At 41.4% G+C, this 144179-nt stretch overlaps 2 protein-coding genes across 3 annotated transcripts in view; both read right to left on the minus strand.

The window, feature by feature from the left end:
• Window positions 1-450: 450 nt before the first annotated feature.
• Window positions 451-108607, minus strand: IQGAP1 (IQ motif containing GTPase activating protein 1). The gene is made up of 38 exons (XM_072737343.1): window positions 108450-108607; window positions 106460-106559; window positions 71190-71346; window positions 69427-69504; window positions 63998-64074; window positions 57579-57646; window positions 56504-56617; window positions 55771-55949; window positions 54765-54849; window positions 49935-50098; window positions 48852-48936; window positions 47979-48142; window positions 47605-47765; window positions 46022-46146; window positions 44212-44375; window positions 31763-31853; window positions 31416-31583; window positions 30410-30552; window positions 25816-25986; window positions 25045-25128; window positions 24876-24947; window positions 24715-24784; window positions 24153-24361; window positions 23101-23256; window positions 22707-22870; window positions 21987-22211; window positions 17941-18081; window positions 17674-17758; window positions 16395-16627; window positions 15660-15792; window positions 14539-14641; window positions 13914-14049; window positions 13436-13523; window positions 10781-10993; window positions 9664-9830; window positions 7650-7772; window positions 4234-4342; window positions 451-2440 (listed from the first exon to the last, which is right to left on the minus strand). The coding sequence occupies exons 1-38, from the start codon at window positions 108502-108504 to the stop codon at window positions 2327-2329; spliced, it is 4974 nt and encodes a 1657-aa protein (XP_072593444.1). The 5' UTR covers window positions 108505-108607; the 3' UTR covers window positions 451-2326.
• A 28689-nt stretch (window positions 108608-137296) lies between these two features.
• The window catches only part of ZNF774 (zinc finger protein 774), a 9106-nt gene continuing 2223 nt past the window's right edge, over window positions 137297-144179 (minus strand). For both annotated transcript variants that reach the window (XM_026000701.2, XM_072737344.1), the window contains exons 3-4: window positions 142109-142215; window positions 137297-140986 (exon numbers count right to left, since the gene is read on the minus strand). In XM_026000701.2, coding sequence (XP_025856486.1) covers window positions 139749-140986; window positions 142109-142215 — 1345 coding nt within the window. In that variant the 3' untranslated portion in view covers window positions 137297-139748. The remainder of the gene's footprint in view (window positions 140987-142108; window positions 142216-144179) is intronic.

Below are 144179 nucleotides of genomic sequence, written 5' to 3' on the forward strand. Positions count from 1 at the left end.
TGTAATTCTACAGTTACCATCAAAATCTTGAAGTGTATTCTGTGCTATTTTGCATTGGAGTTGTATCAAGGAAATTATTAAAGGAGTTGTAAACTTTGCTCATGGTCTGTCATGGATGTGGCCTTGGAGCTCCATGGGCATTTGGGATGGGTATCCTCTTAAAGTAAGAGGGCTGACACTTTGGTCCCAGTTTTTTTGGTGATGCTACTTGTCATAGCATCTGCTTTTGATCCGAGGAAAATATTCACTAAAAAATGATCTTCCAAAATACAGTAAAAAACAAAGTCAGTCTAGTGGAGTCTTCGGTCATGGAGCTCCATGCCTCACCTCTTCCTGTCTGGAGTGTGTGAAGACTTCAACAACTCACATTTGCACAACGGTGGACCTGACTGAGTAAACACATGAAAAACACATCTCCAATGCTTACATTTATAATAGGGACACATCACATAATTATTAATGAAAGTTTATTGGCTTTCGATATACATCAGGAAATTTTTATTTTTTATTACTTTTTTAAGATTTTGTTTGTTTATTCATGAGAAACACAGAGACAGAGGCAGAGACACAGGCAGAGGGAGAAGCAGGCTCCATGCAGGGAGCCCGATGAGGGACTCGATCCCGAGTCTCCAGGACTACGCCCTGGGCCGAAGGCAGGCACCAAACCGCTGAGCCACCCAGGGATCCCCTATCAGGAAATTTTTTTAAGCGTAAGTTTATTATTTTAAGCTTTATTGTTTTATGATAAAAATACCGAACCAAAACATCAAAGAAAATGGAGCCTCAGTAGCATGATTTCCAACATATTTCCCTGGATAGTTTTTGTTTTTGTTTTTTTTAAGTATATGACTTTTTAATGTAATAACAAAAGCTTCCTAAATTCAATGTTTAGAATTGAATTGTTTCTGACTAAACCCAGAAAATGGGAGCTCATAAAATAAAGGCATGGCGTGGGCAGCAACAAAAGAAAGAAGTGGGGAAAAAGAGACCCTAATACCAAGCTAACCTTGGTTGGTTGGTTTTTTGTTCTGGTCTATATAAGGCAGGACTGTCTCCCTACAACCCTGTAGATAAATCCTAGTGTTTTAGCTATAAGAAAGTTTTAAGAGTTCAGATATACAGATAAGCCAATTTTTAAAAATCCTTTTCTTACAGTATTCTAAAGGCTTTAAAAAGCAATATATAAATCTTCAAAATTCCTACCATCCACATTTCAAGAAATACATGTACACTTTAATAAGGCACTCTTACAACATAGAACAGTTTTGAGGACAATCATTTTACGTATGCTAGGGCTGGCCCCTCCTTTTGCCACGGGGACAGAGTGGACTGCCTTCCTGAACATAGCCCCCTTCTGTACATGAATACATACAAGCAGGCACCGCAGACCACTGCAAACCTGCCTACATAGCTGGGTTTATTGATGGGACTCTCCCTCCCGCTGACGAGAGAACTACACCAACAGTACTGCTCAAATTTAATGGTGACATTTTATTTATTTTTTAATGGTAACATTTTATTTTATTTTTTAAAAAGATTTCATTTATCTATTCATGAGAGACAGAGAGAGAGAGGCAGAGACACAGGCAGAAGGAGGCCCCATGCAGGGAGCCCGACGTGGGACTCAATCCCGGGTGTCCAGGATCCTGCACTGGGCCAAAGGCGCCGCTAAACCGCTAAGCCACCCGGGCTGCCCTAATGGTAACATTTTAAAACTGTGTCTCCCCTTTGCTAGAAATGTTTCTTTGAACACAGAGCAGTGACTTCTGTTAGCTCCTGCTCATAAAGGAAAACAGTGGAAGAGAACCAATGAGCCCCTGGATCCTTCCATTTGACCGATGGGATGGAAACGTAAAGGAATTTCACCTTCAAATGACAACTGAATGCCAGGAGATGACTTGACTTGTGAGTTGTGTGCCTTATATGCATGTGTTATTCGTGTTGATAGATCCTACCTCCAAGTAACAAGAACTCAAGCCCCACCATCCCTGTTGCTAATTTAAACACCAAAGCTTACAATAGAGTAATGCAGCCTCTAAGACCATAACAACAGAGATTTTAGTGGAGCCTCCACTCTTTCCTAAGTGACGGAAGAAAATGAGGGGACAAGAGGGTCGGACAGCCTGAAATACAGTTTCACTATGAAGAAAGGGCAATAGACATCCCATCAGAGTGGGAGGGTTAAAAACGTGGCGTTGGGAGTGTATCAAGTTGAGGCTTTTTTGTGGCCTGGGTCTTTGCTTCCAATGAGTAAAGAAGGACCCAAGAAAGGTCACCGTGAGGAGCTTCTTTCCTTCATCCTTCTGGGCTGGTGGCAATGGATCAATTACTTCCCGTAGAACTTTTTGTTGAGGAGGAAGATCAGAAGGTTGACATTTACTTTAGCTCTATTAAATAATTTCATGACTGCGACTCCTTCATACTGTAGCTGCAGCAGGTCCTGTAAAAACAACATTTTACAGTCAAACAAGTCTGTGGAATAAGAAAGGACATGATGTAGGGAGGGATCCAGAAGGAACAAGGAATGACAAATGTGAAGTGGTGTGAAAAAGAGGCGCCCAACCACAGAACGGTCCACTGCACAACCACCCTGAGAACTCGAGGAATGGGACATGCTGCTCAACAGAATTTTCTGGTACATCTGTATATCAAAATACACAAAACATGGAAAGAAAAAGCAGCATGTTCACTCATCACACATACTTCCTATTTCAGAGCTGACAATAACATGTCTCCAGTTTGTCTAAGTGATGGGTCACCTGGGGAAGGGGGAGGCATTTCAATCTATGATAAAATATACTAATCACTGAAGACAGGATACAGCCACTAACGTCATCTCAACAGTATCCACTAGAGTCTTACTTTTTATTTCACGTGAGAAAATTTCTATATTTTGAAGGCAAGGGGAAGAAGGACAAAATGTTTATTAGGTGCCTCCAGTGTGCTCGACATTGGGTAGGCACATCAGACAGTGTCTTTTTAAGTCCTGATAAAAGTCCTATAGGTGTGATTATCCCGAGTTTAAAGATGAGGCTCAGAGATACTCAGAGTGGCATGGAGTGGATCTGGATCTGGATCTAGAGCCCCTGCTTCTCCCATTGCCCTCTACTGTCCAGAGCACATTTAGGAAGTGAGTAGTCTTGCACGTGAACTTCAGAAGAGACAGAATGAGTCAAGGCACTTGAAAGAACCCAAAGTTCAAACAATGCAACTTCTGGAAAAATTCTAGCAGCTCCATGAGAACGAAGGCCCTGGTGTGTCACCTGTGCCTGACAGAACACCCGCACCTGATCCTCATTCTATATTTAATGCACCTGTGCATGGATCAACATGCTACCGAGGCAGGCTGGTCGGCCTGTGCAATGCTGGTGAGACTAAAGACGTGACAAGATCTTTTTTTTTGGTGTAAGCACCTGAGCATGTGCATCACAGAATCACTTCACTTTTGTTCAGCTACTCATCACTAAGGAGGAAATGAAGACACACTACCGTGGGTCCCTAAGGAGCTCACAGTCTGGCAGGCACGTGTGGAGGAATAAATGAGAGGACTGGGGGGTAGGCAGCAGGTGCAGAAGCCCAGCACACGTTCAGAGATGGCCCCTGCCCAGGCCCACAGAGCACAGCAGTGAGATGCAGTACAAGGAATGGGACGGAAGTGATGAGGACACACACGGAGCTGTGGAGCCTGGACAGAGCCCAGGAGGCCTTGTGGTACCCTGGTGCTTTTCTACTGCGTAAAGACTAGAAATATTTTGGAATAAAAAATAGGTTAAATTATGTTATAAATGATTCACTGCAGAGTTCTTCCCGAATTTAAAATGGGATTCAGTTTACAAAGATGCAATTTATACACATCTTGTCAGAAATACACTTTTAAGTCCCCAAAATCAAATCAAAATGAGAAAAGATTTCAAGCTATTGAATAGGTTTACAATTTTCTACTATCAATACTTAAACATTTTGTTCAACGTCAAGGTACCAGTTCAATTTAGTGCCAACACTAAGTAGTAGCTTCAGATAAAAGCTTTCAGAAGACGTTCAGATCTGCCCGAGCTCTCCAGGGAGTACAGACCAAGTCAGATGCACAGCAGCCCTCAGCTCCTTTCCTGCCTGTGTGGGCGCTGGCTCAATGCAGGTGACCCAAACATGTGTCTTTTTTACCTACTGTCCACCCCAACAAGAACACAACCACCTCACATATAAAGTTTTCAGTTCTGTATGGTGCATACCCACCTGATAATGCAACATAAATGTCTCCATTTGAACACCCATGAACTTGGCTTTCACTTCAAAGTCTCCAACTTCTTCTGTTGGACTGATTTCAAAGATAACATTTTTAAACCTGTTGAAACATAACATTGTAAGGGTGTGATTTTTTTCATTCTCATATAAAAATATTCTGTGAAATGTAGAAAGAATATTAACAATCTTCAAGGGGCGCCTGGGTGGCTCAGTTTGTGAAGCATCTGCCTTTGGCTCAGGTCAATTTCCTAGAGTCCTGGGATTAAGCCCCACGTGGGGCTCCCTGTTCAGGGGGGAGTCTGCTCCTGCCTCTCCCTCTGCTGCTCCTCCCATTTGTGCTCTCCCTCTCTCTTTCTCAAATAAACATATAAAATATTAAAAAGAACAAAACAATCTTTCTTCAAGAGTGAAAAGGGGTACCAAATAAAGGCCCAAAATACTTCTACAGGTAGAACAGTGTGTGGCTGCTACTCTAACTACCACATGCTTGGAGACTTGGGAAGAGCCAGGAACCTCTCCCTGCAGCCTTTGCATGCTGTGGGAAGAGGGACCATGGAGGAATGCCACCCTCTGAAAGTATGATGTCACAGGAATTCTCTTGGCTTTTCCCGTGGCCACTGCTTAAATCCAATGGTAAAAGGATAATCAAGGGGAAACTAGACTGGAAGGAGAGGGAGGAAACGATGAATGCATGTTTGAGGATTGTAAGAAGTGTGTAAGTAAACAAAAAGGGGTCAGAACAAAAAGCCATGAGAGGGGGTGCCATAGATACAAATGCACTCAGTACCAAGTACCACCAAAGATACATTGGTATTTACCAAGAATATTTAACGTATTACTCATTCTCAATATGTTATAAGCCCAGAAACTTCAGTGGGGATGTGTTATTCCCTGGGTGATCAAAGCCTGTTGGTCCAGACTTCTAGAATTCAATTATAGAACAGAGCCGAGAACCATGAATGATGTAAAACAGGCCACAGTGAAGCTATGAGAGAGGTCACAAAATCCACACACTAAAACATCCACATCCTACTCAACAGGAGGTCCTCACAGGTCATTCCTTAAAGAGACTTTCTGTGATGATTTTATTTGAATCAGTTTGCTTTGTTATCTGGTTTCTAAGCCTCTAGTAGAAATTAAAAAGAAACCAAAAAAAAAAAAGGATGGCATTTAAACAGTAGAAAATAATGACAAAAAGAAGGGAAGAGATAATAAATATGAGACCCGTAAAGTGCATTAACTGCTCTACATAAAAACCCCAAAAGGAGCAGGTCCCCAACTGAAAAATGATTGGAGAAAATACAGATAATAAGCCATGATTCACACACACACTTATACACACACACTCAACCAGTGTACTACTTCAGGGATATATATACAAGTTAAACTTTTTTAAGCTATTTTTTTTTAATTTTTTAAATTTATTTATGATAGTCACAGAGAGAGAGAGAGGCAGAGACACAGGCAGAGGGAGAAGCAGGCTCCATGCACCGGGAGCCCGATGTGGGATTCGATCCCGGGTCTCCAGGATTGCGCCCTGGGCCAAAGGCAGGCGCCAAACCGCTGCGCCACCCAGGGATCCCCTTTAAGCTGCTATTTAAAACAGTATGGCAGTTCCTCAAAAACTTGAAAACTATCATATGATCCAGCAATCCCACTTTAGGGTATATATTCCCTAATACATAGTAAAGAACTAAAAACAGGATCCCAAAGAGATATTTACACTTCCATGCATTCATTCCTCACAATAGCCAAGAGTGGCAAGAAATCCAAATGTACACTGATGAACACACAAACACAATGTGGTACATATACATACAGTGGAATATTATTCAGCCTAAAAAAGAAAGAAATCTGTCCCATGCTACAACATGGATGAACCAAGTGAAATAAGCCAAGTCATGAAAAGACAAGTGCTGTAGGATTCCACTTACTTGAGGTGCCTAGGAGTCAAATACATAAAAACAGGGAGTAGACTGGGTTGCCAGGCTGGGAGAGAGGGAGAGGGAAATGCAGAGCTGTTGTTTAACAGGTATAGTTTATTTGGTAAGATGAAAAGGTTCTGGACATCTGTCACATAACAAGGTGAATATACTCAAAACTACTAAGCTACACACTTAAAAATATAGTTAAGATGATAAATTTTATGCCTTGTGTTTTTTATAATGAAAAAAATGTTAATACTCTGGAAATTCCATTTTTAGGCATCTATCATAAAAAAATAATCATAGGTAAAACCAAAGATTTACATATAAAGGTGTACCACAAATGTAATCATGTAAAAAGTAAAATAAACTTAAATGTCATACAGTAGGTGAATGGTTAAATTTTAACTACAACATGGAATATTTTGTGGCCATTAAAAAGCATGCTTTCAAAGAAGGTGAAAATCCTCAAAATGTTACAGGAAAAAAAATGGGGATACAGGGCTATATTTACAATTTATGTTAAAAAAATAATAGGCAGATAAGTTTTTTAAGATTTATTTATGATAGACATTGATTTATATTCTTTCATTGTTTGATATAACTCCATTTTAAAAATCAGTTTTCTTTTCTTTTTTAAGATTTTATTTATTTATTTATGAGAGAGACACAGAGAGAGAGAGAGAGAGAGAGGCAGAGACACAAGCAGAGGGAGAAGCAGGCTCCATGCCGGGAGCCCAACGCGGGACTCGATCCCGGGACTCCAGGATCACGCCCTGGGCCAAAGGCAGGCGCTAAACCGTTGACCCATCCAGGGATCCCCAATAGGTAGATAAATTAAGTGGATGGTGCCTTTTCTTTTTCTTCATGCTTTACCAATTTCCAAAGGTTAACAACAAATACATATTATTTTAGGATCAGAAAAGTTAAGTTTCTTTTTAAACAAAGTTGTTGTTTTAACAGACACAAAATCTCAAAGCTCAGCTTCATAAGGTCACAGGGCCGATTGAGCAGGTATTAATATTGCCTGCTAACAACAGCCAGGCCAGATCCAGAGACCTTGTACAGAGCAAGCTGGCAATCCCCAGGAAAGAGAATGAGGGTAAGTCCCTGATCCCCAGCCTCAGGTGGAATAAAGTAAACCCTTCTTCTTGTTATTCTTATTTATTCTTGGTTTAGACACAAGGAGAAATAAGAAATGGTGTCCTGCTTTAAAGAGGAAAAATTAAATTGGGGTCCACACAGGTGTGAACACAGCCTGGGGCAAATATTCTACAACAAAGGGGAAGAAATACTTTCCCTTTTATGATGGACAAATTTAAGTCTGGCTATTAGGCCTAATGTTTCACCTCAATAGTTAAATAAGTAGATAGAAAATATGAAAACAACCATCCACATAACAGAAAAGGCAGTAAGATAATGATGTGATAAATGCAGAGATAAAGTCAATGTATAAGACAAAGTAAAGAAGTAAATACTCACTGGTTCACTTGCAGGTCCTCAATTTCCAAAAGGACTCCTTTTTCATGTAGTCTTGCTGCTGTGTATTTCAAAGAAATCTTTTTGCTTTTCTTTCCTTTCATTTCCCTAGGCTTCTTGGAAACCCTGTAAAAAAAAAAAAATCACACCATATCACTTTCTATCTGTAACTGTGTACTACAAATCTCTTAGTAGTTCAAGGATATGGGGTCAGAAAATGGACTTCCCACATAAAGCCTAAGTAACAAACTGATTCTAAAATGGCAAATAAGTGTTAGGATTAGCCTGAGGAATCTCTCTGTAAAACAGGGTAAACATTACTAAATTGCTTTGCCTTTAATTATATTTGCAAACCCACCATGAATTTGAGAGTCACCTGCCTGGGTCCCTCTCAACACCTAAACACCTACAAGTTAGCTATAAAGGCTTCTAACACCAGCCTGAAGGAACTGTATTGAACCCCAAGAGAGTCGCTGTAAGTCCCCTGGCTTGGCAGGTCAAAAATAAATATCTCAGAGTAAGTAATTTTTAAAAGACTTTATGCCTCCAGTGTAGTAAATACAGAGGAATGGGAAAAGGAAATAGATCTTAGGAGGCTACTGTGATAATCGAGGTAAGAAGTGATTTTCAAAAACAAGCAAAGGAAGAAGAGAGATCCCTGAGAACCAGAGATTTGGGACTCCCAAAGGAAGGGTCTCATGAAACAGGGCGGGAATGCTGGTACAGGAGTCAAAGGGAACTGCTATGGAAGACAACTGCAATATCTACAGAAATTACAACTGTATAAAACCTTTGACCCAGTGATTCCATGTCTAGGAATTTATCTTCAAAAATATTCTCACATTTGCAAAATAATCTATGTATAAGAAGTTATTTGGTGCAGAATTTTTTAATAACTGGAAACATAAATATCCATCATTAGAGAACTGACCACATCAATTGTTATATCCATGTGTGCAATGGGATACTGCACAGCCATTAACACAGAAAGAAGGACCTAGCTCTCTGCTTAGAATACCTAGAAGCAATGACGACCCTGTACCAATGAGCACATCTAATGTCTAGATCTTGGTTTCTAAACACCATTCATTTGAAGGGGCCAGCAATGCTTGGAAAAATAGCTAATTCCAAGCCTGGGAGGGAAAAGTACAAGTTGAACCAGGAACACCTATGCCTATATAAAGTCAGGAAGTGGTCACAAAGAGGAGATGTCAAAAGATTACAGGAGCCCTCTGTAAGCCAGGCCTGACTTTTATCCCTGCATATCAGCCCTGCCCCACCTCAGTCTTCCAGGGAGGCAAAGAGAGAGCCAGAGTGCAGGTGGAAGAGTAAGGAAGCCAGAGAAGGTAAAATGTCCAAAACAGGTGAATCTAGATGAAGGGCGAATGGGTATTTATTATTCTAGTCTCTCAACCTTTCTCAAATTTTGGAAAATTCTTAAACTGAAAAGTGAGAAGAACAAAATAAACTAACCCTAGTCAGTACTACGGATAGAACTTGCACCTATCAACCCATTCCCCTGGGTTCTCAGTTTCCTTCCCTATAAAACAGGCATGTTGCTGGGTGTAGCTGGTGCCAGGAAGGCCACATCAGATTTTCATTGGTGACTGGAAAAAAGCTGGAGTTTGGGATCCTGTGTCCCCAGGTGGTGTAGAGAGAGGCCAAGAGATCAAAATATCTATCATATTCCTTAAGTGATTGTGAGGCACATCTGGGTATGGGGAGCACTAACTAACTTCTTTCCATGATTCTTTCATTTCTAGGGCCAAGAAGATCTTTTAGAACAAGGGCTGCTTAGAAATAAGCACCTTGAAATCCCCCCTACTTAATTCATTTACATTATACAACAACAAATGGAACTAGTAAATCATGCAAAGAATTAAAAGCAAAATAAAGAATTAAAGGAATAATTAGACCCAGCATGTTTTAAGTAAAAACTTCCAAGGTCACTTCCATTGCCTCTACTTCTTTTCCCCCTGATATCGATTCTTAAAAAAAAAAAAAACAAAAAACTCACTTGCCCTTGCTGGCCAAGTTATCCAAGCAGGTTTTGATGTAGCTTTTATAGTAATCCACTTGCTCTCCGTAGAAGGTGGCCTTCGAGTTCAGAGCAGCATACGTTTGTTGCAATTTCACCAGTTCAGCCTTCCTCCTCTGTCGGTATCTCCGCTGATTCCGAATGTCCTAAGACACAATCATTGAAATTAGGAAAATGATGGTAGTATCACATGCTTCTTGAATTGTCCATACTGGAGCCCAGCAGTGCTTAGCCCTGCTTGCATGACCACACTTTCTTAACAGGAAGCAATTTATGTTAAAAAAAATTAGCAAAGAGGGGGATCCCTGGGTGGCTGAGCGGTTTAGCACCTGCCTTCGGCCCAGGGCGTGATCCTGGAGACCCAGGATCAGGTTCCGCGTCAGGCTCCCAGCATGGAGCCTGCTTCTCCCTTTGCCTGTGTCTCTGCCTCTCTCTCTCTCTCTCTGTCTCTCATGAATAAATAAATAAAATCTTAAAAAAAAAATTATTAGCAAAGAAATTCAGATCTCATCAGTCTTTTTCCCCATCTGTATTTTCTAGAGGTAGGGAAATGTGTTACTTTTACAGACTTCCACATTCTTAGCATTTACTTGCAAAGCTGCCTTAAATCTCTTAAATATGTTGTCAGGAGAGGGAAGAAAACACCATTTTACCACCTCAATCACCAAGCTCCCTGATGGGCATGGTACCTCCTTACTGGGCCAGCAGTGAACATCTGCACTCTCAGCCTGCACCAGGGCCCCTTACTTGTGAAGATGCACACAAATCAAGAATTCCACGACCAACTTGATGTAAATTTATACGTCACAGTAATCACTAAAAAGATCTAGAGGAATTCTTTAAGGCCAAAGACAAACCGAGACACAGGAAGCTCTAGTTAGGGTCTTTTCCCTATTGATTTAGGCCATAGAATAAGTCATCAAAGGGCAGGCCAAAATCCTGGTGTTGGAAAAGTCAAAAACAATTCCTCAGAGAAGACACCAATCTGCCTGCGCCCTGAAGGTTTGTTGTCATCTGAATAGCTACTGTCACTTCACAAGCCTCTGAGACTGAGTTTACACATGGCCAAGCCATCACTGTCCCCCATATGTAGTACCTTGGCAATGTCATTGATCAGCTCCTGGTATCTGTTCTTTGGGTCCACTGTCCCCAACTCTGTTAGCTTCTTCAAGCCTGACTGGATTTTATCCTTCTTCTCCTGAAGGGTGAGGTTACTGTCTTCCTTCACAAATTTTGACTTTTTCATCTTGTCAGGAGTTTTGGCATCACGAATAGCACGTCTCTGCATGGCCCTCTGATGTTCTGCTTCCTAAAGATACAGAAAAGAGAAAGAAGTTGCTGGCAAGTCCACCACACTAATTCAAAACTTCAATCTACAGAGCATATCCACACGTGGATTTATACAGCTGTTAAACTCCATTCTGGAAACAAGGGAACAAACCTGCCCTCTGACAACTGACAGAGAAACTGCATGGAGCACAGGCAGATCTCTTTTCATCTAGAGGAGATAACACTGATGAAGTCACATGGCCTCTAGGACTTCTTTCCTGGATCCTCATGTAGAGTTGGAGATTGGGATCCAGTGGCTACGAAATCCCTCGTTTTTTTTCTATTACATTTTGGGACATGAGAGCTATTTAATTTTACTTGAAACACAGCTTTATCCATTGGTGAATGTTATAACCACACCAAGCAATACTGGTGCTCAGTCAATTCTTGCTAATGCTTTTTGCCATGTTGGCCAGGCTGAATCATGCTGAAGGCTTCCCTTTGCTTCCAAGCATGCTGCAAATGCCAGTATCTACAGAATGAAAAGTCCTGTCCTTGATTCTTCTTTCCCAGTCAACATCCAACATTTGCCCATTATGTCCCTGCCAGACATGACCCACACTGCTGGTCCATTCTTTTGTTGCTTCCTTTCTTCTTTAGCTCCTTGCAATCTGGCTTCTACATCTCCACTCCCATGGCCAATTATTACCCGCCCCCCACGCTGAATCTAGTGCTTTTTCTTAGTTGTCACCTCACTCGTACCCTCTATATTTTCTCCTTGCCTTAGGCATGATTTTGGTACTTCCAAGTGACCTGTGGTAGTTTCTAACTGTTCATTCTCAATACTTCAGTGATCACCTCTATGCTGACAGATCCTAATCTTCGTGGCTAAGGCTCTGGTCCACATTTTGAACTATTTGTACCAGGATGCTCACATTTGGAATGCCTTGTAATTCTTCCCAAACTGGAGCAACTCCTTCTCCCAGATCACCCTTCTCTCCTAATGTCAAGACCACTCTGCCTCACAAAACATGAAGAGCATAAACCCTGGTGTTAGACAGAACGTGATCCAAGTTCTGCCACCACAAGCAGATGATCTTGGGCAAGCTATGTGATCTCTAAGGGTCTTAGACTCCTTGTCTGTGAAATGGACGGGAATAGCAGGAGAGGATGACAAGATTCACCTCATCTGTGGAAGATGGGAATAGCAGGAGAGGAAATGAAAGAACACAGGTGAAAGCACCAAACTAACAGTAGGCTCTCATTAAAGACTGGTTCCACATTCTCTGCTTCAAACTTCCTTTCAGGTTAAACAAGGTGCAGTATCGGGTACGATTCTTTTCTTGCCTCTCACACACATCTAGTCAATTACTAATCATAGCATCTAAAAGCTGAGAATTCATTAAAAACAATGGTTTTCAAAGAGTGCTCAGCCATAAGGGATTCCCACACGATCCTGAAGTCCCAGAGGGTGGGGCTGCAAGAGCCCCATTCCTGGTGCTACCAGAGTAGCTCCCATTTTTCCTGCTTTATACTTGGGCTTCCGAGTAAACACTCATCTAACAAAAAGGATTCCTGTGCTCAAAATTTGAAAATGACCTACATTTCACATTTTACAAATGCAAAAGAGGTGTCTTAAACATGAAGTTCATCATCCATCCTTCCCACTGCTGAGCTGCACACCCCCCCGGCCCCCAGCCAACAGGGCCTGGGACTCTATCACACACCTAGATTGCTCAGCTCTTGTCTGCTCTGATAGCACTGCCTAACTGATCAGTACTAAATGGTCCCGCAGTTACAAAAGCTCTTTACTCAGGATCTGTCTGATCCTACTTCATTTGTTCTCATGTCTTACTCCTCATGACTCGCCCTCACTACATCTTCATTCTAGATATGTCAGTCTGGTCACACTGTGCCCTTCCCTCCTTCATCCTCTGCCTGTGGGAACTCTCCTGCTCATGACGCCTCTCGTCGTCTATGCACAACCAGACCCATCCCTGCCCCCTAAGGGAGGCTTGAATCCTGCTTCCTCCTGATGCTCTGCTCCTCCACTGGCCTCTTTCCAGAACTGCCGCATTTGGTTTTCTAATTATTTCAGGTACATATACCACACTTCTCCAACCAGATCATGAGTCCATTGAGTTTTGGAGTCACATCCTGTACTTTTCTTCTATCTACCAAGGCACTTAACAAAATTCTAATGATATAATATTTGATAGATTCCTAGACAGACTCGCTGACTCTGCTTAAGTAAGTCAAATTAACACACACAGACTGCAGGTTATGTGCCTTGAGCCTCACACCCTAAGAGCACCTGCCTCTTGATGTAGGAGCCAACAATGTTCTCAGAGGGCCCTAATCACCACCTCACCCAGCTCATGCACCAGCTGCTGGATTGGATTGCTGTGTTCTGGTCCCCGCTGCAGGTTGCTACCTCCTAGTATCTGGGTCTTACCTCCATGTTGAACCCCTGACTTTTTACCTGTTCACTGGTGGCTGGTGTTTCTAGGATTTCAGTCAAGGTCTCGCCTGGCTGGAACCGGATGACATCCACAATTAAACGTTTCGTGCTGAAAGGAGACGCGGGAAGAGTGTAAAATCACCAGGTGTTCCGCCATCCTCTCAAATGGAGCTAGGCAGCCGCAGTACACATGCCATCTCACAAAGGTCCCACTGAGTAGCTGCAAACACAAGGCACTCCAGGGCCCAGGTTTATTTATGCAATAACAACAGCATGGGTACCAGGGTTAGGATTTCTCAGGTGTAAATCTCACTTTAGCATCTTATTAGCAAATAGGGACAGAAGTCTTGTGCTGAGGATAATAGATAAAGAGACCAGAACCACGAGGGGCTTAAAAGGCCAAGGTGATGGCTTCAGGTATGAACAAGTGGATACGTCCGCCGAGGCCAAGGGATCTCTGTGCTGTGTTTACCTCATTCTTCTCACTTCTAGTACTCACTTCAGCAGGATAGTCCGAGCATCCATCTCTGCATTTTCGTCTCCAGGCACATCAAACTTGTTGGTTAGCGTGAGAGACACTTCTGTCTTAGCCAGCGCCTCCTTATTAGGGTCATTTAAATTGCCAGCGCTCTCTCCTATGGTTTGGGGAGAGTAAAGAGGATCAGTATAATAGAAGAGATACTGGAGAGGATACACTAATACAAGGAAAAGAAAATGCAAGCCTAAGAAAATACTTGAATAAGCCAACATTTACACTATGGCAAGGACACTCTTCCTGAGAAATAGACTAAATGCCAAATAATAAAAGCAAAGGATCCATAATAAAATAATTTCATAAATGTTTAACAAGTCATTTTAATAACTGTAACATGACAAATCTCTAAGATATTCTGTTCATTTCCTTTACAGAACTTTTAATTATAGGATTAAGTGTATATTATACACATGTAAACTTCTCTCTTCCATTGGATCTCAATTCCTCACAAACAGGAGTGGATCTCATCTGTTTTCTTCCCTCATGCACACTCAGAGCTCGGGTAGTGCAGAAATGGACGAGGTGGCAGTTATAGCACTCTTCCAGCACCTTCCCTGTCACTTTCTGGGCAGTTAAGTCAGAACTTTACCTATTAGGGACTCGATGGTGGGCACCTCGCCCAAGTCGTCCAGCAGCTCATGGATTGGATCATTGTGCTCTGGAGCGATGGCATCCTGGTGATCCAACAGGAGCTGCATCAAATACCCAGTAGTCAAGTCCATGCATAACACTCAGCCCATCAGCCCTTAGCCCCACCAACAAGGCCAAACAGCACACAAGGGGTCAGATAACAAAGCTCCTGCATTCAAAGAACTGACAGGCCATCCTCAGCAAATTAACGTAAGTAAATGATATATACTACAAAGCATCGTGCTGGCCTCTGTTGAATGACTTATGGGATAATGCATGGAGAGGAAATACCGGTACTCTCTCAACCTTGTAGATACAAGGGATTTAAGTGAACCCTACAAGGGAGAGAACAACAAAACTACAGACTTCTATATTCAAAGTCACCAATGTACCTACAACCAGTTCAAATAACTCACATGCATACTTAATGTATACCATATACAGCATCTCCTAGTTCAGAGAAAAGTGCACAGAATCCATGTTGTCCCCATATTAAGGGTTCTCAAGCAGACTTAAGACACTATTACCCTAGGAGATGCCCTCAGAAATTTCCCTTACATTTTATATACTTCTTTACTTCCTGTTCTATATACCCCCGAAGGAGAAAGGAATGAATTATAAAAATATTGAGGAAAAGAGGAACACTCAAGGGAAAATCACTCCTAAGGGCCACAGAGGAAAAAGTGGGTATTTTAGATGCTAGAAAATAACACCGAGGGCCAGGATAAACAGAAGGAGAAGTAAAAACAGTATTTTATCAAGTCCCTAGATGGGTGCTCACAATAGAGACTATGCAGCCCACCCACGGAGACTCTATTTCAGCAGGCCTGTGGTGGGGTCCAGAAACTTCATTTGTGACTATCAGCCCAGGTGACTCTGATGTAGAGGGCCTGGGATCATTTTGAGATATTTAGAAGGTCTTGTTAATACACAAAGAAAGAGAAACAGCAAGGCAGATGTGAGGTCTGTAAGATCAAAGGAAGGTAAGGCATCTGGCTTTCCAGAGATGGTAAGCAACACCCAGGGGAGGCAATTAAGGCTAGAGCAATGAAACTAAGTAATTAAAGAAAAAATACTTACAGTGTGGGTGTTGATGATTTCACCAATGGAAATGTAGATCACTGGTTTGGTGAGGGTCACTAAATCAGAATATTCATCCACATTAAATTTATCCTGAAGCTCGGGGACATCACAAGCAGTTTGGAAAAACCGTCTGAAAATAAACATGAGAGCCAGACCCCCGGGTGACACATATGTGAGAAGCTGGCCAGAGGACATCCCACAAACCTCTGGAGCAATGAGTTCAAAGAGAAGCCAGGCAAGGCCGTTGATTCCAAAGAAGTTACACATGTCCGCTGGGCTTCATGGCCTTGGGGTGGTGGTTCTAATAACTTCTCCCTCCACCCAGTTTTAATTCCACCCACAAGAACCGCTCACCCATCATTTAAAACAGTTTGCGAATGCCGGAGTCATTAGGCAAACCAACTTTATCTCTAAGACAATGCCATGAACTCAGAACTGGATGTTTAATTTATTAATGTTGAAAGCACTCTAGATTCTTTGCTGATTACAAAGTAACACATGCCTAATGTGGATTCACTGCATTTATGTTAAGTGTGGTCTATTTTGTTGGAATACATTTTAACAGCTCAAAATCCCCTTTACCACCTCCAGGGACTATGAGCATATCAAACACCTATCCTATGGTATGGCAGGGCCCAGGCAAACTCAAGTATATATTTAATCTTGTCCTGACATTCAGAGATAGAAACACACCCACAGGACCTTTTAAGTACCTTATTCCTTTTCCCCTACCTGAATTTCTGGTAGGACTGGGAGAGATACTCATTAATGATGCCCAGGTGAGCATTATCTCCCAGAAACATCTTATTGGAAGCTGCATGCTGGAGCATCTTTGCAATGGAGCCCAGATTTCGGCGTTGGTCTGTGGTGAGCTGGCCTCCTGCTGACAGGTCAATGATATCAAAGGCATCGGGAGCAACGATGGCAGGATTCATGTATCGATAGTAAAGCAAATTACCAATAATCTGGGAACAGATGAAAAAAAGAAAGACAGCTGTGAAAAACCACTCCACCAGGTAAGCCACAAATGACTTTGCTAGCAAAAAAAAAAAAAACCAGAAAATGCAGTCCTGTGAGGAAAAGTAAAACACTATGCACGCATACACACGCATGCATGCATGCACGCATGCACACACTTTCTCTCGAGGCCTGAAACTAAAACAACAGAACATCCCTCAGTTGGATGCAGAGAAAAAGAAAATAACAGAACCAAATATCACTATAATGAAAGAGCAGGTTCAGAAGGTAATCACTATAGACTTAAAGTCTGTCACTAAGCGTTTTAGGGCATCTTTTGTTCACATATCAGGGCAGCAAATAAGGCTACTATCACCCATGTGACCTAATTAGCAATGTGTTATATGTCCACACACACCCCATCCTCATGCTGCAGACTTTAGTGGTGGACAAGTTCATGCCTCTGAAATTAAAGCCACTCAACACACATCTCCTCCACAGAAGAATTCAAGGACAGTCACAGCATTTCCCCTGGAGTTTCATTCCAAAAAAACAAAACAAAAAAATTTAATTCACCTGAATAGAAAGTCTAGAATCGAGGCCTCATTGTAGGAAAGCACAGAACTAGGAGAGAGAAGAAAAAAGCGTTCAGATTAAGGGGGGGAAAGGAAGGAGCACAGCCAAGTAAGAAAAGAGTGATCAGCAACAGCCTTAGCAGAAACCACGGTGCTTGCTGCCATTCACCCCGCCACCAGCAGAGGGTGCAATTCTTCAGCGAAAAGATAGGACTCGGAGAAATTCTCTTAAGACAGGAAAGTCACCTCCTCTACTTGTTTGATGTCTGTGTGCCAAACAATAAGGGAACTACACAGGGACTAGGAGAGGTATCATTTACTATTTACAATCATTTTCAAGAGCTCACCGCCAATGGCGAGCTACTGTTGGAACCTGCGCTTGCACACTTGCCGAAGCTCTCAGGTTGGGCCTTGTTTTCTAACTTTTTCCTCAAAGGGCTACTGGAAGGACAAGGACGTGCCAATGTCCAGATTCTTACCTTTAGCAGCTCATCCTCACCAGCATCAGGGAACTTCTCATGTAATGAGTCCTTCAGCACTTTGGCAATGAAGCGCATCCCATACCTGTGGGATGGACAGACTTCCGTGAGAGCGGCCGGAGCAGGGGTGCCAGTCATACTAGGTGTGGGGGCAGTCATACTGAGGGGGATCATACTGAGGGGACAGTCATACTGGAGGCATCATACTGGATGGGGGAGGGGCAGTCATACTGGGCTCTATCTGGGGTCACAACCCATGGCACTCACGGGATTTTGTCCACAGAGCTGATGATGGCTGAGAGGAACTTGTCTGTCACTGCCCGCATGTTCCTGATGGAGTTGTCTAGACGTGTCTTGACCTCTTCATGAGCCAGAGCCTGCTCAGGGGTCACATCATAGGGTAGTTTGCTGGGAAAGTAAAAATCATCCCCAACTGTGTTAGTTAACAGCCAGGAGCAGCCTGAGGCAGGACTGTGTCTTTCAGAAACAGACCCAGAGAGATAAGGTAAGTTGTTCGTGCGCACAGAGCTGTTAAATGTAGCGCCAGATGCTGAGCTCTGGTTTTCAGCTGTGAACTGGGTGCCTATCACCATGTGCCAGGCACTATGATAGGCCCTTGGGATAAAAGGTACATAAGACATGATAGCTCCTGAGTCTCTCACAGACTGGTGGGAGAGACACACAGATGCCAGTAAACATATTGTGACACAGATTCACAGAAAAGGGGCTGCCACTCAGATGGGAGGAATTGAGGAAAACTTAAGGAAAGGACACCTGAATTCAGGATAAAGGGGAAAAAAAACTCTCTTCCAGGAAGGAAGATCAAAAGCAAAACAATGGAAGAGAAGGAGAAACAAGGTGGTCGAGTAAAGAGGGGCCAGCTTGTGGAGAGCCCTGTATATAACACTAAGGTCTGCATTCTCCTAGAAGCCAGGGAGAGCTAATAACAGGTAGCAGACCTGAATTTGAGGAAGATTTCTCTGGTCCCCCATGAAGAATGAATGAAAGATGGATAGTCACAGATGAAGAGATGGGTCAGTGTCACAGAATGGTCAAGACATGATGAGGGCACAAACAAGGATGCAGCAGTGGGGACCAAGGGGACAGGTCTGAGATGCTATGGGGACACAGTCAGTGAGAATTGGTGACCCTCTGGGTATTGGTGAGGGAAGTGACAGATACATAGAGGAACTAAAGCCTGAAGAGTTATTAAGATCCCTCAGGGAGAGGGTATGGAGCTTGAAGAAACAGGCAGGAAAACAGCAGGCATGCTAGGCTTAATTGGGGAAGATAGGAAGGACTGAAAGACAAAAATGAAATGCAGGGGCCAAGGTTCTGGAACCGTCAATGAGGTCAAAAGGTAGTAAGGATGATCCTAGATTAGCTGGATGGTCTGAGTCCCATCCTAAGGGTCCTAATGAGACAGAGGCAGGGGGAGACTTGGCATACCCAGGAGAGGCAGCGATGTGACCACAGCAACGGATTACAGTGATCGGGCCACAAGCCAAGGATGCCAACAGCCCACAGAGAGTGAAGAGGCAAGGAACGAATTTTGCCTCCTGGGGAGCTCAGCCCTGCTGACATGGTGCTCTCAGCCCACTGGTACTGATTTCAGATTTCTGGTCTCCTGAACAAGGAGAGAGTCAATTTCTGTTGGTTAAGTAAGATTATCATATATTTTATTATTTATAAGTTGTGTTCCATACCTCTTTTCTATCAATAAACTGTGTAACTTTATGTGTAAACGACATTTTATAAAAAGTAGTAATGAGGGCAGCCCGGGTGGCTCAGCAGTTTAGTGCCACCTTCATTCAGCCCAGGGCGTGATCCCACGGTACTGGGATCGAGTCCTACATTGGGCTCCCAGCAGGGAGCCTGCTTCTCCCTCTGCCTGTGTCTCTGCCTCTCTCTCTCTCTCATGAATAAATAAATAAAATATTTTAAAAAATTTTTTAAAAAGTAGTAGTTAATGAGAAAGGGAATACACATACTCAACAAAGCAGAATGTTACATTCCTCAGATTTTAGAGGTGAAATTCCCAAGAGGGAACCAGGCTCAGTCTGCTCTGTATCTGGTGGCCTAAGCTCAAGGATCCATGATGCCTACAAGAAGGATGGGCACCCACTGCACCTTCCAGATATCAGTAGCAAGAATGTGTTGAAACCAATTTCCATTTTATGAAAAACAAAGACACCAGTTTGTGATAGTCACTCAGAAGAAAAAAAACACCCTGAAATGCCTACCAGAACTTTGATCTAAAATGGACTCATGGACTGTGAGAAGGATATCTTAGTACCCTTGAGCCAGTCAGTGCCCTGTCATCTAAGGATGGCCTGGGTTGCCAGCAAAACTTCCCAGGCGAGTACTGAATCTGTTGGCCACATTCCAAGATTTGAGCCTGAGGAGTACAAGGCAAAACAAAAATGGACTTTCACCACATCAGCAATGATCTGCCTCCAGGTAACAGATTTTTTTTTAAAAGATTTTATTTATTTATTTATTCATAGAGACCCAGAGAGAGAGAGAGAGAGAGAGAGAGAGAGGCAGAGACACAGGCAGAGGGAGAAGCAGGCTCCATGCAGGGAGCCCGACGTGGGACTGGATCCAGGGTCTCCAGGATCACACCCCGGGCTGCAGGCAGCACCAAACTGCTGCGCCACCAGGGCTGCCCTCCAGGTAACAGATTGACACATTACTGAGAAATGGATCAGGTGCTGGATGATCCCAACAGGGGCTAAGGCCTTTTTAGTCAGTAGAATGTCTGTTCTCTACCCAGAGTGCACCTTCCTCTTTGCCTGGGGGCCAGGTACCTGGAAAGGAGCATGATGCTGAGCAGCACTATTCAAAGTATGAGCTGGTACCAGTTTATAGATCAGTCCAGGATGGGAAGAGGCCTGAGCCAGATGTAATCAACACACTAGGTCCTTCCCTAGCAAATCTGGCTATGAAAAACACCAGCTGAACTAAGCAATGTGCTGAGACACACAGTGGATTTTTCACTTACTGGTTCAGAGCACACTTTGAGTAGCAACAGTATGGAGAGCCACTCCTCAGCTCCAGAAAACTTCACGCATGACCTAACTCTCCACAACAACCGGGAGAAACCACCCTTGACCAAGCTGCTCAACCCTCTCTTGTCCTCACTCAAGCTGGATAAAACCAGAAACATGCTGGCTCTCAGACCTTTATTTTCCCAGCATTATGCACATCAGACTGACACACCTTTCTTTAGATATGTTAATGTTGGTGGTTCAACTCCCATCCTGGCCCAACCCTCCCCCAGGATTCAAGGGTAGCCCCACACCATCCCCAGGTCTTTTTTTTTTTCTTTTAAAGATTTATTTATTTATTTATTTATTTATTTATTTATTTATTTATGCATGAGACACACACAGAGGCAGAAACACAGGCAGAGGGAGAAGCAGGCTCCACACAGGGAGCCTGATGCAGGACTCGATCCCGGGACTCTGGGATCACGCCCTGGGCAAAAGGCAGGCGCCAAACTGCTGAGCCACCCAGGGATCCCTCCAGCTCTTTATTTTTTAAAAATGGTTTTATTTATTTATTCATGAGAGACAGAGAGAGAGAGAGAGGCAGAGACATAGGCAGAGGGATAAGCAGGCTCCCTATAGGGAGCCTGATGTGGGACTTGATCTCGGGACTCCGGGATCACACCCTGAGCCGAAGGCAGATGCTCAACCACTGAGCTACCCCAGAGTCCCCGCAGCTCTTTAATGAAACATGGTGATCTCACACACAGAAGTCTTCCCATCCAACTGCATCTTCAGTGATGTCAGTGTCCCTTTAGGTCCTGGACTTCCAAGCTCCTTCCACCTTCGGGCATGAATACTCTGCTCCAAGCTCTCAGCAAGTCTGGCCCCATCTTAATCTTTAGGTTTCAACTAAGTGAAATTTCACCTTCTCAGAGAGGCTTTCCCTACCCACTCTGCCTGAGCTAGCTCCCTCTTGCAATTTTCCATTATAGTTCCCCAGGCAAGGCTTGGTAAAATTGTTAATTTGTAATTTCATTTTTATGCACCTGTCTCTCCCATGCAATAAACTATGAACAGGGGGCAGAGAGCCTGTTTTGTTCATTACTATATTACTATATGTATATATCTAACACAGTGCCTGGCACACAATAAGCACTCAATAAGTAATTTGCTGAGTATATGGATCAATTACCAGGTCAAAAATTTAAAGAAGAGGTTTCTAAGGAAAAGCTATTTGAACATTACAAATCAAAGGTTAACTGCTTAAAAAAGAAAATCATGAAAATAGGAAAGGAAAAGATGTTGCAGTTGTTACCATACCTTGCTTCTCCTGTTTGAGACTCCATCTGATTGACCCAAGATTTGTATATATCCACAGGGTCAGTTTTGATGTTGAGAGACTTGTCATCCATAATCTCCTTCACGACAGGGGCCAGGATCTGTCTAAGGGCATTCTGGCCCCGGGCACCTCGGTTGAAACTCACAACCATCTTAATAACTGTAGGATTTCCTGTCACGATCTCTTGAACTTGATCAACTTTTGACCTATAAAACATCAGATACAAACTCAATTTAAACTAATCACAGAATCTATCAATGTAGACAGTTTCTACTTAAAGAAAGGCTCCATCCTCCAGAAAGAGCAACAGCTGAAAGAGTGCTCTTTCTCTAGAAACATTCCCTGACAAACCTGAATCCAGGACCCTCCTGTTGTTTGCAGACTCAATCATGGGAACATGAATGGTCCTTTATTAGATAAATATGTGGAATCTTCATGTTTGGATCAGTTCTTTAAAAATCATATCTTAATATAGAATCTTCCTAAAATCACTTTAGTAAATCTCTTAATCTACCACCTCCCTGAAGCAGCAACATGTTAGACTCGTGATGTAAAAACTAGAAGCTTCTCTCAAGTATGCATCTCACATAGATCATGGTGTTAACTGAGGTCAGGCAGTGGTATGGGCAGGCCTGACTCTCAAACTGTGAGTGTGTGTGATGGTGGGACAGGTCCCATGCCCAGCAGCAACCCATTCATACTTGATCTCCTCCTGGAGTGCTGTCTTAAAGAGCCGAAGGAGCAGGTACTCCTCTCGCTGGTTGGATGCGTAGTTGTATAGGGTAAAGATTACAGAGTCCATGAACTTGGTGGACTTGTTCTGGGGCATCTGAAAAATCAGCTTCGCCAGATAGGTGGGGTTGGTCTGAAATAAAACCGAGGAATAAGTAATTTCTAGGTAATATAAAGGCTGGCACAAATATTCAAGTTCTTTTAAACTTGAAGGATTAGAATGTGCATTAGTAATAAATAAAAATAACACAGCTCTTTCCTTAACCCTTAGTGGAAGCCAGAAATACCCTCACAGAGATGTATGGGAAAGGCTTCCTTGTGGGAAATAAGCTAAATCTTACAAGATCAACTCCAGCCACTCACCTGCAATAAATAAAACAGGTGTTGATAAGCTTCCAGTTTTTCTCTCTTCTCCTTGCTCAATGCCTTGAGACCTCCCTTCTGCTTATTCAGCATCATCATATCAGACAACTGTTCCTTATTTTTCTTGGTAAGTTTTTTACTGTGGGAAACCACATCCTGGAAACGAAAGCATACACATAAATCAAAAAGCTTTGAAAGATGAAACTGGATACTGTAGGAAAGGTCATTTAGCACCAAAAAAAAAAAAAAATTACATGAAAGTCTGCTGCACTGGCAGATCCCATTAACTATTTTAGAATCACTACACTGTACCCTATCTTCAGCACACCAATCAAGTCTCTTACTTCCACCTCCCTATTAAGAACCTGCACCATAGGGATCCCTGGGTGGCACAGTGGTTTGGCGCCTGCCTTTGGCCCAGGGCGTGATCCTGGAGACCCGGGATCGAATCCCACATCGGGCTCCCGGTGCATGGAGCCTGCTTCTCCCTCTGCCTGTGTCTCTGCCTCTCTCTCTCTCTCTGTGTGTGTGTGACTATCATAAATAAATTAAAAAAATAATAATAAGAACTTGCACCATAAAAACATCCAAGTACTCAGGAAACCAGCTTCTGGGAATCTATAATAAAAATACAGTCTTAAATACCATAAAAGCTACATATTCACTGAGACATTAACTGCAATGTTATTTGTAGTAAAAACTTGAAAAACAACCTAAATATCAGATGGGTGCTGCCATTAAAAATAGTGTTTACGACTAATGATCATGTGGGAAGCATCTTATCCTCAAATAGTAAGCGAAAATGTAGGATACAAAATGACTGTGGGGGGTGGAATTAAAGGATTAAATCCTTTAATCCCTTAATTAAATCCTTTTCTCTATTTAAAATTTCACTACTGAGTTATTTAGTTTCCTACGTAATTTTTAAAGGATATATGGCATTAGCCAAAAAGAAAGCCAGCCTCCACCCTCCCTGCCAGTCAGAATAGGTGAGGCAGGGGGTACCAAGTAGGACGAAGGGCCCCGAGGCCTCTGCTGGCGCTGGACCATACCTGCAGTGTGATTTTATTTTTCACGAGCAGTCCAATTTTGATATCCATGAGATTGAGGTCATTCTCCAGCTGCTGGTTAGAACGAATGAGGGTAATGACCTCTTCTCTCATCTTCATCAGATCAAGCTCCTCCTGAAAATCTTGGTCACTTTGGTCAAGCAGGTGGACAAATTTTCGGACCACAATCATAGGAGGGTCCTCGGCATTGACTAACAGAAAGAAAGAACGTGTGAGATGGGTAATGGAATTACCAAAAAAGTTCTAAGTCTTGGGGAAATGTCAGCATTGTCTTGAAATAATAACTTTATACACACATAAGATGTTTATTTTTGAGATATGCAAAGACAACCAGCAAGTGCAGTCTTTTTGGTCATGCCACAGGTTAATACAGCAAGCAGCAAGACATGTAGCCACGGGTTAATGGAGAGACTTACGTCACGAGCAGCACCCTAGCCCCCAAGCCTTGCCTTCAGGACCAGAAAAGAGATCCGTGGAGAATACCCAGAACCTGATGGCTCTCAACCACGGCCTCAACTCCTGTCTGCCGAGCACAGTTACTCACTGAGAGTCTTGTAGTCATCACGAGCTTTGTTTGCCCGAATAAAAGCCTGGATTTTGATAATGTCATTTATCTAAGCAACAAAGAAGAAGAAATTCCTTTGTTTGTTCATCAAAAATACAGCAAAACGAATTCTACTGGTCCTTATACCCAAGGGTACTTACATGGTCTCGGAAATACTGCAGGCGATCTCTATAGCGCTTTCTAGCTTGGTGCATCCTAGTCAGGGACTGAATCTGTGGAATACAGAGCCTGAAAATTAGGACAGTCCTTCTTCTCAAGACCTAGTGCACTCAAAACTCTACACTGAGAAACACTGTGGGACTACTGTACCTTTACAACTTCATCTTTGTGGGCACGCAGGTAAGCTAAGCGGTCCTGATATGCCTTCTTCTGCTTGTAACCTCTCCATTGTGACTGAAATCATCAAACGTTATAGTTGATATATTACTTCCCAAGGATCAGAGAAGTAAAAAAATCTCATCTTCATCGATTACCCAAGAGCAATTCATGATGAAGCTTCCAAAGGACTATGCCCAGCAGTGACAGGGGAATGAGGGCACGGGCTGTACTGGAGGGCACATGGCTACCTCCCACTTCCCTAATATTGCCATAGCCCTTCATTCCTATTAAGGGCACCCACAACACAAGTTCTCTTCTTGGCTCCTTACAGCAAATCAAGTGAAGACGATAAATGTTAGTATCCCCATGCACAGATGAAGAAGCAACTTAAGAGGAGGCTTAGCACTCCCTGGCAGGGCTGGGGCCTTAATTCCTAACTCAAAATTTTTCCCGTGATGCCATGCTACCCTGTCACTGTAATCAAACCACAGCTGTTTCCCCTCAATATTCAAATCTGACACAAAGGAATGGTGTTATAAGTTACCCAAGAACTGCCTCTGGGCTGGACAACTCACCACTACCCCATCTAGCACACTCTGATTATTGTGATTGTATCAGTAATAAAGAGGATGCACTTGTCAAAAAAAGGAGAGACCAAGAAGTCAGAGGGCAATAATCACTCTCATTTGATTCTAAGAGCTGTCTGCCTACTACCCCTGCTCTGGAATCCCACTGGCTACCTGCAGAAAGGGCTCTGGATACCTGAATGCAGGTGATGGCAGGGATTTGTTTCTTCAGGAAGTTCATCCTGGATCGGAATTCCTGTCGAACCAAGTATCCACGGCAGCAAGCCTGCAGCCTGGTGATCAAGCCTTCATTGGCCAGCCAAAGCTGTTCTCGGTTGTATGCAGCTGTCACCCCAGAGATGGAGCTCTGAAAAGGCATTCAGCCATATTGGGAGACATACATAGCAGAGAATGGACACAACTTTAACCAATCTCACCCACAGCGCACACACCGACCCTCAGGGCTTTCCAAGTCTGTCCCACAGTAGGGGGCTGTAGGAATGAAGATGTCAAATCTATTTCTCAGGGCCAACACTGACTGCCGAGAACTGCATTCGGACGAGAGGACGGAGTGGCAGGTACAACACAGGGCTGGGTACCAAGTCCCAGAAGCCCCTACAATGCTCATAGTGGAGGAAGGAACCAGGGGGAAGTGGCTGGATTGCAAATGGCCCTGACAAGTAGCCTAGAGCGTGTGGGCTGTGACCACAGGCATTGGAGAACCGGCAAAATTTCCAACAAAGGAATCCAGCCAGGAGTCTTATTTTTAGAAAAGCAGCACTGTTATCAGAGGAGCTGGCAGGTTGGTGTCAATGGGTGAATCAGAATGTGGTTACTGCAATCCAAGGAAGGGGTGACCCAGGTCTGAGTGGGGGCAGCAAGAACATCTGGTTATTCCACCCCCCCCCCCCTTTTCCTTGGTATCAGAGCCTTGATAGGTTTTTCTGGCCAATAGCACATACAGTTAAAAGACTACATAAGCTGGGGATGTAAGTGGCCCATGCAGTGTAAGCAGAAGTAGTTCGGGAAGACCTTCGGGAAAGCTGCTTAAGAGAGAGACAGACAGCTGGCCTCATGCCTTCTTTGCTCTCCTTCGCTTCCTCCTACTCTGTCTGCCTGGTAACTGGATGGAAGGAGCTCCAAGCTGTCATTCTGGATGACAAGGTGACCTTGAGAGTGGAAACCACATGGTAAGAATGTCAGAGCAGAAAGACAGATGGACCCTGGGAACAGATGGCACAGTGGAGCCACCACACCTTTGCTGGACTGCCCAATTCTGGGATTATTTTATGTGAGAAAAAAATACACCTTTATATACTATCGCAGCCTGTTTTTCTGTGAGACTGTGTCTGAGGTGTCTGCTGGACTTCTAGACAAATGGAAAGGCAGAGCCGGTGGTTAGAAGGAGGAGTCTGGAGGTACAAAATCTGGGGTTCACAAGCACAAAGGAGAGAGCTGGAACCACAGACCTGAATGAGGCCCCTGAGGAAGAACATGCAAAGGAGGAGGAGGCCAATGGAATCCTGTTGTGGTTCAAGTGGAACGAAGGCAGGCATCGAGGGAGATTAAGATGGAAGAGAGAGGGAAGTGGGAGAAACAGAAGAGAATCACACTAAGGAAGCCAAAGAGTTGCAAGTTTAAGGAAGAGAACACAGTGAGAGGTCAAATATGAGGAGATTTCCTAACTGAACCTGGCAATTAAAAGGCTATCAAGAAGTTCTAAAGTAAGAGTTTTACAGGGTGTCTGGATGGCTCAGTTAAACATCTGCCTTTGGCTCAGGTCATGATCCTGGGGATCATGAATGGGGAGTCTGCTGCTCTCTCCGCCCATCTCCTGCTCACACACTTTCTGTCTGAAATAAAATCTTAAAAAAAAAAAAGTTTTACTAAAGTAAAGGCTGGACAGGAAACTGTATTGCTGTGAGCTAAGTGAGTGGTAATGGGCAATGAATTAGTGAGGGGCAGATTAACTTTTAAGGCATTCAGCAAGAAGAAACAGTGACAAGTTTGTAGGCAAGGCCAAATCAGGAAAGTTCCACAGGCTTTAAAAATACTTTTTTTCCCCCCTACAATGAAGGCAACAAGACTATGTATGCAGGCTACTACTTAAAAGTATACCCCTGGGTCAATGGCATCAGCATCACTGAAGGGCTGGTCAGAAATGCAGATCCCCAGGCCTCATCTCAGACCCACAGAATCCATCTGCACTTTACCAAGATCCCTGGGGAACATTCTCTCTCTCTCTCTCACACACACACACTCTCTCTCTCTCTCTCTCCACTCTGAATTCAGAAAAGCACAGATCCAGGTGACATAGGAGAATTTTCAGAACTATGAGAGGAGGAGGAGTACAAGCTGTATAATAAACTAGAAAAATGAGAATGAAATCAAGGACAAAATGAACAATAAGCTTTGGAAAAGAAAATGATGAAGGATTCAGTGAAAATCCAGATTCACTGAAAGTACAGGAAGTGGGGAGTGGGAGAATCCAATTTGATGGCCACTATTTTTCTTTTTTTAGGGAGGTTAGTTCATGCACCAAAATGAAGCAACACCCTTCCCCTTTTTAAAATTCTATTTAGGTCCATATGCAAAATACTAGGTAGGAGTGTCTCTGTGGAGGTTAATGAGCTAAACAAAAGAGTGACTCAAAAAAAAGCTAAAAATCACTCTGCTAAAGAGGTGGCCAGGTTTCCTTACCGTGGCACGTTAAGCCCTTGAATTCAACTTGAGCCTCTTTTTGCATACTGGCAGTGCTTGTCTCCCCATAAATGGCCCATGTTTCCCCAGTCCTTTGGGCCTTTCCCCACACACAGTCCCTTCCTCTTTTCCACACCTGCTGAAATATTATCTGTGCTTTCTCCAGAACAAGATTAACTGCTTCCTAGACATTCCCTCTACGTCACTGTTTTTTAGAGCATTTGTCTCTGTCACCTCACTCTGCAGGACTCAGTTCTGGGCTGTTTTCATCAAAACACTGTGAACAACAGGAAGCCAGAGACTCTGCTACATTGTTACATCAAACTGAACATTCACCCAGTTTGAGGGCTTTCATCATGGTGAAATCATTAGCAGAGAAGATGAAATGCCAGGAAGGTAAGAGGAGAACTTCAAGCTTGGGACACAAACCTGGCCCTCTAAATAATGGGACTATTTCACTTTTTACATATGTAGGTATTACAATTATTCTACACAGGATCTGGGGAAGCAGATGGCCTTTACTGTCCTCTCTCTAGGAATCTTTGTGCCTATTAGTATCATCTTGGGGTGCCTGGTTGGCTCAGTCCACAGAGCACCTACCTGACTCTTGATTTCAAGGTCATGAGTTTGAGCCCCAAGCCCCATGAGTTTGAGGCCCATGGTTTTAAGAGATTACTTAAAATAAATAAATGAAATGAAATGAAAATAACATTTCTAAATATGACCTCACTGAAAATTTCCCCTCAATAACCTCTCTTTTAATGTTCATTAGACAGCTCTAGTTTAATGAGCATTAGCTCAGCACTAAGTAATGTGAAGAGTGCTCAAGAGGGGGCACCTGGGTAGCTCAGTGATTGAGTGTCTGCCTTTGGCTCAGGTCCTGATCCCAGGGTCCTGGGATCAAGTCCAGCATCGGGCTCCCCTTAGGGAGCCTGCTTGTCCCTCTGCCTCCATCTCTGCTTCTCTCTCTGTGTCTCTCATGAATAAATAAATAAAATCTTTAAAAAAAAAATCCAAGTTGGTTAAATTCTGAATTAATATGAAGTTTTGAGGGGGCTTCAAATGAAGTTGGAAGGGGAAAGGAAAGAGAATTTTAAAAAGATTCACTGAGGAGGGGTGCCTGGCTGGCTCAGTGTGAGAAGCATGAGCCTCCTGATCTCAGGGTCGTGAGTTCGAGCCCCATGAGGGTGTAGAGATTACTTAAATAAACTTAAAAACAAAACATGGAGGATGTGACATTTGAGATGCTTGTATCCAGAAGGATAGAAGTCTGACAGATATAGATGGCAGGGAATGAACATCCCATGACAGCAGGGACATGTGTTATCTATAGCTTAGACCATAGCCTGTTACAATCAAGGTGTTAAGTAACTGCCAAATGAATGAGCAAACTCCAATAAGAAAAAACAGCATAAGCAAACACACGGAGGATGGGGGAAAAAGCAATTTCAAAGCAGCTATAAAAAAATGTTACGCTTATTTAAAAGTACAAGTTATATTCTAAAACAGCAGTTTCAGGTGCCCGGGTGGGCTCAGTCCGTGAAGTATCTGCCTTCAGCTCAGGTCATGATCCCAGGGTCCCGGAATCAAGCCCCACATTGAGCTTCCTGCTCCAAGAGAGCCTGCTTCTCCCTCCCCCTCTGTCCCTCCTCCTGCTTGTGCTCACGTGCTCTCTCTCTCTCTCTCTCTCTCTCTCAAATAAATAAAATCTTTTAAAAAAATAAAAAAAACAGCAGTTTGGAATTTGTGGAGCAGTCGAAAGAAGAGAGTAGAAAGGCAAATGAGAGAGATTAATAGTAACTGTATTTAACAAGGAGTCAGAACAACTTTTCATTTTGCCTTTTTCCTGATCATCTAAGTTTTCTTTAATGAGCACACAATTTACCTGACTTCATCCTACAGTTCTGATGCTTTACTAACTTAGGCCCTAGTCATTCCCCCAAACACTAGGAAAAAAGCTAGTCCACATAGTTCGTTACATAGCCTTCATTTTAGTCTAAGGCTTCTAACCATAGGCCCTGTCCTCTTCACTAATATTCGCTCTAGAACACATTCTCTCAGCTTCTGCTCTCATGAGGAAATGGACCTACCTGGATCTCCTCCCGAGAAAGCTGCATTGAATTCTGCACAAAGTCCGAGGGTTCCTCCCATCCTCCTTCCTGGGTCTCCAGATTGTGATAGTAATAGTATCCACCTTTCACCCAGTGCTTCACCCACTTGCTGTTATTATCTCCTGACAGAAAATAAAGGAAAGATAAAAGAAACCCAAGACCACACTTCCCACACTCATATATCTAACACTGCAGGATTATTCTGGCCAGGGTTAACACTTTAAATAGAACCATTCCAAAAGCCTGTTCCTTGCATCTCAAAGAGTAAAGAGGCATCCTGAGTCCCTCTAAAATCATGGCTTTGTCATGTCTCATTTAGTTCACTCATTTCTGTTATAAAAAGGAAACATGAAATCCAATTGTGGAACTAACCTTGACTTTGTTCCTTCCAAAGCCTGCATCTAAGACCTTGTGCGTCAGAAAACTATTCTGATTAAAAGATCTGCAAACATTCAGCTTCTCCAGTTAATACAAAAAAGCCATGCAATAGGATGAAAAATTTTATCTCTATTCCCTTCTTTCTGCAGATAAACGACTTTTAACTATCTATAGACTTAGGCAATCAGAATGAATGACGCCCTATGAAAGATAAAGAGTCAAATATTTGGATCCTTCTTGTCTTTTCAGAAAATTGACCTTTTTTTAACACAGCTGCCCTCAAGGAGGTGGGGAGGTGAGAAAAAAAATATTATATATATATATATAATATATTAATATATATTAATATGTTATTATTAATATATATTATTAATATATTATATTATTATAATATATTATATAAAATATATATTATATATTAATATATATTAATATTATATATTATATATATAAAAGATTATATATATATATATATAAAATCTCTTTAGGGGCTTTAAAATAAGCCTAAATACTGTGCTTCTACACTAAAGTATCTTTCCCTACAGCTGTCCCCTCATAGATTCAAGCTCTTCTTTTCAACGCAGGTACATATTTCCCCATAACTCACCTGCTGCCAGTTTTTTCCTCTTAGCTTCAGCAAGGTCACTCTGGTAAGTTTCACCACATTCAGGGATGACTCCATATAAGCCAACATCAGGAGAACGAAGGGCACTCAGTGTCTTGGCAACATCACCACTCTCCACTGCCTCATTAATGGCATAGATTCCTAGGGCAACTGTCTCAGAAGAGAATTATCACCAGAATAGTTCAGAAAGTGTCTAAAGCACACACATCTTCACAATCTGTTCGCCCCCCTGCCCCCACTCCATCCCTCTATCAAACTGAATACTGAGATGGGGAACATGGCACCAACCCCCCTCTCCACAGAAACAGAAATAAGCAAGTGATACATACACTTCTGTGCTTCCTGGGTGTCTTTGTTGGACTGCCAGATTCCACCTTGAATTTCATCCAACCACAACACAGCTGACTCGTCCTGTGTTTCCTACACCATTAAAAAGCAAAAACAACATTACAATCATGTACAAGAGATCAAGGTGGCTTCTGAGGCCCACTCAGATGTAGAATAAGTTTCAAAAACACAGGACACATCAAAGAGTCAACAGGAAGAGGCTGGGCATCAAAAAACTGGTAAAAGATGCGAGGAGACATGCCTCAGATGCAGGTGAGGGGCACATGAAGATGGAGGCAAGTGGTTCAGGAGGTCAAGAGCAACTAGAAGTAGCAAAAGGACCAAACAGGGAAGGGACCTAAGGACTGCATTAATGTGACTAGGGCCATGCTATGAATATGAATATGTGGTATTTTGTAGAAAGCCCTCTTTGCCAACAATACTGAAAGGAAGTTAATATTCTCTGTGATTACTGTTTTTAAGACCATCAGACTTTATCAGAGGTAAAGCCAGGTGTCATTACAGGCAATGCTCCGTATCGTCAGTTTAAATTCTAAAACGTGAATGTTAAATCAGTTGTTGGAAACTTAAAAACACATATCCACACAAAAACATAATGAACGGTGATTAGTTTCCTCAGCATGGACAACAAAAGCCTCACAGGGCCATAGTGCAGCCTGCGTTGAATATTGGAGACACACAAATGAAATAGAAGTGGTGCTTAGTTTCCCTCTTTCTAAATGTCTTTGACTTTTTTGTTGAGACAAAGTGCACGAGCGGGATGGTAGGGGGGGGGGGGGCAAAGGGAGGGGAACATCTTAGGCAGGCTCCTCACTCAGCATGGAGCCTGATACAGGGCTCAATCTCATGACCCTGAGATCATGACCTGATCCAAAATTGAGTCTGTGCTTAACTGACTGAACCACACAGGGGCCCCCAACGTTTTTTTGTTTTTGTTTTGTTTTTTAAGTAGTTTATTGGCAATCATTTGCTCTGGGAGGCATTTTAAACAGAACTAGATTGGCAGAAATATCCTTCTCTAATATCTTCCAGTTTCCAAGACTCTACCTACCATTCTCTGATTTGGGTAAGTAGCTCAAGGGTTTGCCCTGGGTACTCACTGCTGCGCGTGTACAGGCAGCACAGTCAATACTCCTAATCTCAGCATGAGAGTCAGAAATGGAAACTTCTGATACCAAGTTAGATTTCAATGGTCGTACTGAGGTTATAGAAGTTTCAACTATCGGGCAGCCCGGGTGGCTTAGGGGTTTAGCACCACCTTCAGCCCAGGGCATGATCCTGGAGACCCCAGATCGAGTCCCATGTTGGGCTCCCTGCATGGAGCCTGCTTCTCCCTCTGCCTGTGTCTCTGCCTCTGTGTGTGTGCATGTGTGTGTCTCACGGATAAATAAATAAAATCTTAAAAAAAAAAAAAAAAAAAAAAAGAAGTTTCAACTATCTCCAACAGGGTCCTGTTTGCTAATATTTCCAAAAGTCTGTATAGAAAGCACTCATCCAGTAGATTAACACAGCAGCCTTCTCCACAGAAAGGGAAGCACCTCAGGTTTTAAGTGACCAGGCTCAGAGAGTCATTTTGGAGATGATCCTGGCAGATCCAACAAAATTAACTGCTTCTCAGGCTTGAGCTAATAGCAACTGGGGTAAATGGCAGATCACAAGTCCATTTGGACTGCTTGGTGCAAGTATAATCTGCCAAGGCACCAATGAGATTACTGTGGGCAGGAACCATAACTACGATGCCAGATGAAGCAGGGTCTGGGCTTCAAAGCAAAGTGGACCTTTCACTGCCCTCAGGGGGCCCAACAGCCAAAGTCACTAAAGCTCAGAGAAGGCTTCACTATCTTCCCACATTATAGTGGAAGGAGACACAGTGTTTTACTCAGCAGGGCCAAACAGTCTCAAATTCCTACAATTTATAAAGCAAATTGGTGACAGGATAAGGCCAACAGCAGGCAACAAACATTGAAAGCACTGATTTATTCCTTTCAAATGCAGAGGTTTAGAGAAAAAGATCATTTAAGGGGCAGCCCAGGTGGCTCAGCGGTTTAGCGCCACCTTCAACCCAGCGCCTAATCCTGGAGACCCCAGATGGAGTCCCATGTCTGCTCCCTGCATGGAGCCTGCTTCTCCCTCTGCCTATGTCGCTGCCTTTCTCCCTCTCTCTCTCATGAATAAATAAATAAAATCTAAAAGAAAGAAAAGAAAGAAAAGAAAGGAAGAAAGAAAGAAAGATCATTTAAGTAAATTATGGTAAGTGCTGGGCTTAGAATCCTAAGAAGCACTGTCCCAATTTTAAGAAACTGACTGTTGGGAAAGAGGAGTACAGACAAATATAACACAAGAACAAACCACCTAAGAGCTGCAGAAGTTAGTATGTTCCTACCACTAGTCACTTTCTATTACTGAAAACAGAAAATGGCCACACACAACCCCCCTAAAATCACATGACTAAATACTGGAAATGCAATGCAATAGTTTCAATGTGACACAGTGCGATGAGTCAGCTACAGGTTTGTGATAACTTGAACTGAGAAATCATATGCTAGAGTGCTGGAGGAGGTGCAGTCTTCAACAGAAGGTAGCCTCAAAATCCTCTCAAATATAACAGAAATATTTCCACAGAACTACACTCTTATGGGTTCACTTTTAAGTTGACCACACATCAGATAACTCTGAGCAGAATCTGCCATACACAGAGCTGGGAGGTTTGGCACAATGCTCCTTGCATTCAGAGAAAAGCATAGCTTACCAAGAATTCTGACCATTCAGAGTTGTGCCTTCTCTGCCCCAGGCAAACTAAAGCAAAGCAATTAAAATAAAAACTTCCATGCATACACCTCTAAGAAACAGGTAACAGAGCTACAGTATGGAAGGCAAGAGAAAGAGAATAGATGGGTGTCTCAAGTGTGTCAGGGAAAAATGATATAGCAATACTTCTCACCAGGCAGGAGGAAAGACGACACACATCACTTCATTCCAGTATAAGGAAAGAACAAGTTCTCTCAGCTCCAATCAGATCCAATAAGACGACAAAAGCCCCAGATCCTCCTGCACACTCTAAAGAGATCACCCAAGATTAATACAAATCATTGAGCAGAGAGTTAAAACTCTGGGCTAGACATTGTGAAGAAATACTGAGATAAAAAAGATTTAAAGTGAAAATGCTATATAAAATACTCTGAAATACTGCCTCCTAACAACACTAAAGCTTAGCACACTGGCTCCATTTCAGAAGACATAAAGAGATAGAAACCAGAAATAAGAATCCAAAAAAAGTGGGCAATGACTACAGGTAAAAAAGGTGGAGAAGCCACAAAATACAGAGAAAGGAAAGGGAGAAGGAGCAAAAGAATGGCTATTATATACGTATGTGTGTATGTGTAAAGGCCAAACTCGCACACCTCTAAAGGGTACTTCTTACTCCTTAAAACTTCCTTAGAAGTCTCTCCTGTTATATGTAGCATGATTTGCATGTGTGATGATAAACAAAATCTATGTTGCAGAATATTGTGTATACATATATGTAATACATGTAATATTGTATATCAAACATGCATACCAGGCCATATACTATAAACTACATATATAAACTATGCCAAACATACTATATACATATGTAAACACACACATACATGAATCTGAATCTATATAACATATGCATCAACTATACAACATAAGCACTGAATAATCAGAATGGAGCAGAGTTAGTTCTATGGCTTGCTAGATTAGGTATATTAATCCTTTAGTTACTACACAGTGAAAGTTCAGGGAAAGAGCAAAAATTGGGTGTGGTACATACGTGGCCGGATTGGGATAGCAGCAGTGTACCAAACAAAAGTATTTCAATATTCCAATAACTGTTATAGTTGCACCAGTGCATATCAGCTTATTTTTAGCTACAAGCATACTAGTATAGTATGTCTGTGTATACACATACTATAGGGAGGGAAGCAGAACAGAGATTCTGAACAGAGTCCATAATTACAATTATAAAATGGGTTCCTTGAGAATCCCTGATATCCATGTCTTGGCATTCAGCTATTACTACCCAATGAGTAGTAATCTACTTTTAGCAAGAATTCCAAAAACACTAAACTTAAATGAAGAGAGAAGTGACTATCAATGAAAGTAGAGTAAGGACCTCTGAAAATCCTCTCCTACCTAAAAGCAACCAAACCCTAGCAAAAATCATCAACTTTTCCAAAACTACAGCGATTAACCAAAGGCTTGCAGAAATAAGAAAGTTTATCCAAGAAAAGCTGTTGAATCGCAGTAACAACTGTGAGCTTTGTGGCACTTTAAATGGCCCCATTCCTATGTCTCTCCTCACCACCCACAACCACACCCACCCACCCCCTCTATCCCCACACATGCCTCTCCTTCAGAGCCCCATCTATTCCCAGAGAACTATCATGAGCTGACCTATTAGGTAGATCCCTAGAAGGCCACAGCATGGCCTCTGAAGGCTATCTTCAGAGCTGACTTAGAACTTGCCCAGTGTGTTGGGGGGGGGGGGGGGGGGGGCAGGGGAAAAAAAAAAAAAGAACTTGCCCAGTGCAAATAGCCTTTTCTCCAGGGCAATTTACCAAAAACAATAGGAGGCACTGTTTAATACCACAGATGTCTATAGTAGCAGATAAAAATTTAAGCAAATAACAGGTCAACTAAAAAGCTTAAAAAGAAAAAGTTTAAGAATGAGCTGTCCAGGGAGAGCTTCAAAAGCTTCTGACATATTCCTGAGATGGGAATCCAGGAGGCCATAATCCACATGTGCACTGTGTACATGCTCAAAAAAGATCTGGCAAGACTGTAAGGGCTTACCTCTGGCTGACCTTGAGGTTCTGGGCAAGCATGAAACATGGGCTAAGGCAAAACTGTAAACTGCCTGGCTGAGTGTTAACGGTGTGTCCCAACATGCACACTGCCACTCAGCAAAGGCTGGAGCTTTACTGCTTCTAAGCACTTAAAAATACTCGGCCTTGAGATGCCTGGGGGGCTCAGCTGGTTAAATGTCCAACTCTTTGTTTCTGCCCAGCTCATGATCTTGGAGTCATGGGATTAAGCCCTGTGTCGGGGTCCACACTCAGCCCAGAGTTTGCTTGTCCTCCCTCTCCGCTCCCACTCTCTAATTATTAATAAATAAAATCTTATAAAGAATAAATGGGGATGCCCAGGTGGCTCAGCGGTTGAGCATCTGCCTTCAGCCCTGGGCGTGATCCTGGGGTCCTGCGATCAAATCCCACATCGGGCTCTCTGCATGGAGCCTGCTTCTCCCTCTGCGCTCCCTGCCCTTCTCTGTGTCTCTCATGAATAAATGAATAAAATCTTTAAAAAAAAAAAAAAGAATAAATAAATAAAAATAAAAATACTCTGCCTGACCATTAACTGACCTCTAGCTAATCAAGCAGAGGCTTTAGTGGCCACACAGGACCTAACAGGACTGAAAGTTACAAACAACAGTAACAAAGATAACAGTACACCCTGAGAAGGGGGTAGACTCTGGCTTCCAGAGTTGCCCTATTATTAAAATGTCTAGTTTTCAACAACAAATTATAAGACATGTGAAGAAATAAGAAAAAACGATTTGACCAAGTACAACATCCATTCATGATAAAAACCCTCAACAATATAGGTTTAGAGGAAATACACCTCAATATAATAAAGGCCATATGTAAGACACCCTCAGCTAATATAATGCTCAATGGTGAAAAACTGAGAACTTTTCTCCTAAGGTCAGGAACAAGACAAAGAATGTCCACTCTCACCACTGTTATTCAATATAGTACTAGAAGTCCTAACCACAGCAACCAGACAAGAAATAAAAAGGCATGCAAATTGGTAAGGAAGAAGTAAAACTTTCATTATTGCAGATGACATGATATCATATACAGAAAACCATAAAGATTCCACCAAAATACTATTAGAACTGATAAATGAATTCAGCAATGTTGTAGAATACAAGATCAACATACAGAAATTTGTTGTGTTTCTATAGTTAATAATGAAGCAGCAGAAAGAGAACTCAAGAAAACAATCCTATTTACAATTGCCCCCCAAATAATAAAAAACACAGGAATAAACTTAACCAAGGAGGTAAAAGACCTGAATTCTGAAAACTAAAAAACACTGATGAAAGAAATTGAAGATGACACAAACAAATGGAAAGACATTCCATGCTCATGGATTAGGAGAAAGAAATACTGTTAAAATATCCACACTACCCAAAGCAACCTATAGATTTAATGCAATCTCCATCAAAATGCCAAAAGCATTTTTTCACAAAACTAATACAATCCTAAAATCTGTATGGAACCACAAAAGACCTAGAATAGCCAAAGCAATCTTGAAAAAGAAAAACAAAACTAGAGATATCACAACCCCAGACTTCAAGTTATACTACAAAGCTACTGAAATCAAAAGAGCATGGTACTGGCACAGAAAGAGACACATAGCTCAATGGCACAAAACGGCCCAGAAATAAACTGGTGATTACACAATCTCAACAAGAGAGAGAAGAATATGCAATGGAAAAAGTCTCTTCAACAAATGGTGTTGGGAAAATTGGTCAGCTACATGCAAAAGAATGAAACTGGACAGCTTTCTTACACCATGCACAAAAATAAACTCAAAATGGATTACAGACCTAAACGTGAGGCCTAAAAACACAAAATCTTAAAAGAGAGCCCAGGTAGTAATTTCTCTGATACTGACCATAGCAACATTTTTCTAGATATGTCTCCTGAGGCAAGAGAAACCAAAGTAACAATAAACTATAAGGACTACATAAAAATAAAAAGCGTCAGCAGAGCAAAGGAAACAATCAACAAAACTAAAAGACATCCTACTGAATAGGAGAAAATATTTGCAGATGACATTTCTGATAAGGGATTAGTAACCAAAATATATCAAGAACTTGTACATTTCAATACCCAAAAACCAAATAATCCAATTAAAAATGGGCAGAAAACATGAAGAGACATTTCTCCAAAGACATACAGATGGCTAACAGACAGAAGATGACAACATCACTAAACATCAGGGAAATGCAAATCAAAACCACAATGAGATATCAACTCTCACCTGTCCAAATGGCTAAAAATCAAAACCACAAGAAACAACAAGTGTTGGCGAGGATGTGAAGAAAAAGGAACCCTGATGCACTGTTGATGGGAATGCAAACTGGTACAGCTACTGCAGAACACTGTATATAGGTCCCTCAAAATATTAAAAATAACTCCTTTTCTCCCCCATCATGGTATGTGCAGTTGACCATTCCTCGCCATGTCTTCCCGCAAGAGTTTCAGGATCAAGCGACTCCTGGCCAAGCAGCAAAAGAATTGTTACATTACCCAGTGGATATGCATGAAAATTGGTAATAAAATCAGGCACAACTCCAAGAGACTGGAAAAGAACCACACTGGGTCTATAAGGGATCGCACATGAGATGGCACACATATTTATGCTGCCTGAAGGTCACATGTTTGTATCCTATCACTCTGTGGCCATCACTACTACCTAAACAATAGACGTGTTTTATTGGGAAAATGGTTCCTGTTACTATGCTTCTGCATGAGTAAGTTGATTCAGTAACAAATATGTGAGATCATTTGTTTGAAGGGGGAAAATTTTATTTTATTACTATTTTTTAAAGATTTATTTATTTATGATAGACATAGAGACAGCGAGAGAGCGAGAGAGCGAGAGAGAGAGAGAGAGAGAGAGAGAGAGAGAGAGAGAGGCAGAGACAGAGGAGGAGGGAGAAGCAGGTTCCATGCCGGGAGCCCGACGCAGGACTCGATCCCGGGACTCCAGGATCACGCCCTGGGCCAAAGGCAGGTGCTAAACCGCTGAGTCACCCAGGGATCCCCTGAAGGGGGAAAATTTTAAAATAGAACTACCATATGATCCAGTAACTTCATATTAGGAATATACCCAAAGAATACAAAATACTAATTTGAAAAGATATATGCACCTTTATGTTTATTGCAGCATTATTTATAATAGCCAAATTATGGAAGCAGCCCAAGTGTCCATTAACAGATGAATGAATAAGGAAGATATGGTATATATACATAATGAAATACTATTCAGCCATAAAAAAGAATGAAATCTTGCCATTTGCAACAATATGGATGAAGCTAGAGAGTATAATGCTAAGCAAAATAAGCTAGTCAGAGACATATATCATATGATTTCACTCATATGTCGAAGTTAAGAAACAAAGCAAATGAGTAAAGGGAAAAAGAGACACAAACCAAAAAACACACTCTTAATTATGGAGAACAAACTGATGGTTACTAGAAGGGAGGTGACTATGGGATGGGGAAAATAGGTAATGGGGATTAAAGATCACTTATCATGATGAGGACTGAGTAATGTACAAAATTGTTGAATCGCTACCTTGTACACCTGAAACTAATGTAGCACTCTGTTAAATTATACTGGAATTAAAATTTTTTAAAGGAATAAAAAAGAAAAAAAGAAAAGTCTATAAAACTATCAAAATAGGAAAAAAAAGGAAACAAGAAAGCATGATTCAAATAGGAAAAAAAGGAAACAAAGACTTAAAATAGCTATTTTAAATATATTCAAAGAATTAAAGAAAACTATGTCTGAAGAACTTAAATGAAAGTATAAGGAGGATACTTGACCTGAGAATATCAAGAGACAAATTATTTTTTTAAAAAGAGCCAAATGAAATTCTGGACTTACAAAGTATAATAACTGAAATGAAAAATTCACTAGAGGGACATAGCAGATTTAAGCATGCAAAAGAAAAAAACCAGAAAACTTGAAGATAGTTCAATTTAAATTATATAGTCTGAGGCACAATATCCAGTATGAAGGGGATCCCTGGGTGGCTCAGCGGTTTAGTGCCTGCCTTCAGCCCAGGGCATGGTCCTGAAGTCCTGGGATCGAGTCCCACATCGGGCTCCCTGCATGGAGCCTGGTTCACCCTCTGCCTATGTCTCTGCCTCTCTCTCTCTGTGTGTGTCTCTCATGAATAAATAAATAAAATCTTAAAAAAAAAAATCCAGTATGAAGAAAGAATGAGGAAAAATGAACCAAGCCTCAGAAACCTGTGGGCACCATTAATAATACCAATATAGGCATAATGGAATTCCCAGAAGGCAACAAGAAAGGGAGGAGGAATAAAGAATACTTGAAGAAAATCTGAATAAAGTTATAACAAATACAGACATGGAATTAATAATCAACATGCATTCTGCAAAAAACTAAAGAAAAACCAAAAAACAGGACCATATGGCTTCACTGGTGACTTCTAGCAAATGTTTAAAGAAGAATCGACATGAGTCCTTTAGAAACTCTTCTTAAACCTAGAAGAGGAAGTAACACTTCCCGGTTCATTCTGTGAGACCAGTATTACCCTGATACCAAAACTAGACACAAAGACATCACAAGTAAACTACAGACCAAACTTAAGATCTTTCACTTGCTAAATTTAGAACTCCGATGATTATTTTTAAAATCACTCCCAAAATGGCTCAGAGAAACTAGGCTGAGGCCTAAAAAAGCCAATTCTACCAAATATGCAGTCTAAGCAGGCAAGCCTGGCAATATTAAGCACATTTTCCTCTAACTCCCCCCTTTCTCCTCCTTTGATGAACTCTGAAAGTTATTCCTCAGCAAAAGGAAATGCTTCAAACTCTAGTCACATCCTCTAAAACTTTAACTGCCATGACCCAAACAAAAGGAGCAGTCAGGCTTACAGCATGAGTGAGAACAGGTATAAGTTATATCCTCCAACGACTTCCCTTTTTTAGAGTTTTCCTTTTTTAGGGAACCAGACCTAGCTTATTCTCCCAAACCCCACTCCCCTCTCAGTCAGATGTAAGATTCCTTCTGGACTTATATGGTAGCAAAAACAAATGCCAACACAACTGGCTTTTCAAAAACCACTGCAGCCAGGCCCCAGGCTAGAGATTCTGAATCAGCAGGAATACAATTAAAGCTTAGGAATCTGTATTTTAAAAATAACTTTTCAAGTGTTGTAAAAAATCGGCCAACTTTGGGAAGCTCTTGATGCAAATGATCCAAAATTAATATCAAAGACAAAGAATTCCATTTACAACTTCCATACAGCCAACTGCTTCTCATCCAATTAAATGAAATCAGTTATCGCCTGTTCTCAGTTTCCTGACTACACAAAAGGAGTTGTGTATCAGATCACTGACATTCAGCACAATCATGTGCCTCTTAAATGAAACCTGGTACTTGCTATATTTATATGATTAGGACATGGTAATGCCAACTACTTTCCTGACAATGGAATCAAAGGGAACTTATCAATATTATAGTATTACCCACAACTCTTCTATCCCAACCCAAACTTAAAGAGCCTGCAAAGGTGTGAGTGTACAAAAGCTCCAATAACACAAAAAACCTGGTGTTTTTCTACCACCTATGGCTTCCCAGAAAGAATCTGACCCCCTAAGTTAAAAACTTCTTTTAGGGGGCACTTGGTTGGCCCTGTCAGTAGAGTGACTCTTAATCTCAGGGTTGTGAGCTGAAGCCCCACAATGGATGTAGAGATTACTTAAAAATAAAATTAAAAAAAAAATTTCTTTTAGTTCTTCTGCTTGCTACCAGAACCTTACTGTAGGGACCCTCTAAGTCAGAAAAGGTATTGTCCTTCCAACAACTAATTGGTATTAGTTAGGAAGAACCTAAAAGAAGATCAGTCACAATTAGAAAAGCAGAATTAATTATGCCTTAATCATGTAACTAATATCTGAGGGCCTACTACATAAAAGCAACTTCCTACTCAACAATATGGACCAAAAAAAAAAAAAAAAAAAAGGTATAAATCTTGTCCGTTTCCACAACAAACTAGCTGAGAGGTAAACTTTTTAAAAGATATGTTTGTGTTACAATGACCTACAAAAATTTCTATGTTCATGGGACGCCTGGGTGGCTCAGCAGTTGAGCGTCTGCCTTCAGCTCAGGGCGTGATCCCAGGATCCGGGATCAAGTCCCACATCGGGATCCCTGCAAGGAGCCTGCTTCTCCCTCTGCCTATGTCTCTGCCTCTCTCTCTCTGTCTCTCATGAATAAATATATAAAATTAAAAAAAAAAAAAACAATAAAAAAGGCATTATCTACTAAAGCTTAACACATGTGCATTCCCTATGACCCATAAATTCTACATCTAAATGTACACCCAGTAGAAATGATACATATATTTGCCAAGAGACGTATACTAAAATATTCATAGAAGTACAACTTGCAATAGCCAAAAAGTAGGAAACAAACCAAACTTTACCACAGACAGAATATATAACCACAGAGAATAGTATACAACAAGAAAGAACAAATACTGCTTCTTGCAATCACACAGATGAATTTTACTAACATTATATTGGGCAAAAGAAGCCAGATACAAGAATACATACTATATGTATTTATATACAGTTCAAATACAATTCAAAAACAGGTCAAAAAAAAAAAAAATTCAACCGTGGTGTTAAAAATCAGAATAGTGATTACCAGCAGGTGAGGGAGTAAGGATGGATGAGGGCAGAAGGGATGGGGCAGTTAAGCTTTTCATAATCTGAGCACTGGGACACCTGGATGGCTCAGTGGTTGGACATCTGCCTTTGGTTCAGGGCGTAACCCCAGAGTCCCAAGATCAAGTCTCCCATCGGGCTTCCTGATGGAGCCTGCTTTGCCCTCTGTCTATGTCTCTGCCTCTCTCTCTCTGTGTCTCTCATGAATAAATAAATAAAATCTTTAAAAAAATAATAATCTGGGGATCCCTGGGTGGCGCAGCGGTTTAGCGCCTGCCTTTGGCCCAGGGCGCGATCCTGGAGACCTGGGATCAAATCCCACGTCGGGCTCCCGGTGCCTGGAGCCTGCTTCTCCCTCTGCCTGTGTCTCTGCCTCTCTCTCTCTCTCTCTCTCTCTCTCTCTGTGACTATCATTCATAAATAAATAAATAAATAAATAAATAAATAAATAAATAAATAAATAAATAAACAAACAAACAAACAAATAAATAAAAATCTGAGCACCAATTACACAGGTATGTGCACTCTTAAAAATTTATACAACTGTATACTTACATAACATACATTCTTTGGATCTTATACTTCAACACAATTTTATTTAAAGAGACACAAGAAAGGAACACCTGGGTGACTCAGTTTAGTGTATGACTCTTGATTTTGGCTCAGGTCATCTCAGGATTATGAGATCGAGCCCCTAGTGGGGCTCCATGCTGGGTGTTAAACTGGCTTAAAATTCTCTCTCTCCCTCTCCCTCTCCACAAAACAACCCCAAATGTGTACTGTCACATCTCATATCCCTCCAAGGCTGTGAATTCAAAGGTGCCTAGAAAACATCCCTACCTCTGTCTTAGTTTTAGGAGGGATGAAATTCTTTGCACAGAAAGGAACAAACTGCCACTGACCTGGGCTTTCTCTCTCTTTGCTCTGATCAGTGTGTCTTGGTAATGCTGGGCCACTTCTGTAAGGACTCCCTCAAGTTTGGCTGCAGGAATCTGCAGAGCCTGTAGAGTCTTTTGGGCATCACCTTCATCCAGGGCTTCATTAATTAAACCAATGGCTAAAATCCCTAAATATGAAGGGACAAAAGGTTACTTTTTAAATTAGGAAATTATATAAATAAATCTTTAAACATGCTAAGGAATCATAAATCCACCCAAGCATTACCATGATTCAAATTATAATTTGCCACCTACAATATTAAGCAGCATTTAATTTTTTTTTTAACTTTAGTGTTTGTTTCATTTAAAATAAACACCCTAGTATACATATTTCCATTGAAACCTCAAGTATTTGGTTTTATTTTTAATTGTCCTATTGGAAAAATAAAGAGAATTTTGATGAAACTGGCTTTAATAGTATAGCTTTCAAGTACATCACAATGTGTAATCAAAACCACTTTTTATTCACAAAAAAGAGTTTAAGGGATCATAAAAAGTTACCTGATTAAACATTTTTATATAAGAAAAGATTAGGCTTAGAAATTTCTTCTTCGGAAAAAAAAAAAAAAGAAAAAAAAAGAAATTTCTTCTTCGATTCTTCGAGATCCCACTTCAAACAACTGGACAACAGCAGATCCAACCCCAGGGCTCCCCACCCCGAGGCAAGGCTCTTCTGGCTAAATCAATGGATATTTCTCACAGGAAATACAAATTAAAACTAGAAATGTCACTCCCCAAGTATCCCAGGCAGCTGTGCTATTTTTGTAAAGACTGTGGTATAATAAAGATTTGGCTAACTTTTGACCCCAGTTCTTGGGAAGGAGCCTCTAACCCCCATTAGAATTTCCTAAATAATTTGATTATCTGTTTATTATCTGATTATTCAGGCATGGCTTCTAGGACCACACCTGAATATATGCCACCCAGATGGGCCCCTGGGTAGTCTCAGGATGGGGTCTGATCATGCTGGAAAGGCCAAGCATATGATCAGAATTCTGGGGGTTTGAGCAACATGATATTGTGATATCAGCCAACCCTACTTATCTCCAGGGAGAAGAGGTAGATTGGAAACGGAGTTCAATTACATGGCCAACAATCAATTCTTCGCAGGTAATGAAGCCTCTTAAAAATCGCTGGCGACCCAAAGCTCAGGAGAGCTGGTTGGGGTATACATCCTGAGGACACATCAGCTTGGTCTTTGGGACCTCACTATATTTGGGATTACCCTCTAGGTCTTCTCTTTTGGCCAGTCCTGATTTGTATCCTTTCTAATAAAACTATATTCATAAATATAGCATTTCCTGAGTTCTTTAAGTCACTCTAGCAAATTATTGAATCTGAGGGGAGTGTTGAAGGAAGCTCTGAATTTATAGCCAATTGTTCAGAAGTGTAGTGACCTGGGAACTCCTTAAAGCTTGTGGTTAGTGTCTCCAATGAGAGGAGTCTTATGGGAGGAGTCTTATGGAAGACTGAGCACTACACCCATGCAAGATAACCTAAATCCAGGTGGTGTTATAACTACTTGTTATAAAACATTTAAAAATAACAAATCGTGTTCAAGTTATCTCCTGAAAATGTTAGTCCTTATTACATACATATCTAATTGTAGCAGTTGCCTGATGTTTCAAAAACAATATCCAACCTCAGCTTTTTGTGACACACACACACAAATTTTCAAAAATCTTTCTAGGAGTAATGTTTAGAGCCAGTTTATGGAATCACAGTACCTTTAACAGTTTCACTATCTGAGGGGATGGTTAAGTAGATTACTCACTCTCATGTTCCTCCTGCACCACCAGATTTACATGGTCCACACAAGCTTGGATGTCATTCCATGTAATAAATTCATTATTTTCTGCATGAGCCTGAGTTTTCAGTTTCATCAGTTCATCAAGATACCTACCCCATTCCCCCAACAAAGAAGATAATGAAATACAATAAAATCTTAAAAAAAAAAAAAAATCATTAAGCAAATCTTACTGAAAAGTATTGATTTTTTTTTGTCTTTTTTGTTGTTTTCAAACAGCATTAAGTATTTTATTATTACCTCCAATTTTTCTGGAATATAAATGCAATTGAAATTCAGTCATTCATTCATTCAGTATTGATTTAGACAAGGATTATCAACTTGGGTTAAAAATATTAGGTATGGGGATCCCTGGGTGGCGCAGCAGTTTAGCGCCTGCCTTTGGCCCAGGGTGTGATCCTGGAGACCCGGGATCGAATCCCACGTCGGGCTCCCAGTGCATGGAGCCTGCTTTTCCCTCTGCCTATGTCTCTGCCTCTCTCTCTCTCTCTCTCTCTGTGTGTGTGACTATCATAAATTAAAAAAAAAAAAAATTAAAAAAAATTAGGTATGGCTAATGGGGAACTGGACACTTTGATGGTACAAAGGTGCAAAAAAAGGTTATGCTAAGGGAAAAACATAAATACACATAAGAGGGATAAGCTGTCTCCCGGATTCAAGAATCAATCTTAGTATCTTTTTAATGGTGACACAAGTCAATTTCATATGCCTCTAGTTATGAGAAAATATGAAATACACAACACCAAAAATGCTGACTTGATCTTGACAAGCCTTTACACCTAATTTCTAATTTACAAAAATAAGCCAAATCTCAGGAAGCAACCAGAACCAGAAGATAGAACATTTTAGAACAACTGGTCCTATCTCTTTAACAAGTCAATGTCATGAAGAAAGGAACAATGCTAGATTAAGAGATACCTAAAGGGTACAACAGCCAGGTGTAACACATAGTCCTGCACTGGACCCTGGTTTGAAGAAATCAGGTGAAAAGGACAGTTTCGAAACTAGTGAAGAAGTATGAAAATGGACTAGCGTCTGCACATATTAAAGAAGAACTATTGGGATCCCTGGGTGGCGCAGCGGTTTGGCGCCTGCCTTTGGCCCAGGGCGCGATCCTGGAGACCCGGGATCGAATCCCACATCGGGCTCCCGGTGCATGGAGCCTGCTTCTCCCTCTGCCTATGTCTCTGCCTCTCTCTCTCTCTCTCTGTGACTATCATAAAATAAATAAATAAATAAATAAATAAATAAATAAATAAATAAATAAAGAAGAACTATTGATTTTGCCAGGGTTTGTACTATGAGATTGTACTATTTTGGCTAATAAATATCCTCACTGTTTTAGATAAGCATACTTACATATTGAGGGGTGGAATGTCATGATATATGTAATTTACTATAAATCCTCCAGCATAATAAAGAATAAAATGAATCAGAATAGGGGGGAAAAAAGCATCATACTAAAGTCACAATGCCTGAAAACAGGAGTGTGGACACCCAACAGAGTAAAAGCTGTCCAATGGATTCCATCTACCGCTCTGGGGACCCACCTCTGACAGTTTTCTTCTTCGATATTAGTAAGGCCTGTCACAGAACTGCTCAACTGTTTCCACACTGTGTTCATGTCCCCTGACTCCAGTGCCCTGTTGATTAGGGCCACAGATGACAACATCTCCACGGCAACAGATAGCTCAGGATGAGTGAGGCTATGCTGCACAGAAAGGAGAGAAAAAAAGGGTGAGGACAGACATTCCGGGATACCAAGTGAGGTCAGGACTTCAGTTAAGCCATAAGAAGTCTAAGTTTCTGGTTTTTTGTTTGTTTCTTTCTTAAAAAAAGGCTCTGCCAAGCACACCAAGAAGCAGGTGTTGAGTTCACTTCTGCCCCATTTTGCTCACAAACAGGAGAGGTTCAGCTGACTTACTTCAGGACTCTGTTGCTGCAGGGTAGCCAGCTCTTTCTGATAAAGATCAGCAGCAAAGGGATACACCTGGGGCAGCTGGGCCTCAGGATTCATGAGCTCCAGAACAGTCTTCTCAGCAACACCCTTCTGGATAGCAGCATTGATTGCCGCCACAGCTGCCAACCCTGCACAGAACACAGGTCAGAAATGCAGCTGGCTTGGGAAGCCCTGAGAGGAAAGAGATTCAGTTTTCACAGAAGAAAGTTCTATTCTGCAGATAAACTATAAGCCATGATGTTTGAAGTGGAACTTTCATCTTTAAAAAAAAACAGCCTTCCTCTTTGTATGAAGATGAACTGCAGGCTATGCCAACTATATCCCAGTAAAGCTATTTTCCACTCCAATTCATCCTGCAACTCTTTCTAAAGCATCTCTCCCATCCCATATAGCCTGGCAAATCAAGTACCAACTTCTTAAGCTGCCACAATCTTTCCAAGGGTTTATCTTACACAGCTCAACCCCGAATATCTACAAATATTGTATTCTAACCACTGTTGCTTCAAAACATCTTTGACCTTTGGCACCTCTGCTCACACCTCCTTTCCTCTCTGCTCAGAGAACATCCTTCTCTCTCTGCCACCACCCAGATCTTACCAATCAAGCCCTAAGACTCTGCTCCAATGACCAAGTGCTTGCTAGCCAGAGTAAGCCCACACTGACTCCAGTTCTACTCTAAAACTAGAGGAACCCTACCACTGGTAGGGCACCTCTAGTGGCACCTGCTGGTCAATTGTGGCTAGCAGGCTTGGGGTGGGGGTGAGAAGTGACAGGATCTGACCTCAGACGCCCTAGCGACATTAACCCCACACAGTATCTCAGGGAGAGGACTCTTACTTCTTTGATACTGTTGGGCAGTAATGTTTGCAGCATCCACTCCAGACTGGAGCTCCTCCTTCTGCAGGGGATCAGCCTGACCACCCTGAGAAAAGCAAAGAACATTTATGTAAAGATTCTCATGGCTGTGCCTCCAGGCCTTACAGTTGTATCTCAATAGCAGTCACAGGGACAAAGTTCGGCCCTAAGTGGATGCATCAGGCTGCATCAGAGAAAGTGGTAGTCCTAGTGGGAACCAATGCCCTCACCAAATCTGGGGTAGAGGACTTTCCAGATACTAGCACATAAAAAAAAAAGTTTGTAAGAAGCATCAAAATACTGACGTAAGATGTTTACAGCCTCATTAGCACATTAATACTGCTTGCTTTGGTCATAGATACTGGGAATCTGCAAAATGTGCACTTGTTGGGCCTTGTTCAGACAAAAAAGAAAGCCATTTGTGTTTGTTCTACCAGCCCCACTAAGTACAATTCCACAGTCTGCTCTTACTGCACATTAGTTAAGTACTTTCCCAGTGCTAGCCAGAGGAAACTAGTGATGTGTGTTTTTATGTAGGAAATTCCTGAAGTAAGAATGTAGGAGAGATTCAGGTTTTCCCCCAGGGCTTTTCACTGGGGGGTTAAAAAGGATGCTTCAAGTGAAGGGGTAGTCAGGTTTGGAGGGCAGGTACTATTTATGCTTAAGAGGGTTTACAAGGACGCCTGGGTGGCTCAGGGGTTGAGTGTCTGCCTTTGGCTCAGGCGTGATCCCGGAGCCCTGGGATTGGGGCCCTGAGATCGAGTCCCGCATCAGGCTCCCTACAGGAAGCCAGCTTCTCCCTCTGCTTGTGTCTCTCATGAATAAATAAAATCTTTAAAAAAAAAAAAAGGTTTACAGCTATAAAAGCAAACGAGAGCTAAAGACAATCTGTATTTTACCTGAGGATATTATAAAAACCTACATTAAGATGCAGGAAGTTATGCTAAAAACTATAGGTTATACTGTAACTATAGGGAAAAGAGATCCCACAAATATTTTTCAGCGAGAACACAAGATTCAAACAGCTGTATGTGAATGCCTGCCAGCCTGACCCACGATCCTCACCTGTCTCTTGTGCTGTCTGTCACTCAGGAGCTGCTTGAGGTACCAGTCCCCGTTTTGCTGCTGCAGCCCTCGAAGGCCCAGGGCTGGTGACTGCAGTGCCCGGAACAAGGCAGGTGCCACACCCTGCTCCAAAGCCAGGTCCACGTTTGCTAATGCAGAAGACGCTGAGGAGGGGGAAAGGCCACAGCTTATGAAAACGTTTTGTGAGCATCACAGCTTACATCACTTTCCTTCCCCTAAACCAACCTCAATTTCAGAAGAGCGAAATATAGCTCAGATGGCCTTTGTTCTGGAATATCCCAGAAGCACAAGATCTTGGAATTGGAAGAGAACCTTAAATTGCTCAAGTTCAGGGGTCCCCAACTGGACTGTTTGTCAGTTAACAGATTCCTGGAGCATGCCTCAGACCTACTGAAAAGCTTTCAGATACAGACACCTTAGCACTATGGGGGTAGCAATATGAGGCACCAGTCAAAACCAACACATGTCTAAATTCCCTCTAAATGCCAAGTTGTTGTCTAGATAAAACTACTAAACAGGAGGTTTCTCCCACAGCAATCTGTGAAAGTTTTCACCCTGGTGTTGATGCTTGGATACATCCAATCCCTCTTTCCCTCAGTCTACCCCAGATTAAGGAACTTTCATTCCTTCTTAACAGCATCAGTCTGAATCCCTTCATTATCCAGCTGCCTCCTGAACACACTCTACTAGGACAGTAAGTGCCCAGATAGCGAGGGTGGTCTGAGCGCAGGGTAGAGGCAATTAATACCCTCAATCCTCTCTACCTCTAGTCACTTGAAGTCACACAAAGTCTTTAACATCTGGCAGTGAAAACCTAGATGCTCCTTCATCTGAAAGTAATAAAGACACCTTCTTCACAGTGTTGTTGATAAGATTAAACAAAATTACATATGTAAAAGCACTTTGTATGTTGTAAAATAAATAAGGAATTAGGCTAGCAGTCAGAATAAGGTATTTTCTGACTTCAAAAATAATAGCCACTGGGAAGCAATCCTTACCGTATGATTTTGTTTCCCTATTTTTAGAAAACAAGAATTCTCCCTCCATGCTCCATTCAGGGATGAACATCTGATTTTTATCACCAAAGTAGCAAAACAAATCAATAACAACATACCAAAAATCAAAGTATTTGGGGTATAGCAGCACTTAAAATTTTTAAATGTTTTAATGTTTTCATTAGTAAAAAAAAAAAAAAAATGAATACAAGGTGTTAAAGGAAAAATTTTAAATCTCTATGGATTTGTAGACTCAGTGTAGACTCCTAAGAGACTATTCTCTCCTTCCCAATGATTATACCTGCAATTCTGCTAACTCATCACCACACCAAGGTGATGGCTACTCCTCCATGTGATCCTTAGCCAACTAACTATCCATTCCTTCAACACCATTTACTGAGCACCTGCTTTGTGCTGCAAATACAGCTATGAACAAAACAAATGATCTCTGTCTTGGTGAAGATTTTATAGGAGTGGGGACAGAAAATACAATCAACACAGGTTAACAACAACCAGGCTTTTTCTAGGTATGTGATGCAGAATCTCAGAATATCTATCTACAAAACCATCTAGTCAATTATGCTTTTACTTTAAAGCATACTTACTACATAAATATGTAAATATTTAAATAAACATTTACTGACATTCACACTATAAAGACGATAAAGGTTAGAACACTAAATACTTTCTTCCATTAGGCTTTAATTAATTTTCTTTGTTCTACTAAGAAAGTAAATAAAAACTTTTTCTCACTTTGAACTATTTGACCAGCAGCCTTCTCCTGGGGCAGTGGCTTCAACGCCGGTTCTCAAGCCCTCACAGAAAGAATCTTATCTATAATTATGTTAAGATAATTCCTGGGACCTAAAGCTCTTGTATCTTGCTAGCACACAACTTTCTCTTGCCTAGACTTGCTCTACGATTAGGAAACAATTGTCCCTCTTTGGGGAATCCTGCCTTATCCTCACCTTATCTATCCAGTGGAGGTTCTTATACAAACCTCCAAACTGTCATCACTTCTTTCTTTTTCTGTGACTGTACTTCATATGCCTTTGATACCTTCTAAGTAAGTTGCCCTAAAATTACTCACTTGCATGTCTATCTTCCCTACTATGTTGAAAGCTATTTGAGGGAATTTTGAGGGAATTTTTTTTAAAGATGTATTTATTTATCTGAGAGAAAGAGAGAGAGAGACAGTGGAGGGGGAAGGGCAGAGGGAGAAGGAGAGAAAGAATCCCAAGCACGACACAGGTTTTGATCTCACTGCCCTGAGTTCATAACCTGAGCTGAAATCAAGAGTGGGACATTTAACCAAGTGAGCACCCAGGGGCCCCTAAGTGGAACACTTCAAAAATGTACAGCTACAGCTCTTTCCCCCACAGGTTTATAATGGACTCTCAGACTTTACCTGGCTCTCTGTAGCCAGGTAAAGCTACAACGGTTACAGAACCATAAAGAACATAGCAGAAAAAAAACACCCTTATTGAAACAAAGAGTGTTTTATGCACTGTTATACAGCAGGAGACATGTGGGACTTTCTTCTCACATAGACAAGTATAAAAGACTGGTTTATATTTGTTGGCCTAAGTATTCATACAGATACAGTATAACACATTCACCCATATGTGAATGGTACTATTACTCCATTCAGAAAACAGTAGCTTAAATGAACCAGAATGGAACAGAATACAAAGACTCCCGGTCAGGCTTTAGAGCTCCTGATCATACAGAGTTGGCAAAATCTTGTAAAGTCTCAGTAGTTATTCAGAGCATTGGTTCAAGGGAGAAATTAGGGCCTCCCAATGAACAGAGAGGATATGGATTACTATTACTACTGTTATTATTATCTTGAGCAAAACAAGGTCAAGCCTGGTTGAAATCAAATAAGCTTTTTAGTTCTTTTGGTGAGTCTAACCATTACACTAGGAATTACAGAGGTTTCAAAAGAAGCAGAACTCATAAATAATCTGTACTCAAAGAATTTATAGAGATGTCAGAAACTAAGACAGGCCATATAAGACAATATATATATAAAATTGAGTATCAAATTGTGTAGTTGGTCTTTAAGTGCCATGGGAGAACTGGAATGGGCACAGGTAAGAACTGAGCTGGACCAGTGATGGGTATAATTTGGATCAGGTAAGAGATAAGGCATGAGGGCATTATAGTGAGAATACATGATTAGCAAAAGCTATAATAACGCTAATGTTTATTACTGAGTACTCACTAAATATCAGGCAATTTGCATGCATTATTTCACCATCTGTAGTACAAGTCTGTGCCACAGGCGTCCCAAGTCAATAGCTATTAGTAAGAGGCCAAGAGACCAAGGCCCAGGTCTGAGCCACTCCACAGCGGGACTCTTCCATGAGTCATGAAATGAACAGAGTGAATATGGGAGACAATTAGGCAAATGAGTTTGTACAGAGAATTGTATGCATAAAATACCATATAAAAAACTCCACTAGGCTAGGGGTCTGCCTTTTGTCCATCAAGTTATAAGGAACCTATGCAAGTTCTTTAGTGAAAGTGACAAAATGAAAATGACATTTTCAAGATATGAATTCCTCAAAAGTATGTAACATATATACACAAAAATCAGTATGAATGATATAAACTCATTTTTGTTTAACTATATTTTTAAACATATGCATAAAAATATCAATAGTAGTGGGGCACCTGGGTGGCTCAGTGAGTTAAGTGTCTGCCTTTGGCTCAGGTTATGATCCTGGGTCTTAGGACCAAGCCCCATGATCGACCTCCCTGCTCAGTGAGGAGTCTGCTTCTCTTTCGTCTTCTGCCCCTCCCCCTGCTTGTTCTCTTTCTCTCTCAAATAAATAAATACATAAAATCTTTTAAAAAATCAATACTGGTCATTTCTAGAGAACAGGGGTCCAATTTTTTATGGGTTTTTTTGTTTATGTCTGAATAATTTGCATTACTCTTTAAAAGAAAAATGAAATTATAAAATTAATTTAAAAATAGAAAAATAGGGGTGCCTGGATGCACAGTCCATTAGGCCTTCTACTCTTGGTTTCAGCTCAGGTCCTGATCTCAGGGTTGTGAGAACAAGCCCTGCATTGGGCTCCACACTCAGCAGAGTCTGCCTGAGATCTCTTTCTCCCTCTGCCCCTTCCCCCTGCTATCTCTCTCTAAATAATAAAATCCTTTTTAAAAATAAATATAAATATAAATATAAATATAAATATAAATAGGGGCACCTAGGTGGCTCAGGTGGTTAAGCATTTGACTCTTGATCTCAGCTTAGGTCTTGATCTCAGGGTCATGAGTTCAAGCCCTGTAGTGGGCTCCATGCTGGACATGAAGTCTACTTAAAAATATAAATAAGGGGCAGCCCGGGTGGCTCAGCGGTTTAGCACTGCCTTCAGCCCAGGGTGTGATCCTGGAGACCCGGGATCCAGTCCCACGTCAGGCTCCCTGCATGGAGCCTGCTTCTCCCTCTGCCTGTGTCTCTGCCTCTTTCTCTCTGTCTCTCATGAATAAATAAATAAAATCCCTATTTAGATTTTTTTAAGAGTATTAACCCAGGGTGAAAGAGTTAAATTAACCAAGATAAATCCAGAAGCTGCAATAGATGAGTAGACAGAAGAGGGAGGACCTACCTAAGGATGATGGCAGCTGAGACAGAAGACATATGAACACAAGAAAACAGTAGTAGTAAGCAATAGTTCCTAAACAAGTCCACTGATACCTAAAATAAATAAACTTACACTACATTATCAGTCCAAGAATAGATCAACACTCACATTATTCTGTAACATCCCGCAGCTACCGGACTCAGGGACATACTTACTATTGACTTTGTTTATATTGCCTTGAATTTCAGCTTGAGTGAGCAGCTCCTCATAAACATCCCTTTCTCTCTCAGAGTTTTCTGTCTGAAGATGAGTAAAAAGTGTAACAAATCAGTTCAGGTCTCTAAGAAGACCTAAGAAACACACTTGTATTCCTCCCCCAAACATGACAGAACAAAGAGTAAGTGTATGGCTTAAAATCCTTAATGAAGCACAGAGTGGAATGTTACACAACATTTAACTAAAAATGTAAAAAGCAGATCCACCTATTAACGACAAGCCCAAGGGTGCTTCCAGAGTTGGGCATGAGCAGGAAGCACTGCTGAACCCTGCCCTGCTCCCTTGTGAGCTTGCATCCCTGCCTCAGACCTGAGCAGAACAGGCACACTCAAGAACCAGATCACAGAACTTCTCATTGGTTTGCACAAAATTCAAGGATAAAAGTTAAAATGGAATCAAATACCAAAGGCTATATACTGTGTAAATCCATTTCGTTTATATATAATTCTTAAAAAGGTAAATATAGTGATCTGTTCAGATTGGGGGTTGCCTGGGGTCAGGGTGGGAAGGAGGGGATGGGGAGCAGTAGAGGCTGACTATGAAGAGAGACCTGGGGACTTTAGGGAGGATTGTTTTATAACCACACACATTTGTCAAAACCCATCAAACCCATACATGTAAAATGAGTAAATTTTACTGTGTATAAATTATACTTCAAGAAAACTGATTTTAGGGGGATCCCTGGGTGGCTCAGCAGTTTAGCGCCTGCCTTTGGCCTAGGGTATGATCTTGGAGTCCTGGGATTGAGTCCAGCATCAGGCTCCCTGCATGGAGCCTGCTTCTCCCTCTGCCTGTGTCTCTGCCTCTCTCTGTTTATCTCTCATGAATAAATAAATAAAATCTTAAAAAAAAAAAAAAAAAAAGAAAACTGATTTTTAAAATGGAGTTATATCCAACAATGAAAGAATATAAATCAATTAAAAAGAACAGATGTTCCATTTTTACCCTGTTTTTAGCGTTTGTCATTTTCTCCTGCTTGGCCTCATAAAGCACATCCTGGTAAGTGGATGCCAAGGGCTCTTCAAGATTTACAAGCATGGCGTTGGGGTTTCTCAGAGCCACAAATGTGTCGGCTGGAATTCTATGGTCAATGGCCTCATTAATGGCAATAACGGCCGCATGTACTAAAAGAAAAAATTCAAAACATAGAACACTGGGGTTATACAGAGTAAGAGATTACATGACACATCCAGAACAACATCACAACCCCCTATTGCAGGAAAAGGTTTGTTTTGATAGAGAAAAATGATGACTGGGGTTAGAGGAATGGCTCCCCAAATCCTATAAGCCTAGTAGTCTCTTCCTAGATATACAAAGCCAAGCTCTCCCTGTGATCCCATGTCTGGGATGCTGAGTTTGGAATCTCACTGAGAAATATTAGTAAAGAGCCTTGTAAGGAGCATAAATGATGAAAATGTTCACCTTTAATCATCATGTAAATACCATTAAAAAAAAAATAAGAAACCCAAAGGACACTGAAATGTATAACTCACTTTCTAAATGCTTTCATTTTCATTGAAATCAATCACTTACTTCCAATAGCAATAGCACAGAAGTCCATTGCAGTGTTAAACTACCTCTATTGGCCTAAGTTTGCTAGCAAAATTCCTAGTGTCCAAAATCACTGAAAGTGGTAGCACCAATCCCATTTGAACCCACAAAATTTCTCTCTTCTTACATGCAGCTTCATCCACTGAGAGTTCATTGGCCAGGATGCCCCCGATCTTGCTGAAGGCAGGCATCTGGATCCCGTACTTCTCCAGTTCAATCTTCATATTGTTGATTTCCTCTTCTACAGGAAGAGAAAGATGAAGATGCAGGCAAGCAAGTTAAGCACCTTCCCAGAACTTAGAGAAGGAAACAGATTCCCCAACTACAAAATGGGTTGAAGTGGTGGCTACCTCCCAGGATTGAAGGACTTAATAAGAAGATATATGGAAAGCAATGAACATAGTACCTGGCAAAAAGCATACACTCAGTAGACATTAACTATTATTACTATTAACAAGAGCATCAAAAGTAAATATAACATGAGAAACAGCCCTACAGAAAATAGTTTCTCAAAACTGCTACTTGCGGCATTTCCTACAACGAACTAACTAACTTATGAATGCAACAGCTTTGAAGGGAGTCAGCAACAAGTGACCCACAAGCCGACCAAATGTCTTCAGATGCTAAGGTACTAGCCGCTATTAAACTATTCTGCTTCAAAGGCAGGAAGCCAAATGATAAAGAAAACAACATGTAAGGTTTAGTCCTTTGCCCTAGGTCTGGTGAACAACTTCCCTAGAAGGAAAAATGTCATAGATAAAAGTTTTTATTAAATTTAAAGTTCCCAAGTCTACAAAATAATAATCAGTTCAAAAGACTTGAATCTATTTTAGCTCCTAACCAATATCACCACCATTTGTTTTCTACCCAAGCCCCCACCTATTCAAGCATCTGACAATAACAAACACACACAGAATAAGGTAAATACACTACATTTTTTTATTAAATTGTCACCTCTGCATTGTCTCATTCCCCCCCTACACACCCCTTACTTTGCTCACTGTTGGTACTTGCTAAAATGAGAAAACAGAGTTTGAAATTCCCAGTTTAGCACTCTATTCAACACAGAAGTTACTTATACTTCTTTGATCTCTTTTGCCAGAGTATTTTTAAACCTCTATGTCTTTAAGATTGGAACTGTTGACTCTCCAGGCTATTTCGACATAAATCAAGCATTTCCTGCCAAGTTTATAACTCCTTACCTGTGAAGTCAACCTTTCCATATAGGTCTTGAATCTGAGGAGCCAGGCCTAGTTTGAACAGGTACAAACTAGAAGACACGATATGCAAAAAGAGTTAGGCTGCCCAGCTGCACCTAGCTGCTGCTCTTAGGTTAAAGGGGAAAGTCAGTATAAAGAGCAGAAACATTCTGAACATACCCCTGAATGCTACCATATTCCCCTTTGCAGTTACCATACTTTACCTCAGGACTTTTTCTGAGTTTTACAAAATATTGTCCTAGAAAGTCACATAATGCAAAAAACACTGGACTGGGAATCAGAAGACACAAGTTCAAGTCCCTGTTCTGGTTTAAATCTGGTGTGTAATTAGATGGTAATATACATGTGAATATAATCATTCTAAGTGGAGAAATCTTCATTCTCATTCTCCTTCCTGTGATCAAAAAGCTTTAACTAACAAGATACTTATAAAAGTATCGTGAAAATGATTCAAGGGATGCCTGGGTGACTCAGTGGTTGAGCGTCCGCCTTTGGCTCAGGTTGTGATCCTGGGGTCCTGGGACTGAGTCCCACATTGGGCTCCCTATAGGGAGGCTGCTTCTCCCTTTGCCTATGTCTCTGCCTCTCTCTCTGTGTGTCTCTCATGAATAAATAAAATCTTTAAAGGGGCAGCCTGGGTGGCTCAGCAGTTTAGCACCGCCTACAGCTCAGGGCGTGATCCTGGAGACCCAGGATGGAGTCCCTAGTCGGGCTCCTGCATAGAGCCTGCTTCTCCCTCTGCCTGTGTCTCTGCCTCTCTCTCTCCTCTCTGTATGAATAAATAAATAAAATCTTTAAAAAAATAAAATAAAATCTTTTAAAAAAATGATTCCAAAAAAAGTCTTATGTAAACTGAATTCATACTACTGATGGAAAAGTTTCATTCAGGTAATTAATGATTTTTAAATAAACATTATATATCCTTACTGTTTAAATAAAAAAAAAGAAATCTATTTGGCTTAAATCTCATGAAGGAAGGAACAATAAAAGTCTTGTTCACCAGTGTCTACCCAAAACCTGGTATGTACTAATAAATATTAATGTTTCACAGATGGAGAGATGGATAAGCCAATGTCTATAAGCCTGAGTTAGCTTAAGTGGAATCTAAGGACCTAGCAGATCAGAATCAGTAAGTTAGAAGTGCACTTTGCAGGGAAGGACATGAGCAAGACACTGATGGTCTAGTGGTAAGGGAGTAAATAAAAAACACCGAAGAAACAAATCACAGAAACTCAACAGAGCAATCCACAGTTTTTGCAAATAATCTATAAGCCTCAGTTTTATCTAAACACAAATATGGATCATGTATATTACATTCACAGAACTGATCAGAATTTCAATTGTGTATAATAAACCCAAATGTATAATCCAAAAACAAGTATTCTAAAAATACATTCTGATTTATACAGAGTAGCTAATTATTTTCTCAGTTAAGTACAAGTATGATGATATGCATATGATTAAGTACTTTTATTAAGACTAAAATACTCAAAATGGAACTATATATATATATATATAAAGTCCCCCTCAAAAATTTTTTAATCTATTCAACAAATTTTCCAAAGCAAAATAGCCAATAACATTCTATACCTGTAATATGTACCCATTCTATATATTATTTCTCCCATATAGTATATCCCACACCTGCATTCCAAATTAATAAGAATAGTTTTCTTCAGTAATTTTTTCCTCTTTTTATTTCTTCTTGGAATGAAGAAAGTGGCTGCCGCACTTTAAGAAATTTTAAGAATGTCACTTTTAGAGCCTCAAGAAGAGTGAGTTCATTTTTAAGGTCTTTCAATGATAAAATAAAGTAATGATATCACTAGCTGATATAAATACAGTAGAGAAAAAGATTAGATACCGGCACCATCTCTCTTTTATATCATTTTAATTATTGGGAATATTTTAAGGAAATGCTGGAGTTATATAAACATAACCATAATGGCCAGTCAGATCCTCTTGCCCAGAACTGAAAGTACTCCACCTCAAAGCTGAAACTTTAGATCCCACCAGTAAACAATCTTTGCTCTTGTTTTCCCATGCCTACCTCTACAAATAACTGTTAGGTCCCTACAACAGTAAACCTGTGATTGAGATCAGGTTCATTTTTCTTCTTCTTTTTTCCTAGCAAAGCTATACTTTCTAGCAACAGGGGAAAGGAGGCTATGGATTCCTATTATCTTTGCTGCCCTCAGAGTAACCTGTTACTATGCTGATCCCAAAGATTGTTAATAAGGGCTCTTAAACACAAACACAACAGGTGCTTAGGAAAGAGAATCTAAATCTAGTACAGTCCACAATCCCTGATCTAAATTCTTTGGGCAGATACGAATTTAGGATTCCTCAGATATTAGAAAGGCTTTATAGTATACACAGAATTACATGACGTCTGTTTACTTAAAGTATGTACAGTATTATAAAACACACCCAGCAAGCCTTGAGGCAGCACCCCTAAACAATTACCTTTTTTTTTTTTTTAAGATTTATTTATTTATTCATGAGAGACACACACACACAGAGAGAGAGAGAGAGAGAGAGAGAGAGAGAGGCAGAGACACAGGCAGAGGGAGAAGCAGGCTCCATGCAGGGAGCCTGACGTGGGACTTGATCCCGGGACTCCAGGATCATGCCTTGGGCCGAAGGCAGACGCTAAACCACTGCGCCACCCAGGGATCCCCAAATACATTACTTTTCTGCAAAGGAACATACATATAATCACAGTAAGGACAGAAATATTCTAAATAACATCAATTCTGATCAGATTTTGCCAACAAATGAGTTTGAACCAAGCCTAAATATAATTTTCAGCTTTTACATTTCTTTTGAATTTAGGATACAGGACTATGGGCCAATTTAATCCCAAAATCAATTCTTAGATATCAGAGGAAATGGAAATAAAGTATACAAATACATGTGAAATAATAAAGAATTGTGGTCGGGACGCCTGGGTGGCTCAGCAGTTGGGCATCTCCTTTCGGCTCAGGGCGTGATCCTGGGATCTGGGATTGAGTCCCTCATCAGGCTCCTTACAGGGAGCCTGCTTCTCCCTCTGCCTGTGTCTCTGGCTCTCTGTGTCTCTCATGAATAATAAAATCTTAAAAAAAAAAAAAAAAAAGAATTGACGTCTTCTCTGGGGGTGGAATATAATCCAGAAAAATAATTTAGCAAGACTAAATACAGTAAATATCTCTGCAATGATGCCAGTCAAGACTTTTAAAAAGAGAGAAAAAAGAAAAGAGAAAAGCAAAGCAAACAAGCAAGAAGGGAGAAAACAGAGAGATAATGCTTCTCTGTTAACCAAAATCAAAAAGGGAGAAAGTGCCTCACCCCACACAGCAGAGTGTGGAGCCGACCTCGATCACTGCTGTACTACATGGTGAAGAAGAGGTTCCAAGCAGGTCTAAACTGCCTAGATATCAAGGGCTGCCAGCCTTTAAGGAAAAACACTCCAGGAAGGAAAGAAGTCATAAATCACCAACCAGAACACATTGCTCTGTATATAATTTCTTTTTTTTTTAAGATTTATTTAGTTATTTATTTATGATAGACAGAGAGAGAGAGAGAGAGAGAGAGAGAGAGAGAGAGGCAGAGACACAGGCAGAGGGAGAAGCAGGCTCCATGCCAGGAGCCCGATGTGGGACTCGATCCCGGGACTCCAGGATCGCGCCCTGGGCCAAAGGCAGGCGCTAAACCGCTGAGCCACCCAGGGATCCCCGCTCTGTATATAATTTCTAAGTACAGGTTGCATATTAAAGAGAAATGAAAAACAACTGTGGACTTTCTGATTCTGACGCCATCATGAGAAAGGCACAGTTAATTCTTCATCTCCAAATCAGAGAATTTGAGGGCCTGCGAGCCAGGTCACATTGCAGAGAGCTATGGCTGTGAAACACACAAAGTGGAGTTTCACCAGCTAGGCCTCTTGTCTGGCAAGTTCAGAAATCCATTGTAGGTATAACCTTCACAAGGTTATCAATTCAGACAGACCTCACTGTAACACAGAGCCAATCACAATATTCAGAATTAATCTGATTTTGGCTCAGACACATACATTTGAAATTGCTACAATCTGAACATTCCCCTAGATACAACCCACTCCTAAATAACTTTTAAAAATCCTAAAAAATAAAAAAATAAAAAAAAATCCTTATGTTACTCTTGTCTGACATTATGCCATGTACCTTAGAGAGAAGAAAAAGAAATGAAAGGCATGACCTCTGTCCCTAAGATGCTAATAATATAATAAAGAGAAAGTAAACATATGAAAGAAACAATAGAACTAAGAAACACATGGGTTTAGACCAAGGAATGAACTGGAGTCACTGGAAATCACAAAAGTTCACCAAGAAGGTGGAAATTGAATTAAAACTTGACTGGATATAGACACAAACATGAAGTGTCACCTGATAAAAGAAAGCACCATTTCCTTTTTTTCATTTATAGGGCAAAAAATATCCCTTCAAGCTAGAGGGCAGAAAGGAAGATTTGTTACAATGTGTGATTTTGATACAAACATTTATTGACTAGCTACTATATTGCTAGAGGCATCTAAGTACTAGAGACACAAAGATAAAGAGTAACAGAAATAGGCCCTGCCTGGGAGGAGTCCACAGAGAGCAAGCAATAAGAACTAATAACCAGAGTAGGATGTAAAAGCCCTATGCTTGAAGTAAGAGGTATGTGCAAATACTAGAAGAGCCCAAGGATGGGAAGTAGCTAATTCTATTTGAGGGAGAAAAAGTAAAAGGAAAGTATCAGTGAACAGGTAGCATTCCACAGTAGCAGCTAGAGAAGAGCATGGGTCAAACTAGGGAGTAAAGCGGCATTTAGGCAGCAGAAACAGAATAACCCAAGGCACAGAGCCAGTGCTGTCCACTAGTTTTCAGCTACATTCTTTCTTTTGTGGGTCTCACATGAATTCCAGGGATCCCAAGGATCTGGCACATGTTGGATCAAACTGGAGACAACAGACTTCTCATGGGTCAATATTATTCATATATTCATATAGATAATTAACATGTACACATACAGGATGACTTGTAAAATGGGTAGCCTGAGCAAAGAAACCCCATCTGCATGTCCCACTTACTTCTACCACCTTCTCGTTTAGCCCTATGGCCATCAGGTAAATCTGTACAACTCTGATATGGTTCTATCATATCTACTGAACCCCACCCTCCCTCCACACACATCACCTCTTCCTTCCAATACAGTACACTTCACTGATTCTAAGAGCCAAGGACCTGAAATTAAGCCATCTTCAAAATCTGCTATGAAATTATGAAAAAAAATATATTTTGTTTCAGTTCCTATTTATCATATTTGTTTGGCATAAACACTACCTAATGAACAAATGGCTTGGTGAGAGCCTAGAAAAACCAAATAAATTAAAAATCAACCATTTGATATTTGCTGGCTTTATTTGAAGATTTTTATAAAATTTAATCATACTACCAAAGTATTAAGACATGGTGGTTGTGGGGAGCCCGGTGGCTCAGCGGTTTAGCGTCACCTACAGCTCAGGGCGTGATCCTGGAGACCTGGGATCGAGTCCCATGTCAGGCTCCCTGCATGGAGCCTGCTTCTCCCTCTGCCTGTGTCTCTGCCTCTCTCTCTCTCTCTCTCTCTCTCTGTGTGTGTGACTATCATAAATAAAAAAATTTTTTTAAAAAGACAATAATAATCTATTTTATTTGGAAATCCTAAAGCTAATGCAAAAACTTTTTCATTACGCCATACACAAAAAGCTGTACATTCAATTCAGATGTTATTCCTAAATGGCTTTTTTTAAAAATTGAGATAGAGAATTGACATAAACATTACATTAGTTTCAGGTGTACAACATAATGATTCAATATACATATATATTGCAAAATGATCACCTCAATAAGTCTCCTTAACATCCACCACCACACATAATTATGGATTTTTTTTTCCTTGTGCTAAGAAACTTTTAAAAATATATGTTTATTTAATTGAGAGAGAGAGAGAAAGAGCTTGAGTGGGACAGGAGGAGGGGCAGAGGGAAAAAGCAGACTACCCCTGAGTGGGGAGCCTGATGTGGGCTCAATCCCAAGACCTTGAGATCATGACCTGAGCTGAAACCAAAAATTGGATGCTGAACTGACTGAGCCACCCAGGTGTCCCATGCTGAGAACTTTTAAGACCTACTCTCTTAGCAACTTTCAAGCATAAGGCTACATCATTATTAACTAAAACCCCCATGCAGTACATTATAATCCCAGAACTTAGTTAACTATTTTATAGCTGGAAGTCTGTAATGTTTGAGCTCCTTAACCCATTTTTGTCCCCACCCCAAAACCTCCACCGCTGGCAACTCAGCAATCTGTTCTCTGTGTCTATGTACACTGTTTATTTTACCACGAATATCTGATTACCTGAGTGCATGGATACAGTAGATACATCTTGGCATGTTTTTTCGATCATAGATATCTGTAGTTTCTGGGTAAAAAATCTAAGAAGGAATAAAAGAAGAACAGTAAGGTATCCATCCACTGGGTCTTTCACCAATCATCAATAATATAAATAGAACGATTAGAAAATATGGGCATTCAGCAAGTAACTTCATTAGGGAGAACAGACAATTCATCTAAGTAATGCAAGGGATAAAATATGGTAATACAGAATAAAAAGCACTAGTTGGAAAAGCCTTACTTGGTTAACCCACTGAATTTTACCAGGTATGTGAAAGTGATTTGCTTACTGCAGACTCAGATACAGGCAGATGACACTCAGCTCTAGTGCAGTTTAAATCACCAGTAAATGTTGGAAACTTGAAAGCCCTGCAATCTTCCCAATTCCTGTCTATGGTGCCTACATTCATTAATAATTCAACAATGAACATTTACTTAGGTGCTTTCAGTTTGTGAACTCCTACATTTAGACACTGAAGAAAACTACAAAATATTATAATGTGTTATTGTGCAGGGATGCTTGGCTGGTTCATTTGGTGGAGTGTACAACTCAATCCCCAGGCTGTAAGTTCAAGTCCCACAATAGGTATAGAGATTACTTAAAATCTTTTTAAAAAATGTGTTACATGCTTGGAAGAAGAGAAAAGATACACAGATGAAGTAGCTAGAATATATAATATGTATGGGAATATGGAAGATCAGTAGTTATTCTGGGTACCACTTGCCACAAATAATCAATTACTTGCGTTATTATCTGTTTGACTACACACTACATGAAGGCAGGGACCAGGTCTATGCAATTCACTGCCACATCTTCAATGCCAAGCCCAGAGCCAAGGTCATGGAAGGGGCTCTACATTTAATGAATTAGTGAATGAGGCTGAATAGCAACATAGTAGGTTTAGATTGGATATAATCTTGAGTTTCAAGATCTATCTTCATGGTGATGTGGCACCATACAATTCATTCTATAATTTAGGGGGAGGTAACAGTGATCTGGAGAAGGGAACGACTGAATTTTGAGGCCGTCAGAAGAATCTGGATGAGCAGGGAAAGGCCTTAACCAAGGCAGGAGGAAGAGTACCACAGCACATTGTACCTATTAGAGTCCTTGACACATCATGTTTGTTTGTACCACAGCACCTTGTACCTATTAGAGTCCTTGACACATCATGTTTGTTTGTTTTCATGCTTTTCACACAATACCTACAGCTCTCGACTAGAAAGAATTGCCCCTGTCAAGAGATGAGATGTACTATAATCATCTTTTTGATAATTTTTCAAACTCTGCATGCTCTCTTTCCAAGACAGATATGTCGTTTCCTTAAGGGTGAAGATAACAGTCGTGTTGAGCTACCCTTCCCAAAAACAGTACAGAATACATTTTAGAAAATAACAAAAATACAGCTGGGTAGGGTAGGATGCAATTGGATTATGAGGACCTTGAAAGTCAGACAAGTTTGAACTTGATATGCAGGCCACAGAGAAGTCCCAGCTCTGAAGCCAAGGATAAAAAACAGCGCCTCAGGAAGATTTGACTGGAGACAGGACACAGGATATAATGAATAGTGGAGAAATTGAAGCTAAGGAGGCAGGCTGATAATCTCTTTCAACAGACAAAAGAAACATTTCAAATACATGAGGAAGGCTTGGGGGATAAGTGCATTTAGGAGTTCAAGGTAACCTCAAGATTTTGAGATGGGATGACTGGGGAAATGAGGACAGCCTACCATTTAGTATAGAGGAGGGGAGGTTCAGTTGGGGGAAAAGAAAGGTTTACTTTCAGATAGGAATTCTAGCTAATAGAAAGCTATTCAAGGAGAACTGTCCAGCAGCCATTTGAATACAATGTGTTTATAAGAAAGTCTTCAAAATAACTGAAACCATAAGAACAAGAATGTAGCTAAAATAAGGACTGCATCTTAAAGAACCCCCACCACTAGGATATGGGAGGTAGAACACATGAGGAAGACAGAGGACAGATTTAAAACAATGAAAAAATCAGGGATCCCTGGGTGGCTCAGCGGTTTGGTGCCTGCCTTCGGCCCAGGGCGTAGTCCTAGGGTCTCGGGATTGAGTCCCATGTCGGACTCCCTGCATGGAGCCTGTTTCTCCCTCTGCCTGTGTCTCTGCCTCATTCTCTCTGTCTCTCATGAATAAATTATAAATTATAAACACATACACACACACACACACAATGAAAAAAATCAAAGTCAAGGGGTGCCTGGCTGGCTGAGTCAAGAGAGCAGGTGAATCTTGATTTCGTGGTTATGAGTTCAAGCCCCACATTGGGTGTAGAGATTACTTAGAAATAAAATCTTAAAAAAAAAAAAAAATCAAGTCAAAATCACAAAATATTTCCTAGAGAGGTAGGTAGCCAACAGTACCAATTATAATAAAAAGACTAAAAGGATAAGAATCAAAAACTTATAATAACATTAAGTTCCTACAATTAGCCTATATGTACCATATTGAGATTAGGGAAGGCATTCCTGTAAACACTACATATGTATTGTCAAATATATATATCATACAGTATATTATGGGCAACAGTTTTTCAGCTAAGTATCATTAGTCCACATTATTCAAGTCTTCTAGATCTAAGTCATGTAGGGTTGACATTTCAAGGCTGATAACCATGATAACCCTGTTGTCCCTGAAAGTCTTTGGGGAATTCTACATTTGTTGCAGTGGTGATCCAGAACAATATATTACCATTAGTAAACCAAAAAAGTAGTAAAATTAAATCATTAAAAAAGCATTTTGTAGTAAAAATACTACTAGTAAAAGTATATATTAATGAAGCTCTTAGTATTATTCAGAAGAGGTTAAATCACCACTGCCCATCAGGCATATTTCAGAAGAAACAGGTAGAAGACGGGACGCCTGGGTGGCTCAGTGGTTGAGCATCTGCCTTAGGCTCAGGTCATGATCCTGGGGTCCTGGGATTGAGTCCCACATCGGGCTCCCTGCATGGATCCTGCTTCTCCCTCTGCCTATGTCTCTGCCTCTCTCTGTGTGTCTCTCATGAATAAATAAAAATAATAAAAAGAAACAGGTACAAGAAGATATAGGTGCACAGAAAGGCAAAGTATGTTTAAGAACTTGACATACTGGGGATCCCTGAGTGGCTCAGCAGTTTAGCACCTGCCTTCCACCCAGGGCGTGATCCTGGAGTCCCGGATCGAGGCTCAAATCGAGCTCCCTACATGGAGCCTGCTTCTCCCTCTGCCTGTTGTGTCTCTGCTTCTCTCTCTGTGTGTGTGTGTCTCTCATGAATAAATAAATAAAATCTTTAAAAAAAAAAAAAGACCTTGACATACTGCATTTCCTGACATTGGTGGGCCTAATTCTCAAACCTACCAGTGCAAGGAAGAAAGCTTCAGAACTTTGTTCTGAAAAAAAAAAAAAGAGGACAAAGGCTAGTCTTCTGCAAAGACTTGACTCTGGATTTAACTCAATTCAAAACACATATGAAGAATTGAGCTTGGTGCTATGTTAAATACCAAATGTTCATCTCCCAGTGGTTCCAGCCACTTTGTGATCCTCCTTATCTCACTCTTTTTCAATATTTCTTTGGTTACAAAAATTTAGACTCTACAGGAAATTATAAAGAAAATAAAAACCACCCCTTAATCCGATCACACCAAAATAAAAACTATTATCTCCTTACCAACTTTTCCCAAAAATATTCACTTTTACACATAAAAATAGCAATCTCACCTTAGCCAGAACACAAACTCTTTTATAACTTTAGCCTATTTGGAGTTTTATTCTCCAGTTCACACCTCACAGACAATTTCCTTTATCAATACAGATTAAAATCATCCTTTCTAATGGCTGTACTATTGTTTGACTGGCTGCAGCACAATTAATGCTCCTAGTGAAGGAACATGTGATTGTTATCAATTTTTCCTATCCTAAGCTATGCTGAAAAACCCTTATATGTCCATCTTTTCGGGCTTATCTGATTTGGGGGAGAGATAAATTCCTAGAAGTAGAATCCTTGGGATCCCTGGGTGGCGCAGCAGTTTGGCGCCTGCCTTTGGCCCAGGGCGCGATCCTGGAGACCCGGGATCGAATCCCACATCCGGCTCCCGGTGCATGGAGCCTGCTTCTCCCTCTACCTATGTCTCTGCCTCTCTCTGTCTCTCTCTCTCTGTGACTATCATAAATAAATAAAAATAAAAATAAATAGTTCTTTCATACAATAAATATTTTTTTAAAAAAAAGAAGTAGAATCCTTAGGTCAAAGGATATGGAAAACAAAAAAGGTGTCCATGCCTCTAAGAGCTGACAACACAGTATGGCCTTCTGGATTCAAGATAGGATGGAGGGGTGTGGAGGCTAGAGGTGGCAATTTCGGGAAGAGCAGTGCTAAATAAAATAAACTCCTAAGCAGAACACTCAAGGATGCACACTCACTCTAAACCCATCCAACTATACACATGAAATATGTGCATTTCTCCATGCCAACTGTACCTCAAGATGTTTTAAAACACAAATACTACAGCCATCACCAAAACAAGATATAAAAAGTAAATGTCATTATATTGTCTCTACAATTTGAAACATAAAATAATAGCACATCATGCTCTCTTACAGATAGAGGAGAATTCTGCAGCTGAAAAATGATGTTTCTAAAATATTTCTTGGGATCCCTGGGTGGCTCAGCGGTTCAGCACCTGCCTCCCTCTGCCTGTGTCTCTGCCGATCTCTCTCTCTCTCTATGTCTATCATGAATAAATAAAATCTTTTAAAAATAAAGTATTTCCTAACATCAAATATTAATGTTGCAACTTTGTGACTAAATAAGAACACTAAATTGTATACTTTTAAAAGGTGGATTTCAAAAAAAATTTTTTTAAAGTAAAAAGGTGGATTTCATGGCATGTGAATTTCAATATAAGTCTACAACTTGATGTAGTAAATGACATCATAGGGAATTTCTCTAGGATGAGGTGAAGCAGGGATGAAGAATATAAAAGAAAGAACAAAACTATTCCTAAAACAAACAGAAGAAATAGATCTTTTAGGACTTAAAAAAACAAAAAAAAAAGAAAACCACCAAAGATTCAATTGAGAATAATTTTTTTAAAAGATTTTATTAATTTTTTTTTAAGATTTTATTAATTTATTCATGAGAGACACACACACACGGGGGGGGGGGGGGGGGGGTGCAGAGACACAGGCAGAGAGAGAAGCAGGCTCCATGCAGGGAACCTGATGTGGGACTCGATCCCGGGTCTCCAGGATCACACCCTGGGCGGAAGGCGGCGCTAAACCGCTGAGCCACCCGGGCTGTCCTCAACTGAGAATAATTTTACAGGCAGAATAACTATGTGCCAAAACAGCCTGATCTAAGCCAGAACTCTGATTATCATGTAAGTTACCTTAGGCAATCCAATCTCATCCATGGCATTCAACCACTGAATCACATTATCAGTATGTCTAAAGTGCAGGCCGGTTGCCTAGAACAAATAAGAGACAATTAGGCACTGTTGGCAACATTGAAGCAAATACTAAATACTCTTTTTGCAACAAAAGTTTCCTTATGAGGCTTTGCAAGGTCTCCTTAAATTGAAGGTCTATAGCATCATGTTCACATTCTAATCCTAAAAAGCCAAATCCACATCTCAGCTCCTCTCACTTGAGAACCATCTGGAGAATCTTCCTGTATAATGAGCTCTACAGAACAGTCTTTGGAATTCAGTTATGCTGGATTCAATCCCTGGCTTGGCCATCTACTGGTGACAGTGGGCAGGTCACTTCACCTTTTTTAATTTCTTCATCTTTAACACCTATTTTATATGTTTATTGTAAAGATGAAGTGGGAAAATATATAAAAGCACCCAGTGTGGTATCTGGCAGGTAGAAAATACTCACAAACAGATATTATTAAGTATGTTAATCAGGGTTTTCTTAGTACCACTCATACAAATATCCCCCCCTCTAAACCTCTAGATTTGTTATCTTACAGAAAGATTTACTCTCCAGAGGGGAAGAGGGGCAGGGCCATTGTTTCTATTGCCATGCAGTCTCCACTCTTGTTTTAAATGTCTTGTTGTTTGAGGTGCCTGGGTGGCTCAGTCAGCTAAGCATCCAACTCTAGGTTTTGGTTCAGGTCATGATCCCGGAGTCATGGGATCAAGCCCTGCACTGGGCTCCACACTCAGTGGGGAGTCTGCTTGAGATTCTCTCGCCCTCTGTGGCTCCCTCCTGCTCATGCTAGCATGCATTCTCTCTCCCTCTCTCTCTAAAAATAAGTAAATCTTTTTAAATGAACGAATGTCTTGCTGCTCTGCCCCACACTGTATAGTGCTCAACAGAAGAGCTCCAGAATTGCCTTCAGAAAAGGAAAGTTTCTCTTTGGGATGTTAATTTTGGTTTTAGGACCTATATCTTCTCCTTGTCCTTTGAATATAGACATAAAACATAAAAACTTCTTTTGATTCTGTCTTCATCCCTAGCTCATTTCAAGTTCTGGTCCAACTCCTACAGTTACCTCGATTACAGCTGCTCTTGGTTTTGTAATCTCTCACTATCTTTTACGTTCTTCCTTTTCTAAATAGCTCGTCCTAGGAAAGCTCCTCCACAACAGAGTTTGGTCCTTGTCAACATTCCAACTTGATTTCTGTTTTTCATGGCTCTGGGCCACAAGAATCAAAGCCTCTCACTTACCTTGATTTCCTGAAATTGGATTGCTTTCTCAATTTACCTTGAATTCTAGTATCACAGAGGGGCCTTTTTTCCTAAAGGTGTGTTGCTATTGCTTTCAATTTGCCAACAAATCTCACTGCTTGGTTAAAATTGAAATTGTAATTCCCCCTAGTTACTTCCTCCATCTTCTTCCTTTTTTTTTTTTTTTTTTTTTTTTTTTACTTCCTCCATCTTCTAAGAAATTTTTAAAAATTCATCAAGGACCATGAATATTTCTAGACCTATACCATTACAGGAATTGTATCAACAATACAGACTGCCACCTTTTAATGCCATGCCTGACTTTGCACTCTCTTCTCCACTCTGCCAGGTACTTTATTTTGCTAGAACAAATACATTTACACATATTTCTCAATAACTCTTATACAGGGTAAAGTCCACTAATCTTCTCTTCTAAGTGTATGGAAATTTAAGCACCAAGCAAGGAAGGACTCACCTTGTATCTGGTCTGCTCTCGATCGTAAATTTTCTTCAGGGACACCACTTTGGGAGAGAAGAAGTTTCCTAGTTTGGCAAGGTAGACCCCATTCCTAAGCCCCTCTTCCAGTTCTGTGGTAGGAGGCAGGTCTTCCCCGAGACATGCTTCCATCCACCTGCAAGAAAGGGAGAGGACTTGAGAAGAGAGGGAAGGTCTGATCCCCTCCTTAAGAGATTCTGAGCTTCATTTTCATTCTCCATGGAGGAGCTTAAGTTCCACATAAGCAGTGCTCTTTTATTTATTTTTTTTTTAAGATTTTATCCATTTATTCATGAGAGACAGAGAGAAAGAAAGAGAGAAAGGCAGAGACACAGGCAGAGGGAGAAGTAGGCTCCATAGGGAGCCCGACGCGGGACTCGATCCCAGCACTCCAGGATCACACCCTGGGCCAAAGGCCGGCGTTAAACCGCTGAGCCACCCAGGTTGCCTGCAGTGCTCTTTTAAGGTGCAATTTCACACATATCCTTGTCCTGACCCAGTCCGATCTCAGAGGCAAGGAACTCAGAAAAACTCCGGAACATCAAGGCCTCCTTCTTCTCTACCCTGCTTTCTGCCCCTGAGCCAGCAGAGCTGGCTGGTTCCCCTGGCCCCAACAGCCCAGAAACCTCAGGCCCTAACCCTAAGTTACTCCTGCAGAAGCCCTAAGAATAGTCATTTGTGGCTGAAGCCAGAATTCCAGCTTTTCAAAAATTTAAATATATTGATGTTCTCCTCCAGTTTCAGAATCCACAGTGAATTTCTAGGTTCAGATTTTAAGGTTGTTTGGAGATTGCATGAATAGTCAATTATCTCAGTTAAAATAGGGAAGAAGGGATCCCTGGGTGGTGCAGCGGTTTAGCGCCTGCCTTTGGCCCAGGGCCCGATCCTGGAGACCTAGGATCGAATCCCACGTCGGGCTCCCGGTGCATGGAGCCTGCTTCTCCTTCTGTCTGTGTCTCTGCCTCTCTCTCTCTGTGACTATCATAAATAAATAAAAATTAAAAAATAAAATAAAATAAAATAAAATAAAATAGGGAAGAAAATGCCAATGGAATCAGTAAAAATGAATGCATTTTTTTTTCCAGAGGTGGAGAAAGAGGTTGTAAAGGGGAAAGGAAAAGAAAACTATTTTCTCCCTAGAACACCTCTCAAGAGATTTCAGAAGGCCCAAGATAAAACAACACAATCTGCACATATTTTCTACCAACAGAAATGGAGGTAACTAAAAGTCATTTAAGGTGATGAGTTTGTTTGTTTGTTTTTTTAAGATTTTATTTATTTACTAGAGAGAGCGAGAGAGCAGGAAGGGGGGGTGGGCAGAGAGTGAAGGAAAAGAAGAATCCCAACTGAGCAGGGAACCTCCTGAGATCGTGACCTGAGCATGACCCTTAACCAACTGAGCCACCCAAACCTACCCCAAGGTGATGTATTTTTTTTTTAATTTTATCTATTTATTCATGAGACACACAGAGAGAGGCAGAGATATAGGAAGAGGGAGAAGCAGACTCTCCGCAGGAGCCCAATGCAGGGCTCAATCCCAGGCCCCGGGATCACGACCTGGGCCGAAAGCAGACACTCAACTTCTGAGCCACCTAGGCACCCCATGGCGATGGTTTTTTAAACTATTTTTTTAAATTTTTATTTATTTATGATAGTCACAGAGAGAGAGAGAGAGAGAGAGGCAGAGACAAAGGCAGAGAGAAGCAGGCTCCATGCACTGGGAGCCCGACGTGGGATTCGATCCCGGGTCTCCAGGATCGCGCCCTGGGCCAAAGGCAGGCACTAAACCACTGTGCCACCCAGGGATCCCTTAAACTATTTTTTAAGTCACAGCATCCTCTGAGTATCTAAGGAAATCCTTCCCCAGAAAAATGTACATACACTGAAATTTAATATATAATTTCAGGGGCACCCGGGTGGCTCAATCAGTTAAGCATCCGACTCTTGGTTTTAGCTCAAGTCATGAATATCAGGGCTGTGAGATCAAGCCCCATGTCCAGCTCCATGAAGAGTGTACTTGGGATTCTTTCTCTTAAATAAAAAATAAATAAAATCTTTAAAAAATATGTAATTTCAGAGATTTCACTGGCTCCATATTAAAAATCCCTAATTTAAAATTATTCTACTTGGGATGCCTGGCTGGCTCAGAATATGCATGGAGCTTACTTTCACTTATTTGATTTTCTTCTTAGTCCCAAATCCAAGATTTCTGATTCAAATCAATTTTTGTATCTTAGTAAAGTTTTTGAGTTTTCCTCACATTTCTTAAGACACTGTTTTGGTAGTTTATTATTTATTTTTTTGTTTTTGTGATTTTGTTCCTTTTCTCATTTTTTTTCTTTTTTAAGTAGGCTCCATGCCCAATGTGGGGCTTGAACTCATGACCCTGAGATCCAGAGTCACATGCTTCCCTGACTGAGCCAACCAGGCACCCCCCCTTACTTTTATTTATATAAGAATAAATAAATACACACACACACTAAGTAAAAACTGGATTTACCACCGAGTAGGACAACATAAAAAGGAAACATTTATAATGTTCATTGATACACAGAAGCTTGAATTAAAAGGCAAATAAAACTGGAAGAAATATTTAACTATGCCATATTTTATAGACACAACATATATATCCATGAAAATTTACATGAAAACACTAATATTAATAGGAAAACAAGCCAGATAATATGTACATGTATTTCTGATCCCATTTATGCATTTATGTAATTTTTTTTTAAGATTTTATTTATTTATTCATAGAGACAGAGAGAGAGAGAGAGAGAGAGAGAGAGAGGCAGAGACACAGGCAGAGGGAGAAGCAGGCATCATACAGAGAGCCTGACGTGGGACTCATCCAGGGTCTCCAGGATCACGCCCTGGGCTGCAGGCGGCGCTAAACCGCTGCACCACCGGAGCTGCCCCATTTATGTAATTCTTGTTCATAAAATTGCTTGAAGGATATACAATAGAACCCTTCAATTTTTTATTGCTAAAAGGAATATGGCCAACAGCTCCTGGCAATCCTGGCTCTCAGGGGACAGTCTAACTTGTGCTCTCATTAACAGAAACAAACTTAGAACAACTGTAGTATAAGCCAAAAACAGCCCTTTACCATATAATGGCATGAGGAAAAAAATTACTTTCTCTTCAAAACAAGGTAAACACATAGGGAAGACAATGAACAAACAGCACAGTGCATGCTTTTGCCTTGAAAACAGAGTTAGTTACCAAAGATGTTTCGGTTCACCTCTGAGATTACTACATCAAAATCAAAGTAAAAGGAATGCCAGCATCAACATCTCCCAAAAGCCTCTATCCTCGCCTTCCCTACACAAACTGCTGGAAAACAATCCCCATTAACAAGCTAGATTTAAAATACCTTGCACATCACAGAAATGTTCGGCCAGAAGAGCCAACTGTGATCTGGTGAAAAGGGCTAAGGGAGAGCTAGAATAAATAGGCCAAACACAGAGGTGTCTCTTAGCTGCCGCAACCCAAGGCTGCCCTCCAAGTTACCACACATGGTATGGTGACCTTTGTCTCACAACAGAGTATCACCTGGCTCATTTATAAGTTAAGAAAAATGAAATAAAATAGGTTAAATCAGGACCAAATTGCTTTAGAAAACTGAAAGCACTAAGTAGGGCACTATGTTACTCTAATGTTTAATATTAGAAGTCTAGATTCAACTATAACCCCAAGAAGATATAACAAACCCTTCTTTTTGTCCTCTACAGCCCATCTGAGATTTCTTCTTCTGTCACTAAACCACAGAATCACAACATGATAGCCAAGAACTTGAAGCACATCTATGGCAAATCCCTTTGGGTTGTTTTTTTTTTTTTTTTTTTTCAATATAATACATATCCATTAAGAGAAAATTATTAGACAGTTCTCAATATTTTATGAATATATTCCATGTTATTATATAATTTCTGAAGACTAAGTTACATAAAAACTCTACCAAGTGCTTAATTGGTTACCTACTCATGTCACTTCCAAATATTTTCAACCATTAAATAATACTGCAAAGAACATCTTTGTGCACAATGTTCTGCTGCACTTAGAATTAATTCCTAAGGAAAGGATCTTCGAAGGAATTCCAGGGATGCCTGGGTGACCCAGTGATTGAGCGTCTGTCTGCCTTTGACTCAGGTCGTGATCCCAGGGTTCTAGGATCGAGTCCCACATCGGGATCCCTACAGGGATCCTGCTTCTCCCTCTGCCTATGTCTCTGTCTCTGTGAATCTCTCATGAATAAATATATGAAATCTTTAAAAAGAAAAAAAAAGGAAGTGTAACTCCAAAATAAAAAATTATAAACATTAAAGAAACGTTTTTTATCATCCAAAAACTTACCAAAGGCTACACCTATTTGTACAACTCCCTCAATTTTACAAGTATAAGGTCTATCCAAAGTCAACTACTAGCTAGTGGCAAAGACAGAATAACACCCTAGTTAAGAATCCTCTTCACTAGACTACTGTTGCTCTTACCACTCAGTCCAAAAATCTAATAGGGCTGAGCCCATTAGGGCAGAATGAACATGGCAAAGTGTAAAATATCCTATAAAGGAAAAAGTCTAGTATCTCTCTGTGTTCTGTCCACTAAATAGGGTTTTAAGTATTTTAGTTTAACTGTAAGTCCACAATGATTTTCAACTCAGACACAAAGCTTTCCTATAAAATGTAAGCATTTGGTTTAGCTTTATAAATACATTTTATGTTATTTTTTAAAACTTTAAGTAATCTCTACACCCAACGTGGGGCTTAAATTTATAATCCTGAGATTAAGTCACATGCTCTACCAACTGAGCCAGCCAGGCACCCCTTCCTTTATAAATACATTTTTAAATAAATTTATGCATAGATCCCTACCTTGTACCACACACAAAAATCAACTCAAAATGGATTACAGACTTGAACAAATGACCAAAAACCATAAATTCCAAGGAGGAAATACTGGAGGTAAGCTCCTTAACATCAGTATTGGCAATGATATTTTTGGATTTGACATCAAAAGTAAAAGCATCAAAAGCAAAAATAAACAGAAGTGGAACTATATCAAACTAAACAGCTCTTGCACAAAGGAAACCATCAACAAAATGAAACCTACAAAATGGAAGAAAGTATCTGCAAATCATGAATCTGATAAAAGGTTAATATTCAAAATATATAAAGACTTCATACAACTCAACATTAAAAAAACAATCCAAATTACAAGTGGGCAGAGGAACTGAAGAGGCACTTTTCCAAAGACATACAAAAGGTGCTAATCATCAGGGAAATGCAAATCAAAACCTCAATGAGACATCACCTCACACTTATTAGAACAATCATCATCAAAAGGGCAAAAGAGGGCAGCCCCAGTGGCTTAGAGGTTTAGCAGCCGCCATCGGCCATCGGCCATCAGCCATCAGCCATCAGCCATCAGCCATCAGCCATCAGCCATCAGCCATCAGCCATCAGCCCGGGGTGTGATCCTGAGGATCGGGATCTCCAGCCCGGGATGGGAGTCCCACATCAGGCTCCCTGCATGGATCCTGCTTCTCTCTCTGCCTGTGTTTCTGCCTGTGTGTGTGTGTGTGTGTCGTGAATGAATAAATAAAATCTTAAAAAAAGGGGGGGGGGGGCAGAAGACAACAAGTGTTGGAAAAAAATGTGGAGAAAAGAGAACCCGTTTGCACTACTGGTGAGAATGTAAACTGATGCAGCTGTTAAGGAGAAATATGTGAAGATTCCTTAAAAAATTAAAAATAGGACTGCATATGTATGATTCAGCAATCCCAATACTAGGTATACAGCCAAAGGAAAGGAAAACAGGCTGTCAAAGAGATATCTGCACTCCAATGTTCACTGCAGTGAACTATTGTGTGACTATTTTCACAATAGTCAAGACATGGAAACAGGGTAAGTGCCCATCAACAGATGAATGCATACAGAAGATGTGATACACACATGTGCATGTACATAAACACACAGACTGGAATATTATTCAGCCATGAGAAAGAAGGAAATCCAGCCATTTGTGACAACAGATGAATTCTGGGGGCATTATCCTAATGAAACAGACCTGACAAAGACAAATACTGCATGGTACTACTTACATGTGAAATCTAAAAAAACAAAACTCATAGAAACATAGTAGTAAAGTAGTTGCCATGGGGTATGGGGTAAAGAAAATAGGGAGAGGTTGGAAAAGGGTGCAAACTTTCAGCTATAAGAGGATAAAATCTGAGGCTCAAATGTAAAACATGGTGACTATAGTTAATAACAATGTTTATGTAACTGAAATTTGCCCAGAGAGTAGAACTTGAATGTTCTCACAAAAACAAAACCAAACCTAAACCTTTCATAATGTATAACAAATAACAATGTCTACTTTAAATATCTTAAAATTTTAAGTGTTAATTATATCACAATAAAGCTAAACTAAAAAGTAAATAAACCTATGCATGAAAGAAAAATCAGTGGCCACCACAACTTTTTGCCAATTATATTTATCACTGTCTCACGATAATCATAGAATCCCTTGGGTAGAAAGTTCATTACAGCTCTCTACCCCAACTCCTCCACTCCTTCCACGTCCCACTCCTCCCTCCCTTTCATGCCTGAATGCTTCCAAAACCTCTCAGCCAAATCATGCCACAGGCTGAGCCTGACCACTGCTGCTGAAATGGAACCAAACATTCAAATTAATTCATTTCAATTCTGAATTCTAGCAGGTAGAAGTTTATATTAAGCCAGCATCAGTTCCCCTTTGGTACCCTAAGCTGCCTTCGTGGAGCAAGACAACATATGGAATTAAAGATGAGCACTCGGTATTATATGCAACTGATTTAATCACTGAATTTCACATCTGAAACTGAAGATGTACTCTATGTGGGCTAATTGAATTTGAATTTTAAAATATGTGTGTATTAGTGTGGTCAGCATTGGCCAGAGACTTTAAGAGACCTAGATTTAGGGGTACCTGGGTGGCTCAGTCAGTTGGGCATCCAACTCTTGGTTTTGACTCAGTCATGGTCTCAGGATCCTGGGATCAAACCCCGCATGGGGCTCCCCTCTCAGTGGAGTCTGCTTGTCTCCTTCTCTCTGGCCCTTCCCCCGGCTCATGCTCTTTCGCTCTCTAAAATATATAAATAAATCTTTAAAAAAAATTTTTTTAAAAAGAGACACCTGGATTTATAACCTGTCCCTTATCAAGACAATCACTTAACCAGTTCTTTCATTCGTTAAAAGGGAATAACAATACTTTCCAGGTAGGTCTGTTGCTGGGGATTAAATAAAATCAGGTGGCTCAGTCAGTGGAGCTGGAGCAGCTGACTCTGGATTTTGGCTCAGGTCATGATCTCAGGGTCATGAGATTGAGCCCCAAGTCAGTTCTGCGCTTGACACAGAGTCTGCTTGTCCCTCTTCCTCTACTCCACACTCTCTCTCTCAAATAAGGAAATAAAAATTTTAAAAAGCAGTGGGATTGGGGGAGTGCCTGGCTGGCTCAGTTGGTAGAGCATGTGACTCTTAATCTTGGTTTTAAATTCAAGTCCCACGCTGGATGTAGCAATTACTTAAAAATAAAATCTTAAAAAAAAAAAAAAAAAGATTGCATATAAAGTGTGGAGCTAGCATAGGGTGTGGTGGCTCAGTATGAAAAAAAAAAATTGTGCTTTTCCTCCTCTCCCCTTAGATGATGGAGTCACATGCTGACACCCCTGTAAGTGAAATGATTACTTGTTTTTTCAAGTACTCTTCATAAGAAGGGAATAATATAATAGCAGCCACCTGGAAGGAATGTGAGGATTACAAGATATAATACAAATAAAGCATTAAGAACAGTGACTGAAACAAAGCGAGCAAGCACTCAGATGTTGGACAGTACACCTAGGCCCCCTCACCCATGCATTATCTCATTCTCACTCATCTGTGAACTTTCTCCAACTGAACACTGTGTTCCAGGTAAGGTCCAACTCGCCTGGAATGGAACAGCACTATCACCTTCTTAATTTTGAGTACTCCATAACCACAAAGCCTCAGACTCAACTATTTTTATTACATTTTTCCAATCAACAATTTTTTGGAAATTCACAGCTACTAAAGCCTATCTCTAAAATTCCATATTAGGGGTATCCCGGGTGGCTCAGTGGTTTAGCGCCGCCTTCGGCCCGGGGCATGATCCTGGGGACCCGGGATCGAGTCCCGCGTTGGGCTCCCTGCATGGAGCCTGCTTCTCGCTCTGCCTCTGTCTGTGCCTCTTTCTCTCTGTGTGTTTCTCATGAATAAATAAATAAATAAATTTAAAAAAAAATAAATAAAATTCTACATTAGAACCACAACCCGCACTCATCTCCATATTTCCTCAGTTCAGTTCAGCCCATTGTCCCTAATGTCAGCATCTTTGGGAATCCTACTTCTGCAATCCAAAACAATAATTCTCTTCTGGCTCCACATCATCCACAAATATTAATGGGCTTGAAAGAACGAAAAGGAGTTTACCAACTGGCCAAGGCAGGGAAGGCCTCCAGGCAGAAGAAATAACCATCCTAGTTGTGAGGGACACTGAAGGATTTAAGAGGGGAATGACCTGATGAGATCTGTTTCAGAAAATCACTTTTGGCAACACAGCCGGGTTTTTAATTTTTTCTTCAAATACAAGTATAAATATTTCTACAAGTAGGGGCACCTAAGTGGCTCAGTGGTTGAGCGTCTGCCGCCAGATCAGGGCGTGATCCCGAGGTGCTGGGATTGAGTCCCATACTGGGCTCTCTGCAGGAATCCTGCTTCTCCCTCTGCCTAGGTCTCTGCCTCTTTCTCATGAATAAATAAAATCTTATTATAAATTTAAAAAAAAAATTCTACATGTACAAATGTTTTAACAGATAAGTCACTTTTTAAAAAAGTTCTGAGGGCAGCCCGGGTGGCTCAGCGGTTTAGCACGGCCTTCAGCCCAGGGCCTGATCCTGGAGTCCCGGGATCCAGTTCCACATCAGGCTCCCTGCATGGAGCCTGCTTCTCCCTCTGCTTGTGTCTCTGCCTCTCTCTGTTTCTCATGAGTAAATAAATAAAATCTTTAAAAAAAAAAAAAAAAAGTTCTGAGAATATCATACCATGTGGTAACATCAGCACACACTACCTGTGATCAGGACCCTCAGCCGTGACCACAAATAGAACTTAGTGACAAAACTCTTATATTTCTATTTCTCACAGAGTTGAAGAAAATGGAGAGTAGAGTTCTGAGTCCCCCCTTCTCACAATAAGGGATATAAAGTTTCAACATTTTGCCTCCTCAAGTTAACACTAGAACTGCTTTAGCAAATCTAAGTTACATGAAAATTATCTAAAAAAATTTTAAAGCTGACTTCAGATCTGAAACACAGCTACTAAACACAAAAACAGCAGTATCTAAATGGTTCATTTTCAGAGCACCTGGGTGGTTCAGCCAGTTAAGTGTCTAACTCTTGATTTTGGCTCAGGTCGGGATCTTAGGATTTTGAGATCAAGCTCTACACCAAGCTCTATTCTCTCTCTCTCTCTCTTCCTCTCCCTCTGCCCCCCGCCCCGTCTCAAAATAAATAAATGATTCATTTTTTATATAAATAACATGAAAAAAAGAATCTCTAACACCACATGGCTGAAATAAAGCTAAATACTTTGCATGCATTATCTCACTTGATTTTCGCAAAAATTTCATTAAGTGGTATTATAATTTTTATTTTACGGATAAGGAAACCATGGGCTCCTAGAAGTGACCCATCCAAGATTACTCACCTGGTGAGTGGCTGAGCTCAACACTGGAACCCAAATTGATGTGATTTTAAAACTCACACTCTATTGTTACAATATATTGCCTCCTCCGATAATAACAGCCACCACCTCTGAACACTAACAAAATCTCAAGTTCTGAGGCTGCACTTCCTAGAGCACCCATACTACAGTATAGACCTCATCAACAACTTTCCCTTTATCAAGCACCAAGAGAAGCACTATAAATACTAAACATTTGAGATGCCTGGGTGGCTTAGCGGTTGAGCGCCTGCCTTTGGCTCAGGGAGAGATCCCGGAGTCCCAGGATCTAGTCTCACATCGGGCTCCCTGCATGGAGCCTGCTTCTCCCTCTGCCTATGTCTCTGCCTTTCTCATGAATAAATGAATAAATTATTTTTTAAAAAATAAAAAATTAATTTTGAAAATGGATTGGAGATTTTACAGAATAAAATAAAAGGGGAGAAAAAGGGACACCTGGGTGGCTCAGCAGCTGAGTGTGTCCCTTCAGCTCAGGGCATGATCCCAAGTCCAGGGTTCGAGTCCCACATTGGGCTCCCTGAGAGAAGCCTGCTTCTCCCTCTGTGTCTCTCTGTGTCTCTCATAAATAAATAAATAAAATCTAGTAAATAAATAAATAAATAAAAAGGAGGGAAAAATATAGGTGAATGGTTGTATAATCCTGAAATGGGAAAAAGCCTTTTCAAACAAAATTATGGCAGCAGATATTAGATATTATAAAGGAAGAGGGAGGGGCACCTGGTGGCTCAGTCAGTTAAACGTCCAACTCTGGAATTCTGCACAGGTCTTGAGTGCAAGGACCGTGGGTCTAAGCTGTGTTGGGCTCCACAATTAAATAAATAAATAAATAAATAAATAAATAAATAAATAGGACATAAATTGGCTACATAAAAAGCAGCTAAACTTCTATTAGGTAATTAAAATATTTTTTAAAGAAAAGATAAACTTGAGAGAAAATTTGCAAAACATAACAAGGAATTAATAATCCCCTATAATCTTTATATGTATATATACATTTTTTTAAAAGATTTTATTTACTCATGAGAAGCACAGAGAGAGAGGCAGAGACATAGAGAGAGAAGCAAGCTCCATGCAGGAAGCCCAAAGTGGGACTCAATCCCAGGACCCCGGGATCACACCCTGAACCAAAGGCAGATGGTCAACTGCTAAGCCACCCAGACGTCCCTGTATATATATTTTTTAAATGCTTGAAATAAATAAAATGACAAGTATTTCCCTAGAAAAATGGACTAGATAAACAGGCAACTCACAAAAGTAAATGGCCATAATTATAGGAAAAATTATTAATCTCACTAATCAAAGAAATGCAAATTAAAGTGACAATAATACCATTATTTGGGCAGCCGGGGTGGCTCAGAGGTTTGGCACCGCCTTCGGCCCAGGGCGTGACCCTGGAGACCCAGAATCAGTCCCCCATCCGGCTCCCTGTATGGAGCCTGCTTCTCCCTCTGCTTGTGTCTCTGCCTCTCTCTCTCTCTCTCTATGTGTCTCTCATGAATAAATAAATATTTTTTAAAAAATACCATTATTTGCCTATCAGACTGGCAAAGATAAAAAAGGAACGATAGCAACTTATTATTATCCAATACATGGGAAAACCCCACATTCTGACACTGTTCCAGAAGAAAATCTGGCAACATGTACCATCGTTAGCAAACTTTCAGAAATTTCTATAAAAGGCAAAAGGTTGTTTTATTTTAAAAGATGATGTGGTGACTTGTGGCAAGGATGACTAAATGAAAGAGGATGCCAGCCAGCAAGGCAGGGGGACACTAGCAGAAGCAGGCCAGAATGATAAATTCATGTCGGAAACGTGTTCAGCTGGAAATGTGAATGGGACATCACGTGGTGACATCCTGCAGGCAGTGGAAATGCAAGTCTGGAAAACTCAGGAGAGGGGCCCAGCTAGAGACACTGGTGTGAAGAGTGGCTCCACAGGGATGAGTTCACCAGAGAAACAGACCGTAGAATAAAATAAAATAGGGCCAAAGGACACCTGGCTGGTTCAGTCGGAGGAGCGTATCACTCTTGATCATAAGGTTGGGAGTTCGAGCGCCACATTGGGTACAGAGATGACTTAAAAAAATAACTAAAAAAGAAAAAAGGTCAAGACTGTGCCTCAGAAAACACCAACACTTAAGAGGTGAGTATTACAAAGAGAACCTTAGTGGAATGGTGATCAGGGGGAGCGAGATTACAGCTAGAAAAGTTAAGTCGAAGTCAGGAACTAGAAACAGCCAAGATCGACTCCCTTTTCAGGAAATTTAAGGAGGGAAGAGAAATTGGAGGAATGGAGAAACTGTTGGTCTGAGGTGGCAGAGTGTTCCTCTATAACACAGGAAGAGGCACATCCTTGCCATCGGCAAGAAAGGACGGAGCACAGAGGGGTCTGAAGATACAAGAAGTAAAGAATCAAGGAAGAAGGGGAGGTTCTGAAGAGCACAGAGGGCAGCTAGCTATTGGAGAGGAACAGACCCATTTCTTCCTCAAGAAAGGAGGGAGGGAAGGAAGAAGGGATGACAAGTGACCTAACCTCTCTGGGACTTCAGCTTCCTGTCTATGAAAACACCTCACAAGGCAATTGTGAAGACTAACTGAATACTGTGTGCAAACACACACCATTCCACTCTCTCTTGGTGGGGGAGCTGTGTACCTGTGTGACAGAGACAGGGGTATGTGTGTAAAGAGCTAGATCCCACAAGTAAACCTCCTTCTGGAGTGTAACACCCAGCAACCTGTCTAATGCCTGCCTCCTCGTTCCACGGATAGCATGTGTCAAAGGGACCAGAGGCTTGGCCCTCCCAGTTCTCCCACTCTGCAAGACAAAGAAATCACTATTGCGAGAACTCAGTGCGAGTGCGAGTGCAGTGCGTAAGCCCTGAGACAAGCCCAGACCTCGAGCATGCCGCTGAGGGAGAAAAGAATCAGGATGGGAATGTGAATTAGGGGTCTGTAAGGAGGAAACGGGTTGAACTAGTTCTGCTGAGCACGTGACCTCAGTGGTTTCCCAGCTCTGTGCAATACAGAGCGGAACATACCAATGCCGGAACTGACTACTCAAAACCATTGAGATTCGGTTCCTCCAGGAGCCGCTCCTCCAGTTACCACACCCAGCTTGTACAGCAAATGTCCCTGCATGCCAGGATTACTGGCTGCTCAACACCTCCCAAATTGGGCAGTCTTTCCTGGCAATTAGGATTCTACGAAGACACTAACACATCTAAGCACCATCCAGGCCCTGGAAACAGCCTAGTAATTTCAATATGGTGTGGTAGGAACCAGTCTTGAGAAACACGAATGTAGAATATTCAATAAAGAACTCCTCAGCACCTGAAGAAGGAAGGGAGTTAGGGCTAGTTTCCCAGAGAAACTGGAGTAATGGAAACTACACTATGGTGACAATTGCACTATTTGGTAAATTTACTAAAAATCATTAAGTTGTACATTAAAAAATAAGAGAGCTTTATGGCATGTAAATTATTACTCCAATGAAGTTTTTTTTAAGTCCCTGGGCTAATAGGATTAACTGCTTATTCCCAGACCAAGTCTTCAGCTGCAGAGCCTAGGGAAACATTACCACATTTGATCTATCAAGCCCTGTCTCTAATTTACCATCTATCACAAAGCGTAAAAGACCTTTTAACCTTAAATGAAAAAAAAAATCTTCAAACGGAGTTAAACTTCGGTGATACAAAGTCTCAGCAGCTGTCACCCAGTTATTGCTAGCTGTGAGCAGCCCCTGAGGAAAGAAACAATGTGGAGCCTCCTTAAAATCTTCTCTCTCCCTCTTCTGCCCCCCCCCCTCCACTGTGTATGCCCTAGGGAAGGGAAGGGAAGGGAAGAGAAGGGAAGGGAAGGGAAGGGAAAGGAAGGGAGGGGGCGGGGGGGAGGGGAGGGGAGGGGAGGGAGCTATTAGAAAAAGATACTGGCGGGGAGGGGTAGAAACACAAGGGAGGAGCATCTAACTCAGACCTGGGGTAAGGCTGGATGCTCTCTGAAGGAGGTGTCACCTGAATTTACTTTCTTAGGATACACACACATAGGTCAAAATTCAAAAAGTATAAAAAGCTACCCAGTTGAAGAAAATTTCATGAAGTGAGCAGACAAGAGTGTCACATGCCACAGAAATTAAGAAAAATATATATGGGGGCGCCTGGGTGCTCAGTTGGTGAAGCATCCAACTTGATTTCGGCTCAGGTCATACTCTCAGGGTCAGGAGATGGAAATCGTCACGCTGGCATTCACGCTGGGTGTGGAACCTCCTTAAAATCTTTTCTCTCTCCCTCTTCCTCTGCCCCTCCCCACTCCACATGTGTGTTGGAAAGGAAAGGAGGAAGGAAGGAAGGAAGGAAGGAAGGAAGGAAGGAAGGAAGGAAGGAAGGAAGGAAGGAGAAAGGAAGGAAGAAAGAAATGAATTAAGTATTGAAAATTTTCAAACGGACATAACAATTTGCTGGTTCGAGCTAGAGAAATTTCAGTGGGGGAAAGGAAAGGCGCACAAATCGCACCCATAGGAGTTATGATAAAGAAGTGGACACGGGAGTAAAGACAAATTTTTCCTGAAGGAAAAAAAGAAGGGACAATAATCAGGATAGGGCCTAGTATTAAGGGAGTAGATCTTGAAGGGGTGAGGATGTTTATGTGCTTCAGAGAAAAGAATTGGCTAAAAAAAAAAAAAAAGTGTAAGTTATAGTTAAGAAAACAATACTGAAATAAGGACCCTAGAAGATACAAAGGGATAGGATCCAGACCACAGATAGAAGGGAGTCTTAGGAAGAAAGATACTTCTCCCATTGCTACAGGGAAGGTCACGCTGGCATGCTAAATGAGATGAGATAAATTTGTTAGGACCAAAGAAATTGAGTTTGTAGAGAGAGTAAAGGTCATCAAGCCATAATACGGGAGGCTAGGGATGGAGATGACCACTAAGATAAAGATTTGGTAAAATTTTTGATCTGCCTCACCCCTCTGACAATTCCAATGTTACTGCCAAAAGTCATCTCCTCCATGCACTCTTCCATGATCTACACTCTTGGAAATAAATCTCTCCTTCCTCCAAACTTCCTCTAAACTGTACTTCTTAGGGCACCTGGGTGGTTGAGTGTCTGCCTTTGGCTCAGGTCGTGATCCTGGGGTCCAGGATCAAGTCCCTCTTCAGGTGCCCTCTACAGGGAGCCTGCTTCTCCCTCTGCCTGTGTCTCTGCCCCTCTCAGTGTCTCTCATGAATAAATAAAATCTTTTAAAAAAATAAAACTGTACTTCTTAATGTATCTCTTTACCTCTTAGTATAATTAGTTAAGTATGAAGGGTGGGATCCTTTTCTGATTCATCTTTGAAGCACGTCGCTCAATAAGTAACTGCTGAATGAGACAAACTATTCTTTTCTTCTTGCTTCAGGCAGGACCATAGTACTGGGGTCTCAATCATAACCAAATAATAATAATTACAATTATCCAAAGCTCTTATCCCCACAACACTGAAATTCTCTTAACCATCCAACTCCCACACTCCACACAGCTTTGCACCAATTCAACTGAATATTCTTGAGCATCTACTTTATCGAAAAGCACTGTGGAAGGGGTGCTCCTGGATGCCAAGAAGCAGAAAAAGATAGTCTCAACTCTAAAGGAACACAAAAATATATGTATTTATGCTTTGCCTTCTTCCCATCTAATTTCAGCTTATCTTGCCAAAACTCTGCCATAAAATAATCTTTCCCTCATCTAAACTCTCACACATTTAACTGCATCATTTCATTGGCAGCCATAGATTGTCTTGTGACATTAGACCTTTCAGACTTTGATATTGAGTGACTTTTGCAATGGTGATGCCTTATCTGTCCAATTAACCTGTAAACTCCTTAAGGACAGAACATTAAACTTTTGCCAACTTTTGCAGTTCTATTAGAGGGTCCTGAACAAGGGGGAGCCCAGAAATGCTTTCTATGTGTTTTATTTTACAGGAAGTGCTATTCCCAACTGTTTTAGCCCAGCTAAACATTCTATGAGCAATAGAATGTTATCAAGCCATTTAGGAGTGCCTGGAGGCTTGTCAGTTGAGTGGCTACCTCTGGCTCAGGTCAGAATCCCAAGGTCCTGGGATAGAGCCCTGTTTCAGGCTCCCTGCTCAGCAGGAAGTCTGCTTCTCTCCTTCCCTCTACTCCTTCCCCTTCTCATGTGCACTCCCTCTCACAGTCTCTCAAATCAATAAAATATTTAAAAAAAAAAAAAAAGAATGTTATCAAGTTATTTAAAATAAAAATGAAAGTAAAAACTGTTTTAAGTAACTGAAGAAAGTACTTAGTGTTTAGCACATAATCTTCCATCAACTTTACAGTCTTCTGCTTGAAAATCTTCTGCAACATGGATTTCTCTAAAGCAGATTTTTTGAGATTTTTTTTGTTTTGTTTTGAAATTTCTTATTGTTATAAAGTTCCTCATATTAAGCAGATTTCCACTGTCTGGTTCTATTCCTCTGGTACCACATGTGATAAACTAAACCCCTCTTCCATTTTTCAGGAATCTTTAAAAATAATGTTGGTAAAATGTTGGGGCACCTGGGTGACACAGTCAGTTAAGCATCTGACTCTTGGTTTCAGCTCAGTTCGGTGATCTCCGGGTCATGAGATCAAGCCCCACTTTGGGCTCTGCACTCAGTGCAGCCTGCTTAACACTCTCCCTCTGCTCCTCCCCTTTGTGCTCTCTCCTTCAAATAAATAAAGCCTAAATAATGTAGGCAAATATTAACAGTTGAATGAATTCCTATACTGGATGACAGACTGTACCTCTGAGATTCTACATTTCTAGAGTCCACTTAAATCTTGTGTCCATATTAAATAATCTCAGCCCTTTCAATGATTCCTCATGCATCATAATTTACAGACCTTTTATCATCCTGGTCAGGCTCATTCAACATGCACTAGTCCTTGAGCAATAATCACGTAGCAACCAGTGGACCAACACCCACTGATTGGGAGTGGTTCCTCAGGTTCTATATTGAAAAGGATTCTGATCAATCAGCAATGCCTGCTGTGAAAGAATCCCACCACATATCCATCATCTCTGCTCTAGTCTATCATCAAGGTCTCCCTTAAGCTATGGCCTCCAGACCTGAATACCAACCTCAGGTAGCCTATGATCAATACAGAAGACAATGGAACCATCTCTTCCTTTTGCATATATCACATTTCTATTAATGAGTTGATAACAGAGATTTGGTTCAATTTGTTCTATTTCCTAACTAACGGTATCCTATAAATGCTACTATTTTATCCTGTACCTAGACACTCCATTTTTGAACCCCAGCGGAGGATGTCCCATTTTATCACTATTAAATCTCATCATTAGATTCAAGATATTTTGGAAGCAAAACTTTCAAGCATATTAACCATCCCTCTAGCAATAAGTCAATCTCAAATGTAATCATTGAAAGTCCCAATGAAAATGTTTTACCTGTATCATGCCTTAAAGAGCTTTCTTTGAATTTAAAACCTAGCAGTAGCTTTCTTCATGGAGATAAAATTCAAATAACATAAATTCACCATGTTTAACCATTTTAAAGTATGCAACTGTTTTTCTTAAGTATATTCACAGTGTTGTGCAACCACCATGACTATTTAATTCTAGAAAATTTTCACCACCAGAAAGCCCACACCCATTAAGCAGTCATTCCTCATCAAGCAGCTCTTTCTGAATATGGTTTATTCCACTGGCTACAAATCCTAACTTACAACCTAGTCCACATTAATCCACCTGTCACTAAAGTTTCACAAGTCATACTTGCAAATGCCTTGCTGAAACCTAGACATTACTGTGTTTCTCTGATTCACCAATCTGGTGACCCTGTCCAAGAGGAAATGATGTTAATATAAAAGGGCTTGTCTCGGGAAGTCCTGGTTGACTCCTAAGCATCACTTTTTTCCTCATTAAGTGCTCATAAGTCATCTATTTGACACTATGCTAGGAGTTCTGCCCGAGACTAATTTATTAGACTAGAATTTGTGATAACCTTTTCCTTTTTTAAAAGATTTTATTTATTTATTCACAAGAGACAGAGTGGGGGGTAGAGACATAGGCAGAGGGAGAAGCAGGCTCCCCACAAGGAGCTCAATGCAGGACTCAATCCCAGGACCCCAGAATCACATTCTGAGCCAAAGGCAGATGCTCAACTGCTGAGCCACCCAGCATCCCCTTTTCCTTTTTTATAAAATTAGCACATTTGCCTTCCACCACTTTTAAAAACCACATTCCTAAAAAGCAAAAAGCAAAGCAAAACTAAAACACATTTATTTTCTAATGCCTTAAAGATCACTGATGACAGTTCAGCAATTATACCTACAACAATGACTTTAATTTAAGCTAAGAACATGAGAACTGAAAGAACAGAAAGAAACTACAGATAAAACATATAACAGTTGAGAACTGACCATGAACATGACCAAAATTCTTACTTGAAATAGTTCCTCAAATCCATTATTCTGGATTTCCCAAACAAGGGCTCCTGGGTGGCTCAGTTTGGTTAAACATCTGACTCTTGGTTTCGGTTCAGGTCATGATCTCAGGGTTGTGAGATCAAGCCTTGTGACTGGCTCCATGCTGAGCAGGGAATCTGTTTAATATTCTCTCTCTCCCTCTGCCCTGCCCCCCACCTTGTGTTCTCCCTCTCTCTCTTTCTAAAAAAAAATAAAATCTTTTTTAAAAAAATACTCTGGAACACCATCCTAAGAAAGATGGTCTATGAGAAGAGTCTGATGGTAAACTACGCTTGAGGAATATTGCTTACACTATCTTCTCCCTTGGAGATTCAGAACTTACAGCCCATAATAAAGAGTCCATATAACCCACCAATTAAATAATCTTTTTAACTTGGCTTAATCCATGATTTCTGAAATTTGACCACTAAATCCTTTCTTTCTTAATGCCATAGCACTCATTAATAGAATACACCTCAAAAAATAGTGATCTAGAAAGTCAGCCCCACAGTTTTCAAATCCTGAATTGTACTCTCCTTTAACACAAATAAATTACGTTAGTTTGGCAAGTTAATTCATCTTTTCACAGTACATATGCCAACGTTGTTAATCTAAAACCTGTTTCCTCAATGCTAAACTTCATTACACACTAATCTTTTTTTATAGCACAATACAACTTGCTTGAAAGTACTCTAGAATATTCTAGCCAATTTTTCTAAAATGATCTCTTTATGTCTCAGAAGTCTCAACAGTCGAACTTGTCTTGTTCTGAAAAAGATTAAGATCTCAATTCAGGGCAGCCCCAGTGGCATAGCGGTTTAGCGCTGCTTGCAGCCCAGGGCATGATCCTGGAGACCTGGGATCGAGTCCCATGTCAGGACTCCAGTCCCATGTCGGGCTCTTTGCATGGAGCCCGCTTCTCACTCTGCCTATGTCTCTGCCCACCCCCCTTTCTGTGCCTCTATGAATAAATATTAAAAAAAAAAAAAAAAAAGATCTCAATTCATAGACTAGAGAGCATGGCAAACTACAGAATACATTTCATGAGAAAGTCCTTGATGCTAAATATTTATTATCCAAACATCATCTAAAGAAAATCAAGCAGGATTCTATCTCATTCCTCACACCAAAAAAAAATTCAAAATGGATCAAACAGTTACATGCTAAAACTCTTTACATCCTAAAAGCACTAGAAGCAAGCACAGAGAAATGTTATTGTATATTATCAATATAAAGATCCTCTAAAAATGACATAAAGCATAAAAGCTAAAAATATAAAACATTTAGGGGATCCCTGGGTGGCGCAGCAGTTTGGCGCCTGCCTTTGGCCCAGGGCGCGATCCTGGAGACCTGGGATCGAATCCCACATCAGGCTCCCGGTGCATGGAGCCTGCTTCTCCCTCTGCCTGTGTCTCTGCCCCCCCCCCCTTTCTGTGACTATCATAAATAAATAAAGCAGTGCTCTTTAAAAAAAAAAAAAAATATATATATATATATATATATAAAACATTTAGGAACCCCTGGGTGGTTCAGCGGTTGGGAGTCTGCCTTTGGCTCAGGGCATGATCCTGGGATCTGGGATCAAGAACCATCTTGGGCTCCTTGTAGGGGGCCTGCTTCTCTCTCTGCCTATGTCCCTGCCTCTCTCTCTCTGTCTCTCATGAATAAATAAAATCTTTTAAAAGTAAATAAATAAACATTTTATAAATTCAAACATGTTCTAAAATTCTAAATTACTTTTAAAATAATAATAAAATTCTAAATTATTTTTTTAAAGATTTATTTATTTATTCATTCATTCATTCATTCATGATAGACATGTAGAGAGAGAGAGAGGCAGAGACACAGGAGGAGGGAGAAGCAGGCTCCATGCCGGGGGGGCCCAGGCTGCATGCCGGGAGCCCGACATGGAACTCGATCCTGGGACTCCAGGATTGCGCCCTGGGCCAAAGGCAGGCACCAAACAGCTGAGCTACCCAGGGATCCCCCTAAATTATTTTTAAAACCTTAAAGTAGAAAGCTAAAGGGCAAACTAGATTATTTACTATGCATATGGCATCCAAAGAGTCAACTCCCTCTATAAAGAGCTCTTTCAAATCAGTAAAAAAAGCCAATAACTCAACAGAAAAAGGAGCAAAGGATTCTACCAAAACAATTGACAGAAAAGGAAATATAAATGGCTTTTAAACATGTATAAAGATGCTCAGGGATGCCTGGCTGGCTCTGTCGGCTCAAGTCGTAGAGCACATGACTCTTGATCTCAGGGTTGTAAGTTCAAGCCCTATACTGGGTGGGTGTGGAGCCTACCTAAAACAAACAAACAAAAAAAAAAAAAACCTTTTTATCATACAAATGTTTTTTAAAAAGATGCTCAGCTTCACTCAGAATTAGATAATCTGAAAATGAAACTACAATGAAATACTATTTTCGTCTATGAAATTCACAAATATTTAAAAATTAATACTCCAGGTTGGTAAAATAATAAGTAAAGCAGCCCTCTCATATATTGTGGATGGTACAACCTCCACACAGAGAAAATTAACAATATTTATCAAAACTAAATGTAAAAAAAAAAAAAAAAAAACTAAATGTAAACATTCCCTTTGACTCAAAATTCCACTTTTAGAAACTTATCCTACCAAAAAAAAAAAAAAAGAGAGAGAGAAGAAGAAGAAGAAAACTTATTCTACAATAATACTCAGAGTGCAAAATGACAAACATACAAAGTTGCTAACTACAATACTGTTAATAACAACAAAGCTGAGGAAAAACGTGCACTGGAAGGTTAAATCCATACACTGAAAAGCTGCAACTATGAAGACAAAAAAATGGAGCACTCTAACGTATTCACGTGTTATAAGTTACAAGATGCAAAGCAGAATGTACAGTGCACTATCACTTCTAAACAAGGAAATAAAAGTGATTGTATTAATACATCCTGAATATTGCCTACTGAAGGATACATATTCATAACAGTGGTTCTACCTGGGGAAAAACTGGGTCACTGGGACACAAGACTTTTTTCCCCACCATATACCCTACCATAGCCTCTAAGTAACAGGTTCATGTATTATCTATTTCTTTTTATTTTTTTAAAGATTTATTTATTTATTTATGATATGCATAGAGAGAGAGAGGCAGAGACACAGGAGGAGGGAGAAGCAGGCTCCATGCCCAGAGCCCGACGTGGGACTCGATCCCGGGACTCCAGGATTGCGCCCTGGGCCAGAGGCAGGCGCCAAACCTCTGAGCCACCCAGGGATCTTTTTAATGATTAAGAAAAAAAAGTTTTAATTAAAAAACTAAAATCTGAAAAAATAAAAATAAAAATTAAAAAATAAAAAATAAATAAAAAACTAAAATCTGGGCAGCCCCGGTGGCGCAGCGGTTTAGTGCTGCCTGCAGCCCAGGGCATGATCCTGGAGACCCTGGATCGAGTCCCACGTCGGGTTCTCTGCATGGAGCCTGCTTCTTCCCTCTGCCTATGTCTCTGCCTCTCTCTCTCTCTGTGTCTCTATGAATAAATAATTAAAATCTTAAAAAAAAAAAAAACAACACTAAAATCTGCCTTAAAAATATTTTTGTGAGGGCAGCCCGGGTGGCTCAGGGGTTTAGTGCCTCCTTCGGTCCAGGGTGTGATCCCAGAGACTCAGGATCAAGTCCCACATCCGGCTCCCTGCATGAAGCCTGCTTCTTCCTCTGCCTGTGTCTCTGCCTCTCTGTGTGTCTCTATGAATAAATATTTAAATATATATATATTTATATATATGTATAGTGTGAGGATTCTCAAGTTTTTTTTTTAAGATTTATTTATTTTAAAAAAAGATTTATTTATTTATTCATGATAGACACAGAGAGATAGAGGCAGAGACACAGGAGGAGGAAGAAGCAGGCTCCATGCCAGGAGCCTGATGTGGTAACTCGATCCCGGGACCCCAGGATCGGGCCCTGGACCAAAGGCAGGTGCTAAACCGCTGAGCCACCCAGGGATCCTCGATTCTCAAGTTTTTAAAGAAAAATCCTCAAAGTCCTGCATTGGTTCCCCGCAGGGAGCCTGCTTCTCCTTCTGCCTATGTCTCTGCCCCTCTCTGTGTCTCTCATGAATAAATAAAATCTTTTAAAAAAGAAGGGACGCCTGGGTGGCTCAGGGCATAATCCCTGAGTCCCCGGATGAAGTCTCACATCAGGCTCCCTGCATGACAGCCTGCTTCTCCCTCTGCCTATGTCTCTGCCTTTCTCTCTGTGTGCCTCTCATTAATAAATAAAAACCTTAAAAAGTAAATAAATTTAAAAAAAAAGAATTGTGCAAACTAATGACATAACAGTTATGTTTTCAGAGCAGAAAAACATTTTGTTACAATAGTCCTGTAAGTAGTAAGTAAATTCTGTTTCCTTTTAGCTATTCTAAAGGTCATCTGATTGCCATGTTATCTGTAATGAAATGTAAGGCTTTTCATATTTAAATTATTTTTATATCATTTTTCTATCTATGATAATAGCTTTTTCCTCCTTTTCAGCTTTCCTTTTCTAATTTTGCCTCATCCCCTCCTTTTTTATTTCAGTTCCTTCTGCTTTAGCTTTTAGGAACACTAATTAATCCTATTCAAGAAAATATTTTGTTTTTTTATGTGGCCGATTAATGATCCCTAGAAGCAGGTGAATACTTTGTACCTTAAGGATAAATATCCATCACAATAACAGTATTTTCCTTCTACTAAGAAGTCTCACAGTTTTACCTAAAGCCAACATCCTCTCAGTCCCCAAACATCTGCCCCAACAGAAGCCAAGCCCTGGGCTGGCAGCTGCCTCTCCAAGGCTCCTTCTGCTTTTCGTTATGATTTCCAATGAGTCAACAGGAAGGTATTCTGAGTAAAGAAGAAATAGAGGCCTTTAGACAGGAGTTTCCTCCACCCACAACACCAAAAAATATAGTTCTTGCCAAACAATCCAAGGCAATTTCCAATCCAATATGCCACTCCTGTCTGCATGAGGTCATTATTTTAAAAACAAGCAATTGGGAAGAAGAAATGTCTTTCTAAGCTGAATCAAAAGCAGATATCAGGTTATAAACAAGAAAATTAACTGGGAACTCTCTGGCCTCCCCAGAGAGACCATATTTAACTATATAACCTCTACCGCATCCATTTCCACTTCCAGGGAAACAGTCTTAGCATGTGGGAGTTCAGTCAAAAAAGTTAAACATACACATTTATCAAAGACCAGAATCATGTTTCTAGACACATATAAAAATCACTTAACTTAGATTTTATTATATTTCTTCTTAAAGATTTTATTTTTTTAGATAATCTCTACATGCAACACGGGCTGAAACCCACAACCCTGAGATCAAGCATCGCATGCTCCACTGACTGAGCCAGCCAGGTGCCCCTATGTTTACTATATTTCTTGTAAGCATGAACAAATCTTTCACCAATCAACAAACATTTAGCAGTTATTTAGTTATGTCCATCCCTATCTTTAGCTCTGCACTGAATAAAAAAAGTATAAAGACAGAGTCCAACACTCTAGACATAAAGATATGAGACAAAACAAGACAAGACATGAGACAAATCAGAGAATTGTCCTTATACAGTCAGAATGGCAGGCTAGAGATGAAGTGGTACGCAGGCACTGACATTACCTCACCCATCAGAGCTAGGCAATTAGTATCTCTAGGAACTAGCTGACTTAAACGGTGGTCTTAAATGTTGCCCCTTCACTGTCTATAGAGGTTGACAGCAGTAGTGTCCTGGTGTCACACACAGCTGGGCTCAAACTCCACAGATGGTTACAGGACTGTCAGACAAGTGATACTAATTTATTTTTTTCCCTCTTTAAAATAAAAATAATGCCTATCTCACAGCAGTGTTGTATGTGAAGTACATCATCATTCTGCTTAATTACCGGTAGTTACTGTTGCTGTATTTTTAGAAGCAGTAGTACTGCAGTGGCAAACTGACCTGGTAGGTACTTGCCAAACTAGAAATCTGGATCTACCACTTACTAGATGGGCAAAGTCAGACTCTCGAAGCTTTGCTTTCTTTTCTGTTAAATGTAGATAAGAATAAGCACCTCATGGAGCTTCAAGAATAACTGCTCAGACAATGCAAAGTGCTTATTAGCACAGTGCCTAGCATATAATAAGTGCTCAATAAGCGGTACTGAGGGTGACAATAAAGAGGCGGAGGAGGACAATGATCTTGGGGCAGACAGAAATATTTTCTAATACGATCTCCTTGCAAATTGCAGGGTTGGGTTTTGAGGTTTGGGGGTTTTTGTTTACTTTCAGCTGTTGTAAAAGTATCTGAAGTATCTGAAGTATTGAGATTTCCGTAATAAAATGCCTTATTGAAAAAAAGCAATTCTTCCCAACATAGAATTAGAAGAAAAAAAATTTTAGACAACATTCAAGCTTAAGCAAGTAAACTTTTTCTTCAAAATAAAACATTAGGGCAGCCCAGGTGGCTCAGCGGTTTAGCGCCGCCTTCAGCCCAGGGTGTAATCCTGGAGTCCCAGGATGAGTCCCACATTGGCTCCCTGCATGGAGCCTGCTTCTCCCTCTGCCTGTGTCTCTGCCTCTCTCTCTCTCTCTCACTCTCTCTCTCTCCCTCTCTCTCCGTGTCTCTCATGAATAAATAAAATCTTTAAAAAAAAACAAAAACAAAAACAAAAACAAAATAAAACATTAACCAGATCTTTTACTTATTATATATTTAAGATGTTTGATTCACACACTGTCAATGCACAGGGATCAATCAGAATATCAAGAGCTCCCCTAGAAGAAAAATCAAGCAGCAGAGTCCTGATTCGATCAGGTAGGCAACAGAACCTCTACAGTCAAGTGGCACTTCACTCAGTTTGCTCAAAGATATGGTCTCTAGGCAACCAAGTCCCAAATTTTAAACAAACAACCCCAGTCAGATGAATCACTTCCGGATGGTCTCACTTTGCCAGCCAGCACTTTCTTACACAAATACTTCCTGTGAAGGAGTTTATTTAGCAACCTCAGTTGGAAACAACCAGGAGTCTGTCAAACACCACATGGCTTAAAAATGTTCAAAATAGGTCCTGCCATCAAAAGATATCCCCAAATTGCTAAACTTCAAAGCAGACGAAATTATGCAGAAATCAGACACAGGTCACCATGCAAATCCAAAAAATTAAATGCCCAGAACATGCCAACTTAGGCTCTCAAATATATTTTTACTATTTTCTCATAGGGAACATTAAACATATATAAACACAACTGTTACTCTGACCTCTAAGACCAGAAGAAATACATGCCGAATTCAGTCAAACGAACAGCACACTTAGCCCAATTAGACTTTCCCAACCTTGAGTGGTAGACAATCCATACTCAGCTAGCCAGTTAACACTGGTTTCCCAAGGTCACACCCACCCCAAGACTTAGTGAAAATAAGACTTAGGGAACTGGTAAAGTATTTAACCCAACTCTTGGCTTCAAGCTCCTTTTTTCCGCCTGAAAAGAAGGCTTTATGTGTCACACTATTCTTCATGAACTAATTAGAGACCATTTTGGGGCGCCTGGGTGGCTTGGCCTGTTGAGCGCCTGTGTTTGGCTCAGGTCATGATCCCGGGGTCCTGGGATCAAGCTCTGCATTGGGCTCCCTGCTCATCAGGGGAGTCTGTTTCACTCTCTCTCTCTCCCTGCTCATGATCTCTCTCTCACTTGCTCTCTCTCAAATAAATAAATAAAATATTTAAAAAATAATAATAATAATTAGAGACCATTTCATCCAGTAACAAGAACAGAGAAGGAAAAGCAGTTAACGGCCCAAAATGAAAACTGCAATAGGACAAAGCAACTATCATTAACAGAACCAGGAAAAAAAAAAAAAAATCAAGACGTTAGTAAATCAGAAGACAAATGTGAGATGCATATCTAGAATGCTGATTTAACATAAACATTAACATACAGATCTAACCTACCAACAGGTACTCAGGACAGAACCAATAAATCAGAACCAATTATTAAAGGTTTAATAACTTCCTAGAGCTGGGATCCCTGGGTGGTGCAGCAGTTTAGCGCCTGCCTTTGGCCCAGGGCGCAATCCTGGAGACCCGGGATCGAATCCCATGTCGGGCTCCCGGTGCATGGAGCCTGCTTCTCCCTCTGCCTGTGTCTCTGCCTCTCTCTCTCTCTCTCTCTCTCTATGTGTGACTATCATAAATAATAATAAAAATTTAAAAAAAAAATAAAAATAAAAAAAATAACTTCCTAGAGCTAAAACAAAAAAAGATAATATAAATCAAGAGTCTCTACATTACAGGCAAAATTACTAAGCCAACATCAGCTCTTATATGTAACTTGAGGAAACTTTTTTTTAAGAAACAAGAATTTCACAAGTTTCAAATCACGAAAAATTGTTTAAAAAAAAAAGTTACTTATGGAGCTAAAATCAGGTTAACTTCGGATATTTCTAAGTACAAGAAAATGAAGTTCTACACATTTTCTCAATAAAAACGAAATATAGGGGCATCTGGGTGGCTCATTGGGTACTCTGAGGTGTCCAACTCTTGGTTTCAGCTTGGGTTGTGGGATCGAGCCCCAGGGCAGGCTGCATGCTCAGCTCAGAAGCTGCTTGGGATTCTCTCTCCCTCTGTACCCCCACGAAATAAATAAATAAAATCTTAAAAAAAGAAAAATGAAATATATAGTTTACCATAAAAAAATAAAGAGTCTAGGGATCCCTGGGTGGCGCAGCGGTTTGGCGCCTGCCTTTGGCCCAGGGCGTGATCCTGGAGACCCGGGATCGAATCCCACATCGGGCTCCCTGCATGGAGCCTGCTTCTCCCTCTGCCTGTGTCTCAGCCTCTCTCTCTCTCTCTCTCTGTGACTATCATGAATAAATAAAATCTTTAAAAAAAATAAAATAAAATAAAATAAAATAAAATAAAATAAAGAGTCTAGAAACAGAACTACAGAACTATACATACTTTAGTATCTGACAAAGTAGATATCAATTGCTAGTAGCTAGTAAAAAGATTGGGGGGCGGGATTCTAATTTTTTATTTATTTATTTAAGAAGGAAAAGAAGCAGCAGACTCCTTGCTGAGCAGGGAGCCTGATGCAGGGCTCAATCCCAGGGCCCTGAGATCATGACCTGAGCTGAAGGCAAATATTTAACTGAATGAGCCTCAGGTACCCTAAGACTGTTTTTATTTATTTTTATTTATTTTTATTTTTTTTTTTAATTTATGATAGTCACAGAGAGAGAGAGAGAGAGAGGCAGAGACACAGGCGGAGGAAGAAGCAGGCTCCATGCACCGGGAGCCTGATGTGGGATTCGATCCTGGGTCTCCAGGATCGCGCCCTGGGCCAAAGGCAGGCACCAAACCGCTGCGCCACCCAGGGATCCCGTAAGACTGTTTTTAAATGACAGAATAATTTAGAAACATCATAAGATTTTTAAATTAAAATCTAGATTTCAAAAAAAAGTTGAATCATTAAATCAAAGAAAAGCCAACAATATAAAACTTCACATTTTAGCAAGGCTTTAGAGAAATTAAACTATCTAGGTTTTGAATTAGTAGAAGAAATTACAAAAAAAAAAAAAAAAAAAGATTTAACACCTAAACTGCACAAAATTGAAAACTTCTCTACAGGGGCACCTCTGGCTGGCTTAGTCAGTGGAGCATGTGACTCTTGATCTCAGGGTTCTAGGTTTGAGTCCCACAAGGGGTATGGAAATTACTTAAAATCTTCAAAAAAAATTAAAATAGGGATGCCTGGGTGGCTCAGATGGTTAAACACCTGCCTTCAGCTGAGGTCATGATCTCAAAGTCCTGGGATCAAGTCCCACACTGTGCTCCCAGCTCAGCAGGCAGTCTGCTTCTCCCTCTCCCTCTCCCTCCCCCTCTGCTTGTGCTTTCTCTCTCAAATGAATCAATAAAATAAAAACCAAAAAAAAAAAAAAAACTAAAGTAATAAAACTTTTGTACAGTGAAAAAACAAAATCGAAAAACAAGGGAAAATGTTGGTAGTAAATATAACAGAAGACTGGCATCCATATTAAAAGAGAAAGCTCATGAAAGTTAACACCATGACCCTACTAGACAAATGTCATCAATAATTTACATAATAAAATAAAATTGAGGGATCCCTGGGTGGCGCAGCGGTTTGGCGCCTGCCTTTGGCCCAGGGCGCGATCCTGGAGACCCGGGATCGAATCCCACATCGGGCTCCCGGTGCATGGAGCCTGCTTCTCCCTCTGCCTGTGTCTCTGCCTCTCTCTCTTTCTCTCTGTATGACTATCATAAATAAATAAAATAAAATAAAAATTAAAAAAAATAAAATAAATAAAATAAAATAAAATAAAATAAAATAAAATAAAATAAAATAAAATAAAATAAAATAAAATTGATAAACAAATATGTGGGGAAAATGTTTAAACTATCCAGCAATCAAAGCAATATAATTTTAAACTGTAATTAGCCAAATAATGGATATTATATAACCACTGAAAATAGTAATTAAGACAATATAGCAATTAAAAAACCTAAATTTGTGAATGCAACTATATAAAAATTATATAGATAGTTTGTTCTTCTACTTAAGCCCTTCCTTTTTTTTTTATTATAAAATTCAGGATCATTGTAAAAAGTGTTTTAAATATACCAAAGGGCACTAAAATAAAAAGGAAAAATCTTCTCACACCCTCCACCCCTACTCCACCCCCTAGAGGTATCCTCTATTTCTGTCATTTCCTTCCAAACAAACCTTAAGTCTGAAGTGAAAAACTAGGGCTACTGTCCTTTAAGACCTTGAAAGTGCCCAGATAATTCTCCAGAAACATGTATTAATGCCTCATCATCTTCATATTAAATTTATTTTTGCCCCAGGGACCAGGATAAATAATACATCTACTGAGTGCCTACCGTGCATGTAATCCTCCCAGCACCTCCATTAAGATGCAGGGTATCTCCATTTTGCAAAGTACACATTTAGGTTCACTCCCTCAGGTTAAACAATTTGCAAAAAGCAGAATCAGAACTCACCCCTGCCAAAACTGAAAGTCCTCATTCTCTTAACTTCGCATATCTCAACAGTCAAGGTTTTTGTTTCTGTTTTTGTTTTTTTAAGATTTTACTTATTTATTCATTAGAGTCACAGAGAGACACAGGCAGAGACACAGGGAGAGGGAGAAGCAGCCTCCCTGTGGGGAGCCCAATGTGGGACTTGATCCCAGAACCCGGGGATCACAACCTGAGCCAAAGGCAGATGCTCAACCACTGAGCCACCCAGGTGCCCAACGGTCAAGGATTTTAAAATGTTTTGTTCAGGGATCCCTGGGTGGCGCAGCGGTTTGGCGCCTGCCTTTGGCCCAGGGCACGATCCTGGAGACCCAGGATCGAATCCCACGTCGGGTTCCCGGTGCATGGAGCCTGTTTCTCCCTCTGCCTATGTCTTTGCCCCTCCCTCTCTCTCTCTCTCTCTGTGTGACTATCATAAATAAATAAATAAAATAAATAAATAAATAAATCTATATTAAAAAATAAATAAAATAAAATAAAATGTTTTGTTCAGACTTTTAAATATCTGTTTCATTCCATTATAAGTATTATGAGATTATAGCCATATGACTTTTCTTAGTACTAATGATAGCTAATATATACCAGATTATTCCCCACATTTTTTTTAAAGATTTATTTATTTTGAGAGAGAGAGAGAGACAGAGACTCAGGAGAGGGCAGTGGGGGGACAGAAAGAGAGAGAGAGAGAGAAGCAGACTCCCCACTGAGCAGGGAGCCCAATGCAGGGACTTGATCCCGGACCCTGGGATCACGACCTGAGCAGAAGGCAGATGCTTCACAGACTGAGCAACTCAGGCGCCATTCCACATTTCTTTTTTTAAAGATTTTATTTATTCATTCATGAGAGACCTAGAAAGAGAGGCAGAGACACAGGCAGAGGGAGAAGCAGGCTCCTTGCAAGGAGGCCGATGTGGGACTCAATCCCAGGAATCTGAGATCTGCCCTGAGCCAAAGGCAAACACTCAACCACTGAGCCACCCAGGCGTCCCTCTCCACACTTTTTTAACTGTAACTTCTGCTAAAGGTCTCAGCTTCACCACAGGGTGAAAGGCAGCAAAACATTTTTCTGGCCACACTAGGAACTAATCCTCCTATTTGTAACATTACAACCACGTGCAAAAGCACTCTTAGTTTGAACAATTTTAACAAACACACTTTTAAATGCAATCAACTTCTTACCACTGAGTCTATCCAAGGCAGGTGCACCAAAGTAAGTTTCAGAGAATAGAGTTTTTTTTTTCTGTGTCATCATTTGAAGAGTCAAGACCAAATCCCATTATAGGGGAAAGGAGAGAAAAGGAATGGGAAATATCAGAGAGGGTGACAGAACATGAGACTCCTAACTCTGGGAAACGAACAAGGGGTAGTGGAAGGGGAGGTGGGTGAGGGGATGGGGTCACTGGGTGACAGGCACTGAGGGGGAGGGGCACTTGATGGGATGAGCACTAAGTGTTATGCTATATGTTGGCAAATCGAACTCCAATAAAACAATATACAAAAAAAAAAAGACTAAATCCCACCCATTTCACTTTGATAATTATGAATACATGAATGCACCCAGCTTGTGGGTCAAACGTGTCATTAAGTAGCTACATCTATGTGGCCCCCTTATTCACACAGGGTCTCATGAGACAAATTAGTTTTCTCATCTATTAAAGGAGAGCATGGGTCAACCTCCTAAATATAAAGTGATATTCCTCCTTTTGAGGAGGAATTCTAGAAAGCTGGTTGGCAAGCTGTTCTTCCGAGCCACGTCACCTACCCATTTTTTATTTTCTTGCCTAATCTTAAATGTCTTTAACTTGTTTTCATGATCACAGTGTGCCAGCCTGGATAGATCGATGTTACTGAAATCTTGATTCCATGAAGAGAAGAGATCTAAAGAGCCCATCCTGTTCAATGCCAACAACAAAGACATAGGCACAAAAGAAAATTTGTTCTCAAGAACAGATTTCTGTCCAAGATACTCTTTCAATTCCCCTAAATTACAGAAGGAAGAGTGCCTCTATCTAGTGCTCTGTTCTTGTTAACAAGGCATCGCCTCTGACAGTCTGACACCAACCAGAGCCCCTACTTTCCCTTCTATGTGGGGGTAGGCCCTGCCCCTTCAGGTGGGGTATGGACACAGAAAGAGGAAGGTGGCCCATGATAGCAAGCCTCTAAATGAAGTAAATGCTTCATCATCAAACTTAAAGACTGCTGGGATTACGCTTCTGACTGTGACCTTTAACCTAACCGAATTTTCTCCTGGCTCTGCTCAGACATTCTCCTCACCTGCAGACTGCCTGCTCAGCCCAGCCTGATGTGTTCTCTTCTTGGGCTGTTCACGTGAACAGCCTGACCTTTCTATTACTTCCTCCTGACCAAAACTCAAGCACCTACTGTAACTCACATATTTAAATTTCACCTCCCTCAACTAAGTGAAAATGCTATTCATCTCTACTATACAACTGCTCCTTAGCCAGAACAAACGGAAAGCACAATCAGAACAGGCAAAAAGATTAAAAAAAAAAAAAAAAAAAAAAAAACACACACATTAAGGTCCTTGGTCTGAGGATCCCTGGGTGACTCAGTGGTTTAGCGCCTGCCTTCGGCCCGGGACATAATCCTGGAGTCCCGGGATTGAGTCACACACATTGGGTTCCCTGCATGGAGCGTGCTTCTCCCTCTGCCTGTGTCTCTGCCTCTCTCTCTCTCTCTCTCTCTCTCTCTCTCTCTGTGTGTGTGTGTGTGTGTGTGTGTGACTATCATAAATAATTTAAAAAAAAAATTTAAAAAAAATCTTTAAAATAAATAAAGTCCTTGGTCTGCTCTGCAGCCCTCAGCAAAAAGCCCTGAATCCTCAGATGATATTTTATGATATTTCATTATTTCCCTATTAAAGCTACTCTCCAAAAAACAGGGAAAAACAGAATCTCTATATTTTCTTTTTTCCAACCACTCCTGGTGCACACTTTTGTGGAATTGCTCCTAAATTTTCCCACTTAGCCTTTGAGGGGAACACAAACCCACAGCCCTAATACACACACTCTCATTTCTCTGCAAACACCCCTACACTCACGGTCTCCACACACTCATATTCACACTCTCCACACAATCTCCTCTCTTACCACGAAAGAGCTCTCTTACAGGTACAGGAGAAAACAGAGCGCCCTAGGATACACAATGGAGCCACTGTGCTCTAAGGGGGAGCTTTCAGTGGGAGGAGTATCAGTATTATAAATAGAACTAAAGAGGGAAACCTTTTCTCCCTTGGATCTCTCTGATCTTTCTTCCTGGACCTGGAAGGGGTATAAATTCCAGACCCTGGGGCTCCTCTGACTTGGGAGGGGTGGAGGTTGTGAAGGAAACAGGGGGCCAATCCAAAAAGGCAAACTGGGCTCTGGCTAGAGGGAAATGTGGGGCTCCAGCAGCATGTGAGGTAGAGCCCAGCTCACCAGCGTAGGAAACAACTGGAGCTGAAGCCTCAGCTAATACAGAAGGGCATGTGATTTGTCTGTGGTTTACCTCAAATACTTCTTATGGGTGGCAGCAGCCACTTCAGATGGCCGGTAGGGATCTCAGTCTTTTCTCTGCAGGACATCCTCAGGCTTCTTCCTAGCCCTCTCTGGTAGTAAAATCTAAATACATGCCTCCAAAGTTGATCTTCTAATCAAAGCTTTAAACAACAACCACCACCATCACTGCATCCTGTGATTGCCTCCATAAAATAAGCCACGCACATTTCCACGATGCCAGGCCAATAGGGCAATATGCCACTATTATACCCTCCCTTATAACCCAAAGCATAAAAAATAAAGACTAGCACAAATGTCTGACTGCCTCAGTTACTGCCTAAGTAAGCAAAAACATCCAACTGAAAAAAAAAAAAAAGAAAAAAAGAAAAAAAAAGCCAGGCGATCATGGATGTTAAAGGAAACGGGCTACTTTTCTATTCTGGGAAAAACACCTGACAGAAAAGAACATGCCCCAGAGTAGATGGAAATGAAGTGCCTTGCTCCTACAGCACTCGAAGAAGGAAATGTGACTGACAGAAATCTCCATTCTAGTCAGGTTAGAGGCTGAGCTTTTTAAAATCTTGCTTCTCAACTACATCAGAACCATTGGAAGCATAAAACAGACAGACATAAACAGACCACTGGACCTTCCAGCCCAAGCCTACTGAACCAGAATCTCTGTGCTAAGGCCCAAATGTCTATATTTTCAAGTTCCCCAGGTGACCTAATGCACACATTTGGTTAAGAACCACTGTATGAATGGATTTAAAACAAAAAACTATCGCTCAACCAAGAAAACTACAAGTAGATCACACAAATTCAGGCTTCTGTTTCCTCATTTCCTACCTAAAATGAAACGGTTAAAGCAGAGGAGTAGTTGAACTACGTTAGTGGTAGCAAGGGAGTGGCAGCCAAGAAACCCTCTGTTAAAAGGGAATTTTACTGTGGAAACCCAAGATTAAAACAAAAGCAGAACTGCTTCACAAGGAGGGAGTTGGGGTTCTTCCCTCTCAGCCCCAGGTCACCTCAACAGAGACACCAAAGGCTTCACAGAGCACAAGATGGTCTCTCAGATACAGCTGCAGCTTTCAGACCATTTGACCTTCCAAAACAAGATCTAGATCTAGTCCACAGTTTAAGCAACAAAGGACCGAATATTCCCCCCCACACCCCATGAGTCCCTTACAAACTCTGTATGAGAAACATCCCCTTTTCTAATTACATATTTACTTCCTGCTGTCTAACCTTCTATTTAGAAAAACAAGTGTTATTACCATTCTCCCCCACCAAAATCACCACTAATTCAACCACCCCCCACCCCCCACTCCCGTCTAAAGGAAAAGCTCAGAAAAGCAGCCTGGATTTAAGACACCCAGTGCATACTAGAGGTAGCCCCAGAGACAGAAGAAGGAAAATGGGACCAGGGAGAGGCACAAAAGGGACTCCAACTGTGTCTTTGGAGAGGAAAAGGAAAAGAGTTGAAGACTAAGACTTGTAACTTCAGGAATAGGAGGACATTTGTTGTATTGTTCTCTTGACTTTCCTAGAGCCTTTTTTAAGATTTTCAGAATTAACCAAAGCAAACAAAAATACTCTTGTTTATCAGCACCATTTGAAACATCCTTGAATTTCATTAGACTTCGATCACAAATACCTTTCATTAACCCATACTGGCCTTTTCCACCAAAGCTCACACACAGGGAACAAGATCTGTAATTACAGCTATCTGCCCTGGGGTCTTGCAAAGGAACACAGGCAACAAAACAGAAAAAATGAACCACAGATAGCAAATTGACACTCTAGGAATAAGACTATGAGGTCTTGGGGCATTTGGAAAAGGAAAACTGCCCTTATACATTCACTTCACAAGGAATGTGGAGGATGCTGGCTTTGGTAAACTTTGAGCATTGCCAAATGGATGGGCCCATTCCCAGATGGCTACCAAGAAGGAAATTAATCCAATTCGTATGTAAATAAAAACCAGTGGAGAATTAGTGAAACATTAAGACCAAGAACTTCAAACTTCAAAAATGCTATTTCTGGGGTGCCTGGCTGACTTAGTCAAAAAACATGTGACTCTTGAGCCCCAAGATGGGTGTGGATCTCATTAAAAAAAAAGGGGGGGGGGGCTTGAAAAAATAACAAAACTGTTATTTCTCCTCTACAGCTGGTAGTGCCCGAAACAAGCATCATAAGCACAAAACCAAACAACACAAATCTAGAAATTTTTCAGAATACTTAAGTGCCCATCAGAGAGTTTCACAATAAACCACCATCAAGGCTACTTGCTCCCATGAATAAAAATACCCTACCTATACTTAGTCCTTCAAACTACCAGCCTCCTACCTTCACACCTACAACAGATTCAAAGAGATCTTTATCTGTATTCACACCCTAACAGCTCCCTCCTTCCAGCCCACCAATCTTTACCTCTTTGCTTCTTCCAAATGACAAAGGTACTCATAAGCCACATTCTGACGTCTCCTCTCATCCATCTCCTCTGCGGTGAGTCTCTCATTATCCAGGACAGCTAAAACATGAAAGAAAGAATGCAAACACAAAAATCTGTAACCCTTCTGAGTGATAAAAGAATGCCACAGCATCAAATTCCAGTTAGTCACCTAGAGAGGTAGGGTAACCTGTGGACGTGTGGACAGCCAGATGCACAACAATGGCTTTCCTAAAACAGGAACTATGGGGTTCCAACTACATTTGTTCTACCTTTTTCTTAAAGATAATATAAACATGTACTAAATTTTATTGTACCCTGAAAAATACTGAGTTGAGATTTTGGCCCAAATGTGTTCTGGTCTGCCAGGCTCTCTCTATATATGGAGCTGATCAGGTTTACCCTTTGTTTTTTATAAGTTTTTTTTTTTTTTAATTGATGAGAGACACAGAGAGAGAGGGGTAGAGACATAGGCAGAAGGGGAGACATCAGGCTCCCTGTGGGGAGCTTGCTACGGGACTTGATTCCAGGACCCCAGGATCACGACCTGAGCCAAGGGCAGATGTTCAACCACAGAGCCATCCAGGGGCCCCATGTTTTCCCCTTTTTTATTAATAACCAAAGCCAGCAGTCATTGAGAACTAAGTGGCAGTAACTGTGCGGTGAAGCATTTTACTTGCATCCTCTCCCTGAAGCCCCACAACAATCCTGTGATTATCACACCCATTTTACAGATGAGGAAACAGCCCCGGGTGATCTGAACTCCACCACTATTAAGTCCTCAGACCTGGATTCAAACCCAAGCAGTCTGTCTCAGTCTGTCCCCTTCATGGGCACCCAGGGGCATGGCAGGAACTCCTCATTCCTTGGGATGGCATTCAAGGCCTTTCCCAGTTTGGCTGCCCTCTCCCTTGCCCCTCCTCCTCCCACTACGCCCTTCTACTCTTCAGTACTTTAATTCTTGCTCTTTCCTCAAGTTTCCTCTCCGACCCCACCCTGCCCAGTCAAACTTTACCTCCGTCAAGGCTCCGTTGAAACGTGGCTGTGTCCTCATTGGCTCCCCCCCACCCCTCCTCCTCACCCACCCTACCGCTTCTGCCTGGCTGGCTCAGCAGCTTTTATCTTTATTACACCTTACTATCATTAGGTCGTGCACCTGTCTCTCCCTCTCTCTGATTAAAACGTTCTTGGAAGGCAGGGCCCAGTCTTACTCATTTTTAATTTCACAAAGTGACACAGCACCGCACACATAACTGTTGAGGGAAATGATCCTAAACACGGGCCATTATCCCCAGGATATAAAACGAAAACGTAATTCAGGATTCCCAGGGGCTCTCCTTGGGCCCGGGGTAGCTCTCCCGCCTGCAGTTCGATGACGTCCCATGGACAGCTACAGAAAAGGAGGTTCGGAAAATGAGGAAGTCCTAGGGTTTGGGGCTACGTTTTTTCTTTTTTTCTTGTTTTTTTGTTTTAATTTTTGCAATCTTGAGGCGGGAACTAAGCCCGAGAGCCTAAGTGGCCCGCCCGGGGCCGCCCCTCTCCGCTGCCCTGCGGCGGGCGGGTCCGCACCCCCGGCCGCGCCGCGCCGCGCCGCCTCCTCGCTAAGCGCGAGCTGAGCCCGGGTCTCCGGGACACGCCCTGCCCCGGCCTCCTGCCACCGCACCCGAGGCCGGCCCCCCCAACCCCAAATCTCGGCGGCGCGGGGAAGCGGGAGGCATGGGTGGGGCCCCCGGGTCGCGACGCCCGGGCCCTGGCGAGGAGGCCGCCTGCGTCGTCGCCGCCGCCTCGGAGACCCGCCTGGGCGCCCCGCCGCCCGCCACCTCCCCCGCCGGCCCGCCGCCCGGCCAGGCCGGCTCTTCCGGGTCCGCGCGGCGCCAGCCACCCCGCCGGCCCGCGCCCCCGGGAGAACGGCTCCCCGGAGGCAGCGAGCCCGACCCCGAAGCCCCGGCGCCGCAGAGCCCCCGCACTCACAGCCATAGTGCGGCCGGGCCACGCCCAGCCCGTCAACCTCGTCCGCGGCGGACATGGCGGCCGAGCCCCGGTCTCTGTGAGGAAGCGGCGAGACCTTGAAGGCGCGGACGGCGGCAGCTGCAGCTCCTGCAGAGTGCGCGGGCTGCCAGCTCCCCGAGGCCCCGCCCCCGCAGCCCCACCCGCGGGCCCCGCCCTGCCGCGCCGCCGGGAGCGGGAGCGGAGGGGCGGGGCCCGGATCGGCCACGCCCCTAGTCCCGCCCCCCCGTGGAACCACGCCCTCAGGGGCGGAAGGAAGGAGGCGGGCCCGCCGGCCCGGGAGCCCCCGGTCCTCCGCGCTCGGCCGGGAAGACCGCCTCCGCCCTGGAGCCCAGCCCTGCCGGCCGCGCCCCAGTGGCAGGTCTGGGGCCGACAAAAAGCAGCGTGCGCCTAAACCAGAGAGGAGGTTGCACAGAAGAAAAAGGTATTCCAGAAGAAAGAAGAACTTAGGAGCCCAGGATTAAATTCAGCAAGAAATAAATGCACGTAAATGTCTTTAAAAGGCTTGAAATAAAAAGCACGGGCCCCCTCTTTCCTCCTGCCTACCGAGCTAAAATCCTCTGCGCCAAAGCGCTCAAGGAAGGCGTCCTTTGCAGTGGCCCCAAGTCTTCTTGTGGGACACAAGCAGGACTCAGACTGCTGTAAGGGATGCCCGGCCATAAGGGCTGCAAGCTGGCCTCGTCCCCTCCCAGATTCGCCCGCAAGCGCCAGATTGGAACTGCTCAGCCCCCTCCTATTGAAGAAGTGGTCGCTAAAGCGGAGAACTGTCCAAGCTTCCTTCCCTTGGTTTCCCTGCCTCTGTTCTTTGCAAGTTCTTCTCTTTATTAAGGAGATTCTTTGCCTTTTTAGGGATGCCCCTTCCCCTTGCAGCTTGCGGCATCCCTTCAAATACTGGTATTCAACAGAATTCTGTCCTTAACCCCTTCCGTTTTTCCTTTGCCCATTCTTTCTTGGTATTTTTATTTATTTCTGCTCACCTTAAGCTGCGGAAGAGCTGTAAGGGTACATCTCCAGACCAAACTCTAGAAGACTTGACTCAGTATTTTCAGCTATGTAATGGGCATTTTCACCTGTAGATCCTGCAGACACTTCGAATATAAAGTGTTGAACACTGACTGTTCTGCTATCTTCTCTGTTAGTAGAAGTGCTAGTTGATGGTCAGGACACCCCCAGGCTCCCGGCCTCAGGCCCTACATCCAGTTTATTCTGAAGTGCATTGCTTTTGTCTCTCTCCTCTCTGTCATACTGCTTAGACAGTCACCACTCTAGTCTCTCTTCTGCAGCCAGCTCCTCACTGTCACTGTCCTGTGTTCTTCCTAAAGGGCAAATGACCTTGTATTCTTCCTTTTTACATTGCTTCCCAATTATCCCCTTCAGAATATGGTCCAAGTTCCTCGGCATGACAAATAAGCCCCTTCGCAGTAAGACTCCATACTTTTTTTTTTTTTTTTTTTTAGTAGGCTCTACCCCCAACCTGGGGCTTGAACTTACTACCCCTCTGAGATCATGCTCTACAGACAGCCAGCTAGGCACCCCCTGACTGGAGGCTTTTTGCTCTAGCCATTTGCAATCTATTCACTCTTTCTTCAAAATATTAAAGTGAGAATCTTGAAAACCTAGAAAAAAAACACTTTCATTAAAACACAGGCAAAGGTTTGGGGTGTATGGGTGACTCAGTGGGTTAAGCTCAAATCTTGATTTAGACTCAGGTTATGATCTCAGGGTTGTCAGATCGAGCTCCCACACCTTCCCACCCCATACTGGCATGCACATATGTTCTCTCTCAATACATAAATAAATAAATAAATAAATAAATAAATAAATAAATAAATAAATAAATAAGAAAAACAGGCAAAGATTTAATTTATTAAAATTCAAGTTAGTTCTTAAATGGTTAAGTTCAGCTTAGAAATTTTATTATTCTACACCTAGCATATTTTACCACTTTTCAGAAACTGAATAATTTTTGGTCCCATTCACAAACTTAGTTAATTCAACATCTCCAAGCATTTAAAATTATGCCTATAAACTTACTTTATTAGATTTTCTATTCAATTTCTTCAACTGTCTAACCTAAAACTTTTCAGGGCTTAGCAATCTTTATAAATCAAACTTACAAATAAATGAATCTAAATTTATCTTAGATGACCCAGTTCCATGTGCAAAATTAGTAAGGTTTCAATTCTAAATCTTAAGTCTAAAACTAACTCAATTATACATATGAAGCTGCCACTCTAATGAGCCAAATTTTCTTAAACATTGCAAGTGCAGGGGTACATGGCTGGCTTAGGTGGTAGAGCATGAGATTCTTTTTTTTTTTTTTTTTTTTTTAGATTTTATTTATTTGACAGAGCACAAGCAGAGGAAGAGGGAGAAGCAGGCTCCCCACTGAGCAGGGAGCCTGATGTGGGGCTCTATCCCAGAACCCTGGGATCATGAACTGAACCAAAGGCAGACACTTAACTGACTGAGCCACCCAGGTGCCCTAGATTCTTGACCTTGGGATCATGAGTTCAAGCCCCATGTTGGGGGTAGCAATTACATTAGAAAGTTTAAAAATCTTAAAAAAAAAAAAAACATTGCAAGTGCACAAAATGTGAAATATGCACATATTTCTTCTTAATTCCAACATATTAATTTCATAATTTTTACCCCATTAAGCTCTTCTTTATTTAATTTTAAAGCTTCTCTGAATTGAAAGGTAAAGACACTTGCTAAGAAAGTTCCAACCTAGTTAATTCAAATTAATTTTTTAAGTTTTTATTTATTTATTCATGAGAGACACAGAGGCAAAGACATAGACAGAGGGAGAAGCAGGGAACCTGATGTGGGACTCGATCTCAAGACCCTGGGATCAGGCCTGAGTCAAAGGCATATGCTCAACCACTCAGCCACCCAGGAGTCCCAAGATTACTTTTGATCAGAGGTTTCCAACAGACATAACTCCTGGAGCTGCAAGCTTTCAGAGCCATTTTTCCCACTGTGCTGTCATTTTGAACTTCTTTTCATATTATGTCATAGATTGCAAAACTTGTTATCTATTCCTCTGACTACTCTTAGAAATCATCAAGTCGGGGCAGCCCCGGTGGTGCAGCGGTTTAGAGCTGCCTGCAGCCCAGGGCATGATCCTGGAGACCTGGGATCAAGTCCCACGTCAGGCTTCTGCATGGAGCCTGCTTCTCCCTGTACCTGTGTTTCTGCCTCTCTCTCTCTCTCTTCTCTCTCTCTCTCTCTCTCTCTCTCTCTGTCTCTCATGAATAAATAAATAAAATAAAATAAACAAAAACATCTGCTTTAAAAAAAAAAAAAAGAAGGGGATCCCTGGGTGGCTCAGCGGTTTCGCGCCTGCCTTTGGCCCAGGGCGCAATCCTGGAGTCCCGGGATCGAGTCCCACATCGGGCTCCCGGTGCATGGAGCCTGCTTCTCCCTCTGCCTGTGTCTCTGCCTCTCTCTCTCTATGTCTATCATAAATAAAATAAAATAAAAATCTTAAAAAAAAAAGAAATCCTCAAGTCCCACCTGGTTTATCTGGTTTATCTTTTTTTTTTTTTTTTTAAGATTGTATTTATTTATTCATGAGAGACAGAGAGAGGCAGAGACACAGGAAGAGGGAGAAGCAGGCTCCATGCAGGGTGCCTGATGTGAGACTCGATCCCGGGTTTCCAGGATCACACCCCAAGCTGAAGGTGGCGCTAAACTGCTGAGCCACCCAGGCTGCCCCTAGTTTATCTTTTGATTTGATTTTATATTTTTTGGCTTTTAAAATAAATACATATGTTTTTATTTTAGTTCTAAAGACCTTTGTAATGGATGGAATCCAAATACACAAATGTTTTTTCTAATGATAAAAGTTATAACACTAGTGGATTCATGCATTTTTTTAAGTAAACTCTAGATCCAAGATCCAAGTGCAGCTTAAACTTATGACCCCAAGATCAAGACTTGCATACTCTATGCAGTGAACCACACAGGCATCCCTCATGCATTCTTCCTTATTCCTAGAATGATGCAATTCTAACTAATACTTAAATCAATATCCCATTGAATTTCAGATATCTCACATAGCTTTATCTGATGGTCACAAATTAAGTCATTGTTCATAATTATAATAACTGAAGACTTTACTAGACTAAGTATTTTGTATTTATTTTCTCATCTGAATCTCATAATAACTCTACAAAATAAGAACTATCAGGGGTGCCCGGCTGGCTCAGTTAGTAGAGTAGAACTTACTTTTTAAAAAAAGGGGGGTGGGGATCCCTGGGTGGCTCAGCGGTTTGGCGCCTGCCTTTGGCCCAGGGCGCAATCCTGGAGACCTGGGATCGAATCCCACGTCGGGCTCCCGGTGCATGGAGCCTGCTTCTCCCTCTGCCTGTGTCTCTGCCTCTCTCTCTCTCTCTCTCTCTCTGACTATCATGAATAAATAAATAAAATCTTTAAAAAAAAAAAAAAGGAGAAGGAGGAGGAGGAGAAAAGGAAGAAGAGAAAGAGGGGGAGGAGAAGGAAGAAGAGGAGACAGAGGGAGAGGAGGAGGAGAAAGAGGAGGAAGAAGAAGAAGAGGAGGAAGAAGGAAGAGAACAAGGAGGACTGGGGGCTCCTGGTTGATTTAGTTAGTGTCTAGCTCTTGATCTCAGCTCAGGGCACAATCTCAGGGTGGTGAGATGAAGCCTAGCCTTGGGCTCTAAGCTAAGCATGGAGCCTACTTAAGATTCTCCCTCTCCCTCTGCCCTTGCCCACCCACCCCCACCACAAAAAAAAAAAAAGAAAGAAAGAAAGAAAGAAAGAAAGAAAGAAAGAAAGAAAAAGAAAGAAAGAACTATCATCATCTCCAATTTACAGATGAGAAATGGAAAACTAGTAATTCAACTGAAGCCACATAACAAGAGGCAGAGCTGGAACTCAAACCCCAGGTCTAATGACAAAGCCCATATGCCTGGGAAGAGTCCGGGAAATACACATTAAGATCTTAACTGGCCACTTAGTACTTCTTGCCTATCAGAGTAGCAATATTTTATTTGTTTTCATTGATACTTTTGGCAAAGGGGGTGAAAAAGCAACCACTCTCCTGCACAGCTGGTTGGACTAAATTGATACAATCTTTCTGAAATCCAATTTGGCATTACCCAGCTATCCTGCAACCAAAGAATTCCTCTCTTAGAATGTATCACAATGGAATTTTCTTTGAAGATTTTATTTATTTGAGAGAGAGAGAGCATCAGTGGGGGGAGAGGCAGAGGGAGAGCGAGAAGCAGGCCCCCCACCAAGCAGGAAGACTATCATGGGGCTTGATCCCAGGACCCTGGGATCATGACCTGAGCCAAAGGCACGCCTCTTTTTTTTTTTTTTTAAAGTAAATTATATCCCAACATGGGGCTCGAACTCACAACCTTAAATCTAAGAGTCTCATACTCTACTGACTGAGACAGCCAACGGCCTCATAAAGAAAAATTATTAATGTACAAAAATTAGAAATAAATATGTTTATTGGAAATGTCCTATGGGGGCACCTGGGTGGCTCAGTGGGTTAAGCATCTGCCTTCAGCTTAGGCCATGACCCTAGGGTCCTGGGATCAAGCCCCACATCAGACTCCCTGCTTAGGGGGGAGTCTGCTTCTCCCTCTTCCTCTGCCTGCTGCTCCCCCTGCTTGTGTTCTGCCCTCCCTTCTCTTTCCCTGTGTCTAATTAATTAATTAATTAAAATATTTAAAAAAGAAAAAGAAAATGTCCTAAATGCCCATCTCTAGGCTTTTAAATCAATAAGGGCACCTCCACACAATAAAATGCCATAGTCATAACAGTGATGATCTGTGGTTCTGGTCGGGCTTGACTGGCTACAAGGAATAGAGATCCCCTTGTTTTATCTCTAGAGAAAAAAGACTAGAAGAGAGGCATTTATAATAAAGATATATATGGACTGGAGCAAGGAAAACAGGACTGGGGCGTCTCAGTGACTCAGTTGGTTAAGCAGCTGACTGTTGGTCTCCACTCAGGTCATGATCTTGGGGTCCTGAGGTTGAGCCCTGCATCAGACTCCACTCTTAGTGAGAAGTCCACCTAAGAATCCTCTTCCTCTCCTTCTTCCCCTACCCCTCCTCTCTCTCTCTCTCTCTCAAATAAATACATAAATCCTTAAAAAAAAAAAAAGAAAAAGAAAAAGAAAGAGGGCAGCCCCGGTGGCGTAGCCGTTTAGCGCCGCCTGCAGCCCGGGGTGTGATCCTGGGGACTCAGGATTGAGTCCCACGTCAGGCTGCCTGCATGGAGCCTGCTTCTCCCTCTGCCTGTGTCCCTGCCTCTCTCTCTCTGAATAAATAAATAAATATTTTAAAAAAGAAAAGGGAAAGAAAGAAAGGAAAGAAAGAAAAGAAAAGATTAATGGAAGGTTGAAGACATCTCTGCTTGTCTTGTTGGCAGGTCTGCTCTTATCCTTCTCTTTTTGACCACCAGCTTCCTCCATTTTAATTGGTCTGCTCCTTAACATCTCTGGTTTCCATTTATTTGGTTTGCCAGGGCCTTAATTCATGGCCATGGGATCCTTACACCATCACATATCCTCCTTTGAGGATAGTCTCAGTTGCCCAGTTCCATAACCCAGTGGCATAATTGGCCCAGCCAATCTTTTCACCCTATGGGTATGTCTCTGACTGCCTACAGGTGGGCTGCCCTTCAATCGGTTACCAATCCTTTAGTTCAATTAGCTGTCGTCAGGAGATAGAGCCAATTAAGTATAGAAAACTATGAGCTAGGGGATCCCTGGGTGGCGCAGCAGTTTGGCGCCTGCCTTTGGCCCAGGGCGCGATCCTGGAGACCCAGGATTGAGTCCTACCTCGGGCTCCCTGCATGGAGCCTGCTTCTCCCTCTGCCTATGTCTCTGCCTCTCTCTGTGTGACTATCATAAATAAATAAAAGTTAAAAAAAAAAAAAACTATGAGCTAGGCAGTATTTCCTTCAACAGGATGTGAAGTACACAAATGATGATCCATATTTCTAATATGATGGTTAAGTGAAAATAGCAAATTATGAACTGATAAATATAGTTTGATACCATTTTTGCTTTAAAAGTATAGAAATAGGGGATCCCAGGCAGCCCAGGTGGCTCAGCGGTTTAGCACCGCCTTCAGCCCAGGGCGTGATCCTGGAGACCCAGGATTGAGTCCTACCTCGGGCTCCCTGCATGGAGCCTGCTTCTTCCTCTGCTGTGTCTCTGTGTCTCTCATGAATAAATAAATAAAATCTTAAAAAAAAAAGGGGTGGGGGGATGCCTGGGTGGCTAAGCGGTTGGGCATCTGCCTTTGGTTCAAGGCGTGACCCTGGAATCCCGGGATCGAGTTCCGCATCGGGGTCCCTGCTTCTCCCTTTGCCTCTCTCTGTGTCTCTCACAAATAAATAAATAAAGTTTTAAAAAAGAAAAAAAAAAGAAAGAAATAGGGGATCCTTGGGTGGCTCGGCGGTTTAGCGCCTGCCTTTAGCCCAGGGCATGATCCTGGAGTCTGGGTGATCGAGTCCCACATCAGCCTCCCTGCATGGAGCCTGCTTCTCCCTCTGCCTGTGTCTCTGCCACTCTCTCTCTCTCTCTCTCATTCTCTCTCTCTCTCTCTCTCTCTCATAAATAAATAACTAATAAAATCTTTAAAAGTAAATAATTAAAAGTATAGAAATAGAAAGCCTTGAAGCATATACATCAATATATTAACATTGGTTTCTCCAAGTGGTGGAATTCCAATGGATTTGTGTGGAATTTTTTTTTTTTATTTACCAAGTTTTCTTTTTTTTTTTAAGATTTTGTTTATTTATTCATGAGACATAGAGAGAGAGGAGCAGAGACATAGGCAGAGGGAGAAGCAGGCTCCCCATGGGGAGCTCGATGTGGGACTCAATCCCGGGACCCAGGGGATCACGCCCTGAGCCAAGGCAGACACTCAACCACCTAGCCACCCAGATGTCCCATTTACCAAGTGTTCTATGATGAAGTATTTGAAATATTTTTTTTGTCAGTATAAATATGAATACAGTTAGTAACTATGAAATAAATTAATCAATTAAAATTAAACTACAATATAATAAGTCAAATGATCATTTTGGGAAATAGAATTGGTTCATGACCTCAAGGAATTTACAGACTCATGGGAATAGAGTAATATTAACAAGATAGCTTCAGATAAGCACCATAAGAGAAGTTTCTCTTGGCCTGGAATACCTTTAATCCCTTTATCTGCCTGGGAAACTCCTATTCAACTTCCCAGACCCAACTCAAATGTCACTCCTCCTCCAGGCAAAATTAATCACTTCCTCATTCATTTCTCAGTAGCACTTTAGAAACCATGTGTCTTCAAAAATAAGTCCCAAGTTTTTCACATTTTAATACTTTTGAAATCAGAATAGGTCTTACAGTCAGTATTTAAAAAAAACCAGATAGAGAAGTAGGTGAGGGGATCCCTGGGTGGCTCAGCGGTTTGGCGCCTGCCTTGGGCCTGGGCATGATCCTGGAGTCCCGGGATTGGTCCCGCATCGGGCTCCCTGCACAGAGCCTGCTTCTCACTCTGCCTGTGTCTCTGACTCTCTCTCTCTTTATGTCTCTCATGAATAAATAATAAAATAAAATATTTTTAAAAAGAAGTAGGTAGAAAAGTAACGTAATTGTTATTGCTTGCAGATGTGTGATCTTAACCAGTTTCTCAGGAAAGGGCAGAGAACTTTCAGAGCTAGAACTGATGACAGATTCACTCTTTAGGAGTAGTTAAGTATATCCAAATAAAGTTAGATTCTTCACTAAAAGTTTGATTTAGAGAAGAGGCTAGTAATTCTAGTGATAAATGTATGCAATTATAGATCAAGCTTTTTAATATATATATATATTTGAGGGGTTCCCAGGTGGCTTAGTGGGTTGAATGACCGACTCTTGATTTTGGCTTAGATCATGATCTCAGAGTCGTGGGATCGAGCCATATGTTGGGCTCTCCTACTCAGTAAGGAGTCTCCTTGAGATTCTCTTTCTCCCTCTCCCTCTGCCTCTCCCCCTGCTTGTGCTCTATGTGAGTAAATAAATAAAACCTTTAAACATATACAGTTGATATGATAGTCTTTATTATTATTATTAAGTAAACACTACCCCCAGTGTGGGGCTCAGACTCACAACCCCAAGATCAGGAGTCACATGGTCCACTCACTGAGCCAGTAGGTACCCCTAGGATTTTTTTTTTATTATTATTTATGATAGTCACAGAGAGAGAGAGAGAGAGAGAGAGAGAGAGAGAGGCAGAGACACAGGCAGAGGGAGAAGCAGGCTCCATGCACCGGGAACCCGACGTGGGATTAGATCCCGGGTCTCCAGGATCGCGCCCTGGGCCAAAGGCAGGCACCAAACCGCTGCGCCACCCAGGGATCCCCCCCTAGGATATTCTTAATGTCCCAAAAGGCTGATGGAACTTGACGATACAACCCACAAACAAAGCTGTCTTTGATTCTGGGAAGTCTATAACCTTATATGAGTCTATTATAGCACTTAGCTCATTGAATTATAATTAATTATTTACTTATCCATCTTCCCAAACAGATCATTAACTCCTCAAAGACATTTGGGTAAACTCAGAATTAATAGTTAACAAATATGGCATCCTTGTTGAAATTTTAAGATTTGCTTTTTATATAGTTTATAGAGAAATTTTCCAGAATGATGGACTCCCTAGGATAGACAGTAATACTTTTGACCAATTTGGTCCCTTGCATGAAAACTTATTGGGTTTTAGGTAGTAGCATCTTGTGAATGAGGCTGGGAAATCTGAGATTATAGCTTCTCATTACTCCTAAAGGTCGTATGTCAAAGAACTCAAGGGATTGAGGGGGATTTTCAGGGGACTGTAACCATGCTGTGGCAGGCATAATTCTGAGCTAGCTGCCCAAGATCTCCAGTCCTTAGTCATTCAATCAAATACTAATCTAGGTACTGTTTTGTAGAGATTTTGCAGATCAGTTGGTCCTTTTTTTTTTTTTTTAGGATTTATTTGTTTATTTGAAAGAGAGAGACAGAGTATGAGCAGGAGGGACAGAGGGAAAGGGAGAGAGAATCCCAAGCAGAGCTTGGAGCCCTACTAGGGCTCGATCTCACAACCCTGTGATCACAACCTAAGCCAAAACCAAGAGTCAGATGGTTAACCGACTGTGCCCAGGTGCCCCTAATCAGTTGATCTTAAAATGGGGAGATTATCCAGGTAATCACTTGAGCCTTTTAATAGCAGAGTGTTTTCTCCAGCTGGTAGCAGAAATAAAAAAAAAGAGACTCAAAGCACAGGAAAGATACAGTGAGCCATTACCAGTTTTAAGATAGAAGGGGCCACTTGGAAAGGACCTGAGAGCAACCTTGAGGAGCTGAGAGTGACCCCTGGCTAATAGCCAGCTAGAAAACAGGTATCTCAGATCTACATTTACAAGGAATTTGTTTCTGCAGTGACCTAAGTGAGCTTAGAAGTAACTTTCCCCCAAATCTTCAAGATAAGAGTCCAGCCCAATGAATATTTTGACCTTTACCTCATAAGACCTTGAGCAAAGAATCCAGTCAAGCTTGCCCAGATTTCAATAGAAAACTAATGGATATTTCTTTCTTTCTTTCTTTCTTTCTTTCTTTCTTTCTTTCTTTCTTTCTTTTTTAACTAATGGATATTTCTTTTTTTTTTTTTTTCTAATGGATATTTCTAAGGACATTTGGGTATATATGGAAGGGAAGGAGATGATTCAAAGGTAGTCTTACCAAATATGCTGATGGTAAAATTTTGTATAAAATGGACTGTGAGCTAGCTGGCCACCCTACCCCTCTCTGACAGGACTGACTCCATATATTCAATGAGTCTTTGGGGCAAATATATCCAATAACAAATGGGTATTCTATTTGATCTGACCTGATTTCTTTGTCTTCCTCTAGCCTGAACACCTTGGGTAAACTAAGGCTAGAAATACAACAAAGGGAACTACATATAGCAAATTACAAATTACCATCAAGTGATGGGTCTCTGTTAAGAGCCAGTTTTCAACTTGATTAAACTTAAAGCATTATCTATCAGTGTTAAACTCTTCTTTGCCTCTTCATTTGAAGAAAACCTATCTTGCCTTGTACTTCAGGTATCCTGATATTCTGAATCTTATGTCTGAGCATAGCCTCTGCCAAGCGGTCTGACTTTAGACACTTCTTCAACCTTACAGCTCTTCAGAAAGGAGCAAAATGTTTTCACTACCTGTTTATAATTGCAGCTATTTACCAACTGCTTACTGTGTTCTAGAATGTGTTAGGTGTTTAATAATCTTCACAATAACTCCCTGAGAAAGATATAATTATCCTCATATTATAAATGAGAAAACAGGGGCAGCCTGGGTGGCTCAGCAGTTTAGCGCCGCCTTCAGCCCAGGGCCTGATCCTGGAGACCCCGATCGACTCCCACGTTGGGCTCCCTGCATGGAGCCTGCTTCTCCCTCTGCCTGTGTCTCTGTGCCTTTCTCTCTCTCTGTGTGTGTGTCTCTCGTGAATAAATAAAATCTTGAATGAATGAATGAATGAATGAATGAATGAGGAAACAAGTACCAATAGGTTAGGCATTTTGTTCAAAGTCATAAGATTCAGAGTTAAGAACCAAGGTTCAGTCTTTCTGATTCTAAAATCTCTGTCTAGGGCAGCCCTGGTGACTCAGCAGTTTAGCGACGCCTTCAGCCCAGGGCCTGATCCTAGAGACCCAGGATCAAGTCCCATGTCAGGCTCCCTGTATGGAGCCTGCTTCTCCCTCTGCCTGTGTCTCTGCCTCTCTCTGTGTGTCTCTCATGAATGAATAAATAGAATCTTTAAATAAATAAATAGATAAATAAAATCTCTGTCTAGGGACGCCTGGATTGCTCAGTGGTTGAGCATCTGCCTTTAGCTCAGGTTGTGATCCCGGGGTCCTGGGATTGAGTCCTGCATCAGGCTCCCCATAAGGAGACTGCTTCTCCCTCTGCCTGTGTCTCTGCCTCTCTCTCTCACAATAAATAAATAAAATCTTTTTAAAAATAAAAAATAAATAAATGAAATCTTTTTAAAAAAACTAAAAAAAAAAAAAAAAAAGAAGAAGTTCATTATTTGGAACATGATAGAGGTCACTGCCAGCATCAGGGATATTTCTGAAAAGAGTGTCTTCGACATCTATGTGCTTCCCAAGCTGTACGTGAAACTACATTATTGCATGAGTTGTGCCATTCACAGCAAAGCAGTTGGGGATTGCTGCCCCACGACATCCACTAAAGCCCATAGAAGGAGCTAAGTCCTTAAAGACTGAAGAAAAGCTGTTTTCCAGAAAAAAGAAAAAAGAAATTTAAAAATTAACAGCAATTATCCTTAAAAAAAATTACTATTCCCTACCACCTCCAGTTTATACACAGTGTACAGGGAGAAGCTGTTCATCCACATTTTGCACATGCCTCATTCCCTCTGGAAACCCTTCCAGAAATGTTTATGAATAGCTGTGCTCCTGGGCTAGGGACAACTGACAGCAATACAGACCGGAAGTTGTGGGAGGAAGAGAGGAAGTCAGCCCAGAACGGAGTTGGGGCATTGGTTTCCTGGCTGGGGTTAGAATAGGCCACAAGGCACTACTGCAGTCTCTAAAGACAAGAGACAGACAAGGACCCATCAAGAGACGTAGAAACCTTAAGCTCAGAAGGTAGCCAGATCAAAGTATTCGAAAAAAGAGGTAGCTGAAGCAAGGAACAATCTCCTTGGTAGGACTGGATCCTGAGACAAGCCTGCACCGGCAGAGTCTTCTTACGTCATGCCTTTTAAACATCTACAAATGACAGTGGGTTACTAGTTACAACAACTAACTTGTAATGAGTGCCTTCCAGGTCCAGTTCTAAAGGTTGGATATGAGTCATCTTAGTTGATTGCCATAACAGGCCTCTGAGGCAGGAACAACTAGAATTCTCTCAATTTAAGGGTAAAGAAAGACTCAGAAAGGTTAACTAATTTTCCAAAGATTACACACACAATTAGTGACATACCCAGGATTCAGACTGCACTTGCCGGAAAGCCCATGTATGTGAACATTTGTCTGCTGATATGCCATCCCTTGGCTGTGGTAGTGACTACCTAGAGAACTGAGCTGGAAGATTTGTGAGGCCATTATCCACCAATGAACATGATGGACACAGGCATGACAAAGTGCTCTCATGGAGCTTTTGGACTTCAAGAAATTGTCTAAGGAGTGCTGAGCAGAGAACAGTCGATTTATTATTATTTTTTAAGTATGCTCTGCATCCAATGTAGGGCTTGAACTCAAGACCTTGAGACCAAAAGTCACATGCTCAGGACACCTGGGTGGCTCAGTGGCTGAGCGCCTGCCTTCAGCTCAGGGCATGATCCCGGAGTCCTGGGATCAAGTCCGCATCGGGCTCCCTGAATGGAGCCTACTTCTCCCTCTGCCTAGTCTCTGCCTGTGTGTGTGTGTGTGTGTGTGTGTGTGTGTGTGTGTGTCTCATGAATAAATAAATAAAATCTTTTTTAAAAAGGAAAAAAAGAAATTAAAAAAAAGTCACATGCTCTATCAACGGAGACAGTCAGGTACTGCAAGAATAGTTGCTTTTTATTTTTTTTATTTTTATTTAGTTATTTTTTTTTTGAATAGTTGCTTTTTAGTAGACGATAGAAGGTTTCCTAGTAGAGGTGTTACTTAAGCAAGTCTTCCAAGGAATGACCAGTGGAAAGTGTGAGAAAGCACAAGTTGGGGAAATAGTGTAAACAAAGCCAGGGAATTATAAAAATGTATTGTGCATGGGCATGCACATGTGTGTATGTGTCCAGCTTACTCCTTCCACCCCAGCTCCCTCACTCTTTTTCAAGAGTGGAAGCCACATGGTGGTGTTTCAAAAAGTCCTAGTGGAACCTCTTTAGAAAGATACCCAATCCTTGCAGGGGGTGTGACCTCTTTCTTCAGTTACCATGGGTTGTTGGTTAGGTAATGGGTGGATATTTTTGGTGAGAGGGATTACAAATAACCTCTCCCTTCCTTTAAGATTGTGCAGTTGGCAGAAAGCTCAAATCGGTGCAATGCCACTTTACTATGAACTCCTCCAGAAATGGCATAGAGAGAATCCTACTAGGCCTTTCATGATTTTACAGGCAGACTGGGAACATTTCTACTGCCACTTACATTGCTAGAATAGGGCAATGTAAAGTACTATAAGACTTAAAACATATGAGAAGACTCTCAGAAAAAAATGACACACACACATATGCAAGCCATGTTCCCCTAAGACACTAGTTATCTGACCCACATCTAACCTGATGAGAAAACGGCCAAGTTCTAGCTAGTTCCACATAGTACAGAGCCAGTCTCTCTGAACCGTAAGTACTAATCATCATTGTTCATTGTTCAACACCCTCATGTATGAGAGCATCTGATGTAACAGACTTCACATGTGAAGCTTAAACAAAGCTTAATTTCAAGATTGTGCCTATATTCATCTATTCATTTATAAACCAACTGCCCTAAATGACAGCTCTCTTTCAGAGAGCCTTCCTTGATCCTCAGGATAGCCCTTCTCTTGTTCTCATATTTATTTATTTTTAATTAATTAATTTATTTTAGAGAGAGAGAGAGCACATGTGCAAGCTGTTGGATGGGGGATGAGGGGTGGAGGGAGAGGGATAGAGAATCCTCAAGCAGACTCCCCACTGAGCACTGAGCTTGATGCAGGGCTGGATCCCAGGGCCCTAAGATCAAGACCTGAGCTGAAATCAAAAGTCAGACACCCAATAGACTGAGCTACCCAAATGATTCCCCTATCATATTCTTTTTTGTATTGAAATTCTGTGTCTATAAGTCTGTTTCCCCCGACTATTCTATGTGTTTTTTAAAACTTTTTAAAATATTTTAAATTAATTAATTGATTGATTTTTACTTTACACCCAATGTGGAACTCAAACTCACAACCCCGAGATCAAGAGTGGCATGCTCTATTGACTGAGTCAGCCAGGCACCCTTCTATGAGCTTCTTGAGAGAACTGTCATGTTTATAGCTGTATCCACACACAGTACCATGGGCTGGGTCTGGATATAATAGGTGTGTAATGAGTGTTTACTGAATTGAATTGAATAAGGTGGAGAGATACAATGTGGGGTTGGGCATGTATTCATATATTCTGTTTGTGATACACCCATGACTCTGAAGATCTAGAACAGGCTGTGCTAGGGCTTAGACTCAAGGCTAAGATCTGAAGTACTTTGGGTTTCCAAGTCACCTGGACATAAAAATGTATATACCCAGCCCACAAATGATAAATTCAGAGCAAAGCCCTGATTAGGAGGAAAAGCAAGCCTCTGGTTTAGGATCCACAGGTTATGACATAGAGAAATCTGATGGATGGCTAAGACAGGTGGGATGGATATGCCATCCTGGCTGCAGGGAGAGAAGCTGGACATCTATGACCTGGAGCCTCATGTGGAGGAAGACTCTAGTATCTGGGGTGAAAGGCAGGGTCATACCAGAAGAAACGGGGATGGAAAATCGATGCCAGAGTTCATGTAAGAGTCTTACATTCTAAAATAAGGAGCTCCAACCCTTGCAGATAGTAGGAACCTCTTTAAGATTTTATAAGCAGGGGAGGAGTATAATACTCTTCAACAAAAATTTATGAAATGTTTACTTTGCACTAAGTACTAAGAAAGGCATAAAGCGGAGTTAAACACAGTCTCTGCCCTTTAGACAAGTACACAAGACGAAATAAAAAGTCAGTGAAACCCAAGATGTAGAAAGGATTATAGAGATCCAGAAGAGATCTCCTCTGCCTGATGGAGGAGATCTGGAAATATTTCATGGAAAAGGAATACTTCAAAGGGGCCTTAAAAAATGGATACTTTATAAACATAGAATTCATTAGAGAGTCAACATGAACAATCAATAAACTTGTTTTATGTTTTTTTGTTTCAATTTTTTAAAAAGATTTTATTTATTTATTTGAGAGAGAGAGGGAGCACAAGCAGGGAGAGCAGGAGAGGGAGAAAGAGGCTCTCCACTGAGTAAGGAGCCCAATACAGGGCTCAATCCCAGGACCCTGGGATCATGACCTGACCTGAAGGTGGATGCCTGAGCCACAAGACACCCCTTCTTTTCAATTTTTTCTTAAAGATTTTATTTATTTATTCATAGAGATGCAGAGAGAGAGAGAGGCAGAGACACAGGCAGAGGGAGAAGCAGGCTCCATGCAGAGAGCCTGACATGGGACTCGATCCAGGGTCTCCAGATCACACCCTGGGCTGCAGGCGGCGCTAAACCGCTGCGCCACCCGGGCTGCCCCCTTCTTTTCGATTTTTAAGTAAGCTCTATGACCAACATGGGGCCAGAATTCAACCCCAAGATTAAGAGTCACGTGTTCTACCAACTGAGCCAGGCAAGCACCATAATAGTCAATAAACTTGCAAAAATTGCTCAACTTCCCTACTAATCAGGGAGGTGCATATGAAAACCACAATGAGATGTCATTTCACACTCATCAGAAACATTTTAAAGTCTGACAAAACTAAAGGTTGACAAGGAAGAATAGTGAAGGGAATTTTTGTACATTATTGGTGAGAATGGAAATTAATACAATCACTTTGGAGAATCCAGTAACTTGGCAAGGTCTAGTTAAAGGTGCACTTACCCTATGACCTTAGAATTTCACTTCTAGGTATATATATATATATTTCTCTGGAATTCCTACACGTGTACATAAGGAGACAGACCAAAATGCTCATCAGAGAAATGAACATTTCTATGATAGCAAAACCCAGAAATGACCCAGATGGCTATCATTAGGAAAACAAATAAATTTCAGTATGATTATATACTGAATATGAAAGCAGGGAAACTAATGATGAACAACTAAATGTGCCAATATGGATGAATCTCACAAACATAATATTGAAGGAGGGGGGAGTATAGAATACTTACTAGATGCCCATTCATATACAATTTAAACAACTTTCATGCAAACCAAAATTATACATTGCTTAGGAATTTATGTCAGTACCTCTATGTAGAGGTGCCTGGCTGGCTCAGTTGGGAGAGCATTTGACTCTTTTTTTTTTTTTTAAGATTTTATTTATTTATTCATGAGAGACACAGAAAGAGGCAGAGACACAGGTAGAGAGAGAAGCAGGCTCCATGCAGGGAACCCAATGTGGGACTCCAACCCAGGACCCCAGGATCACACCCTGTGCAGAAGGCAGGTGCTCAACTGCTGAGCCACCCAGGCATTCCGAGCATGTGACTCTTGATCTCCGATCATGAGTTTGAGTCCCACTTTGGGTGTAGAGTTTCCTTAATAAAAATATATATATTTAAAAATTGAGAGAGAGAGAGAGAAAGCATAAATAAATGTAAAGGCATAGGAGTGTATTTTGAGACCCAAATTCCAAAATAGGGTTCCCACACCAACAAACAATTCTCTAGACTTCAACAGGATGTCTGAGAATTTAACTCAATTCTGACATTATCTGCATCTACCTTATCTACATCATCTGCATCTGATAGCATCAGATTCCACAAATTAAAGACTCAGATCTAAAGGACAGCCCCTACCCCCTCCCCACTTCAGACCGGAGGTAAGCCTAGGTTGTCCATGGGCTCCTCTGACCAACTAGCTATAAATCAGACATTTCCAAGACCTCTTCGTCAGCTTCAGTTAATTTGCAAGAGTGGCTCACAAAACTCAGAGAAACATTTCACTTAGTAGATTAATGGTTTATTATAAAAAAGATACAACTTGGGGGGGGCACCTGGGTGGCTCAGTCTGCCTTTGGCTCAGGTTATGATCCTGGGGTCCTGAGATCGAGCCTGGGTCAGGCTCCCTGCTCAGTGAGGAGTCTGCTTCTCCCTCTGCCTCTCCCTCACTGGTCTTTGTGATGGGGAACAGAGGGCTAGCCGAGGACAAAGCATAAACTGACACTGTACAGACCTCGAGGAGCTCACAAAACAATCTGTTTTCTAAATTTAAAAAAAAAAAGATTGTATTTATTCATGAGAGACACACAGAGAGAGAGGCAGAGACACAGGCAGAGGGAGAAGCAGGCTCCATGCAGGGAGCTCGAAGTGGGACTCAATCCTAGGACCCCAGGACCACATCTTGGGCCAAGGCAGCGCTAAACCACCAACCCACCCGGGCAGCCCCTAAAATATAACCTTTAACTTGACATGGCAAAGCCTTTAGTATCTAGTAGGTCCTCTTTAGCATATGAAAGTTCTTTTGAAATCTCCCTTTTACCTTCCCCAACTCCAGGTATATAATCAACCACCCTTCACAGACTGGGGCAGCAGCTTTTCCTGCCCAAGCGTCCTGTTCCCGTGCTTTCATAAAGCCACCATTGTGTACCACAGACGTCTCAAGAATTCTTTCTTGGGGGATGCCTGGGTGGCTCAGTGGTTTGGCTCCTGCCTTCCGCCCAGGGTGTGATTCCTAGTCCCATCCCGCATCAGGCTCCCTGCATGGAGGCTGCTTCTCTCTCTGTGTGTCTCTCATGAATAAATAAATAAATAAATAAAAATATATTTTTTAAAGGAATTCTTTCTTAGTAGTTGGCTCTGGATTTCACCCCAGCAATCCTCACCATATTCCCAAAACTACATCACTTGCTCTCAATCTCTTTCTCTCTCTCAAATAAATAAAATCTTAAAAAAAAAAAAAAAAGATAACTTAGGAACAGCCAGATGGAATTGATGGCACAGGGGAGGGTGTGGTGGGGAAGGGTGCAGAGCTTCTGTGCCCTCTCTATCAGCACTGCTTTCCCCAATCAACCTGGAAGTTTCTCTGAACCCTGACTTTTTGGGTTTTTAGGGAGACTTCATTACCTAGGCATGATTGATTAAATCTTTGGTCATTCAGAATTGCTTCAACTCCATCACCCTCCCTCCAGGGGTCAGGGAGTGGGCCTGAAAATTCCAACTCTCTAACCGGGTGGTTTAGCTCCATTGGCAACCAGCCCCCAACCATACTTGCTTTCTTAACATAAGAAAAGACACGTTTATCACTCTCCACACTTAGGAAATTCCTAGGGTTGGGGAGCTCTGGGCCTGAAATGGGAGTAGGACTAAATATAGATTTCTTTTTTTTTTTTTTTTTTTAAGATTTTATTTATTTTAGAGCGAGAGCCCTGCAAGCGAGGGGAGGGGCAGACAGGAAGAGAGAGAGAGAGACGCTCAAGCCGACTCCCTGCTGAGCGCAGACCCAGTCATAGGTCTCAATCTCACAACCTGAGATCATGACCTGAGCCGAAATCAAGAGAAACGTAACCTACTGAGCCACCCAGGTGCCTCTACAATTTTATTTCTTTAGCCGTGTGGTTGTTACATGGTTATTCTCTACCCTTTATATCTTTTCTATATCTTACAGATTAAATATTTTGAAAGATGGAGTGGGTACTTGTTCAGTAGGAAGACTTGCAGAAGGAAATCATTCTAGAGAGAAGCAGCCATCCTGGAGAAGGTGGGCTGTGTGTCAGGGAAGGATGTGTCCTTCTGCTTAGGAGAATATTTGATGTCCTGATAGCAGCAACTTGCATTTATATCACATCTTAAACTTTACAAATCACTTTCACATATATATCAGCTCATTTCATCATCAACTTGAAAGACAAGTTATTCCTATTTGATGGATGAGGAAACAGGCTCAGAAAGGTTAGATGATATGTTTGTGACTATTTTTGTTAGATAAAAGTTTAAAAGGATATACAATAAATGGTGGTCTTCTCTAGAAGTTGGAAAAAAAGACGAGTTTACACATATTTGTAAATCCTGAATACCTGTCATCAAGTTATCCCATCTCCTGCACTCTCTCCCCTCCAGCAATCCTTAGTTTCCTAGAGTTGAGTGTCTTATGGTTTGTCTCCCTCTCTGATTTCATCTTCTTTTTCCTTCCCTTCCCCTATGATCCTCTGTTTTGTTTCTTAAATTTCCCATGTGAGTGAAATCCTATGATAATTGTCTTTCTCTGATGGACTTATTTCACTTAGCATAATACCTTCTAGCTCCATCCACATCGTTGCAAACGGTTAAGATTTCATTTTCTTGGTGGCTGGGTATGGGTAATATTCCATTATGTATATATTACCAGTTCTTTTTTTTTTTTTAATTTTTTAAATTTATTTATTCATGAGAGACAGAGAGAGAGAGAGAGAGAGAGAGAGGCAGAGACATAGGCAGAGGGAGAAACAGGCTCCATGTAGGGAGCCTGCCTGATGTGGGACTTGATCTTGGGACTCCAGGATCATGCCCTGGGCGGAAGGCAGGCGCTAAACTGCTGAGCCACCCAGGGATCCCTACCAGTTCTTCTTTATCCATTTATCTGTCGATGGACATCTGGACTCTTTCCATAGTCTAACTATTGTGGACATTGTTGCTATAAACATTGGAGTGCAGGTGCCCCTTCAGATCACTACATTTGTATCTTTTGGATAAATACCCAGTAGTGCAATTGCTGGGTTGGTAGCTCTATTTTTAGCTTTTTGAGGAACCTCCCTACTGTTTTCCAGAATGGTTACACCAGTTTGTATTCCCATCAACAGTGTAAGAGGTTTCTCCTTTCTCCACATCCGCACCAACATTTGTTTCCTGACTTGTTAATTTTAGCCATTCTGATTGGTGTGAGGCAGTCTCATTGTGGTTTTGATCCGTATTTCCCTGATACTGATGTTGAGCATTTTTTCATGTGTTTGCTGGCCATCTGTATGTCTTTGGAGAAATGTCTGTTCATGTCTGCTGCCCATTTCTTGAATGGATTATTTGCTTTTTGGGTGTTGAGTTTGATAAGTTCTTCATAGATCTTGGATATTAGCCCTTTATCTGATAAGACATTTGCAAATATGTTCTCCCATTCTATACATTGTCTTTTGGTTTTGTCTACTATTTTCTTTGCTGTGCAAAAGCTTTTTATCTTGATGAAGTCCCAATAGTTCATTTTTGCTTTTGTTTCCCTTGCCTTTGGAGACATGTTTAGCAAAAAGTTGCTATCACTGAGGTCACAGAGTTTGCTGTCTGTTCTCCTCTAGGATTTTGATGGATTCCTGCCTCACATTTAAGTCTTTCAACCATTTTGTATCTATTTTTGTGTACAGTGTAAGAAAATGGTTCAGTTTCATTCTCCTATTTGTGGCTGTCCAGTTATCCCTGCACCATTTGTTGAAGAGACTTTTTTTCCATTGGATATTCCTTCCTGCTTTGTTGAAAATTAGATGACTATAGAGTTGAGGGTCCATTTCTGGGTTCTCTATTCTGTTCCATTGATCTATGTTTGTTTTTGTGCCAATATCGTACTGTCTTGATGATTACAGCTTTGTATATTACAAAGTCCAGAATTTGTATATTATTGTATATACAAATACAATATATTTGGACTTTGTATATTACTGAAGTCCAGAATTGCAATGCCACCAGCTTTGGTTTTCTTTTTTATTTTCTGATATTTTTAAGATGAACATGAAGTAAAAAAAAAAAAAAAAAAAAAGTAGTATAGAAGGGAGAGGAAGAGAAGGGAACAGGAAAAACGTGACTTTCTCCACGTCAAATAGTCAAGTTTTTTTTTTTTTTTTAAGTAAACCCTACCCTCAACATGGGGCTCAAACTCACAACCCCAGTATCAAGAGTCTCACACTCTATTGACGGAGCCAGCCAGCCAGGCACCCCTCAAATAGTCAAGTTTTTGATCCTGATTCCCAGACCCTAACTACACAACAGAAGAGATATAAGAAAGAAGCTAATATGTGAAAAATAGGCTTAACCTGTGAAAAATAGCAATCAAAGAAATGCAAATTAAAACAATACATCAGAATCATGTCTATTAAATTAGCAAAACTGTTTCTCAAGGATAAGGGTGTGGTAAAACTGGCAGTCATTAATTACTGATAGCATTGTAAATTGGTACAGTTTGCTCTGAAAATTATTTGGCAGCAAGCAACCAGAGCTATAAAAATATTCACACCCTGTGGAAATAATCAAAAATGTGAAAGAATTTTTTTTTCCTGGGGGAAAACATGTTCACAAAAGCATTATTAATGTAGCAGGGCATCCTCGTTTACGTGGAGGGTCCACATGTGGCTGTTTATAGAAGGGTGGGCTTATAAGCTTCTGGAAATTTATCTGCACTAGTTTATACAAATAAATATTTATTTTTTACCTGAAAGAAAAATGAAAAGGTATGAGACCATGATTGAGAAAGAATGGTGGAGATTAGCCTAGTGTCTGTTTAGATCTTGCTTCTTGGGTTATTTGTTTTTCCCCTTTCTCCCCCCACAGTATACCCTAACTTTATGAGATTTAGGTGGAAAAGCTCAGTCTCTAGAAGTGTTCTGTTTTCACATTTGTTTTTCCCCCCTTCCTTGTGAAATATTTTTTTCTTTTTTAAAGATTTTATTTATTCATTCATGATAGACACAGAGAGAGAGAGGCAGAGACACAGGCAGAGGGAGAAGCAGGCTCCACGCAGGGAGCCCGACGTGGGACTCAATCCCGGGACTCCAGGATCACACCCTGGGCCGAAGGCAGGCGCCAAACCACTGAGCCACCCAGGGAACCCCATGAAATACCTTTTAAGTAAAAAGTACGTAAATAAGGCAAATTAATTTGAAGAATTATGATACAAAGCAAACCTCTGTGCTCAGGACCGAGCTTAAGAAATGGGAAAGTAGGGATCCCTGGGTGGCACAGTGGCTTGGCGCCTGCATTTGGCCCAGGGCGTGATCCTGGAGACCTGGGATCGAATCCCACGTTGGGCTCCCGGTGCATGGAGTCTGCTTCTCCCTCTGCCTGTGTCTCTGCCTCTCTCTCTGTGTGATTATCATAAATTTAAAAAAAGAAATGGAAATGTAGTATTCTTTACCCCCATTCCAGTTAATCTCTACTTTGAATTTTGTATTTATTAGTTCTTTGCTATTCATTACAGTGCATGTTTATCCCTACTGCTCAAGCAATATAATGTTTAATTTAGCCTGTTTTTTATCTTTATTGCACTTTGACCCTTCTGTGTGTATTTTTGTCCTATTTTTTTGTATCTGATATTGAGTTTTTGAGGCTCATCATGTTGATGCATATCACTGTAGTTTGTTCACTTACCATGATGTAGAGTATTCCACAGTGTGAACTTACCAAGTTGATCAGAGGTGGGGGTCAGTAAATATGCTTTTTTTTTTTTTTAAGATTTTATTTATTAATCATGAGAGACACAGAGAGAGAGGCAGAGACACAGGCAGAGGGATAAGCAGGCTCCATGCAGGGAGCCCAATGTGGGGCTCCATCCGGGACTATGGGATCACGCCCAGAGCCAAAGGCAGACACTCAACCGCTGGGCCACCCAGGCATCCCTAAATCTGCATTTTGAACAACCCCCCCGGTAAGACTAATGGGGCCCTGGCTCATGATTTAAAACAAACTCTTTTTTTTTTTTTTAAGATTTTATTTATTTATTCATGAGAGACACAGAGAGACAGAGAGGCAGAGACACAGGCAGAGGGAGAAGCAGGTTCCATGCAGGGAGCCTGACATGGGACTCGATCCCAGGTCTCCACTATCATCCCCTGGGCCAAAGGCGGCGCTAAACCGCTGAGCCACCCGGGCTACCCCAAAACAATCTCTTAAAGAATAAGTCTGGGCTCCTACTCTTCAGTCTTCCAACTCTCTACCTCTAACTTTTGTTTTCTTCTTCTTTTTCTTCTTCTTCTTTTTCTTTTTCTTCTTCTTCTTCTTCTTCTTCTTCTTCTTCTTCTTCTTTTTAAAGTAATTTCTACACTCAGGGCACTTGGTTGGCAGAGTCAGTTGGGCGACAGACTCTTGATTTCAACTCAGGTCATGATCTCAGGGTCCTAGGATGGAGCCCTGTGTCAAGCTCCTTGCTTAGTGGCGTGTCTGCTGGGGGTTTTCTTTCTTTCTTTCTTTCTTTCTTTCTTTCTTTCTTTCTTTCTTTCTTTCTTTCTTTTGCTGGGGGTTTTCTCTCCCTCTCCCTCTGCCTATCCCCACACGAGTGCACCCCTCTGTCTCTCTCCCTTTGTGCAATAAATAAATCTTAAAAAAAAAAAAAGGTAATCTTTACACTCAATGTGGGGCTGAAATTTACAGCCCCAAGGTTGGGAGTCACATGCTCCACCCACTGAGCCAGCCAGGCGCCCCTAGATAATTCTTATTCTTTAAGTCTCTCCATTAAACTATAAACTCCTTCAAGGCAAAGATTATCATCATTATCATTATCATCATTGACATTTATGGAGCAGATAAAAGCAGGTACTACACAGAGAGTTTTCTTTCTTTCTTTTAAGAATTTATTTATTTATTTATGAGAGACAAAGAGACAGAGAGAGAGAGGAGGCAGAGACATAGTCAGAGGGAGAAGCAGGCTCCATGCAGGGAGCCTGATGTAGGACTCGATCCTAGCACCATGGGATCACAGCCCTGAGCCAAAGGCAGACGCTCAACCGCTGAGCCACCGAGGTGTCCTCCACAGGGAGTTTTCTGTGTGTAATCTCATTGATCTCCACTCAACCCCATGAAGAAGGTACTGGCTTATTCTCATTTTGCAGAGAAGGAAATAAGGGTCAGAAAGAGTCAGTAATTTGCTCAGAGTTGAAGGGGTACACATGGATCTCTTTCACTGTCTTGTCTTTTTACCTCCAGGGTCTAGTGTAGGGTCTAGTGTGTAATAAGCACTAAATGTTTGTTGTGCTGAACTGAAGGCAAAAGTCAAGGTGGCCAGATGGAAAACCAACCCTTTAGTTCAGATGATGACAGCAGCAGTGAAGAGGAGCCAGAAACAAGACTTGGTTTGCAGGGCTATTATAGAGTTAAAATCTGGGTCATGAAATTGGGGTTGGGAATGAGGAAGAGACCAGGCATTTCCATTTTTTTTAAAACACACAGGGGCCAGTACTTTTCTTTTGCTTATTTACTTTTTGTAAGTTTATTATTATTATTATTTTTTAGTAATCTCTATACCCAACATGAGGCTCAAACCCACAACCTTAAGACCAAGAGTTGCACACTCTTCTAACTGACCCTGCCAGGTGCCCCTCCTTTTTTTTTTTTTTTTTTTTTGCTTTGGGTAGTTCTGTATTTATGGAAATTTTTAAAGAAAGCACGTGGTGTATTTACAATTTAAAAAGAGAGAAAGCAGGACAGAGGCAGAGGCTTGTGACTTAGCACCAACAAAATATAGCAAATAAGGGAGAAAAAGGAATCTAAGCCAAAGACATGATGGGGGTGGGAAGCCCTATTAAATAGCCTAGACATGACAGTCCTGAGAATAGCTATATATAAGTGGAGTTTTGACCCAAAAAAGTGAAGGAGTATAATAACAGGGTCTAGGAAGTTTTTTTTTTTTAAGATTTTATTTCTTTATTCATTAGAGACAAACAGAGAGAGGCAGAGACATAGGCAGAGGGAGAAGCAGGCTCCTTGCAGGGAGCCTGATGGGGAACTTGATCTTAGGACCCAGGGATCATGACTTGAGTTGAAGGCAAATGCTCAACCACTGAGCCACCCAGGTACCCCTAGGAAGAATTATTTTGAGGTAGAAAGAAGATTTAATGATCTTGCCTTATTGTTCTGGTGTCTCCCAGTGTCTGCTATGATGCTTAGTGATGAAAATTGTTTATTGGAGACTTTCTATGGGTCAGGCATTGTGCTATGAACACTTTATATCATAGGTTGTCTCAATGCCTTCTGTTTCTCTAATATAACTGTCAAATCAAATTCCTCAACTGCTGATCATACCTGGTTTTTACTGGGCCATCAGTGATACCCCCTCCCAGAGAATACTATCTGAAATCCTCAGTTTAGCAACTAAGAGCTTTTTTGTTCTGACTGTCACTCACCTGTTCAGCTCCATCTCACACTGTTATTTTTCCAATACAGTAATTTTTTTACAGTAATTTTCTTGCTTGTGAGTATGTATCCTTTAATCCATCCAGTGAGCATTTATTGACCACCTACCACATATCAGACACTATTTTAGGTATCAGGAATAGAATGGCAAGCAAGAAAAGTGGCTCCCTCTTAACATGGAGCTTACCAAAACAAGCAATAAACAGGAAACTCTCAGACAGGTGTATGGATATTGATGACAGTAAGAGAGAGTAATGGGATAGTGAGTATGGGGAGAGGAGGACCAACTTAGCTGGGGACGGTCAGGGAAAGTCTCTGCAAGGAGGTGAGTTTCAGGCTGAAAGCTGGTTGATACATAGGAACCTAAGCAAAGATTTGGGCGAAGAACATTCTGAGTGGAGGGATCAGTTAGGACCAAGGCTTTAAGATGTACACAACCCATTGGTGCGATCAAGGAACAGAGAGGATGTGAGAAGGGATATCAAAGGAGGCTGAGGGGTGTGTGTGTCAGACCAAGGGGGCCTTGTATATCTGGTTAAAGAGTTGGGTTTTTATCCTAAAAGCAGTGGGAAACCGAAGGCTTTTAAGCAGATGGGTGATATGAGTAGATTAAGGATTTTAAATGATTACTTTGGTTTCTCTGAGATATTAGAGCAAAAACAAAACAAAATCAGGGTGATTGACTAGGATGCTAGGGCAGGAATTCAGAAAAGAGAATGGTGGTTGTTTGGAGCTGGGGAATGGCAGTGGGGATGGAGGTCTGACATAGGTTCGAGAGGAATCCGAGAGTTAAGATTGTTAGGGTTTGGTGAGGACACGGATTTAGAAGTGATGGAGAGAAGTGTGGAGCATGTGCCAGAAGCTAATGGGCCAGTCATAGGGTAGAAACAAAGAGAAAATATGGAAAGTCAGTTACGTCTACTTTCACCAATAGCATTTAAATATTCCTGCTCATGGCTGGTGTGTGTGTGTGTGTGTGTGTGTGTGTGTGTGTGTGTGTGTGTGTGACAGAGCCACAAAGCAAATCACACACTGCACCTCAGGAGGTCACATCTTCCAGGACAGTCACATCTGTAGATATACAACATCTAAAACAAGGTAATAGAAACAGATGTAGTATACAACCAGCCAATGATCTGGGTCTGTTAGGAAGGAGGGATAGGAGAGGCTGGAGCCTGGGGGGGTCTTTAGTTTGGGGGTAGTGTGCTAACTACTGGCGGCAATGAGGTGGGGGTAGGGGGTAGTTTGTTTTGTTTTGTTTTGTTTTTCTATATGGTCTTTGCCCAATGTGGGGCTGGAACTCAGGATCCTGAGATCAAGAGCTGCATGGTTTCCTGACTAAGCCAGCCAGGCACCCCCAGCAATGAGGTTTTGCCTCTCTTCCAGGGCCTAGAGAGGGTTGAGTGGGAGATGGAGAGGGACTCAGGCCGTAGGATGCTTACTTCTATCCTCTCAGAGCATGAAGGTGCCCATGCAAAACAGCCTGTGCACAACATCAGACAGTACTGGGGACTTATGAGAGCCCCAGATGTGTAAAGTGCTACAGCCAGAAGGATCTTCTGATTTAACTGATAGACTGAAGCCTAGAATGGTCAATTGACCCATCCAAGGACAGTCAGCTAGTAAATAATTGCATCAAAACCAGAAACTGGGTATGGTTCTGTGCTGCTTCCACATCCTGCCTCCTAAATGTAGGGTCTATTATAGACAATGAGCACACATCACACTCCCAACTGCGTTCAGGGTTATGCTGCTTGTCTTTAATAATGCAGCTTTTGTGTCCCTCTAAGTCTCTGACTGGCTCTTTAAAAAAAAAAAAGATGTATCCATTTATTTTAGAGAGAGAGCAAAACTGAGCAGGGGGAGAGGCAGAGGGAGAGGGCGATAATCTATGCAGACTACCCACTGAGTGTGGAACACCACGTGGGGCTCCATCCCACAACACTGAGATCATGATCTGAACTGAAATCAAGAACCAGAGGCTTAACAGACTGAGCCAGCCAGGCGCCCCTAATTGGCTCCTTCTTGTGGGGATATCCTTCCAAGACATCTTCCATTAACCCAGTGCAAAATTCTCAGGATGTCACTTCTGTGGGGTATCATACTCAACTCTGTACTTCTCTTGTTCTACTTCCTGCCCCTGGACAAAACACTCTACTTCTGGGAGATGGTACCCTTGGATTTCACATAAATTACCCCTTATCTCTGCCAGCCAGCCTTTTCCCTTACCTTCTCATCTGATTTTTATAAATTATTGCTGTTGTTTAACACACAGATTGTATTCAATTTAGAACAATACTTAGGTAGATAAAAAATTAAGATGGTATTCACTCATATTATCATAAAAGGGAAGCAAAATAATTCCTTCCTAATAGGGATGTGGCTTTCTCTCCAGCTTCAGGCCAGGATAATATTGGCAAGTTGCACTCTATCCCTGACGAGGGAATCATTCAAGTATTTACTGAACTCTTTAGCACACTGTTTTATGGGAGAACCAGACAAACTGGAGGGGAGTTAGGTAGGAGATAAACAAAGGAGTACATTAGAAAAGTTGTGATATTTATGCATTTATAAATGTCCAGAAACAGTCTCTCCTGGGAAGGAGCTCAGAAATCTAGGGCATGGAGGCTGAAATTCAGGTAGTAATATTTAAAAACTGAAGGAATTCTATGGGGGCATCTGGGCGGCTCTGTCAGTTAAGCATCTGCCTTTGGCTCAGGTAATGATCTCAGGGTCCTGGGATTGAGTCCCATGTCAGGCTCCCTGCTCAGCAGGCAGCCTGCTTCTCCCTCTCCCTCTGCCACTCCCCCTGCTTGTGCTCTCTCACTGTCTCTCTCAAATAAATAAATAAAATATTTTAAAAAACAACACAAATAAAACAAGTTATAAGAAAAGAACAGAGACAGAGAGAGGAAGAGTGGGGAGAACTTCAGCTCAAGACTTGTAAAGAACATACCAACCAATTGATTTGGAGACCTTATTTAAATTTTGATCCAAACAAACTAAAAAACAGTGATGAAAGCAAAAAACAAGATAACTAGGGACACGTGAACATTGACTGAAATATCTGATGATGCTGTTCATTTTTTTTCAACAGTAATAATAGTATCGTGGCTGTGTTTTAATGGAAGAGACACCTTTTAATGCAGTGGTTCTCAAACTTAGGCATGCATCACCATCGCCTGGAGGGCTTATTAAAACACACATTGCTGAGCCCCACCCCTAGAGTGTCTGATTCAGCAGCTCTGAGGTGGGAACTTAAAATGTGCATTTCTAGCAAGTTCCCAGGTGACACTAATGCTACTGGTCTGGGCTCACATTTTGAGAACCGTTGCACTGGATTAACCAGATTTTTAAAAATCTAATTACTCTTTCAAAGAAAGAGCTTAGGTTATTGGCTGAGTTCTATCCCCCTGAGTTACAGCACTCTGACCACATCCCATATAATGGAAGACAAGGAACTCTTGTTCCAAGGCTCACAATAATTTGGACTGCAAGGCACCTGGGTGGCTCAGTGGTTAAGCATCTGCCTTTGGCTCAGGTCGTGATCCTGGGGTCCTGCAATGGAGTCCAGTATTTGGCTCCCTGCTGGGAGCTTGCTTCTCCCTCTGCCTGTGTCTCTGCCACTCTGTGTCTCTCATGAATAAATAAATAAAATCTTTAAAAATGATGATAATTTGGTCTGCATTGCCATAGGAAGGCTGGAAAGAGGAATACCTTCAGCTCACCACTTTTCTCTCCGGGTGGTGAAACACCCAGCTCCCTCCTTAACCACCTGTCTGCTCTTTCCCTTCTACTCCCCAACACAGGATCCTGTGGGGCTCTCTGGAACTTAGGCCACATGCCTCCATCATCTCCAAATTCAAGATGGTTTGATGCATATAATACAGGGCATCCAGTCCTACATGGGGTGTCTCAGAGATACTCTAGTAAATCTCAGTGCTTGTCCTTTCTGTGCTGTTGGACACTTGCAGCCACATTTTGGCTCCTCCATTGCCTATGTGACCCACAATGAGTTGTTTAGTGATTGCAGGCCTTAGGTTTTCAACAGATAAAGAAAGAAATCTGTTATTATGAGAGAAACATGGGACACCTGGAGAAATATTAGCCAGAGTTCCCTGGAGGAAAGACATTTCCAACAATACTGAACTTTAGAGACATTATTATTTTATAATTTAACAACAAAGTGTTTGTGTGTATGCATGCATTAGATCCTCACAAGAGCCTTGTGAGGTAGGTAGTAAGGTAGAGGCTGAGAGAAGGTAAAGTCTGGCCAAATTAAACGTCGGGGCCCAGCACTCAAACACCTCACCCTCTCAATGAAGTCAGTGTTCTTTCTGACACACAGCCTTCCCTCAATTTATTTCAGTTAAATATAGGAATGTACTAGTGCATAAAATGGACTCTACAAAAAAAAATCAGAGAGTTGCATTAACTTAAGACTAAAGAGCCCATGGCCCAGGCAATTAGAAAACAGGAGTTTTGTTTCCTTCAGCTAGATGCCAGGAAGGACCCCTGAAATATTTAACAATTTTGATCCCATATTTTTACAGTCCTCTTCCAGGTCCCTTGGGCTTGTTTGTCGCAGGTTATTTTCTCTGCCTCAGGTGGCAGCAAATCTCCAGTGGGAGCACTTTATACACTGCTGCTGTACAAAGGGCTTTGGAAATTCTCTCAGCTTTGAAGTCATAAGACCACAAACATCCTCTACGAGAATTCTGCCTTGTCATGGCACTGAGACATCTGGTGACTAATGTCTGCATAGCACTGGATACAGAGAATGTTTTCTGGTTTTATTAAATCTTTGTGTTCACACCCCAAATCCTTTAGTTGCAATCTAATTTCTAGAGTGAAAAAAATGTATTGGGAGTCTTTTTAAGAGTCAGGCTTATACAGCTGTAAGGGCTTATAATAAGATCTCAAATATTAGGGGCACCTAGGTGGCTCAGTGGTTGAGTGTCTGCCTTTGGCTCAGGTCACGATCCTAGGGTCCTGGGATCGAGACCCACATCTGGCTCCCCAGGAGGAGCCTGCTTCTCCCTCTGCCTGTGTCTCTGCCTCTCTCTCTGTGTCTCTCATGAATAAATAAACAAAATCTTTAAAAACATCTCAAATACTTATCATTAATAGTGATAATGTATCTCACTCCTCTTTTAGTAATCAAGCATCAACCATCAAGCTTACATTTCCCTAAGGTCAGTTAAAAACACTGAAGGAATGCCTTTTGTGTTCAGAACATTATTTGTGGCCTATGGGTTTATCTTTGTCATTAAAGTGTAGGAAAAAGACAGAGGACAGACCAGGGCCTAACTTGAGCCACTGACACCCACATTTAGCCTTTCTTTATATGTAGCACCTGGAGACAACAGAAATGAAAATCTGGAAAGGGGCAGAAGAACCACTACAAACCATTTCCTAGATCAAATGGGTATTTTGATGGCATAAGAGATGTGCTTTCTGACGGAAGCTCTTGTCACATCTACTACAGTGGAAAGGTTTTTCTCCTGTATGCGTTCTCTGGTGTGTGAGAAAATGGGAACGCTGATTGAAGGTTTTGCCACACTCGGGACAGCGATAGGGCCTGTCTCCTAAGTGGATTCGTTGATGGGTGATGAAGTGAGAGCTCTGGTTGAAGCTCTTTCCACATTCACCACATTTGTAGGGCCTTTCCCCTGTGTGGATCCGTTGGTGTTTTATGAGGGCAGAGCTGTCGGCAAATCCCTTCCCACAGCTGTCACACTTAAATGGCCTCTCACCTGTGTGTGTCCTCTGGTGTGTGACCAGATGTGAGCTCTGACTGAAACTTTTGTGGCAGTAAGGACAGCTGAAAGGCCTTTCTCCTGAGTGAGTACTCATGTGTGCCACAAAGTGAGAACTATCTCTAAAGCCCTTCCCACACTCTGGGCACTTAAAGGGCCTTTCTCCTGTGTGGGTTCGTTGGTGCTTAACCAAGTCTGAACTCTGGCTAAAACTCTCCCCACAGTCACTACACCTGTAAGGCTTCACTCCTGTGTGGGTCCTCTGATGGGTGATGAAATTTGAGCTTCGACTAAAGCTTTTATGGCATTCAAGACACGTGTAGGGCTTCTCTCCTGTGTGGGTTCTTTGGTGCATTATGAGGTGTGGCTTCCGCCCAAAAGTCTTCCCACACTCTGGGCACTCATAGGGTCTCTCACCTGTGTGGGTTCTCTGATGTTTGATGAGCGTAGAGCTATCGCTGAATTTTTTCTCACACCCGCTGCACTGGTAGGGTTTCTCTCCTGTGTGTGTTCTGCGATGGGTAACAAGGTCTGAACTCTGTTTGAAGCCTTTCCCACACTCAATGCATTTATAAGGCCTTTCACCAGTATGGGTTCTTAGGTGTCTTATGAGATAGGAGCTCTGGTTAAAGCTTTTTCCACATTCTGCACACACAGGCTTCTTTTCTACATATCCATCCAGTAGCTTGTTTAAATCCTTCTCCTGTGGAAGGGGCTTCTTCTCCTTCCAGGAGAGGGTTCCATGTTGCCCTTCTATTTCAAGATCCCTCTCCCAGTTCCCTCCCCATCCAGGAGTGTCAGAAATATCTTCATTGGCCCTTTCAGACGATGTTCCACATTGTTCTGCTATTTCTGAAACGTCCTGATTGAGTTTTGTCACCTGATTCTCAAAGTCTGAAAAATTAACAAAAGTAACAGGGAACAAAGTTAACCAGTTATCAGGGAAAAACATCAGAGGACAGTTAGAAAGAATGAGATTAGTGTGTTAGCAACAGATGACATTTAATTTGACTTTCTGTAAAGTTTTCACTAGGTGAAAAAGTTTTTAAAATTATTTTAATTTTTTAAAAACACTATTTCTAAGTCATCTCTGTACCCAACATAGGGCTCAAACTCATAACCCTGAGACCAAGAGTCACATGTCCACCACCTGAGTCAGCCAGGCACTTCTCATTTTGTAAAAAGTTTGTTGAAGTTCATTAAGCTTACAGAAAAATGTAAATTCCTAAACCTTTTTTGTTTTAAGATGAATCTTGAAGGGTGCTTGGGTGGTTCTGTTGGTTAAACATCCAGCTCTTGATTTTGGCTCGGGTCATGATCTCAGGATCCTGGGATTGAGCCACGTGTGGGGCTCTACACTCAGAGGGGAGTCTGCATGAGGATTCTCTCTGTTTCTCTTCCTGTTCACACATATTCTCTCTCTGAAATAAATCTTTAAAAACAAACAAACAAACAAAAAATAAATAAATGAAGATTTTGGGCAGCCCGGGTGGCTCAGCGGTTTAGCGCCACCTTCGGTCCAGGGTGTGATCCTGGAGACCCGGGATCAAGTCCCGGATCGGGTTCCATGCATGGAGCCCGCTTCTCCCTCTGCCTGTATCTCTGCCTCTTTCTCTCTCTGTCTATCATGAATAAATTTTTAAAAAATCTTTAAAGAAATAAATGAAGGGATCCCTGGGTGGCGCAGCGGTTTGGCGCCTGCCTTTGGCCCGGGGAGCGATCCTGGAGACCCAGGATCGAATCCCACATCAGGCTCCCGGTGCATGGAGCCTGCTTCTCCCTCTGCCTGTGTCTCTGCCTCTCTCTCTCTCTATGTGACTATTATAAATAAATAAATAAATAAATAATAAATGAAGATTTTAGGGGTACCTGGCTGGCTCAGTCGGTAGAACAAGTGACTCTTGCTTGATCTTAGGGTTATGAGTTCAAGCCCCATGTTGGGGATATAAAGTTTACTTAAAATAAAAATTAAATGAAGACGAGATTTCTTCCCACTGGATAATATTCACATCTCACCTGCGTGCGTTTCTCTTAGGATCTTCCTTGCCTCAAAATTTTGGAGTGGTAGCACCCATGGGTCTTCTTTCTGCTCCAGCTGGGAGACTACATTTGGCCTGGAAATCCTATACAGGAAGGTGAATATAGGATGTTAATCTGAGCCAACCATACAATGCCTGACCAAAAAGCCAAGCTCTCCTCTCCCTAAGTGGAGGGAAAAGCTCAGGGAGACGCTAAGCTAACATATGTTTGGTTTCATTGAAAGGAGTGATAAAACAGGATGATCTCCCCAAAAGGCTAAGAAAAAAGCCCCTTTCCTCCCATTAAAACAACAACAAAACAACCAGACTTGGGTGATAGAAACTCTAGAGTGAGCACAATAATTCATTTCTGAAGGCACAAGGCTAAGCCCATGTAGAGAGATAATTTTATCAGAAACAATGCTGCCATGACCTCACCCTTAGAAAGAATCAGGGAAGTTAACTATAATGTTGGGCTTTAAACTTTTCCCAGAAGGGCAGCAGTAGATACAGCCATGAGAAAAAAACAAATACTTGTAAGGGGGAAAAAGAAGGGCAAAGGACATAAACAGGCAATTCACACACATATACACACACAGTCTTTAAATACATGAAAAACCTTTAACCTCACCATTAACCAAATAAAATCAAATAAAAACAATGATACAGTTAGACAATATAGTATGGAGGTAAAGAATGCAAACTGCCTAAGTTTCAACCTTAACCCTTCATCTTACTAGCTGTGTGACCTCAGGAAACTCACTTAAACTCTCTGTGTCTCAGGGTCTTCATCTGTAGAACAAGGATAATGATAAGGCCTACCTCATAGTGTTGTTGCAAGGATTAAGTGGTAAGTCCTCAATAAATGTTAGCTGTCACTATTATTTAACCCAGACTCTTTGATCCAGCAATTCTAATTCTGGGAATTCTAAGGAAATGAAAAAATAATAATAATAAAAAAAAAGTTGTGGGACACCTGGTTGGTTCAGTTGAAAAAGTAGGTGACTCTTGATCTCAGGGTTGTGAGTTTGACCCCCACATAGGGGGCAGAGATTACAAAAAAATAAATAAATCTTTTTTTTTAAAGAAATAAATCTTAAAAAAAAAGTTGTGCAAAAGATACATTAGCTAATTATTAACTAACTATACTTTAATAAACAAAACCTAAAAAAGAAAGACAGTTAGCTAAGAGATGTTTATCACAAAACTGGAAAGGATCTGGAAATGACCTAAACATTCCATGAAAAAGGAATAATCATATTTGATTGAGCCATACGAAATTGCGATTGTATAAGCTAAAAAGGTAGTTTAAAAGATGGTTAAATATGAGGTTCAACCTCATATAAGTTATTATATTCCATACAATAAAATACTAAGTGGTTATTTTAAGCAATGTATAGAAAAAATGTTGTCTATTATTGTCTAAAATATATTCACAACACAATATGTAAAAAAGTGAGATGTACAACTGCACTTGCAGTACAATCCCAATTTTTTCCTTTTGTTTTTGTTAATATGCTTAAAACAATGGCTGGAAGGATAGGAACTCTTCAGTAGTGGCATGGAATGGGATTTGTTTTGTTTTGTTTTCGTTTTGTCTCCCTTTTTCTTCAAGGAGTGTATATGAAGTAAAGCAAGGAGAAGGGGTAGCCATTTTATTTTAGGAAGAGCACTGGAGATTTGTTTTGTTTGTTTTCTAAGTGACAGAAAAAAACACAGCTCCCTCTTCCTTTGCCACAAAGACCTGGATTGGACTCTCACCTCTGCTACTTAACTTTGAGTCTCTGTCCTGACCTGAAAGAGGGAGATTATAATACCCACATCAAAGGGGTTAGGGTGAGATATTAACAAGACAATAAATGTCAAAGATATATATAAGCGATAAAATGCCATAAAAATGGAAGTCATTCCAAAAAAAAAAAAAAAAGTGGAAGTTAGTCTTTTTCTGCCAGGGAGGCAACAAATACTCTCACAGACATCTGGAGCTCTAACAGACCAACATCCCTAGAGACCACTCAGACCTGGACCCTCTCACAAACCTAAGTCTTAAATCTAAAGGGGAGTAGCAT

Source organism: Vulpes vulpes, chromosome 14, assembly GCF_048418805.1.
Source record: "Vulpes vulpes isolate BD-2025 chromosome 14, VulVul3, whole genome shotgun sequence".
Classification (NCBI taxonomy): domain Eukaryota; kingdom Metazoa; phylum Chordata; class Mammalia; order Carnivora; family Canidae; genus Vulpes; species Vulpes vulpes.

Excerpts from the sequence above, each read along its gene's own strand:
- IQGAP1 (XM_072737343.1), bottom strand. The coding sequence starts at position 108,504 with ATGTCCGCCGCGGACGAGGTTGACGGGCTGGGCGTGGCCCGGCCGCAC. Across the intron at positions 57,647-63,997 it reads TACTGTATCCATGCACTCAG|TTTGTACCTGTTCAAACTAG; the intron begins GTAATCAGATAT and ends CGTGTCTTCTAG. Across the intron at positions 22,871-23,100 it reads ACCTGTTTTATTTATTGCAG|ACCAACCCCACCTATCTGGC; the intron begins GTGAGTGGCTGG and ends GTTTTATTTCAG.